This window comes from Neopsephotus bourkii, unplaced genomic scaffold, assembly GCF_033783945.1.
Source record: "Neopsephotus bourkii isolate Nb327-2 ecotype Australia unplaced genomic scaffold, CSIRO-AGI_Nbou_v1 NB_1413, whole genome shotgun sequence".
In the NCBI taxonomy this organism is placed as follows: Eukaryota; Metazoa; Chordata; class Aves; order Psittaciformes; family Psittacidae; genus Neopsephotus; species Neopsephotus bourkii.
Genome location: NW_026901890.1, coordinates 464,144 through 608,322, shown reverse-complemented (window position 1 = coordinate 608,322; position 144,179 = coordinate 464,144). Strand labels below are relative to the sequence as shown.

Genomic DNA, 144,179 nt, shown 5'->3' with positions numbered 1-144,179 from the left:
CAGACAGTCTTATTCCTCTAATTATGAACCTGCTCACCAGGAGGCAGCTGTTGGCATTGTCTTACCTGCAAGTTTCAAACCGCATGGGTTTTTTCAGTGCATGCTGGGACAGTACAGCTGGTACATAACAGATGGCACGAGGGAGTCCCTAGTCAGAGGATGCATATGTGCTCAGCCCCAAAGTCAAATCTGTGGTGTTATAAACCAGGGAGTTGCCAGGCAGAGCCCATGAGCGTGTCTGCAAGGTGCCAAGAGAAACTGAAGTAGAGCTACAAAGTTTGCCATATTTGCCGTGGCCTAAGGGATGCTGTAATTTAATGGGCTGTGCTGGCTCATTAGAGGTTTGCTTTCATTTTTGTCTTTGTTCATTGTAGCTAAGTGTAGCAAAAGAATTAAGCAAGGAGGGACAGCACACTGGGCAGCTCTTAGCTCTTGGATGTTTTACAACATCCAGGAGAGAACCTGAGGAGGAAGCTGAAGGGTGGAATGAAATCTGGAATGTGCAATGCAGACAAGGTAATTTGCCTTGCTTGCAAAGAAGTACCTAAATAGAGGCATTTCCTGTGCAAAGAGAACCAAGGACATTCAATGTTTAAAATACACTCACACACAGGAAACCAGGTGACTGTATGCAAGCGGAAAGCAGGTGCTAGTTTTAAGCAAACCTCAGGGCTTGTTTAATAGAAGCACATCTGGTCTTTAGAAGTCAGCACAGGTGCTTGCATTTTAATTGCACATATCTATCCTGCTGCCCCATGGTATGCCCTGCAAGAGTCAGAAGTCAACTTTGAGATAGCTGTGCTATTAATACAGGTGTTGTTAATTGATCACATGTTGGCCATGAAATACTGAATTCAGAGCTACCGCATTGCTTCTGTTTTCTCTTGTGCTTGTCATATTTCATTTCAGAAAGATACTCTTGTTAATTAACACTCTGCAGTTTTATGGGTTCCTTTGACTTCGTAAGATGGGCCAGGGTTTTATCCTAGCGTAGCAAAATCTACTATGATCATCATTTTATTCCAAGGCTTGGCAAAACTATCTTCATTGATTTTTAGAGATGTTTGGAAAAATCTTTGTCTGTGTTTTGATAATTTTATTGCCTAAGCTGCAAAATATGAGAGGAGAAAAACACCTTTAAGCGCAAAATTTTTTGATAGTAAGACAGCATGTTGGGAAATCTTCGATGGCAGGAGTTGAGATTTATGTGCTGAAGATTATTAAATACTCCTGAAAAATAATGAAATATAGGTGCATTGAATATAATTTGGTCATGAGCAGTGAAGCTGATAATAAAACTAAATTGACTTGGTTTAACATAAAAGGATCCATTAAACCTATCTGAGCCACTACAAGGCACCTGGGAAGGAAAAGTGTTTACTTACATTTGGACAAGAACAAAGCAAGTTTTAATGGAGAATATGGGAAACTAAACATCTGAAGGCTTGAAAACAAAAGAAAGTTTGGTAGCAGTTGTATTCAGAAGGATACTTGCAAGCTGAAAAAGACTAACTGAAGATACTAAGATAAGAGTCAGAAAAAAAAAAAAAAACAAAACAAACCCCAAACAACAACAACAAAAAAAAAAAAAGAAAAAAAATAAAAAATAGGCAGTCTATGGATTGAAGAAAATCATAGCAGTGGGGTACGGATTTTCTGTGGATGTTTTAGTAAGGTAACTGGAGAGCAAGGGCTTTTAAATGACAATCTGCATGGTTTAGGTCTTAATGTAAGCCTGCACTTTGCAAGTCTGAGTTGTTTATTTTGCTTTCGAGGTTTTATTTGTTTGGCTTTTTTTTTTTTGGTTTTGGGTGGTGTTTTTTTTGTTTGTGTGTTGTTTGGGGGTTTTTTATCCAGAGTGGAGCTCTCATTGCAGCATATTTCTTGAAGTATCCTGTGCAGGTGGCATACTTGGAATGGAGCCGATTTAATAACTGAGGGATTTAAGTCAGATTTAGTTGAGATAAAAAAAAAAAAAAAAGAAAAAGGATAAATTAAGCTAGTTATGTTTCCTTCCTGTCTTTATCTATGTCACACTTTGATACAGCTAAAATTATGGAGGAATAAGACATTTCAGATGAGAATAAAGGAGCCAAGAAATATAAACATTAGTGAGAGTAAGCTATTTTATTTTAAAAAGCCTCCTCTTTTCAAACCTGTCCTCCCTGCTGAGAGGGAAGGCAAAGTGAAGGAAAGGTTTCCCATTGAAATCAGAGATGGCAGTATCAGCCTGGAAGAGTAAAAAAATGGTTCTCACAGAAGTGAAAGTTGGCCACTAAATGCACGAAACTAAGAGGGAGTATGGCAAAATCAGACGATTTTGAAGACAAAGAAATACATTTTAAACTGGAAGAGGATATGGGCAAGATGAGGAGCTGTTTATATCAGAAGTTTCATGCATCTGGAGAATGCCTGACAGGCAGAGAACACAAAACAAGGACTGTTTTAGCCATGGGGACCTCATTGTGAGGCTTTGAAAGCATGACAGGCTTTTCGAAAAGGCCGGAAGCCTAAGTCAGAACCAAATTTAGGTTATTCAGCACAGTTACCATCCTAGTGACAAATGTGAGAACCGAGTAAGCACAAATACAATGGAAGGTATTTAAATTTGGATGGGTTTGAAAACAAATGCTTGATGAGGTTCATAAATGTCAAATGAACAGATGGAGCTGAGAATGAAACCAGCAGGGAGATAAGGCAGAGATTGCTGTGAGCAGGGGTGGAAAACAGGAAACTCCAGTTGGTGGGCTTCAAAGTGAGGATGAGGGACCAGGGGCTGCCAAGATAAGGGCTGAGACAAAGGCAGATATGGATTGTCCTCAGCCTTTATGGAAGAGCAGAGGTCATCGCAATCAATTACGGGAAGAAAGACTCCCGCTTGCAATCCTGGGACCAGAGAGAGGGGTCAGGAATGGGGCGGGCAAGGGAACGTGCTCAGAGCCAGGGTGCAGTTGAATTTCCCTACCGATACATTTGGCAGTCTGCATGCAGAATCATGCCCTGGCACCTCCAGGTTTTGTCATCAGCCTGGGGAGGTCAGTATGCTCCTGACAGGATGCTCCTGCCTGACACGCAACTGTTCCTATGCAGTGGTTTATATATGGCCATGGTGTGTGGACACTTGGAAGGCAAGGACGCTCTTGCTGGGCTGTGCTTGCATTGAGGGCCTTGTGCAATGCTGCTGTGTCATAGGCCCCAGGGCCATGTTGTGCCAGAGGCTGCAGAACAAACAAACTTACACATTTTTGTTCTGATGAAATGAGGTTCTTTTTAAAAGATAGAAATATCATGTGCTTCCCAGTATCATGCCCAATATGAGGATCTCTGGAGATTCAGCTTTAGCTTTACATGGTCTGCCATTAAAAGGTACCTAATAAATGCATGTGCAATACAATGAGCTGCTGCTGTAGAGCAAATAACATCTTCATTGTAAGGCTGAGCTGCCTCCTAATCCTAATGTCTACCTTGACAACGCTCCCCAGGAACTGCTGCACAACAGGAGCATGCTGTAAACACAGATGACTATAGAGGTTGGACACCTATAATTTCCCTTCGTGTAAAATGCAGCAGGCTTCAGTGGGTTGTTCAGTGGCTCCCAAAACTATGCTGCATGCATATTGCCAAGTATTAGCTGACTCCTCTCACAGCATCAAACATCAGGTTTTTGTTCATGCTTTTATTTGCTTTACAAGCAGGAAAATACAATTGGCTGATCATATTAGTTGGTTCATTTATTTTTACAGGCTGACTGACCACAGCACAAAAAACAAAAAAATGAGATTAGACTGCTGTTCCCAAAATTCTCCTTTAAAAGATCCCTGCCAAATTCAAAATGCTCTTTCATCTTCATATTCTCTTTTTATGTTATTCTTCTTTCCTGTGTTACTGTCACATTACCTGAAAATAATGTGGCTAAAGAGTAAGATTGTCCTTTTGTCCTTTAGGTTGCTTCATCAAGTGAGAGTATGCTGAATGTAGTCAGTTTTTTTGCTATCCTTGGGTACTGCTTAGGAAAGATTGCTGACTTCTCAGGCAGTTCGTGAACTGCACTGTTATGCTTACTGTGTTTTGGAAACCACTGGAATGTGATATGTGTGCAGTAAAAATTTTACGTGTATCAAAACTCAGTGGGTAAGAAATCTGATACCGCACTGACTAACGCCGCTCCTTCATATAGTTGAAATGCTAGGGCATTGCACTCAAAGCAATTTAGTTTTCTTTTTTTCCCGTCTTTTTTTAAACATCGAATTGCAACTGTAACAAAGTGCCTCTGTTTTCCATCCCCTACAGAAAGTACAGATAAGCTAGAAAGAAATGCAAAATGTGCTTAGTGACTCCAAACTCTTTTGTGTTGACACTGACTCCTTATGGCTCAGGCATGTTTCATTTAAGAAGTCATTAGTATTAAGTATTTAGGTTTCTGTGCTACTCTAGAATAGTCAATACATACAGTAAAGAAAAAATTACTGTAAGAGTAAAGAAAAAAGAGTTCTAAGAGAATAAATGAGGGTTGTTTTTTTTTCCAGCCAGATATAGGCATTTGCAGTTGTACTTGTATGAAGGCTGCTCCAGAGTTTTGATTTCACTATAAATGGTTCTAGTCCAATATTCCACCCGCCTTACACTCATTTAAAACTGAATCAGAATTCAAATAAGGATTAACCACCCACGGAGTCTGGCACGACAATAGAAGTACTCACTAACTTTTTTCCTACATGTTATTAGCAGAGGGAATTTAGGCTAAAGAGTTTCATTACGAAAATATAATTTTTATTTCTTGACTGTCTGCCTTTTTTTTTTTCTTCACAACAACTGAAAGTTTCCACGCGCCCTTGTGGCACAGGGTGATCTTTATTCAATAGGTATTTTAGATAGCGAATAGCTGGCATTTTTATGAACAAGTGGAGAAGCCACTCAGTTTTGGTTTGCTGAATTAGAGTCTAGTACTGGGAAAGAAAAAGGAGTAATCTCTTCTCTATCCACCTCTCACCTTTGGTAATTAATTCAAAACATTTAAAATAGGACAAAGGCAGCAAAGATCTACAGACATTTATGACATCTTCATATTTAAGAGCAGCAATTCTTTCAGTTATTTTGAATGGTTGCAATAAAGATGTAGAGAAAAGAGTAAATTTTGAGTTATCAAAACCAGAATTTAATAGGATGAAATAACTGCGTGTTTTATTCTAGACTAATTTTCATATATTAATATGTTAATGGATGGCTGAATCTGGGATGTTCCCAACGACACTGAGTACAACAACATAAAATTACTATTATTAAGCTCAAGAAGGCATATCCAAAAGTGGAATCTGGCCAGATTATTCAGTCTTCATACCTGGGTACCTGCACATACAACATTAGCAATGAGATTACAGATGTAACTGTATATATGTGCAGCTGTAGCTGCAGCTACAGAGCACTGTGATGGTACCTGAAAATGTAACAGTGAAAAGGATGGTCTGACAAACTATTTTATTTTAGCTAATGGAATAACCCCACTAGATTTTAATGAAGCAAGAATTTCACCTTTGAGTCAAGTTCAATGCATTTTTCCCCAAAACTGCATGGGAACTGTGGTAGTATTTTGTGTCACTAAACTGTTCATCTAGGCCTACTGATCTGGTAGGTTAAGAAAAAAGCACTGAAGAGAGTGTTGGCCTCCAGCATTGTCAATCAAGACCCCATCAGATGCTTTCTGCATGGATGTGCTAGCATAGGTTAAGCAGTAACTCAATGCTAAGACAAGGTAGAGATGATGGGATCATTATAATGGGAGTCTGACAGAGCTTTAATGTCCTCCTTTATTGTATTACCTATGCCTTTCAATAAAGCTGTATAGTCATACTACATAATTTCTTACCAGGGTTTGTTAGAGTGAACATGTGAGGTTTAACTCCAACTAAAACTAAGGGCTTGGTCAATTAATAAGAAGCTTCCTCCCTTTGCTGTAACAGATTTTTTTTCTGTATCTTGTCCCTCCTTTGTATTGTCTAGGTTTCTGCCTTCATTTTGATTCCTTAGCTGTTAATTCCCGTAAGGGAGCATATAATGTAGAGACAGAGGTCTTCAAACACCAGTATGAACTGTATGCACTGTGAAAAGTTCCACTGAAATTGTGACGATGGAGTGAGACTAGGTTTTTGCAGGATTGGAAGTGAAAGTTATACCACTGGACATGATGAAGAGGAGATTATTTGACTAGATCTTCTTTCTAACTTTGGTCTCCTGGGCAGCATGGTACAAGGGAAAAAAAAAACCAAAACAGCTGGAAAACTAACTTCAGAAAATAATTCTTTCAATAGCTGACATCCTATTTAATTAAGAAAGGCTCATCTTTCAAGTTATCTGTTTTCCCAGCTCTGAATTACTTGTCTGAATACCTCATTTGCAAAGACATAATGTTCTCTGATTTAAAGCAAAACAAAACAAAAATATCCCATACTCCACCAAAACGAATTTCCTTAATTTTCTCTTGGCCAGACTGCTACATTTCTATAGAATTACATCCAGTCCAGAGAACAAACTATGCAGCAGAGTTTTTTTCCAGGCGTTCATAACTTTTATTGTCTTTGGATAAAATTTTCTCTTGCACAATGAGCCCATCTGGAACCCTATCATACCTTACATTTCAAGTCATATTTCTCGGATGAGTGATCAAATAACACAACAGTCTTCAGAAGTATCCTTATAATTCTCAAGTTATCCTACAGAGATCTTACTCTCACCAGGAAGTCAAAGAAACTTCAATATTCATCCTCTGAGATGTGAGAGCTTTATCTCCCGCTTCAAAAACAAGCGTTGTATCATCACGATGGAGAGTGCCAACATTCCTCTCCAGTATCCATGGGTGTTTTGAGTCAATTTTGTTTTCAGTGTTTTTCCCTGCATTCAGTTTTCTCACTGTGGATGTTCTGTTTCAGTTTACTGCAGGAAGTTACAAATTTTAAGCAAGTTTCTCCAACCCAAAAGATTGAACTGGCAAATGTGAAATCTTTCTGTGGTGGTGAGATGCAGCCACATTTACCACACTCAGCAGTGACCATGTGGTAAAACTTGGATGCTCTCCATGCAAGAATGACATCTCCTCTGTTTAAACGTGAATGTTAAGATACAGCACTATTCTTTCAGCAAAGTTTAGGTGAGTGTGTTGGTTGTTTTGAGCAGTACTTGCCATCTGTGCTGTTTGATGGCCACTGAAATGGGTGTTGACTGCCAGGTGGGATCTCCCTTTCTATTACCCATTCAAAGCCAAGCTAGTCATCAGCACTCCTAAAGCATACCTAGCAAGGCAGGTGAAAGTGGGTCACAAGCATTGCATCACACGCGGGTCCATGCTAGAAACGACTCAGACACACGGAGTGAAGACTGTGTGCCACCTGGCAAGCCCTGTTTTTCAGCCCTGCACCAATATGCTTACTGGAAAATTCAGAGGATGGGTTGAGTTAGCTTTAACATTCCTTGGTGCAATGCCTGTTCACCTGACAGAAGCTTATCGGGACAACCGGAACTTCATGTTGCTAGTTACACAGGTCCAGCTGCATGCTGTCAAGTAAAGTGCAAAACAAGAATTACTCACAGAAAGAATCTGGAAAAACTTCCCCAGAAATGCGTGTTTGCAGGAATTTTATGAATGACTAAAACAAGAAATTTTCCAGTCAGGTATTTTTCTCCAAATTACTTGCTTGTTTTTGTTTAGTGTTATAAAACTAGTCAGTCCTACACTTAACTTCCAAGATCATGCTGTATTATGGACCTGCAAACAGACTGAAAATAACCAGCTAGTTAGAGAGACAGATGGAGCACAGAGCTTTTCTTCTCTTCTTTTTTTTTATTAAGAAAACAGCTATCCAAATTAAGTGTTCAAATTACCATGACTGGCTCATGTATGCTATTTGCATGACTTGCTAACACTTTTGCACATTTCAGGAAATTCACTTGCCTTTTAAAACTGAGGCTGTAGTGTTCAAATGAAGTGCCTACCCTTCAACTCAGTAGGTGCTTGATGGAGCTGAACAGCTGCAGCAGCTTGAAAAGAGTTGCTATTGTGCATTGCACACTATGGTCCTAAGAGCAAGAACCGACTGCTGGCAACTGACATGGCTCTCCACATTCACTGCTGGTAAGTACCCTCAAATTGAGAAACTGATGCTGCTGAGTACTTTTTGCTGGCTTGCTTTCCCAATGGTGGTAGATCTCTATGGACAAACACTCTCTCCTGTGGTTATCACCCTGGAGATAGGAAAAATGTAAGGGGCCCTGTTATGGGTAAATGCAGATGGAAGACAAAGTGCTAACCTCTGATACTTCATCACCAGCTGGGCCCTTCTTCTCTGGCTGTAATTACTTGATGACACCTCTGGCTAGGTAGCATTAAATACTCCCTATTTAGCCCACAATGCAGCCAACTGAGAAAGAAAAGGACACTGTATTGCAAATGTTAGCTCATTTTGAGTCCCAAGCACAATAGCACTAGCTACCAAAAAATCTGTGTGCACACCACATCTTCTTCCCGACATGCTCTTTTCAGTATTGTATTCTAACTAGGCAGGAGGCTCATATCTGATGATGACCAATGCTGGCTTCTTGCTTTGCCGGCTGGCAGGTGTGGGTAGTCCTGCAGAGGCGGCACAATCAGCCCCTGTGGAGAAAAGAGTCCTTCACACCACTCTGTGGAAATCTCTCCTGCCAATTAAGGAGATTTGTGGATAAAATCCAAAGGGAATTGCAACCCGTTCGTCTTGGCTGGGAGAATGAAGGTTCTGGTCTGTGCAGGCAGGGCTGCGGCAGGGAGAAAAGGAAAGAGCTGTTTGCAAACAGCTCCCTTTTGGGAGACGCAGATGAACTGGAGGCTATTTTAAGATTAAAACAAAAGTGGTATTCTTGGAAGGATGAATAACAATTTTTAACCCTTTTTCTCTTGCTAAGCTAGCAGGCACTTGGAACAGAGTACAGCACATCATTTTTAAAGGCTCATGCCCCCTTTATGGCATGTAACTGAAACATCACAGAGAATCTGTGCACTATTTGCTCACTCTTGGTCACAATGACATGGCTTTGACATTCACATCACGAACAGTCTGGGACAAATGAAGCAACAAGAAGGACTGGCAAACAGCAAAACGGAGGTCTTCTGTGGGAGCATGGCAAAACCCCTAAAGACTTAGGCTGCAGGAGCCTACCCACAATACTTTCCACTATCAGACAGGGCTAAGTGAAATCCCATTTAGCAATTTTAAGCGTATGCACAGGATACCAGCTGAAAAAACTGACAATATCTTGACTTTCCTACCTCAATGTGTGGCAAGATTTATTATAGATTTGAGGGCTTTGGAAGTAATACCTTCAAATCATGTCTTACACTGCTCAGTGGTAGAGGTGTGGGGTCATGATCCTTCTCAGGTAACATCTGGGGCTGAGCTAAAACCCACTAATCAGAGAAGGAAAACAATTCCTTCCTAAAATCAGAAAGTTTATCCTTCCTTCTCCTTTGCAGAGCCTGGGTTGGTCAAACCAGGCATGCTGTGTTGAAGTGGTGATCCATGATAGATCAATAATCATTAATATTTTATGCCTTCCAGAAATCTGGGTTTTGAGACAGTGAACTCACAGCAGCATCACACATGCAGGCATGAACATGACCATTTCTGAGCTGAGTTTTTCACTTTAAAATAATGCAGATAAAGCTCAGTTGTCATGAATCACTTGAGCCTGCACACACCTTCCTTCATAATAGCCCTGCCATCAAACTACTCTCTCTTATAGCTAGAAAAATAAGTGGAAGAAAGTAATCTGTCCATAGTGAAATAGCCCTTTACCAACACTAAGATGTTCTGTTGCTCAGTGGAATTCTGTGTATCTGTCAGTGGAGGAGGAAAGGTTATGACCTGTTAGTAGTTCTGTGGGTGTATTACCAAGATAACACTTCAGATCCTGCTCTAAAGAGATTCAGCTGATCATATTAAATTTTAGAGGAAGTTGAAGAAAATGGCTGTCTTAGAAACTGGGAGATATCCACTGAGGCCTCAAGCAAAATTGCCCTTTTCCCCCCAGTTCTCTCTTCCAAAGGAATTGTGCCTTTGCCATCCATAAAAAAAGGGGTCTCCCCCTTCTAGTGGTCTCCATCCATTCAGCTACTGCAATGTGATCTCAAAATTCCTTTTCTTTCCATGGTGATGGGTGGTAAGGTAAAAATAAATTTTTAAAGAGTAAATCATACTTGTATATCTCTGTTGCCTCTGGGCACCAGAAGAATTATGTCTTGTGTTACATTTCTACAGTAGCGTCTCTTGGCTTCCAAGAGAAATATAGCTTGTACTTCAGCAGTTAAGAAACAGAATGTTCTGACACAGGACCCATAGAAGCTCTCTGGATTTCTCTGGGCTTATGTAGACAGGTACTCCCAAGGATGTACTTGTACACAGGAGTACTGCATCATGAGCACAGCATGGAGTCTTCCTCAAGTGGTCTTTAAATGCTGTTTGCTGCCCTCTTCCTCCATGCCTTCATCATCAAGCATGAGATGACTAGCAGGATTTCTTTATTTCTTTATTTTTATTTTTGCTATTGTGATGCAACATTAATTCAGGATTATCCTGACCACTGCAGGACATGGAGCCAGCTGGTCTCACTTCTCTGTGTGGGTAATAAACACCATGCACATTTCCTGTTTCCTGATTTCACACTGAGTATATTTATATGGATGTAGATTTGATGGTTGATTTCAACATTTATCACTGTTTCCCAGATCATTTCCGGCTTTCCTTCACCCCAAAGCACACTTCTTCCTGAACTGTATCAAAGTAAAGTACATTTCTGGGTGGTGAACATTTGTTTCCGGACAGGTAACACCCAGCAGAAGCAGATAACTCCTGAGAGTTGATGTTTCAGCATGCAGATATTTTTTCAGAGCCACTAAATCCCAAAGCAGCTCCTGCTTGTCCTACTGAAGTTGGCAAAAAACAGCTCTTTGCCAGCTGGTATGAATCAAACTTTTCCTCACTCTTCATTTACTTTGAGCTATGTACCATATGGCAGTTAGTGGTGTGCCTAAATGTAAAGAAAAAACAGGTCGGGATCCAAACAGTGAAGTTACATATAGTCCCTCATCTTTGCCTGTGCAGTGTATTTCCAGTGCTCATCCAGTCTTATTTCACATTTAAAATATATGTGATGGCTTTGCTTTTCACATAGGATAATGCTTTAAACATTAACAGATAAAAATAAATATTTTATTAGTAACCTCATTGTTATAAGGTCTGCATATTATTTGCTGATACTTTTGTTCTTGCTTGGGATAGCTTTTTTATAACTCTTCAAGCTTGGGGTACTTATTTTTTACCTTGATTAAGCAATTCCACATATTAAAAATGTATTTGTTTTTCAAAATAACCCCACTTGCAGAAGATGGCATTTTGATGACTGTACAAACTGAAGTCTTCATTTTCTCCAGTAAAGAGTAAACTCTTCCAGCATGGACATGGGTCAGATCTGCACAAGTCCACTAGTCTGGATTGACCTGTTCCTGGATGTACAGCTCTCAAAAAGCACTCTGTCCTCCCTTGCTCATTTTTTATTTGGACCCAGCTGGAATATTCAATAGAGGTGTATTTACAACAGTTTTTGCTTATAGAATCATAGAATCGTAGAATAGTTAGGATTGGAAAGGACCTTAAGATCATCTAGTTCCAAGCCCCCTGCCATGGGCAGGGACATCTCCTACTAAACCATGTCACCCAAAGCTCTGTCCAACATGGCCTTGAACACTGCGAGGAGTGGAGCATTCACAATTTCCTTGGGCAACCTATTCCAGTGCCTCACCACCCTTACACTAAAGAACTTCTTCCTTATATCTAATCTAAACTTCCCCTGTTAAAGTTTGAACTCGTTACATGTTGTCCTGTCACTACAGTCCCTAATGAAGAGTCCATCCCCAGCATCTCTATAGCCCCCCTTCAGATACTGGAAGGCTGCTATGAGGTCTCCATGCAGCCTTCTTTTCTCCAGGCTGAATAACTCCAACTTTCTCAGACTGTCCCCATACGGGAGGTGCTCCAGTCCCCTGATCATCCTCATGGCCCTCCTCTGGACTTGTTTCAACAGTTCCATATCCTTTTTATGTTGAGGACACCAGAACTGTACACAATACTCCAAGTGAGGTCTCACGAGAGCAGAATAAAGGGGCAGGATCACCTCCTTCGACCTGCTGGTCACACTCCTTTTGATGCAGCCCAGGATACAGTTGGCTTTCTGGGCTGCAAGCACACACTGAAGCTGGCTCATGTTCATTTTCTCATCGACCAGCACCCCCAAGTCCTTCTCCGCAGGGCTGCTCTGAATCTCTTCTCTGCCCAACCTGTAGCTGTGCCTGGGATTGCTCCGACCCAGGTGTAGGACCTTGCACTTGGCATGGTTAAACTTCATAAGGTTGGCATCAGCCCACCTCACAAGTGTGTCAAGGTCCCTCTGGATGGCATTCCTTCCCTCCAGCGTTTCAACCAAACCACACAGCTTGGTGTCATCGGGAAACTTGTCAATCCCACTGTCCATGTCACTGCCAAAGTTCTTGAACACGATCAGTCCCAACACCGATCCCTGGGGGACACCGCTCATTACTGGTCTCCACCTGGACATTGAGCCACTGAACCCAATTCTTTGTGTGTGACCATCCAGCCAGTTCTTTATCTACCGAGTGGTCCATTCATCAAATTGATGTCTCTCCAATTTAGAGACAAGGATGTCGTCTGGGACATTGTCGAACGCTTTGCACAAGTCCAGGTGGATGACATGAACTGCTCTACCCCTGTCCATCAGTTCTGTAGCCCCATCATAGAAGGCCACCAGATTGGTCAGGCAGGATTTCCCCTTAGTGAAGCCATGCTGGATGTCACCAACCACCTTGTTGTTTTTCATGTGCCTTAGCATTCCTTCCAGGAGAACCTGCTCCATGATTTTGCCAGACACACAGGTGAGACTGACCAGTCTGTAATTCCCTGGGTCATCCATTTTCCCCTTCTTGAAAATGGGGTTATATTTCCCTTTTTCCAGTTGTTGGGAACTTCACCTGACTGCCATGATTTTTCAAATATGATGGCCAGTGGCTTAGCAACTTCATTCACCAGCTCCTTCAGGACCTGCAGATGGATTTCATCAGGTGCCATGGACTTCTGTACATTCAGGTTCTTAAGATGGTCTCAAACCAGATCTTCTCCTACAGTGGGCCCAAGGTCTTCATTCTCACAGTCCCTGTGTCTGCCTTCCAAGACTTGGGTGGTGTGGTCAGAGCATTTGCCAGTGGAGACTGAGGCAAAGAAGTAATTAAGAACCTCATCCTTCTCCAAATCCTGTGTAGCCAGTTCTCCTGATAGCTTCCGAAGGGGGCCTACATTGTCCCTAGTCTGTCTTTTATTTGCAATGTACCTATAGAGTCTCTGAAAACTGAGAGATGACATTTCATAAAGGTCACCGATGCAGATTTTATTCAACAATGTATTCTGATTCTAATTATTTGAAATGTTTACCTCCACAAGAAGGACTTTCTAGGCCATCAGTTTTCTCAAAGCCTTTTATGAACATTCAGCTAACTCCTCTCCTCCTACTTTTACAACAAAAATTCTTCGTATTTATGTAACCCCTAACTTTTCTGTCCAAAAATTACAAAAGTAGTATCGCTGAGTTTTAGTGCGATTTTTCAAGGAGTGATGTAGGGGTTTTGCCTCATGGTGCTTATTAAATTTCATGAGTCATACGACTAAATCCCCTCACAAAATTAATTTTAAGTTTAAGGAAAACTCAGTTAAAACCAAGAGACATGGAACCAGGACAAAAAAACCTTACACTTACTGCAGTGGAATTGGGCTAGAGCATATTGAAGTGAACTGGACATACACAAGTTCCTGGAACCTCACAGGATGCACCATGAGTGCTGAGAGAGCTGGCCCAGGTCACTGTGAAATCACTCTTGGTTATCTCTGAAAGTCATGGTGATCCAGGGAGATCCCTGATGACTGGAAGACAGTAAATGTCATTCCTGTCTTCAGGAAGGATGAGAAGGAAGATCTGGGAAACTATAGGCTGGTCAGCCCCACCTCAATCCCTGGGATTGAGCAAACAATCCCAAGAACAACTTCCCAATGTGCTGAGCACAAGAAAGGGATTGGAAGAAGTTAGTATGGATTTATAAAGGAAATCAGATCATGTCTGAGGATTCTCATAGTCTCATTCTTACAGTACAATGAGATAAATTGTTCTGTGGGTGAGGAACAAAAAGTGGACGACTTGGTTTAACAAGGCTTTTGTCACTTTCTCCTTGACATCACCAGTGACAAGCTGATGAGATGTGGTCTACGTGCACAGTGAGGTGGATTGAAAACTACCAACACAACTCAGCTCCAAGGGTTGCAAACAGCAGCACAAAGTCCAGCTGGAGGCCAGTCACTGCTGGTGTACCCCAGGGGTCAATACTGCGTCCAACACTGTTTACCACCTTTTTTAATGACCTGAATGATGTGACAGAGTGCACCCTCAGTGTATTTGCTATTATACAATCCAGGAGGTGCGGCTATTACATGAGCTGACTATGTTGCCATTCAGGGGGACCTGGACATGCTGAAGAAATGGGATGACAGTAACTCCATGAAGTTCAACAAAGTGAAATGCAAAGTCTATACCTGGTGAGGAATAACTCCATGCACCAGCACAGACTGGAGGCTGACCATCTCAGAGCAACTTTGTGGAAGGACAGGGGTCCTGGTGGGCAGCAAGCTGATCATGAGCAATCAGTACCTCCTTCCCACAAAGATGTTCAACCGCGTATGGGACTGCATTAGAAAGAGCGTTTCCCTCCACTCAACATTGGTGGGGCCACACCTGGAGTGTGGCCAGTGCTGGGCTGTCCAGTAGAAGAGAGTCATAGGCATACCAGATTGTGTCCAATGAAGGGTCACAAAACAGGTGAAGGGACTGAAGCATACAGGAACAGGCAGAGGCTGCTGGGACTGTTTATCCTGCAGAAGACAGAGGGGGATCATATCTATGTGTTTAATACCTGACGGAACATCTGAAGAAAATGGAGACAGACTCTTTCAGTTGTGCTCAGTGACAGGATGAGAAGTAATGGATACCAACTGAAATGCAGCAAATACTGTTTAAACATAAGAAAACAAAAAGTACTGTGAAGGCATCAAACACTGGAACAGAGCCCAGAGAGGCTGGTGGAGTCTCTCATTGTGGACATGTCCCTGAGCAACCTGCTGTAGCTGGCCATGCTCTAAGCAGAGGTGGGACAGGACAATCTGCAGAGGTGCTGGACAACTTCAGCCACACTGTGGTCCTGTGATTCTATGACTGAGACAATTAAATCCAATGAAAACTCAGTTTTCTTTAAGTTTATAATTAAAAAAAGGCAAAAAACCCAAACAAACAAAAACAAGACAAACAAAAACAAAACAAAACCCAAGCAAACAAACAAAAACAAACCAACCAACAAACAAACAAAAAAAGAAACACCAAAATGGAGCTTACGGGGTGGAGTAGCTGTGAGAAAAGGATGTTTTGGAAGAGAAGGCATTCTTTTTCTATTTTGGAAGTTGTTCTTGAACAGGTTAATTTCAGTGAGATAGGGGGAGTGAGTGAATCTGGAGATCAACTCCAGATTAGATATCACATGCAAAACAGAAGAGATATTGTATGTCTTTTTAGTGACTATTCCTTCCCAAAATGTTCATTGAACATTTTTAAAAACTAGATTATATGATTCTGGTAGATTAGACGTGGGTTAATGCCAGCAAGTTACACACTCTGAGAAAGGTGAAAATCTCCCCAAACTGCAGTGAAATTAATGCTGCCAATTCTGGATTGAATACATTCCAAAAGTATTTCCAAATAAAATTTCTCCATTACTCACTTGGGTGCCAATAAACAGGTCAACTTTTGGAATTTTAAATGCAGTGAAAGCCAAGAGCTCATTTGGTACATTTTCATGAGAAGCAGGATTTTTTTTCCTTTTTTGTTTGAGCCATTAGAGGACACACTCTATATTAAGAAACAAGTTGCTTGTCCTGACTTTACTAATCTATGTAAGATCACAAAAAATTCTGAACATTTTTGTGATGTTACATAGAACAAAAGAACTGCAAAGAAGTCTCTAAGATTAATTTCCTTCTCAATTAAACTGGTGAAAGTAAGGGGTCATCATTTTGATCTATACCTTTGTAACTGAGGAACTGACTGATTTTTCATTTGGAAATCTATATTGAGTGCCTAACTATCCTTTCATGATTTTTTATTCTTTTAATAGTGCAGGTTGGTCTAACAATTAAATATTTAGTAAACTAATTCATGATACCACCTGTGTTAAATTCAACTTGTCAGGTTCTCATGCGTATAACTATGTAATTGGAGCATCCTACTGAGTAAGTGTAACAATAAAATATAATAGTGTAAAACCAAATTAAATAATCAGAAAAAATACCATTATTCATGTAATTATTTTTCATCTTTAGAATTCATTATACAGTATAAATTTAGATATTTTATGGGTCTTTCTACCAGAATACTCTGTGACAGATTTCACTTTTTTTTCCTACAGTGACTGTTGTGCAGCTACATCATATATTTGATCCCCTATGAAACCCACTGGGGATGGGGAGGGCAGTTGACTTTTACACAATCACATATGTTTAGCCGTGATTTCAAGGTATACAATGCCATGATGCATTATATAATGCCATATATATATATATATATATGTATATGTATATGGTATTATGGGTGTTTATGGTATCTGCTGCAGACCAGCAGGCTTCTTATTGAGCATTCTGTATACAGGTATTGATCTTAAGTTTCCATTTCAGTCTGTGTATACATATTGTTTTCAACAAGTAAACTCTAGAAAGTCATTTAAATGATAAAAACTGTTGGATTTTGAAGACAAATAATTGGAAGGCAGAAGAGTGAACCTATTTGCTTCTAAAAATGGGACTGAAATGGGGTAAAGGCCTTCATAGAAAAAAAACAATCCTGTAAAATCTCAAAACACTTTAGAGAAAAGTCTGGTGAAATACTGAGAAGAAAAATGATTCACCACTATTTAGGTGAGGAAAAAACAAGGCAAAAGCAGTCAAACAGATGTTTGGAACTGAAAAGTAGGATGAAGGAGAATGTCCTTAGTAAAACTAATTGTAAACACAAACTGAATAAAAATTCAGAGAAATACCTAAGGCAAAGACGGGGGGGGGGGCCCCCCCCCAAAGAATCAAGGATTAAGCTTTTTATAACATACATACATACAGTCTGCTATTGATTTACAGAATGACCACAAAGAAAAAGCTCTGTTCTCTGGATTTCACCAGTGCAGAGAACCTACTAGGGAAATCCAAGGTCTGCATCTGATGTATAATCTTAAATGCAGCATGATTTTTATGATTTTTTTCCTTCTGCTTATTATGTTCCTATTTTATACTGTGGATGAACTGTGATTTTAGGTATACCAGTGTAAAGGGGGGAAAAAAAAACAGTGTCTCTGCTCTTTCTTAGCACTTACTCCTAGAAAGTGCTGGCATAGCTTTTTGAAGGGCTGTGAGGAAATCTTACGAGGAAGTTTACCAACTCTAACTGTGCCACAAAAGAAAACTACCTGTGTTTTGGAACAGGATGGGGAAAAATGGTAAGAAAACAAGAGTGTGAAGGCATGCTCATCCTGCAGTGTTGTGCTGGAGGACCTTTCAGTATCTACAGTAGTGTCAGCAGAGGGTATCACCCAACAGCACCAACTCCCCTAGAATGAACCACCCATGCACTCTGCCGCTGCGCCACCTCTGCACCTATGCCTGGTTTGGCACATTGCTGATCCTTTCTGCTCCTCAGGCTCTGACACAGAAATCCCCACCCTGATAACAGAAAAGGATCAACCCTCTCAGCTCCTGGCCTAGCTCCCACCTCTTGCCCAGTTACAAAATTCATATGGAATCCTGCTCTTTTAAGTCCAAGTAGGCATTATCAAAAGGACATCAAGTTCCTAGTCAGCAGGAAGATGTCTGATGCCAGCAATGCTATAAAGTATTTGTGAAAAGCATCTGGAAGGTGGTGAAGCAGCATGGCTGTAGGAGGAGGCAATGGGAGTGGGGTCAAGAAGAGAGAGCATGTGGGGCAGGCAGGGTGTGTAAGATATGCTTAGCCATGGGAGGAGGGCCAGGGAGAGGAATTTTGTTTGCTCACGGTACCTTGCTTTAGTAAATGCACCACTGTCATTTGTCACAAATATTTTCATATCTGTTTCTTGTGACAGTTTTTTGCTGCTTTTATATGCATGTTTTTATTATAGCTAATAGGGCATTCACCAGTGTAATAAGGGTGCTGTGGCCTTATTTATTTATTGTTACAGATAGCTAAGGATTCACAGGTAAACACAAGATAGTTTTTGAAATATAACATTTTGTTTTGTTTCAGAGATTTTTTTGTGTCTTTCTTATTTGTTTGTTTGTTTGTTTTTCTCAGTACCCTACAAATCTTCTCCAAATAATTGAGCTTGGTATTTCAAAATGTAACTTTTCACATAAAGATTTTTCTGACTTTCTGTCCAATAACACTGACACTGTTGGCTGTGCCTAAATACTTGCCTCTGTCAGTGCTAATGGTGCTGTATATAACTTATGCCTGTGGAAGACTGTGGGATATGGAAGTAGTTTCTCCGATCTTTATCATCTGTGCTGCCTTGTGAATTTTCCTTCACAGACCCAGGCCAAGAGATGAATAAAAATTGCATTTGCTCCCCACATTGCTCATGGAAAAAAAACGCAAGTGAAGCAATTAATTTGAAATAAAATTATTTTTATTATTAGTGCTCTCATGGACAAGTTCTAACCAATAGTACAGCTTTAATAGAAAGTACATTCAGCAATGCTGTAAAAATCCACACACAGGCAAGCACTGCAAACAGAAAGCCAAGATATAAAAAGAAGAGCTTGCAAACCCTTTGTGTTGATCCAGCATCTGTCCAAGGCATACCAGCCAGCAGAGACCTCTAGAGGCTGTTCATGGCTTCATCCTCCTGCGCATTGGCATCCATCGTACAGGAGATGCATCTAAATACTCCACCATCTGTGGGACAGCCATTTGCTCCCATGGTGAGTACATGAAAGTCCCACAGCTTTCCCATTTCTAGACCATATGCTGCTCTCATTTATATCCCATGGATTTGGAACTGAGGCATAATGTAAATGGGAAAGCCTAGTTATCAGGATCTGCTGTTTAATTTATGCAAAAACTGGGGCACTGTCGTTCTGCAAATCATATGGTACACATTTTAGTAATCTATCATTTACATAAAGATGGGGGTGTCCTGAAAAGTAGCATGTGTATGAAGACACACATCTGAATCACAGAATTCACACCCATATTTCTGTTACTACTTCACCTCCAGACTCCGTGATATTCGTTTCTCACTTTGAGGTTAGATCACTGCAGACACAAAGACGAAATTTGCATCTGGGCTAGGTTTCCAAATGCCTTCAATATTTAGTTGCATCTGTGGCTTCCCGTCAGCCACTCTGTATTAAAAAAAAAAAAAAAAACCACCACCCTCCTTTTCCTCATAATTCTGTGAAGACCCTTCTTTCTGTCTTCTAAAAGTACATTTTTGACCAATGTAATATGTGAATAATTTGGTCTTCTGTAAATTATATACTTTATTCGTTCTTCCGTGAATAAAAACATTGAGTTGGCCCTGCCATGGGCATGAACTCCATGTTTTAAGTCAGACGGCATGGATTTTTTTTTTTTTTTTTTTTTTTATTTTTGTCATGGGTCTGGCAGTCATCAGCAGTTAAACTTACTGTGTTGCTTCCATCAATGCATACCCACATTCAATTCTCTTATTTTCATGACACATCCTTCTAGTATTTTTGAGTCAAAAAATTCAGAAGCTTTGTGAGCATTTTGTTGATGCCAGGCTGCTGGGGCCATGGCAGTGCCATCCTGAGGGCACTCCTAAGTAGCGTGAGAGCAAATGGAACATTGACTAAGCTGACATTGTCCACCCTTGTGTGCATCAATCTTGATTAGCTGGGCATCTAGTACCTTCTAGAAAAAAGAGTGCATGAGGCTGCAACAGGGAACACACCTTGTTGCATTTGATACTAATTTGCATGCTTTTGTGCTTTTTTCTACCAAATTGCCTGCCTTTGTGGTTTTCTCAGATGCCGTGATTTTTCTGTTCTGACTGAAGGCCAGCTGCATTCTTCTCCAAACATTTGCAGCTGGGAGTTAGGTGTCTAAATGGTTTGTGGATTTGAACTTCAGTGCCTGGCAGCATCAAGGTATTGCCTCTGCCATAAGCCACTGTACCACTGAGGCAAACCATTGAAAAACCACTAGTAGCATTAGAGGCTTAGTTCATCTCTGTTGATATGAAGAGCTTTATTAAGGCAGGCTGCTTCTCATGCCCCATTTGTGGGTCTCTACTCTTACTATCGCAGATCCCCGTCAGCAAAAGGAGCAGTCCTTTTCAAAAAGGAAGGAAAAAAAAAAAAAAGTGAAGAGTTGCTGCCTTCCTTATGCTACTCAGTTCACCCTTCCTTTACTTTTTTGCAACAATATAATGCAATATGGAGGGTAGGTGAACAGATAGCTGCCCACTCCAGCTTAGCCTTTCAATAAGCTAGCAATACTGCATATCTCATGTCAAGCAAAGCTGTAGAAATTGGAACATCCTGCTGCCTCATGGAAGCACAGAACTGGTACACTGGGGCACAACTGATACCTGCTGAGTTCCTGGAAAGAAGCAGGATGAAGGAGATTTCAGCCAAGTTGCATATGTTGTTGAGTGATGCCACCATCTGGTGAGCTATCATTTTTCACAGCAGACTGTCATGACACCTTCCACCAGCTGAGTAGACACTTCAAAGGCTATGGATTGAGCTCAGCTCACCTGTGCCTGGACAGATGCCCCTCTAGGGACCAGAGCCAGGTCAGCTGTCCTAGGGACTGCTCAGTGTGTGAAGAAAAGCAGGCACTTGAGCAGTGAGCAAGGTGTGTGACAGTGAGACCCTAGCTGGGTATGCTCCATGTTTCTCTTGGACTTTATGGCTTCCCTACAGGGGTCAATTTTGTGACCTAGTGGAGAGGCCAAGCCACCAAAGGGTTATTAAAGCACTGAGAGCTTTTGCACATGCATGAAGACCTTACTGATATGGTGAAGGCATGACAATGTGAACACTCAGCCAGGAAATACTAGCAAGGTCTGAATGATCATGTAGCCTGGAGATTTAAGCCAGGCAGTCTCCTGTCTCTTTTTAAAGTTATATTAAAATAAAATTCAATAGCACTTACTTAAATACAACACTCTCTCCCAGGAAGTCTGTACTTGCTATGTTATATTATCACAGTATCACAGTATGTTAGAGATTGGAAGGGACCTCAAAAGATCATCTAGTCCAATCCCCCTGCCGGAGCAGGAACACCTAGATAAGGTTACACAGGAACGTGTCCAGGCGGGTTTTGAATGTCTCCAAAGAAGGAGATTCCACAACCTCCCTGGGCAGCCTGTTCCAGTGTTCCGTCACCCTCACTGAGAAGAAGTTTCTTCTCAGGTTTAAGTGGAACCTCTTGTGCTCCAATTTGTACCCATTACCCCTTGTCCTTTCATTGTTTGCCACTGAGAAGAGCCTGGCTCCATCCTCGTGACACTCCCCCTTTATATATTTATATACACTAATAAGGTCACCCCTTAATCTCCTCTTCTCCAAACTATAGAGACCCAGCTCCCTCAGTCTTTCCTCATAAGGGAGATGCTGCACTCCCTTAATCATCTTAGTTGCCCTGCGCTGGACTCTCTCCAGCAGGTCCCTGTCCTTTTTAAACTGAGGGGCCCAGAACTGGACACAATATTCCAGATGGGGTCTCACCAGGGCAGAGTAGAGGGGAAGGAGGACCTCTCTCGACCTACTAACCACCCCCCTTCTAATACAACCCAGGATGCCATTGGCCTTCTGTGAGATTTGTATTCTCCCTGATGGTTATAAACCTTCGTTTCTCTTTTCAACTTTAGTTACTGAAGGGACCAATTCTCCCTTGCATTTTGTCAAAACATCAATAACTAGTTTTAGATGTTTGGCTCTTCAGAGAGTAACAGGCAGAAAGCTTTTTTGTCTTTCACAGAGACAAGCCTCTCTCATGTAGTATCTATTGCTGTGTGATTGATACAGGTACTGGAGAAATGGGGGAAAGGCTCTATAGTATTACATCTTACTTTCCACTTGCATTCAGGGGTCTGTCGATTTTAAAAGGCTAGTCCATCCCTTAATATGTAATATCTATTCTTCTCCGTCTTTGATCTTAACCACATTTCCCAGGCTGTATTAATATACAGTTTCCTGAGTGCCTGATTTCTTATCTCTGCTTTCTTTTTCACATACCTGGTCAGAGAACTTAGTGTTGCTGAGGCATATTCATCCCAAGACGTGTAATCATCTTCCTGTACTGGATATTATTTATTTTATACATCTTAATGCCAGCTGTCTGGTAATGATCAGCAATGTGGGACTGATTATTGACTTTCAGGGGAACTGTGGAGATTGTAAATAATACAGTCTGTTAAGTCTGATGAAGAGATGTTAAAATTTCAATGATTCATGAAGCCAAGAAGGATATTAGTCAGGAACAGACCTGTTGCTGATTACCCTGGCGTCTTTAGAGAACAATGTGCATTTCTCAAATAATTCATGAAATGTTCCACCTCATTTTAGAATACTGATATTTGTGCACAGCCAAGACACGGAGAACAGGAATTAAGAGGGAGGAGCCTTGATGAAATTCCTCCATTTCAATGCACCCTGATCTGCATTCCACTTTGACGGCTCTCATATGAGTTTCTAAAACCCTAAAGAAATAGAGCCATTTGCCCATAATGACTTTGTTTAACTTCACAGTAATACGTCTGAGCTTTTTGTTTGTTTGTTTGTTTGTCTTTTTTAAGGCATTTAATAGACATTTTTTCTTCTCTCTTCTTCTTCTTCTTTGATTTCAGGTAAACATCTCAACTTATTTCGTTCTGTACGATGGCTATGGACTTTGGATTTTGGGTTTTGGAGTGAGTTTTGTTTTTCTCTGTCAATAGTTAACTGACATCAGTAACACCAGAATTATTATGGAGAATATAACTTTCTGTTCTATGTTGGGTGTCAGGACATCAGCTATTACAGTAAAAAAAAATAATCAATCTTGGCATATGAAAACTTAAAATAAGGAAGAACAATATCTTCAGCTATTCTGTATAATATGAGTATAAACCTACCAATTCAATATTCTGTATATTCAATATATCTGGTCCCACCAATTTAATTGCCTATGTAAGACACTGTACACATGCATGTTAGTGAAAAAAGTTAGGTTTGTATAGAAGTATAACAGGAATGTGAAATATGTGTGTGGGGCTCAAACTAAAGCAGATTCTTTCTGCTTACTTTGGATCTCATCATTTGCATGAATAAAATTTCTTTGCAAATTCCTTTGTGAGACAGGGCTTAACCAGGCTTCCTGTAGCATTTTCTGTTTTCACCTCCAGTTTGTAAAACACTTTGCTATCCATGGCAATGGAGGAACAGAGTGAGAAAACAGTGTCACACGTTAACTGTAAGTGATCTTTTTGACAGTTGCCCCAAAATGCCCCAAAGCAAACAGTCATGTAGATGCTAGAGAAGTCCCAAAGCAGGACAGTTAAAAGCACACACATTAAAAATAGCCAGACTGTCACAAGAATGAGAAGTCCATTACAACACTGCTCAATTAATATTCACCAGTAGGGATAAAGGATAGTGCCAGCACAGAAATGAGATCCTGCACTACCTCCTTGTCTTTCTTGTCTTCCTTAGGCTCAGCCCACACAGAGTTCATGGCCTGATTCTGCCCCAGAGTATTGTATTGGGGTGACCTAGACAGCCATCATTCTCTCCCCCACCTTCCCACTATTTCCTTCTCTATCTCCAGGACAAGGAAATGTCAGTGCATTTGCAGGAAAGTAAGTAGTCCAGCAAGCAAAATTCAGGTGCCTGGAAGTCAGCTCAGCCATGACTTTCATTTCCTTGGGCTTATTTCAACATCTCTGTGGAGGGCAGTGAGGATTAGTATATCAAATTTAATAAGAAAATGTAAGAGACATGAAAATAAGCTGGAATTTGACACTGTGTGAATTAATATGCACCATTTCCGATCAGTGATCATTTTGTCTAGGTGGTATTTGAAGGTCTTGGAAAAGGATTTTTTTTATTCTTTATTTTGATGGATGCTACTGGCCTGTTTTTGTCTGAGGTAAGCAAAATCAAACTGTGTTAAGGTTTCAGCATTCAGGATCCTGACACTTGATAATGTTTGTATCCAGTAGCAGGGTCATGTATCATCAAATGTGCGTGAACTGAATACTTAGGAAAATACACTATTTGTTTGTGTGGTTTGCAGGTTTAGCTGTTAGACTATCAGAATTGGTAGAGTGAGTATGGTATATTTCCCCAGATACAAATTTTTGGTTATTTTGGTTCTATTCATAGTGTTAATTCTGAAACTATTCCAGAATTCTGGAGGATAGGAATTAGCATTTCAAACCTGAGGAGCAAGATGTTAAAAAGGGAATGACAGCAGCTAAAACAGTATGACAACACTGTGGGAAAACAGTCTTTCTAGACCAGAGCTGATAAATAAGTTTGCCATGCCCCTATGCAGAGATATGACGTAGAAAGAGTATGTAGTTCTGCACCTGTTAAGGCTATTATCACGCCATTCCTACCTCCTCTTTACTTCGAGGGTTAACCAATTCCAAGGTTGCTTCCTATTGACTATCTGAAGTTTCATTCACAATTCCCCATCCCCTTGAAAGTCAGAGGCAAATTTTGTAATACAGGCTCATTGGAACACAAATATAGTCCTCAGCTCTGAGCTCATCCTGGAAATGTCAGAGAAAACTACAGTTATAAGTTGCAGCTATGACTTTAGATGGATTTTGAATTCCAAGTTCTGGCTGGAAAAAGCCAGGTCCCAATACCTATTTCTGGAAATGCTATGAATTCATTAATGTAAGAACAAATGTTTTTGGAAAGAAGATGGATAATTAGAGATGCCAATCAGCAAGTAAAGAAGATGCCTAGAAAATACCTTTGAAAATTTTAGCACTTAGAATCTCTTCAAGCTCTTGATAGCATAAATGAATAAATTTTAAAATTACAGACTCACTCTTTTCTAAAACTGTCAGACTGTTTCATGATACACTAATTTTGATTTGTCTGCAGAAGTGAAAAGGAAGAACATACTCTGCTATACTATAGTTGTGTTCAACGATTGTACTGACCTCTGCTGGTATAATATTTTTTTAACCATTAGGTGTAATATTTGAGATAAAAAAATTACAAGCTTGTGAGTTAAGGTATAAGAAAGCATTGCTACCTGCAATTACTTTTTGATTATTATTTATTTTTATTAAAACAACGAGCTATGCTACTGTGCTTACATCTTGCTAGTAATGGAATACATTTTCAGGAACTGCATTTTCACTGTAATGAAATATACCATTGCCATGGTGGCAATTTGAGTATTTTGGTTGGTATTTTGGTTAGCTGTTATATCAACCACTTTTGGTTGCTTTTTTAGCACTCCCTAGTCATGTATTGAAAGGGATGGGGTGCTATAGGCTAATTCAGTACTTAACAAACGTTATTGCAATGCCATAAAAAAGATAAAAAACAAATTTAATGGCAGGCACAGGTTTCCTGAGCAGCATTTACACAGCCCTAGTATTACATCAGAATGTAATCAGTGCTGTATTATCACTTTGACAGTAAAGATGTCCTGCAACGTAACATCTGCATGAGGACAGAAAGACACCCAGCTCTCTTTTGCAATTGCCTCTGACTGAAGTTATTTTTACACTTCTTGGAGGAGTTTTCATTTATAGCTGGCTGAGCATATTATGAAATCGAATGGAAATGCATTAGAAATCAACACGCTAAAAAGCTGATGGGAGGGAAGAGTAAACATGAATTAATTGCTTTTCACAAATCTGTCATTAAACTGTAAAAGGACAAACAAACAAGAACTTTTAAATGCAATAAATTTTCCAATGGAATGTGCCCTCAGCAATTTAATATGTGAAGGAGGCTATGCCAGTCTTTTTTCAAACATCAGTGTTTGAACCTCCTAATAGAAAACTTACTATATTGTAGATGTTTTTTCCTCACATCCTGAGGAAAAAAAAGTTATGTCAAGGTCTCACATCTTAAATAATGTCTCATTGCTATATTTCAAGTCACATTTCACAAAAACTCCAATGTTGGGAATGTTCTACTTCGACTGAGTCCCCTGATTGCAGAGCAACATTTTTACCTCGACCAGAGGAGGGAGACACAACAGGCACTGTGTCAGTTCAGGAAAGGAGAAAAAAAGATCTAGGATCAAAAGAAAGATCTAGAAGAAAAAGGTGAAACTCATATCCTCTGAGATTTAATAAGAAATTTGTATGCTCCGTCTTTCAGAGGCTCTTTGGAATGATCTGTGGAATGGTCCATCAACTAATGAAAGCTGCAGCATATGTATAGCAGCTGTTGCTTGATTTCAGTATATGCTAATCATTATATCTACCTCACTAACAAGATGCACAAAACACCAACATAACGCATTATAGAAAGGTGACAGGTTGAACAAAGTCACCTTGAAACTGATGATTTATGTTTTACATACAGTTTTACACACTTCCTAAGTGTGAATATATTTTGCACATCTGAGTTTTTGGACTTTATCAAAACAGTAAGAAATTATGAAGTTTGAGACAGAAGAGCAGCAGTCTTGGTAGAGTGCTTAAATGCTTAATTTGGGAGGTGAAAATCCTGACAGATGTCTTGATTACCAGTAGCTTTGGATATGAGGATACTTTATACATGTGAAGATCTCATGTTCTTTGTAAATTAAACATCGTAATTACATTAGATAAATCCTTTTATGCTTCAGTTATTATAAGAGTACATTACTCACTATAATTTGTTCAGAGAAACTGCTCACTGATAAACATGCTAAACGTTTTCCCTTTACTTACATATAACTTTCTAAAACTACAATAAATCACAAGCAGTCTGGCTGTACCTAACTATTTTGCCATGACATTTTCTTAGTGTGTGTTGTGGTTTAAACCCAGCCATGCAGCTCGATCACTCACTCCCTCCCTTCCTCCCCCCACTCCTGGTGGGATGGGGAGGAGAATCAAAAGAATGTAACTCCCACAGGCTGAGATAAGAACAGTCCAGTAACTAAGTTATAACACAAACCACTGCTGCTACCACCAATAATAATAATGATAAGGGAAATAACAAGGGAAGAGAATACAACACCTCACCATGTGCCAATCAATAACTCGCCCGCCCCCCCCAGCCTGACTGAGCACTGACTGATACCTAGTCCAACTCCACAATGCACTAGCCCTTCCGGGTAACTCCCAGTTACATCCTGGGCATGACGTGCTGTGGTATGGAATACCTCTTTGGCTAGTTTGGGTCAGGTGTCCTGTCTCTGCTTCCTCCTGGCTTCCCCTCCTCCCCGGCAGAGCATGAGACTCAGAAAATCCTTGGTCAGAGTAAACATTTAAGCAGTAACTAAAAACATTGGTGTTATCAGCACTGTTCCCAGGCCGAAAGTCAAAAAACCAGCACTGCACCAGCTACTAAGAAGGAGAAAAATGACTGCTACTGCTGAACTCAGGAGAGTGTGGCATTAGAGCAAGGCATTAGGAATATAAACTTATTTATAACCAATGGTTATTATTTTTAAAAAAATTGAGAGAGTGTTTTAAAAGCTGTTTAAAAGGCTAATTTATTGTTAGTATAAATAGTAACAATATGAAAATCAACCTTTACATTAAAGCCCTCCGAGTCCTTCACAAATATTAGTTAAAAAAACGTAGTTCTTTGGCAGCATTAATTGATGAGAATTCTATTCTTTTATATTTTTAAATGTAAAATAACCCTTGCATATCATTCCCATAATAATCCCTAAGGCTGCAGTAATGGAAAATCCAAACTGACATTCAGGGCTGCAAATAGTGAATTTATTTAAGATATTATGGAAATGCTGGTGTAACTAGAAAATCTAAATATTTATAAATGAGAATTTAGTACTCCTAAACAGGCTTAGAGTTATCTTTTATTTTCCAACTGTAATATTGCAATAGAGCTTGCTTTTTGTAAAGGGAGACAAAGGTGAGGAGACTGGTAATTTTTTACAGATACTTTTAGAAACTTTTAATGTAATTGGTTCTCACATTTAAATTCCTATATGACTAAATTCTAGAGCATATATCTTATATATTGCAAAATTTTGCCACCTATGGTCACGTATACCATGTACTTAATGACACCCACTTTGGATGACTGTCACTAAACAAGACAAGGGTTCTAGCATTAGCTTATCAATTCACTGATGCTGTGACCATGAAAGTAACTTTAGGCAAGCCAGCCTGTCTTCTGTAGTCTGTGGCATCAGATTTTAGATCTGTTAAGAGTGGGTCTAGAGAGGACCACAAAATTGATCAGAGAACTGGAACATGTCTCCTGTGACGAAAGGCTGAGAGAGTCGGGGCTGTTCAGCCTAAAGAAGAGAAGGTTCTTACTGAGTCTTTCCAGTGCTTGAAATGGGGGTTATAAGAAAGACGGAGAGAGATGCTTTACTAGGGCCTGTAATGGCAGGAAACTGGGCAACAATTTTAAACTGTAAAATGATAAATTTAGCTTGGACATAAGGAAGAACTTATTTACAATGAAGATGGTGAGGCACTGGCACAGGCTGGCCAGGGCAGTTCAGGTTGCCCTACCCCTGGAAGTGTTCAAGGTCAGGTTGGACATAGCTTTGTACAACCCGGTGTTGTGAAAGATGTCCCTGCCCATGGCAGGGGACTAAGACTGGCTAATTTTCAGAAGTCCTTCCAAACCAAAACAATCTGTGATTCTATGATTTTAGATAGTGTCTTCTTTTGTGAAGATTGGTATCTCCTTCAATAAAAATATACTTTCTGGTTAACTACCGTACTTCATCCAGTAAGGCATCCAGGCACTATCTGACTGGTTTTGAACAGTATGAGAAAATTATGATCATAAATATGATGAATACTTTGTTCTCTTGTTTTTCACGTCTCCATGCTTAAGTCTCTAATAGGCTTTCTTCCATGATTTTTTTCTAAATTTGTATTGATTCCGTGTAAACTTCTGTTTTGTGGTAAGGAGCTCTACATCTTGCAGTAGAAGTTTAGATTGGATATAAGGAGGAAATTCTTTCCTGTTAGGGTGGTGAGGCACTGGAATAGGTTGTCCAGGGAGGTTGTGAATGCTCCATCCCTGGCAGTGTTCAAGGCCAGGTTGGACGAGGCCTTGGGTGATATGGTTTAGAGCGAGGTGCCCCTGACCATGGCAGGGGGGTTGGAACTATATGATCTTAAGGTCCTTTCCAACCCTAACTATTCTATGATACTATGATTCTACCTTGCTGAAAATAATATCCTTTTTTGTTTTAATTAGAAACTTTTAATTTAATTTGAGGTGTCCTAGTACTTGTACTGGAAGAGGCAATGAACTTTTCTCCTTTTCCTTCTTTGTTCCATTTTCTGCATTACAGTCTCCCTCAATCAGTGCTGGCTTCCTGTAAGCAAAGACTGTAGCAATTATTATTGCATCTGGTGAAGAATGATACTTGATGTTGCACCAGTCAACTAGTTTAGACATCTTCAATTTCAATAATTTTCACCAAAAACTTTGCCTGTATTTTATTGTTTTGTAAAACAGTAATGGTATGTTAATTGTCTGCATGCATTTTGGATTGTTCATTTCCCATAGTGTATATTTGACAGCTATGTGTGTCTACATGATGCAAACATGGGTACCAGAAGCAGGACGGTTACATAAGCACACTGTCCACCTGGCTAAAATGCTCTGATGCCCAGAACTAATTAGCCGAGTCAAGGTACTGCACTAATGTGGATCTAGTGTTTCTGGTCCTAAGCCATCTCTGAATACCTGAAGATAGGTTGCCTATGTGATGTGTTAAGTAACAACAAGAAGTCAGGACTGGTCCCAGAAACAGCTTGAACCACCCTGGAGACCAATTCTGCAGAGGAACTATAAGGGACCGGACGCCTTTACATGCTTTATGAGCTTCTAATAAGTTAAGCAAGTTGTTGTACTTGATTACGCTATATGCCTCTCTTCATCTGACACTTAGTAAATGTAGTCCTAAAATTTCTCTTAGTTTCTCTTGGGTGTTCAACTGATTTAGTTACAATTTTGAAAAGAAATTAAGAAACCCTTTTTTGAACCATCTGCTAAATTGATATGAAGTATAAATCTCTTTTAATGATTTTCTCCAAACTTCTATGCTGAAAGTCTAATAGATTTATTATTTCACTCATTGGAGAAATCCTTATTGAGTTTTAACAGATGTTCAAATTCCCTAGTTTCCAGAGTTTGCAATTCCCCCCCTGCTCTTAATGAGTGTGTTCATTACCACTGGTTACAAGGCACACAAAATTTGATTTCTAAGATCTCCCATCTCAGCTGAAAAAAAAACTTATCCCCTGCCACACTTGTAAGGAAAATACGCTTGTAAGCAATGCATGACTGTCACTGCTGTTCATATACACTCCCCTATCGGACTCCTGATGCTTATGTCTTAATGAAAGCTTTAGGCAGGCTAAAAGTGAGAAAGCAAAATTTATAAATACATTTTTTTCCTCTCCAATCATTTCCTCTACAAATGATAAAAAAGGGTTCAAACACAAATACTCCTAAAGCTGAGAGCATTATATAAAGCAAGAGACCTGTTTGGATGTTTTCCTGACACAAAAACTAGAAGGCAATGAATCTGGACCTAAATCTAAAGAAAACATGATTAGTCCAGCTTGGTATAAATATATTGGCTGCTTGATCCTTGCTATGGCTTTCAGGGCCCTGAAGAAAGTACTGAAATATGGATAGAGAGCATTTGCTTAATGAAATCATGCAGGGTCAAAAGCTGCCTTAGCAAGGAAGAACATATAAAAAAAAGTATTAAATCTTTCTCCGTCCTTGAACTGAGTAATTTTCTATCTCATAAGATTCATAGATCATGAAATTTTCTGGCTAGTTGATACCTGAAACAAAAGCTTGCTCCTTTTCATGTGGATATGACCACATATAAATGGAATAGTTAGCTGGGCAGACTCTCCATTCAGAGTGTAGGAGACCCTCCTCCAATTTTCATTCCTCCATTTCTTTGGACTGAGGGCTTTTTTGGTCAAGATTGCTACTATGACATTCCTGGAGTGAGTTAGGTTAAAGACTTCTATTCTTAAATGTCAATAATGCCATTATTGACATTTAAGACACTGAGGGCTGCAAGATGGAACAGTCTCAATGTCAAAGGCAGGGACTGTGCTCAACTCAGCATACTATTAGCTAGGACAGCCTAGCTTACTTTTGCAAGAAATGTGAGTTTAAATCCTTTTCAAGAGCTATCTCAATTCACTTGCTTGAGTACCAAATTCTTCCTTAAAAACGGCGAAGAAGCAGAATGCCCTTTTGTTGTGGTACCTGCACAAGAAGGTATCTTCTAACGGAGAAGTCTGTGTACAGATCTCAAAATCAGATAGAAAAATGTCTGCTTTATAAATTCCAGCAGGGCTTACCAAAGGGTAGACCAAAAGTGTATTAGGAAACAAAGATGGAATTATCTAGGTAAATTCAATGTCACAAACATGATGCTGACAGATCTGAGAGTATGAAGACATGGGGTATGGCAGTCTTGGGTGAGGCTGAGTGTTGGGTGTAACAATATTGCTAGACTTGTCTAGGCACTCAGACATATCTGGAGAAAGGTTTTTTGATCTCTAGCTTGAGTAAATTCTGTAACAGCTGTTTCTCTCAAGCTGTCCCGATGACACTTTTAACATTCAGGTCCGACATTATTTCAATACTGAAGAATAGATAGTGGCATTAGAAAAAGCATCTGCAAAGGGTGTCTATCGTGAGGGTGACCTTGCAGGCACAGATGTCTGAAGCCACTAGCTATGTTCTTGCAGTGGAGTCCACACAAATTGTTATGCATTAGATTCCAGAAAAGGAGGACACACAGAGTAACCTGGAAGAGGAAAGGAGAAAGTCTGTTTGTAGCCACATGACTGGGATGATGGGCTCCCTGCTGCAGGGCTGGAGGTTGTATGAAAACTAGAGGTCTAAGTTTCCATACAGCTGATTCCAGCTAGTTTATGTAAAGAGTAGTCCTAAAAACTGTACGGGTTTTTCCGCTGCTGCCAGCTTCCCTTGTGCCTCTTTCATCAACTCCTTCCTGTTGAAAAATATTCCAAGGGGAGGGGAACATGTAGGATGTAGGGAACATGTAGGATGAAAGCAAATCCTTTCTGCGCTAGAATAGCATTTTGCAAACTAGATGTGCATTTTGCACCTTATTCATGTTCAAGAACACCTGATTCTTGAGTAATTCAAGAAATACAAGGTTATGAAATAACAGCTTTAATATTTTTGTGACTTTTACCTTCTCATGTTTCTGTCATTGTATGAGCATTTATAGTTCTGTTTTTCAAAGCTCGAGTTATCAAATGATATGGACATTACAGAGAAGAGCATGAGAGGGAAAGGGTGATTATTTTTGTTTAGTTGGGTTATTATTATTCATTCCTCCTGCATACAAATTAGATTCAGAGTTCAAATATTATAAACAGCAGCTTAAAAATTCATCACTTTGCAGCTGTTAAATCCATTTCCTCTTTGTTTGTCCCCTTGGCAACAAAAATTAAAAGGCAACCATATGATGAAAAAACATCACAGCTCATCTGGGCCTGTCTTTGCATAACACATTTTGAGATTCTGACTGGTTGTAGACTTGATGTTGGCTCAAGCCAGAAAACTGGAGGAAGTTTATGAGTGCATTGAGATCTTGTCCTGTGATCTGCACACTATATAAATCTTTAAAAGGAAGCAGAAGAAGAATGGAGAGTTAGCCAATGACAGTGGCAATACCATCTAGCTAGAAAATGAACTGTTTTCTGCATACAAAGTTGTGAGTACAGATGGGCAACCATTTTACTGTGAAAGTGAGGGGTTCAGCTAACTACAGTAGTGTGGTTTTTTCTGGAATATTCAATCTTATTTTTAATTATGATGGAAAATTCTGGCACTTACTGAGCAGCTAAGGGCAAATTCTTACATTTCATATCAAAGTCTTCAAGAGCTCCTCATGGCAATACCACTGTGAGAAGGAAATCTTATCTAAAGGAGAAGCAGCTGACCTAAACCAAAGCACTCTTCAATAGAAAAAAGGGCTTTAGTGAATCAGCTTCCTGCTCTAACACAGCTTTTTCAACGTTAGTGAGAGTACAGCTGAACTTCTTATTTGCTAAAGTGATCTTCACTTAGTGCTAAATTTCTATTTTACAATAAAGTTAAATGGACATTTCAGTTATCAGATACTTGTATAAATGGGTTCATCCCAGAAATTACAACCTTTTAAAGTCTTAGTCAGTTCAAACCTCTTTTCTCACTGTAGTTTTATTTTTTCTCTGTTTTTCTTAGTACTTTCTTGATGTTGTGCAGGAACAGTGAACTCCTTTGCAGTGGCTAAGCACACACAGAGGAAGGCAAGTACAACACCAGTGGAAGCAAATTGTAAGGATTTTTTTTATCAGTGAGATGTTAAAAACTTGGCCTGTTACAGACATGCACATTCACATCTGGGCCAACAGTTTGTAGCACAAAGCATCAGAAGTTTCCTCCTTTCATCCAGCTCACTGAACAGAATATGTTCTCGATGCAGGAAAGGCTCATGCCACTCTTCGTGTTTTTACAGGTGTTGAGCTTGCTTGATCAAATAGCATTGGTACAGAATGTCATGGAAAATGGCTAAGAAAGCCTTTTTCCTGGGTAACCTCCTCAAGAGATCACAGCTGTCTCTTTGTTGGAAACATTACCTGCCATCCACAAAAGACTGGGCTGATGTGAATGAGCAATATGTAGTTTTCAAGTTCCTAAGCAGAGGAAAATGGACTTTGCATGTTCAGATCTCAGAATTAAATTCTCAAAATCATCAGCAACACTGTGTTGGTAATTCCTAGTATATAATAATTCAACTCAACTATATTCAGGCTATTAAATGCAGTCAGTAATACTAATAACATTAATGGTTTTAGTCCTTAACCAAAGTGCAGCTACATCATAAATAAATTGAAAGAAGGATACAGATGTACATTTTAGCCTCTTCTCTACACATAACTTAAAATTCAGATAAATCAGACAGAGCATGTGGAAACAGTCCCTTTGTAAAAGCACCTGTGGAAGGTCATAGAGGAGGGCTGTTTGCAAGGTCTCTCTGAAAATCAGTGAAACAGAAACACCACTCCATTTTCACAGTTTAGAACAAAAGCAAAGAGTTGAAGATGTGTGCTTTTAAGGCTAATCTGCGTCATACACTGTATAGGGCAGGATCTCAAACACACTAACTAGGTAAATAGTGCACACAGAGGGAAACACAAGCTATATGTACAGTGATAAACTGCAGGGCCATATGACAAATTGATCTATATATACTGCTCTGGTTTACTTTAGTTTCACCAAATCATCTTTAAGAGGATTTATTCTGAAAATAAATCAACCTGCCACAGAAATATTTCCTTTTCTTCTTATAAATATGTCTCCTTTCTATCTAATGTACTGTAGGTTACCTGGCTGTAGAATTTATTAAGTATAAGGCATTTTTTCAGATAAATTTGTATCACTGTTCTGATATCCCAACACTTAGAATCATAGAATCCTTTAAGTTGGAAATGACCCTTAAGATCATTAAGTCCAACTGTAAAGCTACCACTGCCAAGTCCACCACTAAACCATAGAATCATAGAATAGTTAGGGTTGGAAAAGACCTCAAGATCATCAAGCTCCAACCCCCCTGCCATGGGCAGGGACACCTCGCTCTAAACCATATTACCCAAGGCCTCATCCAACCTGGCCTTGAACACTGCCAGGGATGAAGCATTCACAACCTCCCTGGACAACCTATTCCAGTGCCTCACCACCCTAACAGGAAAGACTTTCCTCCTTATATCCAATCTAAACTTCCCCTGTTTAAGTTTTAACCCATTATCCCTTGTCCTATCACTACAGTCCCTAATGAAGAGTCCATCCCTAGCATCCATATAGGCCCCCTTCATGTCCCTAAGCACCACATTTACACAACTTTTAAATGCTTCCAGGGATTTTGACTCAATCATTTCCTTGGGCAGCCTGATCCAATGCTTGACAACCCTTTTAGTGAAATTGTTTTCCTGATATCCAATCTAAACTTCACAGTTTCCAACATCAAACAGCAAGGGTCACTGGACAAGTAGGTCATGGTCATCATCATCATCATGGCTTGACTTCGCGAACGAAGATTTGGGAAGGGCATTTACCCACGCTTACTACAAGCGCGCTGGTGACTAAGAAGGCCAATGTGGGATAGGCAAATCCGGCTACAAAAAGCACAGCAGAAGGTCTCCTTGGGTGGAACAGGTGGGACACGATTCTTCCTGCGTTGTCTTTTCTCCTCGAGACTAGTTCTTCGTGAGCTCTCAAAGGAGTCAGCGGCATTATGTATGGTGTGCCTCCAAGTCTCCCGATTGGAGGCCAAGGTGGACCACTGATGGTAGTCAGTATGGCCAAGGCTAAGGTATTGTTTCAGGGAGTCCTTGTATCTCTTCTTTGGGGCACCTCTCTTGCGGCTACCAGTGGCAAGTTCACCGTAAAACACGATCTTGGGGAGGCGGTGATCCTTCATTCTAGAGACGTGCCCTGCCCAGCGCAGCTGCAGTTTCAGCAATATGGCCTCGATGCTGGTGACCCCTGCCTGTTCGAGGACAGTGACATTAGACACATAGTCAGTCCAATGGATGTTTAGAATTGTACGGAGGCAGCGCTGATGAAAGCGTTCCAGGAGTCGCAGGTGATGACGGTAGATGACCCATGATTCAGACCCATATAAAAGACTAGACAATACAATGGCTCTGTAGACACTGATCTTTGTACTTTTCTTCAGGTGTTTATTACACCAGACTCTTTTATGGAGTTTTCCAAAGGCTCTATATGCCTTTGCTATTCTGTTGTCTATCTCTTTGTCGATCGTGGCATCCGAGGAAATGATGCTTCCCAGATAGCTGAACTGCTGAACTGTCTTAAGCTCTGACTCGCCGATGGTAATATGGGGATGGCGATAATCTTCTTGGGGTGCAGGTTGGTAGAGGACTACTGTCTTCTTCAAGCTGACTTCCAGCCCAAAAACCTCAGCCGCCTCCGCAAAGCAAGATGTTAAACGCTGCAGAGCTGCTTCTGTGTGGGCAACAAGGGCGGCATCATCAGCAAAGAGCAGTTCACGGACAAGATGGTTTAGGGTCTTAGTGTGGGCCTTCAGTCGCCTTAGATTGAATAGGCTACCATCGGTACGATATCGAATATAAATGCCATCTTGTTCGTCGAGGTCTGCTGTAGCCCTTTGGAGCATCATGCTGAAGAAGATTGTGAATAAGGTCGGTGCGAGAACGCAACCTTGTTTCACACCATTGGTTATTGGGAAAGGCTCAGAGAGTGCATCACCATACCTGACTTGGCCTTGCTGATCCTCATGTAACAGAATAATCATTTTCAGGAACTTGGGGGGACAACCTAATCGTTCTAAGATCAGCCACAAGCCTTTCCTGCTCACAGTGTCAAAAGCTTTGGTGAGGTCAACGAAAGTTACGTATAACCCCTTATTCTGTTCTCTACACTTTTCTTGCAATTTTGAAATTGTTTTCCTGATATCCAATCTAAACTTCACAGTTTCCAACATCAAACAGCAAGGGTCACTGGACAAGTAGGTGCATTTTCAGTAAATAACATTAACATGATGAGCTGCATACAAACTCCTGAACTAATCAGGTCAGTTGCTCCTATTCTGAATTCTTTTATAAGTCAAGAAAATCTCATGTAGGACATACTGATTTTTCTAGCAGAAAATTTATTAATGAGATACTCTCAATTTTTTTCAAATACTGGAACAACTGTTGCATTGCCAAGTACCCCAGATCACATGTTGCTCTGGACTGTGTCCCTTCAGGCACTTCCAAAAAAACCCAGTTTTAAATTGGATTGTCTGAGAGTGGGATCTGTCAAATATGTGGCTACCTTTGGCAAAACACAGCATTTGGGGGGGAGGGGGGGGAAGGAAAAAAAAACACGCCTTAATCTGACAAAACCAGACTCTCCTTGTAGGTATTATGTGTCTGAAAAATCTACGATAAGGTTAATATGCTTTGTCACTTATTTGGCTTCACTTCTCTGCTATGGGCAAGGCCTGTGGTTTTAAACAATCCTGTTTGTGTGTAAATAAATGCCCCTTTAATTTGCCATAATTTCAAGTATTTTGTTTTGTACTTAGAAATAATTAACATACTTTTTATGATTTTTTTTACTCTCTTTTGCCTTACAGCACGTACTTTCTCTTCCACACACGTGTAACCTCCAATAGCAAATAGCAATAATAACAGCTATGAAGTATGTCCCCAGGGGAGACAATTTCCCTAAAAACCTTTAAAATGTAAATCTATGCATCATTCTCGCCAACATGTATGCTCCAGTAAGTGAAACTAATATTCTATACTTGCCAGCATAATAATCTAAAACTTGAATAAATTCCAAGCACCAAAGTTAAGAGAAAGTTCCTAATTCTTAACTCTGCATGACAACATGCATGGTGTTACCTCCAACTGCATAGTTACTCGCTGCCATCTGATTTTTGAAGCATAACTTGTATGTTGAGGTGATGGAAAATACATTTAATTTTACTGTATACTTCTGCTAATATAACTTCTGGTACATATAGTACAAAAGTATTGTATTCTAAAGAGCTTAATGAAAAATAAGAAAAAAGATGGTGATCCAGCCTTTTTTTGATCAGTATCAACAGAATGCATAACCACATACTTAATATATTACATTAGCAGCTATAGCATAACAGTGCTTTGAGGAAAGCTTATGTTTCAAGTAACTGCTTGCAGTTCTTATTTAAAATCACATGGATAAATGTATGTAGATATATAATTTTTAATGATTTTTTATTTTTAGATTTTTTAGCTTTTAAACACATTTGGATTTGAAATACAAAGTAGGTTCTATTTCTTTACATTTCAAGGACAGCAACTCTCAACATTACACAACATTAATGGCCACACTACTTACACTCATGAAGCCATGACACAATGTAAACATTATGTATACATCACCTAACCCATCCCCTTTGACCTTCTCTTTTTCTGCAAAGGGGCTGGAAAGGTAACTTGGTTTCCTCACTCTGGAATCAGAAAGACGACTATCTTTTCGTCTACTTCATAACACTGATGGTAAAGAAGAAATAATTAAATGCTAATTGGTGATGTCCTTTTAGTTATCTTTCTAAACCTATTAGCAGATATATCCATAAAAGCACTAGTATACTCCAACCCCTAACAGTCTGCTTTGCTGTTAGAACCCTGTCTGCATGACTCTTCATAAAGGGTCATCAGCTACTGTACCTGAGAGCTGTTTTGTGTTACCATGATGCAGACCTCCGTTACAGATGTGTTGTACGTTTACTGAGAGGGCTAGGTTTGTGGGTCCAGCTATGCTAGCATAATTATAGCCATGCAAATATTTTTAATACAGGTAAGGCCTAAGGTAGAATGATATTTTGAAGTTTGGTAGTTATAATCTACTTAATATATACTTCACAGGACTTGAAAAAATCAGAATATAACTGAAAATGTAATTCTACTTGAGAAAAGCAGTTTGCATGTTAAAAAAATAGCTGAAAGGTATATCCCATAGAAACACAAACTGCACTGGGAAGAACTATTACACAGCTGGTGCTGTTACACATGAGGATTAAGGCACCACTGCACATAATTTTGGCCCATTTTCAGCTCCAACTAAACTTAGTAGAGTCACTGTATTTTATTCAGTGGGATGCTATGGTTAAAGCCTCAGCAACAGGAAAAATAACAATAGCAGTCTGATTTTGCATTTATCTCATCTGCTGTGGCTTACTTGCTGAACAACGACACATGCAAACAAATTGTACCTTATTTTTAAGATTTCATTCTGGATTCAATAAAGGGTCATATAACACAGCATGCTGGTGGGACAGTTTATAGAGCATTCAATGCCTCAGCTATAGCAAACAGAGCCTCTATATTTAATTTAGAAAAGTGGTATGCACTCCAGCACATGCTGGATTGAACAATGCAACCTGTGAATAAAATCTTGAATTTTATTTTTTTGTTTTTAACTTAAGAAATGAAAAGAATGACTGTGAAGTAGGTGTAATTACATGCATATTTTAATGTACAGAACAGTAAGAGGTTGCTAACCATTTGGAGTTCTTCAATCTGTTAACTGTAATAAGAAAGAGAAATACGGTTTCAAAGGGATAACTTTTTTCAGAAGTTACTCTTCTAAATTAAAAAAAAAAAATAAATCCATGCAATGTAGAAAGAGCTGCATTTCTTAAAGTTTACATGATCAATATTCTGCTTGTGAAAGTGTTTGTACCAGGATTGCATTTATTGTCTCTCAAATAAATAGGGCAGTATTCCATTATATCTCCAAACCAAAAACCTTATTTAAATTGCCTGTGGGACAACAAAACCCACCTCAAACAACTATTGCTTGAATATGATGATGCTTGCAGTTAAAATCCATTTGGAAAAAGAACCAAACCACATCAGAAGGCAAGCAGAGGAATACTACACCAAGCCCCTACAGAGTCAGGGTCCTTGTGCCCAGCAGAATAGCCCAGATTCCTTTCCCTGTGCACGGGGTTATCTCAACAGAGCTGCATGAGTGCATCTACAACAAAGAATTACCTCCTGGGAAGGAAAAGGGGAGACCATAATCCTAGTAACATCTGCTAGGTGAAACAACGTTAACAAACAGCGAAATACTTCCACCTTTTGCAGAAAGTATTTTTTGTGGTCTTTGCAAACACCCCTGTATCATGTGCTTTATCCTTACAATGTACATATGGTACCCAGCATCTTTATTTTTAGTCAAGATACTAACCAGCTGTTGCTGAGAGGGAGAAAAACACCCATTCATTAATCCTGTGACCTTACTCATAATTTTGCCCGGCTTCATTATGGGTTGTCTGTTGGTTTGTGATGAGTTGGTTTTTTTTTAACATTTCCAAACATGACCCGTTTTCCTCCGTTCCAGCCCAGGCGCACCTTGTTGAACCAAGGAAGGTAAAGCCGGTGGCTAGCAGTGCAGCAAACAGGGGCAGTGCCTCCGGGCTCGCAGGACCAAGCCCAGCCAGAGAAGGCACAGCCCCGCCTGGACGTGGGCAGGGGTCGTCGTGCTGCCGCTGTACGCCCACGAGAAAGCCGAAAGCCGGGGAAGCTGGGGAGGGAGAACCAGGCAGCTCAGCCCGTCGCTGCCCTCCCCGGCAAGGTGTGCTCTCCGCCGTTAGGCCCCGTTTGCCGCCTCGCCTGCAGCCGTGGGGAGACAACCATTGCTGGCTGGGTTGCGACGTGACCCGCCGGCGAGGCAGCGAGCCGGAATGCCCTCGAACGTGTCCCCCGGAGCCCTCTCCCCCGCGTGACGGGACGCGGCCGCAGCCCCGCTCCATCCTGCTGGCTCCGTGCTGAGAGTAGACCGCCCCAGCCAACCGCGGGGGACGCCGCGCCCGGACACCCGCCGGCGAGGGGGTGTGGGCCGGCCCGGGGCGGGGGGGCTGCGGGACAGGATTAGGTTTCAGGCGGCCGGGGCGTGCCTGAGTGCGCTTTCCCCGCGGCGCGGCTAGGTGCCGTTACTTGGGGACGAGAAGGAAGAAGGCGGAGAGCGGGGCTGGGCCGCGGGGGCCGCTGAGCCGCTGGGGTAAGAGGGGCGCGGGGCCGGGGAATGGGGGGAGCTCGCCTGTGCTGACCTACGGGCAGAGCAGTGCGGGGAGGAGCCGCCGCGTAGCTGGAGTTTGGAGCTGCCGTTTAAAACGTGTTTAATTCAAGAAGTGTTATTTATTGTTCTGCTGGTGCGCCAGGGTTTGTAGGGGCCGGGAGGGGGCGGCTGGGGGCCGCGGAGCCCGGGGGGGGGCCCAGTCTGTTGCTCCCCCATCATTCGCCCTGGGCCGAGCTGCCCCCGGGCGGCAGCGAGGGCGCTGGACGCAGGGCCGAGGTTCCGGCCTCGGGCCTGCTGGAGGTCCGCAGGCTCGGGCGGCCTGGTGGGGAGCCGAGCCTCCTCCGGCTGCCGCAGGGAGCTCTGCTCCTCCTCCTTCCCTCTGATCCCCACACCTCCTTTCCTTAACCCCAGCGGTAGTGTGTCGTGCAGGGGAAAGGGCTCCTCACCTGCCGCAGACCTGCGAGCGGCCGCAGCCCTCGCCCAGTGCTTGCGGGCGGCGGCTTGGAGACAAGCTCGGAGCCGGCTGCAGGGCCCGAGCAAGGCCGGCGATTTCCCCCGCGGCGGGTCTGCGGGCTCCCGGTGACTGCGCCGTTACCTATTGCCGTGCGAGTGTCGGCGATTGTCGCGGGTCCGGACCCCGCTGCAGCTATCTGGCGTTCCCCAGATCTGCGTTTAAACGTGGCTGTTTTGGGTGTGATGGAAGTAGAGGGCGAGGCGCGACCCTCAGCTGTGCCCTCGGTGGTGTATCTGGTGTTTGGGTTAATTTTTCTCGTGTGGTATCTGCCCTTGCTGTCAGTGCCTTCTCGCGTTACTGAAAAGATTAATAGGAAGAAAACGAGAAAGAAAAGCCCTCACAAAGCCGTCCGTTTGAACTTGGAGTAGTACCACATGTAACAGATTTGATTTGCTATTTGGCTGAACAATGCTCTATTTTTATTTTTTTTTTTCCTTTGCTTTTATAAACACTGTGTCATCCCTTCATATTTCTGCTTTTTAACATAAGCAGATTTTGTTAGTGTAAGCTGATGAACAGAAAACTTCCTTACTGGCTTTGGTGCCAGAAAAAGTAGCAGGGAGCAGACCAGTGATTAGGCTGAAGGGTCTGAATTCTGCTGTTGAGGAAGTCTATTGTCTAATGCCTTGTGGTTTCCGTATCAGCATTGAGTTTTCCAAGATAACAGCAACTCTTTGGGAGGGAAGAAACTGACCTGGAAAAGGGGAAAGTGGTAAAATCTTTTGGGGAGATGTTATTTGATGCTTCCGTGGAAAATGGAAAGTAAAGTAACATTAGAAGAATGAAGAATAAGAGTATCTAAGGACATATCCATCTTAACTGGCATCATTTTTCATGACAGAGGACATAGCTTTTTTTTTTTTTTAAACCTAAAATTGTTACGCATTTTTAGTACACGTATTTTTTATCTCTCTGTATCTTGTTAATAATAACATGCATGTAGCATTTACTGATTAGTACTGGTGTTTCTAAAATGTCTTCCTTTGTTCTTTCAGTAAGGCTTTTTTGTATCGGGACCGGATACATCCTCCCCTCTCTGCGCGAAAGTGAGCTAAGAAAGTTAAGTCAGTAGCAGCAGCAGGGAAAGGAGAACTGCACTACTCACATACTAATGGATGATCTTTATATTCCATCTGGCTCTGTGTCTGTGAATTCTTCAGATAGGAATGCCGTACAGCTCAGTCTTGCAGATCGCTCTAAATGCTTTTGTTTTAATAGATAGCACTTTAATCAGTGTACTGAGAACCATTGTAAAGAGCTTTTAAATAATCTTCGCGTTTCATGTAAGGAAATTTAAAATTCTGTGAAGTATATCCAGTAAATTTTCTAACTGGCTTTAAATCTGAGTGTGTTGCTGAATCAGTTTAAGCCAATACAATGCCATGCTGGCAATATTCGTATCATCACTGGTAAGGGCAGTTTTGTTTCATTGTTGGCCTTCCCGACAAGTCAGTATATAAATATGCTATTTTTGCCTCGGCAGTATTGGAGTATTTCTTTCTCAGGCTTTTCAGAGCTTGGCCTTGCATCTGAGACACCTTGCACAGCAGTCATGTTACATACTGCTTTTAATGATTTTCTGCTTTTCCTGTATTACTCACCTGTTAATTGCCAGAATGTACAAAGAGAAGTTTGTGTTTTCAGTTTGTAAGGAAAGTGGTGACTCTTCCTTGAAGCTTATCGGCAGTGGGGCTTCTTCCTATTTATTTATTTATGTGTGCTCTTGTTACCTCTGTGAAGAATCTAGTATACATTAAGAGGTGCAACTGTTGTAGGAACAGTGTTTCATCAGGTTTAACTGAGTTTAATGAATATGCTAATCAGCTGCATATGCTGAAAACATAAAGGGGCAATATTAAGCATTCCTGGGTTTCATACATTAATTCAGGATATGTTGTATATATTAAAAAGTTGCTTTTCAGTTTCTGAAGCAAATCCTGTATTTTGAAAGTTAGAAGAAAGTAATGCCAATTAATGTCAATTTAAAATATTTACTGAAAGATTTTGATGTTTTTGTTTCTGTGGTTTTTTTTGCGTTTTTTTCTTTTTTTTTTTTTTTTTTTTTGGGTGAGCAGATGGTCTATTAGTTTCCTTGACCAAGAAAAGAAAAAAAAAAAAAGCCACCAAAAAATCTCACCATAAAAATTTCCCCTACTGTGTTGTTGGTTTTTCAGTACTCTTTACAAATTACTGTTGAATGCCCTGTACACATGCTGATCAGTAGGTGAAAGCATTAAGTATAGTTTGGGCTCATTTCCCAGTTGCAATTATAACTTGCACATCAGCTAACATGATATTATGCTCATGTAGGGCTCCCTACAGTGTTAAAGAACATTATTATTTAAACACAGTGAAGAGATTGCTTGTTCATCCAAAAGCATTGTAAGTTTCCCTAATGCATAAGTGTAATGTGTGCAGAAACCTAAAAATAGTTGAACATTCAAAATTCTGTTTTCATAGTTAATTAAAAATACAAGATGTTTTTCAGCTCTATCACAGTACTTCAACATATAGTGCCAATACAATGATCTGTTTACATCTTTTTGATGCATTCAGTATTGTCCTAATTCAAGAAGCTGGTAACATCACTTTTCAGGCTGCTTATAATCTTATGTATGCTTTGCATTTGTTTCTGAACTTTTTTTTTTTTTTTTCTGCTTTGACTGTTTCAGAACAATTTTAATTAGCATAGGTTTTAAATGTAAATGTCAGGTTTCTCCTGCTTGCCTGTTGTATTCCAGGTAGTCAGTGGACATCTGCTGTTTTCCTTTTGGTGCAGTTCATGTTTATTTTCCTTGTATTAAATCCTTAATTTGAATCAGTTTGCTCTTCTGTCATCCAGAAGCATGCAGTCCAGAGTCTCTTGGCTGATGAAACCAAGTGATTGATGTTAATTTGTCACATTTATGTCCTGTCAGTAAAATGATAGGCTTGCCTTTTTTTCCCTTTCTTCATTTACGCTTTTTATTTATCCTGCTTTCCCTGTCTCTGCTGTCCTGCATTTATCTTCACATCCTTTTACTGCATGCTGAAATATGTGTATCTCATTATGAGTAGCGAAGGCTATACAACTCACGCTACAGTTGTCAAGTCCTTGTAATATTGCTCCTAATCCTAGAAAGTGATTTGGTATAGCTCAGCATCTAAGACTCAACAGCAAAATTGACCTTATGACAGTGGAAGAATATATATATAAAAGTGTGAGCTCTTTGAATTTACTGTGAATGGCTTCTGCTGCCTTTATATTGACAAGACTCCCCGCAAAGAGTTTGGGAATCACTTTAGTTTTCTTCCTAGAAATGGTAGCCAGGAGGTAGGAAGTAACTGAGTGCAAGGGAATAGGTTGTGGAAATCACAGGCAAAGCAGAAGGTTTATCAGTAACTAGTATCTTCCACTTCCTTTGCGGTTTGGTTTCTGTTCCGTGTCAGGCAGTGCTATCACAACATGCCTGTTTGAGGTATAGCCAGAAAGGAGGAGAGGGAAATGGCATGGGTTAAAAATCAGCTATGAAAGGGTATTTCTAGCCCAGTTAAATCCAGGCCCAGGTGTTGAAATTTAGATCAGAAGTTTTGAAATATACTTTTTAGCAGCTATAAAATGCATGCTGTGACTGCCATACTGCTTAATTGAAACATATTTAGTTTTAATCTCAAGTGACTGCTAGCCAAGGTTTGGGTCTACAGATCACTCTTAAGATAGGCATTTTCTCTCTATCCTCAGAGTACTTCAAGTAGTGCATGAGTGACAGAGCAAAGCCTATTACTATGTTTTCTGTCTTTGGCATCACATGTTTGCTAAGCCAATGCTGTGAGCATTAGTGTCCAGAGTATTATCTGAAATGGTTTTGTGAAATAATAGATGCGTTATTTGTCAATGAAACAGAGTAAATTTCATTGCAGGAAGTACATGATCATGTGTGAAAGGGTAGTCATTGGAAGTGAGTCATCTTTCCCTTTTCATGAGTCTTTTGGCTGTTTAAATAAGTGGTTTACATGGTTGCAGTGGAAAGGTGGTGATCAACATAAATTTCACATCTCTCTCTTGAAATTCTAACACCTGTGGATTTGAGTGTTTTAGGAGTGGGCACAAAGAAACCAGAGCTGCAGGATGCCAGCTGTTTTCTGGAAACTGACCTTACAGAAGGGAGCATAAAGAGTGGGGAAATGTGTATATAACACATTTTTGTTTGTTAGCATGGAAAGAATAAAATTTCAGAAGTGCATGTTTGAAAGGGATCGTCTTTAACTTTTGTGCGTGTTTAGTAGAAGACTGTTTCTTACCATGTACCTGTATAAAATTACTTGTGTTTTCTACTTTCCTGTAATAAAAGAGAAGCAAAAAGAGAAGGTACTTTTTTTCCCCCCATTCTTTTTAAGCCACATCTTTCAGGTACCTATGCCTCTAAGACTTGTGAATGTGACTTGTTACTCTTTTTAACAGTATTTCTTCAAGTTGCCAATAACAATGTCTAACTCATTTACTTTGTGTTCTTACTACTGTGAAGAGATTAATGAACTTAGCACTGAAATACAAAAATAGTTAAATCTACTTTGAGCTAAGCTAGTAAGCTCTTTGAGGCATGAACAGTATTTGCATCTTGTATAGAAAGACTGGTTTTGGCTTCAGACTCCTGTGAGACAGGCTGCCAACAGAAGAGAGAATCAGAACTAAATGAGAGAATCAGAACTAAACTTCCCGTTTGTACATCCAGGAGTTTGTGACAGCATTATAAAAATATTTACTACAGCAAATGATAAACCTGTGCCTTTTGGACAAATAATCATGCAGGCCTCCATAATTCTCTGCAGCATTATTGTTAAAATATCCAGAAGCAAACTGATTTAGAGGCCTATAGTGGGAGGTGGTGTTGTGGGTATGCCTCTGTGGTGCATGTTGGGCAAATGAGTTCTTGCTTCCCTTATATTTCGACTATGTTAATGTGCTGCTAAGCTGGTGCTGACAGATCCCACTTGTTATCATGCATGTGGCACAGCAGGAGCAGTCACGTGGCTTTTTGCCATTTCAGGGTGCAGGGAGAGAGAACAGGGGTCATCTTGAACTGTGACATGTAGAGATGCTGGTGTGTCTCAATGCATTGCTTCTGCATCAGAGGAAGTCTTGTGGAGGAAAACATCCTAACAGCATTTTTGATCTTGCTGCTGCTTAGTGCCACAATTGACAAAAGCATAAAGCTGGTCAGCTGAGGAGGGATTCCCCACTAATATAAATGCAAAATAAGGAGAATTAAAACTGAGAATTAAAAGATTGATTTGCTGATACTAAGGTAGCTCTGGAGCAGTATTCCTCCTAAAGCATGAGGTAAATATGAAGTATATAATGAGTGTCTTAGCAGAGCTAAGGACTTCTTTTCAGTGCAGATTAGGCAGCATTATCTCCATCAACAGAGTATATTTAGGACTTGTGTCTGCTTCTAGAAAGCTTCCATTACAATCTTTTGAATTCATACCTCTGGGATTGCACAAAGAGAGTGGTGACCTTGTCTGTACTGTCACTTGCAACACGTCTTTCATAGCACACCAAGAATGAGATTTTTGTCAACGTGAATCATAATATAAAGCAATATCCAGCTACTCTAGGAGATACAGACTTTTTACAGCTGAATCTCTTCTTGAGATTCTTAGTGAGCTAAAGCAGAACAGTTACCCTGTATTTTTCCTGATTAGTTTCCTTAGAAGATGAGACTTGAACATATGATGAGATGTGCTTGAGCATACAGTACTCGTGACAAACCGAACCATTGCACTGAAATGGCTGAAAATACTCCGTATCTTTTGTTTGTAGTTGTTCACAAAGTTCTCTCATTGCATCCACAGCACAGCCCCAAGAGTAGCTATAGAAGAACTGTAACAGTGAAACAAGGAAGAAATGCTTTGCTTGGCAATTGCCATGAAGAAAAACAACTGTGAACATGTCATCTATAAGATGTGAACATGATCTCTATTTGTAGCTGGGGGCTCTGAATTGAAGAAGTGATAGTAGTTTGCTAACCTAGAAAGAAAAGCTATGAGTGATTAAGGTTTGGGGGAAGCCAGCTTGCTCCATAATGTTTATATAATCTCATCCAGCCCTTCCCATGTAAAATAGATGTTTTTTTGTCTTGTTTTCATAGATTGACAAGGTGACAACATAAGATATTTGGCATGGTTTTCAGATCTGGTAATCATGTGCTGGGATTTGTCTTGCCAAGTGAGAAAACAAATTCAGGAAGGCTTGTTTTCATTTATTACTGATTTGCATAATTTGGATTGTGGAATAAGGTTACCTTGGCAAAGTCACATTCCAAGGATTTGAATGTCTGTCCGTAAGTGGTATATTGTCCTAAAAAGGGTGACCAGCAATCCCTTATCAATATGTTGGCAAATTCAAATGCAATAAAATAATCAGATAGGAAGCCTCCTGCGTATTGAAACTAGGGAAGTCTTGGTGATGGAACTTGAAACCCTTTTAAACCCACTTGATTTGTTTTTTTCTGCACAAACTACAAATAATATAGGCTTGTGAAAATGTTCATCCTGTCTCGTGTTCTGTCAACACCATTCTTTTCCCTATCTTTCTCCAAAATTTCAAGAAAAACTAATCTTTCCTGAGTGCTTAAAGATCACAGTGCTCTGCATGTTGATAAGCTCACCAGATTTAAGTTGTGATGCTATACTGAATTGCTTCCCTATTATCAAGATAACAAAGGCACCATTGATAAAATGCACAGTTCAGTTCATACACGTGCAATGATATTTGAACTCCTCACTTCTCAGCTACCTGTCTCCATCAAACATATTCTGTCACTACAGATTTCTGAGCAATTGCAGATACACTGTTGAACTGCACCCCTCCCAAAAAAAACAACAAAACTCCCACCTCCCCTCCCTCCTGCCCCCCCCCCAAAAAAAAACAAAAAAAACCCAAAACCAAAAAAACCCCAAAGCAACAAAAAAGAATAAAGCAAGTTTAGATTTTCTTCCTCTCAGTATAGAATTTCTTGCTGGAAAACCCACACTGACAAAAACCCAGCCGTCATCCAAATCCGAGTCTCGATTCCAGTAGGTGCTAATAGTGGCAGCTGTAGCATGAGAGTCCTGCAAGTCTGTGTAATGTGAAAACTTAAATGACTTATGGGACTTTTCAAAACGTGACTTCAGAAAATGTGCTAAGGCTCATGCACCTGAAATGGTCTAAACAGGGCTTGAAAACTGATCCTGCAGGGAATGTTTTTTGTGAATCACTGAAAAGGAAAGTGATGAAACTGTGTAAAATATCAGTGACAGCTGTGATTCATAGCCTCTGATTAAAGCAGTGCAGGACATGTTATGCAACAGTACGCAGGCAGCAGCTTTGATATGGAAATGTAAAAATAGCACAAAGCATATTCCTAAAGCAATTTTCAGGGAGGTTTTAAGCTCCAAAGTAACTTGGAGTATGTTCAGCTCTGAGGTTATTTTAATCATCCAAGGAGATACTTTTTTGTGGATTGTTATTTTGTGGGGTGTTTTTTTTTGTTTTCAGAAGTCAAGCTTTCTTGTTTCCTTCAGAGCTTAGTGCTTCTGTAAGTGTGACCCTTTTTTCTTTCTGTTATTTTTCAGAGAAATACTGTATTTGCTGCCTCTTACCATTATTGGAATAGAAGTTGATAAGCAGAAGATATGCTGGAAACAATCGGTAATTTTTTTTATTTGTATCACTATTATGATGGCCAAATCAAGTGTGCACAATAGATTTAGGACACTGGTATATACTGCTGAGAGAGGTTTTGTAAAAAATATTTATTGTGCTTAGAAATATATGGTGTATTTGAGGTTTTGTATTTTGTATTTGAAAACAAAAACGGTACCATCATTTGTTTAGTTTGTTTCATTTTTAGCCTGCTGTTTTGATTTCATTGTTTTAATCTTGACTATAATTTTAAAAGTTTGTACAAAAAGGACAAATGTTTTCTATTATGGCTATTTTCAGCACTGTTTGTTTACTGGTCTGTAGCCACAGTTCCTGTAATTGAACTTTGTTACTTGCTTGTATGTGGTTGCTCCTAAACAGCTACTGATTAGGAATGACTATTGCCACAGATACACATCGGGCCCTCCAGGCCATGGAGCGCTTACAGGAAAAACTTCGGGATCGAGGTGACATTGCAAATGAGGAGAAGCTGAGCTTATTAAAATCGATGCTGCAGAGTCCTCTCTTTAACCAAATTCTCAACCTTCAGACTTCTGTTCAGCAACTGAGAGATCAGGTAGGAAAAGCAGCCTCCCAGGTGCAAGAGAATTGCTAAGAAGGTGCAAAAATAGCCTAAATTTAATGTCTGCTAATGCTTCAGGGATCTGAGGAGGATGTACCCATTGACTTTTCGGGGCTTTATTGAGGTCAATAGTTTATGTATGTGCATTTTTATATGTATGCTTGTTACTCAAAATGCACGTGATAGGGAAATGATGATCCTGACTGGGAAGTTAACATAAGGCCTTCTGTCTCTGTCCTTCAAAATGAACATGTTTTCTGTGATTTTTTTTTCCTAGTGTTCTTTCACTGCTCTTTCGTGTCTTACACTGAAATGACAATAGATGAGGGAAGCTGCAGAGTGCTGATTTCAGAAGAATATGAAGATCTGGGTTTTTTTTGTGTAGGAATAAAAGATCAAAGAGAAGCAAGAGCTCATACCTCCCTGCTCAGGGTGTTAAGTAAAAGTATTTCTCTGCATCTCTCCAGTGAGGATGAGAAAAAGGGCTGCAATTTGACTGTACGTTCTTATTTATTACTGTAATGTAATTTCCTGTCAGCGGAATAAAAACTTGAAGAATACAAATGTAGTTCAGTAACTGAATTAGGACTAAAGTGTGTATCTGGCTTTGGAAACAGTTGTTCTTGTTGACTCCTTCAAGATGGGCAGCTCTGTGGCTGGTATGCAGAAATGCCAAAGCCCCTGAACACTGACCTTATCCACAGCATGGAGCTGCATCCAGTCTCTGTACTGCAGCTGGTGAGGAGCCCTCATGATCTTGATGCTACTTCAGCTGCATAGCAGAAGAGCACAGTCTGAATCATATTTGTGCTATTTTTCACAGACAAGAAATAGTTGGAATCGTGTCTATAGTGCTCTGTGTGACTATGTTTGTTACATCTTGCATGTTTAGTATGTAGAGATCTGATAACATTGGAGTGATTTAAAAAATCTAGGAAAAAAAACTGTTCTGAGGATTTGTTTGCTTTGCTACCTGAAAGGGATAATATAACAGTAACATCCAGAAATTATGTGAATTACCTGAATTTAGTGAAAAGGCAAATTAAATTTTCACTTCCAGACATCAGCTGTGAAGTTAAAGGATGCTTCTCTTTTTAAATACAGTCACCCGAATCAGTAAAATGAAGTAGCTGGTACTACAGACAGGTAATTTCCAATGTGTATTTTTTAAAAAGCAAATAATAATTTAACTTCTGCCTTAAACCTACAGGTTTATCTGTGCAGAAGATTTAGTGGCCCATGCATGTTGCATGGTATGTACACAGTCTAGTTGACAGGGGAGCTACTTAGATTCGAATTCCTTTCCTGTCATGTGTTCACAGAATACCCACACATGCAAATATGTTTCTGGCCATTCTTAGATTTGGGTCAGCTCTTCAGAAAATACCTTGTGTTTTCTGTATGGATTCTTCCCTAAAATACAACATGAGATGTCTCTCTCTTCTTTCCTTTATTTACATGTTTATAAAACATACTGAAACAGGACAGAGAATAAAACCATGAAATAGGCAATCATGTTAAAAAAAATAAAAAAATGTGTTTCTTGACATTTTCAAAGGCTTAGTTTTGTTCAAGGATACCCTTTTATTTTCCTCTTATGGCTGGAAAGGTGCTTTGTTCTTGAAACTCTTAAACTACAGGTTGGTGAAGACTGCAAGGCATGTGAATAGTGACCAGGCTTTTCGGCTAAGCACGCGTGTCCGTGGAAGGAGACAAGTGTTTCCCAAGCTTTTGCAGTCACAGCTGTGCTGTGCTGAGCTGTGCAATGGCTAGATATTGCAAGCTTCTACCCACTCAAGACTAAGATGCATAAATTTTCTGATACTTCATGTTAAGCTGCACTGACAGTTGAATGGGGGTCTGTTTCTTCTAAGGTGAAGTGTAAGGGGCAGTCTGTTAAGCTGCTCCTGTATCTGTGAATAATTTATGTGTTTTTAAAGAGCTATAAGACTACTGCAAAATTCTCAGGAAGTCATCTCCCTGGTGTGGGAGGTGGGAAGTATAGGTTGAAAGAGAGGATGAGTGCAGAGAAGGAATATTCACAGTTTACTGTCCGAGTCCCTGCAATCATCCCAGCATATGTAGGTCACTGAGACATATGTGTGGGCATGTAGTGGCCTGAAGAAATTTGAGAGTGTGACATATTCCTGTCTTGAGGCACTGTGTCTCGAAGGCGGAGAGGTGATAGTGCAAGCTCCATCTTTGGTTTGTGCAGTGAGTCTGAAAAATGACCTGGCAAATCTTGTAAACATCTGTTATGTTTTCCTAGCAAAAAATAGGATGCAGATACACAGTTTAGGCAGACAAATATTCCTTGCATTTTAGTGAGAGTTACTACCGTTTTTATGGCCTGAAATAGTAGACTTCCTTTTTGTTTTTCCCCTACAGATAGTGATCTTTTAAGCATGAAAAGAACACCTGAAAAAGTGTGTTTCTGCATGCATGGAGATGTTTTAGGTTTGGTGTCCTATTTCCTTAAAGCTTCTGTGTGTTAATTAGAAATTGATACCTTTTGTTAGCTGGTGCATGCTTAGTAAAAGGCCCTGTAGTTTGCATTTGTGTTGCATATGCAGTGGTGTGGACTGAGTGATGTATTGCTTCATCTAGATGTAGATCTGCAGACTTCATCTAGGCATGATGCTGAAGTCTGCAGATCTGGTGTTTTGGTGCTTGTTGGTAGGGGCTTTATATTGTTGTGGGGTTTTTTTTGTTTGTGGGTTTTTTTTTTTTTTTTTTTCTTAGATGAGCAGGCAGGATTTGTTTGCTCCTCAAATCTGTCATTGTTAAGAACTGGAATGGGAAAAGTCTAGAGACAGCAAAGGGGTATTTTTGTCCTGACTTTGTTGGTCACTTGAGGAGCACTAGGAAAGCAGGGGTTTTTTTGAATTTATTGAATTTATCAATAATATTTGGATCTCCAGGGGTCACTTGCAACCCCAGTGATACTGTGATCCTGTGATTTTCGTTTGTTTATAACATACTTTAAAGAAAATAATCAGATTGTGCTGACAGTCCTCTCCTGCTTCTTTTTTTTCTGTCTCTCCCTTGTCCACCTCTTCCTCCCTCCTCCATCCTACTCAGGGCTCTGCCTGAACAAAATAGCCTTCGCTTGGCTGGGCTGCATTCCTCAGATTTTTTTTGCTTGTGAGTTTGACCATAGCTTCTCATTCACAATGCAGTAGGGAGGATGAGTGCCCCTGCACTGCAGCATGTATTGGGTTGCATGGGATAGCTGGGTGTCAGAGCTGAAGAGGATTCAGGGAAGAATATATGTCAGATATAAGGGAGAAGTTCTTTACTATGAGGGTGGTGAGGCACTGGGATAGGTTGCCTAAAGAAGTGGTAAATGTTCCATCCCTGGCAGTGTTCAAGGCCAGGTTGTACAGAGCCTTGGGTAACACAGGCTAGTGTGATGTGCCTCTGCCCATTGAAGGAGGGTGGAACTAGATGATCTTAAGGTCCTTTCCAACCCAAACCGTTCTATGATTCTAAGAAACAGAGAAACTGTGTCTTTCCATATTGTCTGTAAGCACTTTTTTTAACTCTGTGTTTTGCATTGACTGTAGAGGAGCCCTTTAGTTTCCATCCTGGACCCATTTTTGTACAGCACTGCTTGTTGGTGTTGTGAAACAAAGTGCTTACAGGAAACGCTAATTTGGAATCTGCTTTGCCTGCCCTGAGGAGGAGACATAAAGGATGCACACACATAGCCAAAACTTTTTTCTGTTAACAGCGTGTTAATGTGGATTGAACAGTTATTTTTGCCTTTTCCTCCTACATATACTATTCAGCACTACTTGTCAGTGGTATTTCAACCGTCTTGCAAATCCAGTTTTCAGAATAGTGGAGTTAATCAGTTATGGAAAATATTTTTTAAAAAGATGAACAAATTTTACCTTCTGGTTTGGAAGGCAGAAGGAATGGGAGAATTTGGTCAGTTACTGTATGTTTGCAGTAATGTCCCAACTCATATAAGTATGCAGAAGGGATGAAATATTAGACTGAGAAGGTGGGTACTATATTGCCAGTTTGAACAGGATTTGGTCTATGAGAACATGCACTGTAAACCTAAAGTATTAATTACCATGATTCTACTTCAGTTTTAGCTTAGTGTGAATTTTCTATGAGAGAGAAAAGCATAAATCCCTAAGGAGACTGTCATATCTTAATTAAAGAACTCTTTGAAACTTACATGGAGAAGAAAATGTTGATACTGGGCACATGCTCAGGTGAAATTTAATCTGTCCATCATGGTAATCTGCTGTTTAAACATTATAAACAGTGAAACAAGCAGCTGAAAGCAATCCTCTGTTAAGCAGTAGTAGCATGACATACATAGAACGAAGTACAGGATGGGCACAGAGCTCCTCTACATACTGAGGGTTGTGCTGTATGGGATATTCAGTGATACAGGATGTGTTTTAGGCTCACAGAAGGCATATAATTCATCGTAAGGGCAATGTGTGATATAAGCCTTTTATTTTTGATGTGTAGCTCCATTTTTATCTTTCTTTTTCTTTGCTGTTTGTGCATAAGGAAGGTATTTTATTGTATATCAACAAAAAATAGTATCATGATGTAAACACCATTTGTATCATTCATATTACGATAAAAATGTGACATTTAGGATTATTGCGGCTGTGATCTGCTTTATGTGCATTGCATGATTTTTCCATTGTTGCGATTTGCTCCCTATACATTTCTTTGTAAAACAGTGCCCTATATAAAAGGGAAGACTTTATAAAGAGACTTCCCAGATAAGGATTGTCTCTGTGTTAGCAGTCTGCATACCATATGGTAACATGGAAAAACCTTAAAAGTGAAATTCGTGAAGGCAAGTAGAAGGGAAATAGGCAGTAAGGTGGGCATAGCAGTGGTTCCTTAGCTACGGTTTCTGTGCCTTAAAATTCTGTTTCTGTCCTTTTTTTGTCTGCATGGCTTTTTCTTTGTAAAGCAGAAGGGGTTCTAAGTTTCTCTGCATAGTCTCAAATTTTCCTCTTAGCACTATTGCAGTATTTTTCTTCTTTTTTTCTTTTTTTGTCTTAGGAGATGACTGCACACTCCACTCAAAAGTGGGGAATCATGCACACTTGGATTTTATAGGACGATGAGCGATACCAGTGACCCTTCCCCTGCTGCCATTTTTAAGAATAAATTCTCAGGAAGCTCTTCCCACATTAAAAAGGTCCTGAGACAGAGTAATGTTGTACTTAGAAGGGTACTAAAAGAAATGGAAGGCATTTTATATATTTTTCTCTTAAGTTTAATTACACTAACTGGAGTGAGTTACGCTCTCAGCTGTTGAACCTTGCCTACTTAGTTTGAGGCTACCACTCTAAGGGCTGCACCAAAGAGGTTATGTGAACTTTCACTAATTTGCATTGTACAAAATCAGTAGGTTTGTTCATGCTGTGCTGTTGCTTGAGGTTAACCTTGCTGGCTTTGCCTGAGCAGGTGGTGAGTTCGATAGTGAAGCCTTTCACCAGACAAATTCTGATGATAGTAACCTTCTGCAGCAAGGGCAATTCAGTCCTATTTTATACACTGAGCACTGCAATTTAGAAAATGAATTTATATCCATGACTGACTAACATTTATGATATCAGACCCATGTGCTGTGACCTTTGGGTGCACATGAGATGTATTTTGGGTTTGCATCTCATATACTCTTAAGGCTGCTTTATCTTGCTGTGGAAATGTAAAAGTGCTTTTTTTTAAATAGAAACAGTGCAAGACGGGATAATTAGAGTGGTGTTAGATACTCTTACAAATAAGAATTTGAACCATGGCATTTTTTTTGTGGGAAGGAACATGACAGCGGGATGTATAAGAAGATTTGAAGGTGGAGGAGAGCAAGAAACAAAAAACATTAGTTGACCAAGTTCACTGATACACTTTTATACATTAAAATGTACGACATTGGGAAGGTGGAAGTGTATTTACCTATTATATGGGCTCATTCACATAAGAAGTGTAGTATGGCATAAACCTTATTTGTTTCAAATCCATGCATATAATGTAAGGGGAAATCTTGCATTCATGGAAAGGCAGAATTTGATTATGTCTCTGGGTGTTGTTACATGTTATGAACTGTGAAAAACGATTTATCTACTTGTGCCTTACAAGCTTGTTGAAATAACTGTATGTGATTAAAGAAAGTACTTGCATGCATGTTTTAGGTATTATTATTTATTTAACACATAACCCAAGTGCTTCCTCACAAATATGGACAGCTGACTGTAATTACTGTGTGGTAGAAATCACTCCATTCCAAACATCCCGATTTTCCTCTTTCCATTTTTTTTTTATGGCAGAGCAAGCTATGTGCTGTAGAGGACTTTTCTTCCCAGTGCTGGTTTGTTGTTTTTTGTTTTTTTTCTTTAACTTGAGGGTCTTCATAGGCACAGGCGGTGTTCAACAAATTATGTTTGTTCTATTGTGTTAGATGAGAAGGAATTGTGTGATGGAAAACAATATTGCCCTTGACTAGTCTAGTAACCCTAATGGAAGTAGCATGCTCAAACACTTGAGACTGATGCAGTAGACATTTTAAAATACAACTTCAGTTTTGAAAATTGTTGTTGCTACTTGGAATTTAAAAAATAAGGTTTCAAGGAAGGGGGATCCCAGCCTTTTTTATTGTGGTGCAGAATGCTAAAAAATTTGTGCTGTAAAGCTATGAAAAGTACTTGAGGCTGTGGTCCTAAATTGTGGTTAGTGTGCCAGGTAAATATGAAACAGATTAATGTGGAGTAAAACAGTGCCTGTTGACAGTCAACAGGAAAGTGGAACAACAGCCAAATGAGGGTTCTTGGTTCACCTGAGCTTTATACCACCACCACCACCAGCCAGACAATAGATTTGTCAGCAGAGACATGCTTGAAAATAGGTAATTTATTATGGCTGAGCAAAGCAGGAGAACTTTCACGTTTTCTTTTCTTTTCTTTAAATGAGTGTATTGTCAGGGCTGACTGTGCAAAGGCACAGGTGTGGTTTTTAGATCAACCTGGTGATTTTAGACTTGTTCAGTAATTTTGTATTTAATTGTAGCTCATGTAGAGGGTCACATTGGCAGCCATACTGTGTAGTCATGTAGAAACCCTGACCAGTGAAATTTGTTCCCTGCGTAGCTGGTGGGATTTTTTTATTTTTTTTTTTTTTGTGATTTAAGCCCAGCCGGTAACTCAAAACCACATAGCTGCTCTCTCACTCCCCCCACTTTTTCCTCCCGGTGTTCCTGGAGGGATGGGGAGGAAAATCGAAAGAATGTAACTCCCACGGGTTGAGATAAGTACAGTCCAGTAACTAAGGTATAACACAAATCACTGCTGCTACCACCAATAGTAATAATGATAATGGAAATAACAAGGGAAGAGAATACAACCCCTCACCACCTGCCAACCGATACCCAGCCCAACCCAAGCAGTGATCTAACCCTTCCAGGTAACTGCCCCCAGTTTGTATACTGGGCATGACATGCTGTGGCATAGAATACCTCTGGCTAGTTTGGGTCAAGTGTCCTACCTCTGCTTCCCCCTGGCTTCCCCTTCTCCCTGGCAGAACATGAGACTCACAAAGTCCTTGGTCAGAGTAAACGTTACTTGGCAACAACTAAAAATATTCATGGAATCATAGAATAGTTAGGGTTGGAAAGGACCTTAAGATCATCAAGTTCCAACCCCCCTGCCATGGGCAGGGACACCTCACACTAAACCATGTCACCCAAGGCTTCATCCAACCTGGTCTTGAACATTGCCAGGGATGGAGCATTCACAACCTTCCTGGGCAACCTATTCCAGTGCCTTACCACCCTTACAGGAAAGAATATCTTCTTATATCTAATCTAAACTTCCCCTGTTTAAGTTTGAACCTGTTACCCCTTGTCCTGTCACTACAGTCCCTAATGAAGAGTCCATCCCCAGCATCCCTATAGGCCCCCCTTCAGATACTGGAAGGCTGCTATGAGGTCTCCACACAGCCTTCTCTTCTCCAGGCTGAACAGACCCAACTTTCTCAGCCTGAAAAATATTGGTGTTATCAACATCGTTCCCAGGCCAAAAGTCAAAAACACAGCAGTGCCCCAGCTGCTAAGGAGAAAAATGACTGCTACTGCTGAACCCAGGACTTTTTTTTAATTTTCTTGTAAAAAAAATCATGCATTTGTTTTTCAAAATACCAGGACTGTACAAAAACCTTGTTCATACTTATTTACCTCTACCTTTGTCTTTGAGTACTGCAACCTGCAATGCTGATACGACAAAAGAATTTTAGTCAGAGTGTAGAAAGTAATTTATTATTTTCATAATTTTTGTCATGTTTTGTGCAGATAATTCACAACTTTACATCAATCATAAATATTAATGATAATTTTTCTTTTTAAAATGTCTCTTTAAAATTACAGTTTAGGATTTTGGATATTTTTAACAAGCAGTTGGCCTAGTATGATGCTTTTGGATAAAGAGGAGGTTTCTGCTCTGTCTGTAAACCTATGTTATCATTAATCTTTTACAGGCAAATATTACACTTTCCATACATTCCACTGGTGAATTACCACAACTTCTGCACCATGGTGCCAACACGGGGTCCTTGCCACATAATGAGTCATATCTGTTGGCTCAGCAGAATGGCAGCCCAGCTAATGTGCTGGAAGCATCGGTGAGATCCATTACTCCTCAGATTAATGGGAAGTCCTCTAGTGATGACTTTGAGCAGCTGATCAGAAATATGTCTCAGGTAAGCATGTTGTCTGCTAACCACAAAATGCAGATCACTGTCTGGAAGATTAAAATATAGGTATGTTAATTTAAAAGTAGTTGAGTTGTTAAGCAAACCAGAACTCACATGATACGTTAAAAAACAAGCGAAACAAACAAAAAAAACCTTTTAATTTGAGGAACAATTGGTAAATGAGAAAACAGTTGGAAAGTAGCCTTGACATTGTCACTCCTGAGTTACTGTCCTTGGCTGGGCAGTGTGCCTCTTACAGATCAGCATGCCATTGTCTTTCCTTGCTCATTGTAGGCCTGCTGCTCTGTGCATGACAGAGATGCTTTGTCAGAGCAAGCTCTTTGTATGCATAACTGATGAAAGCTAGTTCTGTGACTTGCTTGGAAGTAAGGTGGAAAATTCCTTTTTGGCCTTGCTATGTCTTGTTCTGTAATCTTACTACTTTCCTGTGGTAGGCAGAAATGGCATTCAGGTTCCTTCAGTGGCTTGGGAATGGCCAGGCATATATTCTAGCGTTTTTCTGGTTAGCCTGTAATAGAGCCAAATAATAGGGGAAGTCTTCTGCTGTTCACCCTGAAGAGCCTTTTTCACAGTCCTGCTTTTTTACTCTTTCTGGAATTCAGCCCTTTTTTCTAGTTCTGCTTGAGACTTGGCCTGTACCCTCTAAAATTTCATGGACATATATATCCTAGTTTAGTCACTACTAAGCCTAAACTTGGTATATTTAGCTGCTGTTTCCTGATTTCTGGGCTGTAATAATCTTTATTTCTCAGATCTCTCATAACTGTTAACTTTCCGTATGATAGTGAGAAGTCTTAACTGAACTGACTGTGTTTCAATTATTAGCTAGTGTAACCTTGTCCAAAACTAATTTCTAAGTTATCACGTTAATTCATACTGCTTTTCAACATTTTTAACATTGTACCTTTTTCTTCTTTTACGGAACAGGGTCGTCTTGTTGAGACCATTGAGCTTACTAAACCTTTAAGTGGTGGTCTGGGCTTCAGTGTTGTGGGACTCAAGAGCGAAAACAGAGGTGAACTGGGAATATTTGTGCAAGAAATCCAGGAGGGAAGTGTGGCACATAGGTAAGATTACAACTGGAATATTTTACCATACAAAGTGCTAACATGACACTGCAAATTCATTGTGTTATTGCTGTTGTTTTTGTGGTACAAGGTCATGTGTCTCTCATGCTCTTAAGCTATGCATTATAGCAGATTTAATATTATTACTTACCTCTCCATTTTATGTAACTCCAGAACAGGGCAATGTATTATCTGTTCAGAGTTTCTGAAAATACAGATGTAGTTCCTCTGTGTTTTTTTGTATAGTATCTCCTTTTCAAGAGGGAAAATGGGGAATTTGCTGTTCAGTGTTACGGCTTTTAAAGCTGAAATACAAATTTTGCTGTCCTTTAATGTACTGGGAAACAACTTAGTGTGAAAAGATCAGTTGTAGCTGGCAGGATTGTTTGTTAGGTATGGTCCCACTCAGCTGTGAAATGCAGCTTTTAAGCCAAGCAAGGATTGACCTAAAGTTGTTGGACTCTTAAAATGAGATATTCAGCTTATGTTACCAGAAAGTCAGCAATAGTAATAGCTTGCAGCAATGGATTTCTGCTGTAAGAACAGCCCAAAGGGGCAAACAAAGTCAGTGGTGAATGGTGGCAGCAGCACTGGTTCACTGCAGTGTGTGTGTGGATTTGCTGATCAGGATCCTGACCAGAGCTGCCTTGTAGTGTACTCTGTATGTTCTGTGGGGCAGCTGAGTAATCCCAGTGCTATTTCTCACTGTGTTGTAGGGAGAAATTTTCTGCTTATTTGTGTTCTGATCACTTCCTTTTAAGAGAGAGCAGAACATGGCCTACAGAATTAATTCAGTCATGAAAAGCGGCATGCTTAATGTCATTACAGTATTTTTTTAACTTGCCTAGCTTCCATTTCTCTTATTCTGTGGAGCTGAGACCTATCTTTACTAAATCAGGCCCTGCTTGATTCACTGGCAAGAAGAGAAACATTCAACAGCTGTTAACAGAGCTCATAAATCAGAAAGGCCCTGGCCCTGAGAGCACCCTGAAAAACAGCTGAGATTCACAAGAGAAATATTATGGGTTGAAACTAAGCAGTGTTTTTCCTGAATGCTGTTGATACCTTGGCTTCTACGCTGTAGGTGCTCACAAAAACTGGCATAATAGAGATCCTTGGTTTTGTTGCTGCCCTTTGTTTTCAAAGCATTGCCACTTTGCTATGTTGAAGACAACACTCCAGAGTTTTTGTTGGTTCTTTACAAAAGTAATAGAAGCAGTAGAGGAAGCAAAAGGTAACTCATCTGTGCAAGCTTCATACAATTCCTTTGAAGTAGGTCTGTGAAAGGGCTCGGTATGTAATTTTACAGTAGTGCTTCGTCAGAAAGTGAAGAGATTGTTTTTTTAATTTTTTTTAGTGTTTCCGTCCCTGTCCCCCCCCATGTAAAAGGGATCTTTTTTATAATTTTCTTTCTGTTACTCTCTCTGCTTCCCCCTCTTTTCTTTTTCCCCTCCTCTCCCTTCCTCCGTCCGTGTCCCGTCGCCTGCCCCCCCCCCGCCCCCTGTTTTGTGCAAAACAAAATTTGTTTCCATAAAATCTTGATGAAAGTGTGTTCCACTCCAAGGTTTGATGAATATTCAGAATGGGTACACTGAACAAAGTGGAGCACTTGGTCTGTTAAGCAAGAGACTCAAAGACGAGAATAAACATAAATTCCCAGGCTATGCTCGGGAGTGGCTGAGATCTAATATGCTTAGTCTCACATGGGGGTATAGGGAGAAGAAAGCTAGCTAGGGGGTAGTAGCTGGGGGAGGGTGGCAGTGGGATTAGCTTCAAAGGAAGTGATCACCAGGGTGCCTCATCAGCTCCTTTCAGCAAACCTGCAGGGAGAGATTAAAAAGGGGGGGGGGGGGGAATAGAGACCATGGTTATTAAAAATACTGGAAAATTGTCAAAATATTGTCATTCCTGTGGCAACACTTCTTTGGTTTTTCTTGTTTGTTTTGTCGTACCCCTTTGCTGTTTACACATACGTGACAGAGATGGAAAGCTGAAGGAAGCAGATCAAATCCTTGCTATTAACGGACAAGCCCTTGATCAGACAATTACACATCAACAAGCTATCAGCATTTTACAGAAAGCAAAAGATAATGTCCAGCTAGTTGTGGCCAGGGGTGCTTTCCCTCAGCTCGTCAGTCCTGTAGTTTCCAGGTCTCCCTCTGCTGCTAGCACAGTTTCTGCCCATTCCAACCCGGTGAGTATACCCCAAATGTCTGTGTATTCAGTTCTGGGCATGTATGTGCTTACTGCATCTAGTATTTTAGTTACTTTTTGCAACTTGTATATACGTTTCTTTCACAGTTCTTGAAGGTTGTACCTTTTCCTATGCAAAGAATAGAAAATACTCAGGCTTGCTGAGAGGGGAGAATCTTGATCTTGTATGAATTTCTTCTCTCCGTCTGCCAAATTCTCTCTGTCCACCAATGCAAATGCAGCATGTTTATGTTACTTTATGAAGCTTTATTTTGAAGTAGCAGTAAACAGGGTCTTTTTTTCTCTTTGCCCCCTGCCTCAGCAACCAAAAGTATTTGAGCCATTGTAGTCTGATCTGCATCATGAGCCTGACGCATGCTTTTCTGTTTCTCTGTTGTCTGTTAGCAGTGGAGTCAAGTAAAACAACGAGAGAGAGTCATCAAATAGCCATGAATAGGGACACGCTTTAGCACTACCAGGAAACGGCTGTGCCACATTTCCTTTCTTTTGAAAACTTTGCACATCTATGTTTAGAGAACATAGCTCAGAAATATGATGATATTAACTCTATTTTCTCTTCCTTGTGTCTTTCTCATGTAATGGCTTGTCCTGGGATGAAATGGCCTATCTTTGGTTTCTTTGGTTTCACTATTCAGTCATCTGTGGCCCTTCTTTAAGGGAGTTAATAATAAGTATACAGCGCAATATCATAAGTATACAGAGTCTGGAAAAATCAGCTATTTTACTGTTTAATCATTAGCATAAGAACTTTAGTGAAGAAATCTCAGAATTATTATTCTCTGTGGAGGAATAAAGCTGATTGACCTAACTTCCTGTCAGTGCATAGGAGAGGCCTGCTCTCTTTTAGTATGCCTGTAACATGCTTCTTTCTGTATGTGATCGCCTCTGTATTCCCTTGCTTGAAAAACATTCCTTTCAAACCTGCCAAAGCTCCTAATTATTCCAAAATAATGACTTATTTTCAAGATCCTATCTGTTGGAGCACCAGCTGTGGTTTTAAATTTCAGTTGTGTTTACTGTGTGGTTTGTTCTTCAGGAGCTTCCAAATGCCCTTTCAGTACCACCCCCTGCAAGCAAGCAAGCAGTTCTTTTTTCAGAGGAGTTCCACTCTTATGTCAGAATGTGAAGCCTGCTGTCAGAGCTACTTCATGATGCCTGTTGACATCATGAAGTAAATCTTTGTTGCAGAGGGGCAGTTCTGCTAATGCTTGCCCTGCAATACCTGGTGCTGCTTCCAGCCTTACCCTCTGAACTGGTTTTATGTTTTCTCCTGTCCTTTGTTATAATGGCTGATGTGAGCATGCGCTTGCCTGAATATTTTCCGGTCCTGTGAGATTTCCTAGAAAGAGTACTTTTCTCACTGATTGCAACAGAGCATGGAGATAGCAGCCGTAGGTTGCTAGCTTAAATTCATTCAGCAAGTTCTTGAAAGGCCTGACCCATGACACAGCTCTGGTTTGTTCCAGAGAAATTTCAGCTGTCACAGAATGAGTAATGTTTTGCTTAAATATTATATAATCTTATACCTAATAGTAACTGTTAGAAAGGTCCTGCGTTTCTGCCTTCCTCCTATCTTCCTTTATTCAAAAAACATATCCAAGTATTAACAGAAGATACTTTGCAAGTTTTAATGTGTATATTAACAGTTGGACTTGATGATCTTAAAGGGCGTTTCCAGTTAAAACAAGTCTGTGATTCTATGAATTTAGTAATTTGCAAGCTTATATTTATTACTTTTAGGTTCACTGGCAGCATGTGGAGACCATTGAGTTGGTGAATGATGGCTCAGGTCTGGGATTTGGGATAGTGGGAGGAAAGTCAACTGGAGTCATTGTTAAAACAATCCTCCCAGGAGGGGTGGCTGATCAGGTAAATTCAACCTACCCTTCTGTTTACTGTTCCATAACGTGTGAAGTTACACTTTACTTCTATAATCATGGTAAATAGTGGTAGCTTTCTTCCTTATCAGTGTAAAAGAGAGAGCAAGCAATGAAATTCATCCTCAGTAAGTGTGTGTTTAGTGCAGAGCATCTGTGCATTTTGAATGTAAAGATGGATTAGGCTCCAAATCACATTTTCCAGCACTTGGTGCAGGTGCATTTAGGCATGTACTGGTTGTAAGCCACGGGTGTGAGGGGACACCACTTACTTGCTCTTCCCTGACACCTATGAAGAGCATCTGCTTCTCTCAGCTGGGCTTACTGAAGCTTGGAACAAGCATGTGGCATCATGCATCTGCTTCAGGACACGAGCTCTGCTCCTGCCTGGGGGGCTCATGAAAATGGAATTTGGTGGTCACAGCTCATTTCAAGCATGTCCACTGGACAAGTATCTAGGGCTAACATAATGATGGTCGAGGATTGAATAGGCACAGAGACTGGTCAGTCTTTCAAACACAGAAGTGTTTAAACTGGTTAACAGGGCCTGGAGATGCGTGTACAAGATTTACTGCTGCACTGTTTCTCTGAGCAGGTAGATGGGTTCTTTTAACAGACCTGTCACTATAATACTTTTAATATGGGCTAAATTCATGTGAAGTTTTTTTATTGATTAGGGTTAAATCAGGAGACTAAACCAGTGTAAAGCAATATAAATAATTGCATCACAGTAAGGAAGAAATGTATTTTATTTTAAAATTACAGTTAATCTTGAAGGCCAGTTTTGAAATAGAAATGCAAAGCTGAATGCATGTTTGTACACTGTCTTTTAGAAGTGTGTTTTGGAAAGGAAACCTGAAGCTCTGTAATCCACATGCAGTTGTTAAATAGGAGTAGGTAGTAACTATAACTGTATGAATTTATTTTTTTTTTTTTCCCTTTGCTTGGGTGACTGCTTGGAAAAGGATGTCCTGTATATTTCTAGCAAAATTCTAGTAAAATTAATATGTCATTAGGCAACCTGCTTTTCTTCTCCATGTTATTAGAATATTGATCCACTATCCCCAAAAATTCTCCTGGTTCGTAGGTCTTAAAAGCGACTAAAACTATGTCTTTCTAGTTGAATGGTGTGTGGGAGAAATGGCAGGATATTAATGATGAAACAAAAAATCTATTATTCTTCCTTCAGCATGGGAGATTGTGCAGTGGAGACCACATCCTGAAAATTGGTGATACGGACCTAGCTGGAATGAGCAGTGAGCAGGTGGCACAAGTTCTGAGGCAGTGTGGAAATCGAGTGAAACTGGTAATTGCAAGAGGTCCTATCGAGGAACCGTCTCCACCAGCAGTCCCTCCATGTACACCAGTATCCAACTCCACGCCAGAGAAGCAGGTGAGCAGCGGTGAATATACTTAACTCATGGCAAATTTGTATCTCAGACTTCTTTTCTTTTAACTGCTATTGGAATGTCTTTCACAATTATGTTCTCAAAAGCCGAAATTTTCTTTACCACTAGTGTTCTCAGCTGACAGTCTGGAAGTGTTTAAATATCATGAGTCCACAATGCAAGGAACTATATGCTTGAAGCCTTTTGGGATCAAGGCTTAGGACTTCCATAAGTATTATCTGAATAATGTCTGGTTCTGGCTTGCTTGTGGTAGTGCAGTACTACAGTGGGAACAACTGAAGCTGTACAGTCCTTTCTTCAGATAGCACAACCTTGCTTTTTAGCATTTCTCTGCCTGCCTGTCTTTTTTCTCTCCAGGAACATTTCTTAATTCGGTATCATTGCAGCTATCCATCAGACTGTTCTCCATGTGCCAACCAGCACAGAGGTGTTGCTTCTTTCCTACATCACCTGCCATTGCTTATTTGCTTGCCATCTACCGAAGAAAAAGCCAGCCACCTGCTACTCTTATTCCCCTGCTGATGATTGTATTCTCTATGCTGTTACTCTTTTACAACAGTCACTCTCTTGAAAAAATGCTGTAAATCTTCTCATGTCCTGTCAGCTCAAAACCTCTACAAAATTGGTCATTACCGTGTTAGTAGCTGAGCCTGGTTTCGTGGGAGCCAGGAACTACAGCTATATGTTTTGTCACATATAGTTATGACCATATACATGTAAATGTGAATATGCAAAATGAATAAGAGAAGAAAAAGGTGGTTGTTTTTGACCTCACAGTTAGATAGAATTTGTGCCTTATAAAGAATTTTTTGGTTTACTTTTTTATGTTTTATCTAGACATTTTCTTCCCAGTTACAATTTACATTTCAGATAGGTCACTTTGAAAGAAAAAAAGGCTTTAACATTTTCCATATGTTTACTATTATTTTTCTTCTGTCATTGTAGTGGTATATGTGGAAAACAAACAAATACTCAATTCCTCTTCTATGGCTAGAAGGCAAAGAAAATTAATCCTAACATGGAGTCCTCTGAGCATTTAAGAGGATAGACAGACTTCTGTGTGTCTCAGCACTCAGAGGCAGGAAAAGATGGTTGTATTTTAGATAAAGGGATCAATATTGAGCCTAAATATTATTAATCTGAAAAGCAGTAATCTCAAAAAAGAAGCTGAATTTGGTACTTTCGTCTGTGTAAATTTCTTCATTACTTGCCTTTCTGAGGTTATATGATGCAGTGTTGAAGGCAGTGTCTGCAGGTGTAAGATTTGTAAGATTTCTTCTGCCAAAGAAATAGTTCAAAGCTACCAGGTAGCAAAATTTGACCTTTTTGCCACCTTACTTTCCATTTCCGTCGTTTTAAATGCTTTGCTCCTGGTACATCTCTCTTGGCTGGAGGCAGGCTATTCTAAGTTTCTGCCTGCACAAAGTCTTGTTCTTGAAGGGCTCAAGATGGTGCTGCAAGCCTCATTAAGGCAGGTTTGGAGTGAAGACAATGTTAGAAATAACTTGGTTTGTTAATTTCTTCCTGGCAAATGCAGGATGAGTAAAGACTTCATAATGCTCTTAAAGATATTATTGAGAGCAGAATGGCTTTCCAAACGGGTGCTTGTCATCATTTCCTCCATAGATGTCTTATCATGTAAAAATTAATGAGGTTATAGAAATTGGAGCAGAAATGTGGCCGTATTACCTGTGGCCAGTATAATCCTCTAGTATCGAGCAGAGAGGCTGTTAAAGCAGTAGGAGTTTATTTTTCTTATGTTTGATTGCTGTTTTGGGTGGAGTTGTTCAGATAAAGAATTGGATAAACAATACTACTGTTTTGTCAAGTAGCATCATAGCTCTCCTGAAGTCTTTTTTTTTTTTTCTTTTTTTTTTTGCACATGTATACTCATCTAGTCAAATTTGGTTTAGTTAGTATCTGGCTCACCGCTGTATTGGCATTTTAAAAAATACTAGCTGCTATTTTGTCATGCAGAAGAGCCAGAATAAAATAGGAGTAGAGCGGGATCTAGATAGACTTGTACTGTATTTATGAATTGCCATTTTAAATGTGTGCTGGAATATTGATGTCCATATATACATACATACAGTGAAATTCAAGCCTTTTATATGTAATTGTATAATCACACACATTAGCTATGGAGGTGGGCAGTTAACAGTTTCAGATAACTAAGAGATGAAAATTTCATAAAAAAAAAAAGCTTTTGTAAAGCTGAAATTAAGTTTTGGAAATTTTGTTCTATTACAGAAGCAATATTGTAGAAATGGGACTTTAGGGACTTGAGTATGTATTGTGCTTTCATTAACTATAAGTAAATGAATTCATTACCCCCAAAATTCTTTGTTATTGAAATTCAGAGTATTTTAGTAGATAGTAGCAGAGATTGTAATTGTTTAACTAGCTGGAGGTATAATTGCTACTTTCTAAAACAGAATATTTAAGTCTTTCAGAATCAAACCTAATTGTGTCACTAGTAATAGCTTTTATTATGTTTTAAACTTGGCATGTGGAGGAAAAGATAGCTGTAGTTATTGAACTGGAATTTTGATGATTAGTGTATAAAACACAATATTGATCTTTTCTTTTTCTTGTTTTTAATAACACAGCAGTCTAAAGGTCCCAGAAGGACTGCAAGCTACATATTCTAGTGTTTAAACATGGTTCACATAACTTGCTGTAGAAAAGATTCGTTGTTAAGTTTGTACAAATTTCACCAGTCTTCTTAATCATCAAATAATGATTTTGTAAGTTAGAGGGTAATATTCCGGGGTAGCAAGGTGGGCAGGGCATGACCTGCATAGCCTTACTATGAGCAATGTTACCTATGTTTAGTTTCTTTGCGGAACACTAAATAAGAGCAGAATCAAAGCTGATGCTTTCTTTTTTACATTTGTGTCTAATGTACACATGAATGGTATCAAAGAATGTGGTGATCTTTAAAGAAGAAAAAAGCTTTTTCTAATCACTCTTTTCTCATTAGGCAGATGCTTCTGTTGATAGCTGTGAAGATGGGGAGAAATTTAACGTTGAACTCACTAAAAACAACCAGGGATTAGGAATAACTATTGCTGGTTACATTGGAGACAAATCGTCAGGTAAGGATTAATTCCTGCAGTTTACTATACAATCTGCTGCATACTATGGTATATGCACATCAAAGACATAATTTTAGTTTTGATATAGCACCTCTAAAAAAACCTTTGCCATCTAAAAGCTTTTAAGGTTTCTAAAGAATGAGGAATTATTTTCCTTTTGTGAGAAGGACATTCAGTTTAGGAGCAGTCAATTTTATGATAATATCTCACCTCAGCATTTTTTAATCAGTTTTTATATTCATTCTTGGCTAAACCTTGTGTTTATATGTTTTTGCAAAACAATGCTAAAATAGATAGAGCCATTTGCATTCAAATTAGCTGGGTTTTTAAAATTACATTTTTATTTTTAAAAAGCTCTTACATGATAATGCATTAGTATTGCAAGTAGTTTTAGAGGGCATTGTTATTATTTTTTAAACAATGTGTATAGTACTGCTGGCAGACCAAGAATTTCTTAGTGACTTCTGGGTATAGTAAATGCTTGTTGACCCCTCAGTTGCTGCAGCCAATAAGTAAGTTTATTTAAATAAATAAATGCAACAGTGTTTGTGTACAGTTGTGTATTTTTACTTTGTAATTTCCACTACATTTTCCAGAAAAATGATCCAGAACTCTGTTAGGCCCCCATTATGGGGGATTTGGCAAAGGCAGTACTGCTAAGAAGGCACAGTTGGTAAATTTCTCAAGAGATGTTGGTTTGACTTATGCCCATGAATGTATTGTTAGAAAAATATGTGAATAGATATATCCCATCTTATAGGCAGTTTATAGGCATAGTTTATTGGCTTTGAGAAGCAGGAACAAATTTTAACAATCTATCCATAGGACAGGATGGTCACAGTTTGTGTAAGTCAACTCTTCAGCAGCACCCAGTTGAATCTGAAAGGCATGTTAAACACGTGGTAGATCTGATAGCATATTTTAATTGATTTTGTGATGGAGTATCACCAGTCTTTGATTTTAAATTATTGTGCTGCATGTAATTGCATTAGAAAACATTCTTGCCTCTCATTCTTTCATGTCAATTAATTTTATGACTTAATAAAATGTGGGAAAATAAAGGCTTAAGAAAAAAAACAGAAAAAATTGTCAATTTTGTGACTTACATGTTTGTAGTCTTATTCTTCCTAAGCTGAATATAATTGTTAGAGGAAAACATATTTGACTCTCGTTCGTGCTAACTTTTATCATATTGAAGCAGTTAAATATTGTTATTTTCTGTATTTGGTTATTCAATCATGCATTTTCTTAAGCAGTTATTAAGTACATAAAAAATACAGAATTTGCCTGGTTAATATACTCAAACTAAATTTTCAGTCCTGCAGTTTTAAATCTTGACTGAGTTAGAGATACATTTTATGTTGATGTTGGTTTCAACATTTAGATTAAAATAAGTTAGAATAGTTCTTCTTTTGCATAAAGAATTGGGATTTTGGCATTGTAAGATTTTGAACAAAATGTGGTCCAATCCTTTTGGAAAATACTAACATATAGATTTTACTTAAAGCAGATACCTTCTTTGTAATTCTTTCCTTATCTTAACTGGAGATTCTGTTTTCTTTCTTTTTGTCCCTTTGGCTTGTGGATTTAATTGGAGATTATTACATTACTTAAATTGTCACTTAACAAATTGATTAATTTATTTTTCTCTTGTTTTTTAATCCTAGAACCTTCTGGTATTTTTGTGAAAAGCATTACAAAGGGCAGTGCTGTTGAACATGATGGCAGAATCCATGTGGGAGATCAAATTATAGTTGTAAGTAAACAGAAAGAAATGAGATCACTTGTCTGCAAAACTCTACTTCTTAAAGTTGTGAAGGAAAGCTTATATGGTACTTGTTTAAAACATTTAGGATTGCTGTTGAAATGGTGAGTCCTTTTGTTGACTATTTGATTGCATTGTGCTACCCATGTGAAACCCGTGTTTCTTAAAAAAAGTCTATATTGCATGTGTGTGTCTTATCAGTAAGAGCTTTAAGGCTGCTTAGTTTCAAAAGGCAAAGACTCAAAGTTTAGTTCAAACTAAGCAATTGTTTTCAAAAATTTTTTTTAAAGTATGGTATTAAAGTTTTAGAGAAATATTTTCAGAGAAAGAAGAAAATATTTTCGTGCATAAAACGTTAGTTGTGTGGTGAAAATCAGTTCATGAATGCAGGAACCACGTTTTCATGGCTGTCATAGGTCTGTCCTTGGATTTATACAAAAGCAGCACTAAGAACAACTTACAGTCTCTCTCAAATTATACAAATATGCCTGCATTTTTGTATGTGAAAGTATATATGGCTTTTATAAGGATTTGAATGCGGAGTATAAATGGCTAAAATTGCATGTTCCAAATTCTGATTTCTTCTTCCTACTGCAGATGCAGAAGGAGAAAAGATATTTGAATGACCTCAGACAACAGAATAATGAATACTTTTAAAATATGGTTTGCTTAATTGTGGTGGAAAAATTAAATAACCTCCTTCTTAATTATGTAATATTTAGACAAGCACCAGAGTTGCAAGAAGTTCAGAGAAGAGCAACAAAATGGTTAGGGTCCAAAGGAAGTAATTCTTCATGCAGGAGGAATTAAAATAATGGAATCTGTGTGTTTCATAGATACGCTGAAACAACTACAGCAGTCAAGAAATGTATTATAATTTTTTTCAGAAATAAAGGTACTGGGGAGGGTGGGTGAGACAGGGAAAGAATAGGATAACATGAAGTTTTCATGGAGAAGGAGAAAAAAAAGTGGTGTCTATCAGCGATAATGGGATGAAATCAAGCAATGCAAAAATCTTGAGTTTCAGAAAAAAAAAAAATTAGAGATAATGTGGTAGCTTCAAACTACTAAATTTCTGTCTTCAAAGAATTAAAATGGTGGACCAGAGATTTACAGAGATTACATCTGGTTGGCTGAGGCAGTGTTTCATTAGGAGGGTGGATTTCACAGTGTGAGGCTTCACTGTGTCTGCGATTACTTGGCCTCAGAATGGCTGTGCTCTCTGTTTTTTCCTGCCACAGCAGATGGATGTGTCTTCCCTCACTCTCCCCTCCCCAGCTCTCCCAGCCATGGCTGTGTTGGTTTATTCACCCAGTATTTTGTCCTTGGAGTTGGGGATGGCTAAAGCAGTCAAGCAGGCAAGCTGCACAATGTGCCGTGCACAGCATGTGCTTCATCCTCTCCCAATTCCCGGCTCCTGGCCCCCGCTGTGGTGAGCGCCCAGAGGACTTTTCCCCACTTTGTTGTAGTACTAGTTGTTATTTAGCTGTGGGGTAGTCCAGTGAAAGTGCTTACTGTATCCAGTGTTTTAAGTCTTCCAGGTTTTTGTTCTTGTCCCTCTGTTTGCTTTGTGCACAGGCTAACAGACTGAGAGGTCACCATATTATTGTCGCCTGGATGTTGGTTTGTTGTGGGTTTTTTTTCTGGGTCGTGTTGCAGGCTGAAAAGCTGCTTAATCCTGCAGGTGGATGGAACAAATCTGCAGGGGTTTACTAACCAGCAAGCAGTTGACGTTTTGCGGCACACAGGACAAACAGTTCGGCTCACTTTGATCAGAAGAGGGCTTAAGCAGGAAAATCATATTCAGCCCCAGGAGGACTTCAGTGCTGCTGTTGAAAAGGACTTACTGTTCCAAACAATGGATAGTAGCACAGCCAAAGGTAATTAAAACTGGCTTTGCTTTAAAGTTGTCTTGAAACACTTTCCTTCTCAATTGCAAACTGGAAATAAAATGGGCCAGATTCATTCGGGGTTGCTATTACTGATGACAGAGCTGTTGTACTTGAGGGGAGAATTTGGTCTACTATGGTTTCATTAATCTTTTAGACACAGTGGTATTATTTGCTACATTTTCAAAGTGAGCATTGAAATCTCTGCACTGCATTGCATTTCTGGATGAATTGCTTCAAGACTTTGATCCTGCAAATCTTCAAATGGTGAGGAGGCAGTGGGTGGTTTATTTGTGCTCAAGGGTGAGAGCTGAATTCAAGAACAAGCAGAGATACCTTCCACAATCAGCGAAAGCAAGTCTGAGTTCCTTTCACTGTGGTGTCAGTTTCGCAAGCTGAAGGTATGAGAGGAGTGGCCTACATCTAGAGGTTATTAATAATCTGATAGGGCATTAACTATTTTATACGCGCAAAGTTCAGAAGCAAATGACCAATATTAAGTTTGCTGCTGCTGAGATTAGTGGAGCCTAATTTTAAACTGTGCATGTCTTGAAGTGTGTATGTCAGATCTTTAAAGTCAGTGTTTGAACAGAATATCTGCACAGAGGCTGGATGCGCAGACGTTTTTCAGTTACCTGTGTTATATATAGGTTGATGTTAGCAGAAATATATGGCAGTTTGTGGAGTGAGTCACAATCCCCATTTTGCACAGGATTTTAAAAGACCCAGTAGTATGTTATATGTACGGCATCTTCTCATTCCCACCTTTAGCAAAAATTGCAGAGGAAACGCTCAGAAAGTGCTGCTTCTCTATCCTAGAGGTAATCAAGACAGCTGACAGCCAGCAATGTACCTAACAGAACACACTGTGGTAGGAGAGGCTTTCTACAAGTAAAAAGTCTGTCAGCTGTAAAGTTGTCCAAGTTTGTAGGATTTTCATTTTTCAGTGTCAGCTTGCATAAAGGAAAAAAGAGGAAGGGAAAAATAAAAAAGTACTGGAGTGCTGAAGAGTGTTATATAAATGTTTTCTTGTACTTACAGTCATAGAGATGCAGCTACTGATAGTTGCACTTTTTTTTTCTTGATTAATTGAAAAATCCACTGGAGAAAGCAAAGCATTAACAGAAGACAAAATGTCTTTAAAACGTGGCATATTTTTTCTTGGCCCCTCATGCCAGATTCCATTTGCCAAACATGGATGCTCTGAAATACAGTGGGAGGGTCAGTGCCCTGAGGCATTCCTGTGAGCTTGATCGATATTACAACTCATAAAATAACTGAAAAGGCTTTTTCCTTTTTTTCCAGGTAACAGTGAAACAGAACAGGGATCCCCATCCCTGCCATGCAGTGCCAGTGTAGTAAATACTGGAGAGGATGTGAAACAACAGGAAACAGGTTCTCAATGTTTTAAGATTTTTTCTGTGAAGATGCATGTGGGTGTGTTTACACAAAGATCAGGTGTTTGTGTGCCTTTCCATCTTTGTGCTGCATAGCTGAGGTACAGCCAGAAAGTGAAAGTAATCATACATATGTGCATGTACATGAGTGCTGTAAGATTATTGACTACTGTATGTGCCAGAAATGTCACAAGCAGTATTCTGTTTTTGCTGCATGCCCAGGTCCCTTTATAGTCAGTTTTGAACTTTTATTCTTTTTAGTCTAGCTGTGTGTTAACCTTTTTCCCTCCTCATTCCCCAGTATACCTTATCTTTCCAACTGCCTACAGCTGCCCATCTGCAGTTCCAGGACTCATGCCTCTTCTGATAAATCTTCCTTTTCACAAAATCCTCACTTTGTATGTATTTAGAATCATAGAATGCTTGGAGTTGTAAGGAATCTTAAAAATCATATACTTCGAACTCCCCTGTCATGGGCCAGGTCTTCTTCCAGGAGACCACGTTGCTCAAAGCCCAGTCCAGCCTGAACCTGAACACTGCTAGGGATGGGACATCCACATCTTCTCTGGGCAACCTGTGCCGGTGCCTCACCTGTCTCATAGTGAAGAATTTATTTCTAAAGTCTAATCTAGATGTATTCTCTTTCTGTTTAAAGCCATTCCCCTTGTCCTGTCACTACAGACTGTTGTAAAAGTCTCTCTCTAGATTTCCTGTCAGCCTCTTCAGGTACTGGAAGGTTGCTCTAAGGTCTCGCCTGAGTCTTCTCTTCTCCAGGATGAACAGGCCCACCTCCCTTAGCCTGTCATATATAGTATCCTATAGTGCTGTGTTTGCTGGATGTTGTGTCTAGATACTGTGTCTTATTGTTTCCTGTCCTAGAATCTGAACAACTGTGAATGAGGGGAAAAGGAGCAGGAGGAAAGTATTCTGTTTTTTTTTCAGCTTGCAGATAAACTTTCGATCAAGTTAAGAGTTGCTGCAGTTTTCTGTGTAGTCTGTCCCTGTATTTTTCACAACATCATTACTTTTCTCCCCATGTTGCCTTCCAATTTTATTGTTGGTCTTTAGCAATTAGAATTATTTCTCATAGTTTGTGTACAAGTATGTGAATCTAACAAAAAAAAAAACAACCTAGGACTTGCATTCTCTCACTGCCCTCTAGGGCCTACAGTTTCAAAAATATCTTTTACAGTTGTGCTCATAGTTTTGAAAATGACACCCTCCCGCAACCCCCCCCCCTCCCCCCCCGATTTTTTTTAAAGCTTTCCTTGGATACTCTCTGCAAAATGCAGAGTCTTCCAAAAGGATCAGTATGCAGGACCCCATATGTAAGTATTTCAGCCATTTCCCTGAATCAATCTGATCAGCCTGCATACGGCCTGGTTTAACAGATGCCTGGGGCATGCATGTAGCTTCTTCGTGTGTTTTGTGCCCCTTATCTTGTAAAGTTGAATTATATTCACTAAACACTGAGGCTAGTTTAAATACACGTCCTTTCTTCCCAGCCATGCATACCAACCCTTTTGACTGAACTTCATGTCCTTCAAAATAGTTAGGTTTTGGATTTAATGCTATTTTGCAAGTTTTTCCTCTGAAAAAGCTAAGCCTGGTAAGAAAAAACATGCCAAGTTTTTGGTCATATTTAGAACAGCTCTGACATCATGGGAATGGTTGTGTAGTCTTGCATGGTTCATATACTTTATCAGTTTTATGGATATATACAGAACATTTTATTTTTTGTCACAGTAATCTCAGACATAACTTTTAGATTTCCAGCTAACTACTACAGAAGAAGCAGCTACAAAGGCAAAGTGGCAGAGGATTATGGGTTCGAATTATGAAATAGTGGTAGGTAAACTTTGATTACTATTATTAAACACCCTTTGATCTGCCCACTTATTATGTTGCTAACATAGAAATGTGTTTGTATTGTATTTATTATTTTATTTATAAAAATCATACATCTTCTTAATCTGTTGATTTTATTTTGATTATGAATTTTTAATACAGTCAAGATTTTTTTTTTCTTTATTGATATTAGGAAAATAATTGCAGGCTTCTTAAATTACTGTTTCTATGAGTATTGCTTCACAGACTTCCTAGTTTCAAGACGATAAGTGTGTACTAGAGAAAAAAGTAATACTTAAGGTGAATTTTGAAGCTTCCTTTGTTAACCAAAGTTGAAATGTCCTACCCGTTCTGCATATTGAATAAAATGCTTGATGTAGTGATTTAAATAGTGCATAAGACGTTTGCTACAGATACAATTGAAAAGCAGTATCTGAGTTTAGGACTTTACGTCAAAATTATATACCAGAACTGTAGTCTCTGCAAATGTATGTATTTTTAGATTTATTGTTGTCATATGCAATTGCCCTTTATTTATGTTGAAGTGATATGTGATCGAAATTTCAATTTTTACCTGCCTCCATTACACATGACAGTATTTCTGGTTTCTCATTTCTGGAATATTTACCTCATTTTATGTAAATTGAAACAGAAAGTAATAGGTATGACTGTAAATACATCAGAAGTAACAATTACTTAATTTTTTTAGGTGGCTGTAGTTAACAAATATAGTGAAAGCAGTGGGTTAGGGATAAGCCTTGAAGCTACAGTGGGACATCATTTCATCAGATCTATCTTACCAGAGGGGCCAGTTGGACGAAGCGGCAAGCTGTTCAGTGGAGATGAGCTGCTGGAAGTAAGAAAAAGTACTACTGTATCTTAGTCTGGATTCAGAAAGGTTTTTGAGCAGTCACTTGCTTCTCACAAGTTACAGCTTTGGGAATGTAGCGTACCGAACTACCTACTAGCTTTAGCAGTCATTTTGTATGTGTTTATGTATATCTGTGTGAATGCATACACTTACATGCATTTCTGAGCTGATAGCTGATTTTAAGATAGTTCAAGGTTACCAAAAATTTATACCTAGCAAAAGCATTAAGATTTAATTGGAATATCCCTATACAGTGTAGGAACTTGTCATGGCTTAACCCCAGCTGGCAACTGAATACCACACAGCTGCTTGCTCACTCCCCATCCCCTCAGTGGAATGGGGAGAAGAACTTGAAATACATAAAACCTGTGGGTAGAGGTAAGAACAATGTAATTTTAATAATGAAAATCACAAAAAGAGAGAACTAAAAAACCCAAATCAACAAACAGCAGCAATGCACAATACAATTGCCAACCACCTGGGGACTGATACCCAGCCCTACCGGAGCAGCGGTTTACCCTTCCGTGTAACTCCCCCAGTATATATACTGGGCATGATGTGCTGTGGTATGGAATACCCCTTTGGCTAGTTTGGGTCAGGTGTCCTGGCTCTGCTTCCTCCCAGCTTCTTGTGCCCTTCCTCACTGGCAGAGCATGAGAGACTGAAAAATTTCTGATCAGGGTAAGCACTACTGAGCAAGAACTAAAACATTGGTGTGCTACTAACATTGTTCTCAGACTAAAGCCAAAACGCAGCACTGCACCAGCTACTAGGAAGAACATTAACTCTGTTCCAGGCGAAACCAGGACAGGACTAAACACTTGTTTGCTTTTCAAAATAATTTTATTAGAGGTAAAATCAGAATTTGTTTCACATGAATGCAAGAAAAATGAAGGGACAAAGTATGGGTGTTTGTAGGGTGGTGTCATGCAATTTATGAGGCTATCCATTCAGTTCGAGATTTACCTTGTGGCTAATTCTGAGCACCAAACTGAGGAGAAATTAGGGGTTGACAATGTCTGTTAGAATGGGTTTTTGTTGTGTTTTATTTCTTTTAAATGAGGTGATTAATGAGGTAGATTTTTTTTTTTGCCCATTTTTGTTCAGTGTGCTTCTAAAGACTGTGTACTTCTATACACTATGTGTTCTTTATTTATTGAGGTGAATGAGATATCTTTGCTCGGAGAAAACCACAAGGATGTAGTCAATATCTTGAAAGAATTGCCTGTTAAGGTGACAATGGTGTGCTGTCGTCCGGTAACTTCCCCCATCACTCTTCCAGAAGTACTGGAGAATCTAAGTCTGTCTGACGTTCAGCTCACAGAAAAGGTATTTTATCTTAAAATATCACTGGGTGGATGACTGTTTCCTTGAGAAAAATCTCATCAAGTTCTTGTACGAGATTAGACTTACAACCAGATAAATCGAATGAGGCAAATTATGTTCATCAGCTGTACTTTAGGCCACCAGTCATTCATGGTAGGCCATGGGGAGAAATACTAGATGCAGGTCTATCTATGTCTAAGTACTTAGCTTCTGTTGTGTAGGTGGGCCATGGGAGTATGGCACACTGCACTGTGAGTTCTTTAGAATATGAATATATTCAGTCTGGTTTTGAACTTTTGGGGTTTGTGTTTGTCAGAACTGTATGTGCATTCACTGGCAGAAACATGTCTGCCACTCATAAGTCCCGATCTCTGGGCAGCATGAAGTATTAAGCATGTCAGTATGGCCTGTAGTATAGTATACAAAGCAATAACATTTGTATGAAAACAGACACAGTTAATCCTGTGTTCTGGACAAGGCATCAAATTCAGTTTAGAAATGCTATGCTTTTCTGTGAAAGCAAGTGAAGAACATACGTGTGTGTATGTATGTGTGTGTGTGTGTTTTCTTTTTAAAAAGTTCTGACTCTTGTCAAAACTGTTATATTAAAAGCAAGGCATATTTTTAGACATACTGTATAATGGTAGATATTTCTTATATATTTGAATACATATACTAATGAAGTTTTCTGAAGTTTTTAGTTTGACAGAAATACCATTTTGTAAATATTTTTCCAGTGAGTACTTTCATGTATTTGTAGCATAGCTGTTTTGTAACAAGAACATATGAATTTTGTGTTTATCAAATTTGTTTGTTAATTCTGCTGAGTACTTTCTGTGTTTAGAGATGCATCACTTAGTTTTTATCTTGTTTATTGAGAAAACAGAGTTTTGTCTCTGCAGATTCACAAAGATTTGTATTTTATTGGTGAACATTCACTTTTTCTTAGGCTCACGTAGACCTTGGATTCATTGGCTCCTCTGACACAGAGGGAACAGCTTTGGAAATAGCTGACGAGGGTCAGAGAATGGAAGAGGTGCAAAGCTCTTCTTTGGCAATGTGGGAAGCAGAAGTGCAGCACATTGAGCTGGAGAAAGGGAGTGCAGGACTTGGATTTAGCATATTGGACTACCAGGTAACTTTTGCACTCCTTTCTTGTTGCAGTTCAGAATACTTTGGATTGGATCCTGCAGTATGATTGAAGTACTTATTTTAAGGGTAAACATTAATGGAAACCAAGCAATACAGTAAAGCTAAATGGTTATCACTATTGGTATCACTGTACTATCTGGCACTATTGGCATCCAACTAGCTATATATTACATATATTTCTTACTGTGTCAAGACTACAGATTGTAATGATAATGGTAATTCTGGTCCAGAAAAACAGATAATCTGTTAATATACTAGGGTCTTCAGAAAGCTAATCTTCTAGTGCCCCAGAGGCAATGAATGATGTAGTCAGGATATTCAGGCATTTAGTCATGTATTTTGCAGCTGCAGCGAAGTACTTAGGGCAAGATCCAATAAAGGACTTAGGTGCTTAAAACAGGATTTACTAAAATCCAGAACTGTGATTCTGAAATCCCTTGCTTAGCTGCTGTCTGTGCAGGACATGCCTAAATGCCCCCATTCATTTTGTGTTTGACTTCAGAATTCCTGAGTATCTCAAGCTGTGATTCTTGGTGTATCTCAATGAACCTAAGTGCCTGTCCCCAGCCTGAGTTTGGTCATGATGCTTGTTAGGATCCTTCTGTTCCTAGTTGTCACAGTGGGTAATTTTTATTCTGACTTTAAGTAATTCCTCTTGTGGTCAGCATAGGCTTTTGCTGTTTAGTGGTGCTGTAGGATCTGGTCCCCTTCCAGGTTTCTGCTGGATCTAGTTCCTAAGGATGCATTCATTTGCATCTGGAGGTCACTTCAGGGTAAAAATTATGCCTGCAGAGCATGGTTTATGCCTCAACAGTATTTTGTATTTGCACACTGATAAAAGTGAAGAGCAGAGTAGTTCAATAATCTGAAGGATTCAGGCATAGTCAATTATCTGTTTTATGAAACAGTGATTACTTTTTAATGTGTTACTTAAGGTGCTCTGGAGTGAGACACCATAGCTGAGCCTAAGTATTTGCAGTCCACGTCAGCACAAAGTGGTGTATGTTTTCTTCAGCCTCTTCTGAATCATTGACACAAATGGTCTTTGTCTACTGAATTTTGTTTGTGGATGGTAATACTGAAGGGTTGTGGGAAATACCTTAAATTGTTGAATATATTTTGCAAAGGGGAGTTTAATCATATCCTACAGCTCTAGTCAGATTTCTGAAACTTACCTTTTTTTTGGTGTTACAATATTTGTGATTTGTCCTATGGTCTTTCTTTTGACATGTGGTTAAAGCATTTCTGTGAAGTTTCTGCTTTCATCTGAGACCGAGGAAGATAAGATTGCAGTGAGATTCATCTTTCTATTTTGCTGTTTCAATCAAATTTTCGATTAATTTTCAATGAACAGTGATTAAAGTTAAGGACAGTTATGTTCCTACTAATATGTTCCTCATGTTTTATAAAATGGCAGGTCTGTAGGAAAGTCTACATAATTTCTTACCCCAGGGAAGGCTATTGCATAAAATACAGAGGTGATTTTTTTTTTTTTCTTTTAAAAAATGTGTTGTGCAGTATCATCTAAAGTGACAACATAAATACTTGTTAAAGTAGTGAGGAAGATGTCAGTGTTCAGGCTTAAGCACTATCTCCATCAATGCTAGTTTTATTACTCCATGGCACTCTTCTTCCTGCATTAACTGCCATGAAGTGTTAAGCATCTTCTCGGTGTCCCTCCCTCTGTCTGTGATTCTCTCTCACACTAGCTTTTAACAGTCTTCCGTTCCTGTGATTTACAGTGCTGCCTTGATGATGTGCATACTTTCAGATGTGCATTTTGGTACAGAAACTTACTACAGCTGCATGTCAGTTTGCAGATGTTTGTTTTTCTTTTGTTATCAGTAAAGCTGGTACATTATTACATTTCTGTTTTTAAATGTGCATGTACACAAGTGAATTACCATGTGTTGGGAGTATTAACATATAATAATGCTCCTTGTGAATGTAATTCTATAGGCATGATGCAAATGTGAGCACCTCTGATAATTGTTATTACAGAATCTCATGTTCCTGTTACTACTGTTTGATGTTAGCACTTTTATATAAATCAGTGCATTGGAGGATGGGGGCTTCAAAGCAGTTTTCTTCTTTAAAAGCAAACACCACTTTGTTGTGTCCTGTTGATTAGTGCTGTATTGGTATATTCCCGTGTCCTGTAAATCATTTGATGAGACATTCATAAGGACCTGCCTCTTAGAAAGTACTTTCTCAGCTGAGTAAAATTGGGTGCCATGGAGTATAAGAGTTACTGAAAATAAAACACCATCTTCCACCAGAGTGCATATGTTAACTTGCCCAGGTCTGCACTGCCCAGGTGTGTTCCCAGACCACTGCGTGTAAGGGAGGATGAAGTCTGCAATAAGTTCACTGAAGTAGCAAGTACTTGAATTTTTGGTGTGTAATTACTCATTACAGTGCAAATAGCACTCTGCAATTTAGCAGTATTTTATGCTGGAGATACATTATGGGACATCACTTAGAAAGGAGTCACAATTTTTACATTTAAGAATTAAAAATAGGTGGGTATAAATGTGTGGGCAGTATGGACAGCAGGGTATGTTCCTGCTGAGGTTTCCTCTGAAGCAGAGCTCCGATTTCTTTGTTGGATCAATAAAAGCTCAACATAAAAATTAAATTTTCAAAAGTGTAAATAAAATTAAATGTTTTTCTTCTTTTAATTAGGATCCTGTTGATCCAGCGAACACCGTAATTGTGATTCGCTCATTAGTTCCTGGGGGAGTGGCTGAGCAAGATGGCAGACTTCTTCCTGGAGATCGGCTTATGTTTGTCAACGATACCAACTTGGAAAATGGGACCTTGGAGGAAGCAGTACAAGCACTGAAAGGAGCCCCAACAGGAACAGTTAAAATAGGAGTTGCCAAACCACTACCTGTAAGGATTTGGGAATTGAATGGGTACTTTTCTTCACTACCCTGGTGCATGATGATCCTGACATCTGCAAACACTCTGTAGGCTTTGGAGTACAGCTGGGTGTCTCAAAACGCCCGAAAGCTGTCTTTAACATGTTCCTATGTCTCCTTGCATGTAGGACTGGCCTGTGTAGTGTATGACTAGTGCAGTGATTGCAGGACCCAGCAGACCCATCTTGTAGCTGAGAAAATGGCAAAGCATCTTTCTACCAGCACAGTCTTTCAGGGCAGAAAATTGCCAGGCATAATATTGTACACTTTACAGGATTCTCTGTGTGAGATGGTGATGTAAAATCATTTTTATGTGATTTGCCTGGATAAGCCAGTAAGGATGCCAGTGGACTAGTATTCCTAGTGTGTTAAATTAAAATCAGTAGAATGGCATCTTAAGAATACCCCTTTGGCTAGTTTGGGTCACATGTCCTGTCTCTGCTTCCTCCCAGTTTCTTGTGCCCTTCCTCCACACCAGCTACTAGAAAGGAGAAAAAAATAACTGTTACAGCTGAAACCAGGACATATACTTGAGATGTCACTCTAAAAGAGAAAGTGCGTGATGGTTTTGTTTCTATTTTTAGCAGTTTGTAAACATGCAGCTTTTGCACTTCAGTATTCCATGTATTATGCTTAATCACTGGCTTCTTTGATTGAATAATCACTGGCTTCTTTGTAGTACTGGATAAAGACACCAAACATCAACTTATGTTGAAAAACTACTGGTATACAGTCAGAATTGAGTTTTGTCCTTTTGAGTCTGTTCTACCTAGCAGATACAGTCTTAAAATACAGATTGTGGATTCAGTGACCAGCAGCTCCTGGGAGGTGATTCTGCCCCTCTGCTGAGACCCCAGCTGCAGAACTGTATCCAGCTCGAGTCCTCTGTACAGGAAAGGTGTGGACCTGTTGGAGAGGGTCCAGAGAAGAGGCACAAAAAAATGATCAGGGGCTGGAGCACCTCACCTATGAGCAAAGGCTGAGAGAGTTGGGGTTGTTCAGCCTGGAGAAGAGAACACTAAGGGGGTACCTGATTGTGGCCTTTCAGTATTTAAAAGGGGCCTGTAAGAAAGATGGGGGAGACTTTTAGCAGGGCTTATTGTGACAGGCAAGTGATGGTTTTAAGCTAAAAGAGGGAAAATTCAGGCTGGATGTGGTTCTGGGCAACCTGATCTAGTTGAAGATGTCCCTGCTCACCGGAGGAGGTTGGACTAGACCTTTGAAAGGTCCTTTCCAACATGAATGATTCTACGATTCAGTCTCCTTGCCTTCTGATAAGATTACTCTGCAGCTGCAAGGTTGTAAAGGCCTCAGCTATTAGGCTCTTTCCCTGGTGGCAGTTTTGGTATATATTTAGTAAGAGCAGAAACTGAAAATGAGTTTTGAATAAGCTGTGAGCTGTGTGGTATAGCTGGACAATCCTTTTTTTTTATGTGGGGGCGTAAAATGAGATGTGAAGCTGAATCAGTTCAGACAAATTGGAAAAAAAAAGGTGTTGCTTTACCTGCCTAATGCTGTGATTAATTCAAATGAACTCTTTGCTCCATTTAAAATTCATTTGCCTCACTGAACTGCAACACAAAACGCACTGTGCACGTCTTGTGTCCTGGCCACTCAGCCAACTCAGAGCTTCGTTCTTTCTGCAGCTTTCACCAGAGGAGGGCTATGTCTCTGCTAAGGAAGATTGCTTTTTCTACGCTGCCCAGTCACTTGAGGAGGAGGGGCCAGCTGATGCAGCCCTCTTCCATGCTGAGCTGGCTCTGGTTAGTTGCCCAACTTACTGAAGATTTCTTAAGTCTTTGCATTTTGTAACAAAAGGGGTTGCTTTGTCACTGCTCGTGCTTATTTTTAGTGTTTACTGTCACCACATTACTCATCCACTGTAGCTGAGATGGAACCTGAATTGCTAGAAACTGGCATCTGGAGATTTTTGCTGTTTGCATGAGCTGTGAATCTGGCCTGTGATATGTTAGTTGCTGGAAAAGAAGGAAGTATTTTGCTGAGATTTTCAAAAGTGCATGGTTATTCACTTTTCCTTGCATGCAGTCAGTGTCCTTTTGAAAATCACACCTTTTGTAGGGAAATGTTCATGTGCTTATTTAATAAATAAATCTTTTTGCCTGTATAGCATAATGCTTCACTTCTCTACATTGAAAAGTTTTTGGAACTCTTTTTTTTTTTTTTGCATGTAAGCCAGCCTTACAAGGAATCCTGCATATCTTCAAAAGCTGCCAGTGCTTCCTTCTAATGTTATTTAGGCTTCAGCATCAATCAGTAATTGTGAGATTTGCAAGGTCAAAAGGTGTTCACTTGTGCTAACAATTCAGCTTACCTGAGCATTCAGTGCCTTATATAGCCCAGAAGTTATCAATAAGAACGCAGATGAAAAAGGCAAGGAAAACACAACTCTACAAAAAAACAAAACCCTAACCAACCAGACAAACCCCAAACCAGAATATAAAAAAAAAAATATTCTGAGAGTAAGTATTCTGAGAATGTCTTCTCATGGTTATTTCTACCAATCTGAATTTGATATTGAAGTTACTTGGCTCTCATTTTTCAGGAACATGGGTAGGAAGCAGTTTCTACTGAACACCAGAACAACTAAGCAGAAAAAAAACACAACCCTACAAAAAATCTGAAATGGATCCTTATAAGGCAAAAATCTCTGAGTTGCAGCTTCCAGGATGTTTGCTATTTTTTCACATTTGCAAAATGACAATCTGGTTTTAGTAGCTTGTTTTTAAACAAAACAGCCTATTTCTTCTGCAGTTTGTTACCTTGGTACAGTAGTTAGAGAGTAGTGTTTGCCTTCTTCTGTTCATTCAGAAGAAGTATGAATAAGCTAGGTTTTACATTGTAAATATCCTTTTATTAAAAATGTGTTGAAAAGATCAGATTAAAAGTTAAGTATTCGGAAATTTTACTTCTATGATCTATACAAAAAATTGAAATTGTGAAAGAACAATGAAAATATATGGCAGATAATGTTAGATTTTCAACTCTGTAAACTAATTAAATGTGCAAAATATGAAAATGAATGTGCAGTCACCAAATTGAAGATGTTTGCAGAGTGCACTCATGAAATACTGTTTTTCATAGATAAATCTGCCCTCAGATTCTACAGGTCTGTCCCAGTTTTTTACAATCCCTTTTTTAGAGCATACATTCGGAAACAATAGTCTGCATTTTCCAGAAGATGAGCTGAGAGTAAGTTACACCAAAGTAGCGGTTTTAATTAGTTGTTAAGGTTTTAAGGTTGAGACAATTAAAAAATGGATCATTTGTACTCCAGAAAAGAATCAGCAAGTTCAATCACTGTAGACTCTGAATGTGATTGTGCTGTGAATCTGACATACAGAATTCATAGTATGATTCACCACAGAGGCACACAAAAAGTACTGCTCATGTCCATGTCTTTTTAAAATTATATTTGTCTTGTAAGACAGGAGCAGTGTCCATATTAGTCTTGCTGTCAAATTTAAAATATTTTGGAAATCATAAAAATAATGTCTTTTTTTTTTCCCCTCATAAATGTATTGGAAAGCATCACAGTTTCCAGAATATTTTTTTTTTTGTACCCTTTTAAAAGGAACTGAACCTGTGAAGTTAGGTGGAGGCGATGCTCCTTACAGGTGGCTCTAATTGAAGCTCATAATTTTTTCAGTGCTAATTCTTGTAAAATTAAATTAGAAAGAAAGAAACAAAAGCCCTAAAGAAGTCAAAATGTTGATGTCAGGAAGCACAGCAGAATTCTCCCAACACCTCATACTTCTATTAGCAGTCATGAGCCTGCCTTAGCCCCGCGACTCATTCCAGTTGAGACTCACTTCAGATATTCTTTGCAACCTCTGAAGATGCAGTAACACAAATTGTAATGGGAAGCAGAAATCTTTCCTACTGTGCTGTGCAAGTAAAACTTCAGTGTAAAACGTGGAGGGGGATAAAGAAATACAAGGAAAGTGTCAAGTCTGTGTAGTGGCTGAGGTGCATGTGTCCAGGGCTTATGTTGTGTGAAGGTAACAGCCTGGCTGATTGAATTGCTTTTATTGTTAGGTGGACTCCAGTGAGGCAGATCTAGTGGATGAGTCCACCTTTGAATCACAGTATTCTCTAGAGAGTGACGTGTTCCAGGCTTCAATGATAGCTGTTCATGGCAGTGCCTGTAGCGGTGAGCAGAACTACACCTTCTGTCTTCCACTGTCAACTCCCAAGGTAAAAAGGAGGATGCTTTTATTGATAAAAAACGTTGATTATAAGTATGAAAAGCCTGTATTATTAGATATGTTTTATATCATCCTGGTTCAAACTGCACTATTTGTTACCAAATTAAAGTAGTTTTCTTTATGGTATAGCTGGTGTCTTTTAGACAGACAGATGTCTGTGTTGAAGAGGGGGACAGCCAGAAGGTTGAAAGCTTGTATTTTTGTTTTCTATAGCCAGATAAAGTGTGGTGAGATGATTGTAGTGTTAAAGCTGTGGTGAGCAGTCTGCTACAAAAACTTAATTGTTATTACCTAAAAGCATAGCAAACAGTGGTAACACAAAATAGCTGCATCATTCTACAGTATTGTAGGTATAAAGAGCAAGAGTAAGTTTTTATCTTAAGCTTTGCTTTTATGCTTCATAGTTGATAAGTTTACCAATTCATTTACTGTATTCTGGAATGAAATGTTCATACAGTTACTGTAATTAAAAATCAATCCATATATTTCAAATCACTGATTGTTAATATTTATTTAAAGGAAGTAAAGGAAGGTAAGTTCTTTAAGAATATTGAGATCAGCATCTTTTTTCTTTTAGTCACATACCCATAATGACTTGTTTGTATCAGAGTTGGTGTTTAATGATTCTTGATGGCTTTCCATGCTCTTTTTTCTTTACAGTCTTGACAATATATAGATTTGTTTTCTTTTGATCCAGAAGTTTCCAAGTAATTTCTCCTAGCAGTCATCTTATGAAGGCATTGTAGGGGTTTCTTCCAGTGTTTGCAGTCTGTGGTCTTGGAATACAATAGCTGCTGCTTCTTCTGCCACACTTGAACTTCAGTAGCTCCCTTTATCCTTCTGGAATATGTTCAGTCGTTCTAAAGCTCTGGTTGGAAAGCTAAATTCATCTTCTAATGGTTTCTCCTAATCCACAGAAGAGCACATCTCTGCTGTGCCAGTGGGACAGATTGCTTTGTTTAGCTCTGTAATTGTTACTTAAATGGATTATGCATTTTGCATGCTGAGAAGCATTTTATGAGATAGAGGCTGGATTTACATTATATGTCATGCTGAGGCTCTAGAAAGTCTTAAGTTATTTTCAGCATTGACTTAAAAATGGCTTCAGTTCTCATGTTTTTTTAAGGATTATGCTCCTGACTTTTCAGTGTTCCTCTCTGTTCACCAGTATGAAGTATTACGTTCTCACTGGGTAACATTTTATACTCTGTGGTTATGAATTACTTTAAAAAGTAAATGTGGCAAGTAAATCTGTTCATTAAAGAAGACTTCTGAAGCAAATGAAGTACTGCAAAAATGCGATGAGGAATGCAGGGGCATTTCAGCTATTTCTGACCTCAGGGCAGTTGACAGGTTCTGAATGCCTTTGGTGTCACTTTTGAAATAAGTGATGAAAAAACTTGAAGTCTAAGTGATGCAAATTCTTTAATGAGGCTGCATGTTGCTACAGTTACAAATTCCTGAAGTCATGTTTGTCTTCAAGAATTACAGCATTGCCTTTTCTTTAAGAGAAACAAAAATTAATATGGGCATATGCTGCAACTTTAATATGTATATGTGGCATGTGGAATAAATATTGGGAATTATAGAATCATAGAATAGTTAGGGTTGGAAAGGACCTTAAGATCATCAAGTTCCAACCCTCCTGCCATGGGCAGGGACACCTCGCTTTGTTCTTGTTTTCATTGTTGTGGAAATGGATACACACCAGACTTAAGAGTATATGTCCCAGCTGTCTTTGAAACCTTACAGAATAAATAACAGTTCTGATGTTTTGTTTTCCAAAAGGTAGGACATTATGTCATTCATTGTATCATGTGGATTAGTTGTATTTAGGCTTTGCTCAATAATCTTCTCAGATGTTACTTAAACCACTTACTTGCAGGTAAGGTTTCTCATGATTGTCTGGGGACATAACAAGCATGTATGCACTTTATGAAAGATGAGAAAAATTAATTCTAATGCCTTTGATAGAAAATGTTGCAAAATATCCCAAAATCCTGGGAGACATGTTTTTTCCACTTTTTGGAAAGGTGATAGAAGAATTAATAGGACCAGTGGATAACAACCAAGACAGATAGAGGTAGACAGTCTTGTGATTACATTTACTACATTTCAGAGAAGAATCCCTAATATAGATACAAAAATCCCTAGTATTGGTACAGTGTCTAAGTCTGTAATATATCCTTCTAATATCTATTGGCTTACATGTTTTTAAAATTACTTAATTTGAAAGCTCAGCTAGAGAATATTTGAAGATTTTTATTTTTTTTCCAGTAGGTTGTGGTTATTAAAATCTCTTAAAATATTTGACATGCAGGACCTTGAAATCTTGAAAGTCAAAACAAATTTTGTGTAGTGAACTTAATCCTAGTAATGCAGCTTTTTGTTAGTGGAGAGCTATTGATGAGTATTAAATAAGAATTTGGCCTTTGCAGTAACCTATTTTCACTGATTTTTGGTATTTTAAAAAAAGAAATTGGCCAAGGAAGCAAGTAAATGTTATAGTAAAATGCTTCATGTTACAACAGATATGTTTAAATTCTGTGTGATTATTTTCTGTTTAAGATTTTACCATGAAATGTAGTTTGTAATGATATTACAAAGTAATGTTGATTGTTCATTGCCCCCTGTGTTTAATAGTCTGTTGGAGAGGAATGTTCAAATGCTGCAGCCGATTTCCATGTGTCTGACAAGAATCTATACAACATGGATCTGAATCAGAAAGAGCAAAAGTCTGTAGCAGGGAATAGCCTGGAAACTGCCACTGGTTTTACTAAAAAGGATCTTCTGCCTCTGAATGTTTCGGGTGCCAACCAAAATGAAAGTGAAAACACAGCAACATGGACTGGATCTCAGAAAACATCAGAAATTGCACTAAGTACAGGCCTTGCTACTACCATGCAGCTTGATCCCACTGGAAAAGTAAAGATTTTTTTTTTTTTTAATAGTCACTAAAAAAAAAAATCTATGTAAAGGCCATATTACATCATAGTATCTCCTCCAGGAATTAACACTGGCCAACAACCATGTATAGTTCTTTCATTATAAATGTACATTAGATGTCATAGCTCACATCAGATTTGTAACTTTCCAAAACAGGAGATAATCTGTGGTGTCTAGATAGTAATCTCTTAGAGTGTCAGCACAGAGGTATATAAAAGTCTGCGGATACCTTACAGCAGTAAACTCTCTTGGACAACCGTGTGCCCTTTGAACATATTCCCTGTTAGCCTCTGCAGAAGAGTGGGTGCATGGCTGTAAACCAGGCTTAGGAAGCCAAGGGGGAGTGGTGTAACAACCTGTATCCTGATGTTTGTGCAAGCCTGTGTGGTTCAGCTCACAAGCTGGCCTCTGACACCACAGTGTGCAAACATAATATTCCTTTATATGACAGTCACTGTGACATGTTTCTTTTTCTTCTGTTCAGTGACTTACTAAGAAACTCTTTAAAGAGCTGCAGTTTGTTGCAACAGTTGTTATTTTAGTACTGCTAGATTGTCAGGCATTTGTGGGAAACAAGTCTGTGAGCTCCTGAATTCAGCCCGCTAATTTCAAGAGTGTTACTGAAGTCCTTAAATTAAAAGCATATCTTACGGTAGATGTACTGTATGACCTGCATGAAAACATCAAATATGTATGTCAGTTTGATCTTTGGTGGACTGACTTTTCCAGTGTCTGCATAAGGCATCTATATTAGTTATGCACCTAGCTTTTGTAGAAGGTATGATTAGTTGAGTTCAGTATGTCCAATTGTATTTTTTATCACAGTATTCTGATCTTATATTATTTTCCCCTGTGTTAGGATCAAGTGCTTTTGATGGAAAAGAGATGCCCTGTAGCGTTGGAGGGAATTTCCACAATCCCAAATTCAGCCAAAAATGTGTATGAGAAGACTATCACTATCGCAAAAGGCAATTCAAGTTTAGGTAAGGTAGCTAACATTTTTGTAACCTTTTCAGGAACATGGCTTTCTGTTTTTCTCAGGTTTTCTGTCTTATTATTAAAGATTAAGCATTTTCCTTTTAGTATGGAAAGCATAACGGGATATTCATTCTTTGCTGCCCTTACCCTGCTTGGCTGGGGTAGCAGTGGATCCATTTTCTGTCACTGTGAACACAGAAGTAAAGTCTCCAGTATGACTGAGATTTTACTATTTTTTTTCTCTGTAATGGAGCTTAGTAATTCTTAAATGTTAAGGTAATAATTTTAGTACATTGTTTTTTAATGTCTATACCTTTATGTAATGTGGGGAAAGAACAAGATACAGCCAAGGAACGTTGTAGGAGAACACTTTGGTTTAAGAGCAACAGAGCAGAGTTTCAAATGTATGTAGACACAAAATGGTCTTGCTCTCTAGGATAGTCAGAAGGGTCTAGCAAGCTGTTAGCTTCCTCGCTACGGATTTATACATATGTTTTAAGTGCCTCAGTATTTCTGAAATTCAGATCATTGATGCAATTAATAGGTTTAACTCAGTGATACTATAATTTTGTAGAGAAATTCAGAGTTTTGAGTGTCTGCAACTTCCAAAGCATACCGAGTAGAGACACATTTTTGAGTGAATAAGCACAACAGATGGAAATGTTTTTCAGAGTCCTCTTGTGGACTCTCATGTGGCCCCAGGCAGTGTGAGGGGGAGCATGGGGATTGCATCCTCCCAGGACAGTTTCTAGAGCCAGCACGAGGGAGGCTTTGTGGTGAGAAGCGGTGGTGCTCACCTCCTGTTCATGGCTGGAGTCTTCATTTACTTTGATTTAGGTTCTGGTGCTGTTTCTTCTGTCCAGCTGCATGTCCTTGAAGACTCTGGTGTTGGTAGGGCAGGAGCTTGTGACGGTGCTGCCTGTTTGCAGTGACTTCGCAAATGCTGTTAAGATGGGTGTTCCACAGAACAGGCTGTTCATGAACAGACACCACTCAGGACTCCCTTGCTACGCAGAGGTGGATGGGATGCTGTGATGTGGTAATTCAGTGGCTGCTTCTGCCTGGTATAAAATACCTTCTGATGGCTGGGTGCTCATTTTGCCCCATATCACCTTGTCCATGATATAGCCAGCCTCCAGACTGGATCAGAAACTGATCTGGTATAAAATCAGCCTCCCCAGAATATGAAGCTCTAGGCAAGGCTGAGATGGGTATAAGTTTTGGCTTTCATTGGTATGAGATATTTGCGTAACTACTGTCTTTAGTGGACTCATTGCTAGGCTGTGTAAAGCGCAGATCACAGACCAGTTCCAGCCATTTGGATTTTGTTAAAAACAGGTTTGTTTGCAGTAACTTCTTAACTTCATAAAGCAGTCTATATGTAGGTGTAGGAGTATTTTAAGTGCAGTGAACATAGAAAGCAAATTTCTTGTCAAGTGTCATACAGCATAAAAAGACAAACTTGGGGCACAGACACACTAGCAGACATTACATGCAAGAAAAGTAAGACTGGCCTCTAATATATACATGGTATGAATGTGAATAGTGCTTTCTCCTGGCTTTTGACTCTGGTCTTTTTCTTCCAGGCTCTTGTGTGCTCTGGCCTGGGAATCTGCCTGGGCACTGCAACCAATTTATACACATGGCTGCACTGCTTTTAACTTTCATTTTTGCAAAAGGAGCTAAATCAAGAGCTGTGAATGATGTTGAGAGCTGCAGCTGCATCAATTATTTCAGTTGAGAGCTGGTACTTCTTTTTTTCCCTTTAAACGGTGTCATCTACAGCTTGCAATAGCTCTTCAAGAGCAGGCATAGCTGGAGCTCTAACCTTTTGATTGTGATTTTTAAAACATAAGAGGATGGAGGACCCACGTGCCAGAAAAGCTGAAATGTCATTGTCCTGTGTGATGCATTTGGCAACTTTGCATTTTAACCTGAAACTGTGGCTGTCCAAAGTGTGACCACATTTCAGCTGTTTTCTTGGTAATTTGCTTTTCTATGCACACTGCCTGTGTTCTGGTGGAGACCACTCTTGTTGCAGAGTTTTGTTTACATTCACCTGTGACTGCAAAACCTGTGTGAGCAGATCTCTCGAGAGATGGTTTTGGAAGGCATATGTGAGTGTAAATGCTGGGGCATCCACTGCAGGATGGCTCTGGTAAATGCCATTGGTGATGTGCTCAACATTGTAACATTACTAATCTGAGAGGTAGGTGACAGGCAGTTTACCTCTACTTTTACTGATAGCAAGGCAATGTCAGTGGCATTGTGTGTCTGTATCACAGATCTGCTGACCCATGTTTAAATTACACCTGACCACAGCTGATACAATTTTCTGGCAAATCATAAATTTCCAGTCAAAGGTTACACCATATTCTTTCATCAGTTTAATATAAAGTACCATCGTGAAGATGGGTTTTGCAGTTTTTTAAAAAGAGAAATGTGAACTTCCACATACCAAAATAGAGAAGCAGATGGATTTCTGTGTCTAGGAAGCTTACTGGAGCGCTCCTTGCTAGTCAGGGCCACCTTTTAGTACTTTAGACAACTATGTTGATCTCAGCTGTGAGGAGTGTGGTGGAGTGGGTGTGAGGAGCCAACACTATTAAGAGATGTTTATTTCCTGGAAGGAGTCCTAAAAAGCACAAATGAATATCCAGATTAGTGTTGTTTTTTAAATGGTTAATTTTAATTTTTTTCTCTGAGAGAGATGTGTATATGCAGATGTTTATATGGTTGGCTGAGTCTGAGTAGACTCAGGGGTTTATAGCTGCCTTCTAAATCCTGTACAGCCAGTCAGTCTCCCAGGGTCTAAGGTCACAGAGTAAAGTGTTCAGTCTCTGTCTTCTGTAGCTGTGTTTGTATATAAATGGTTAGAATTTTTTCATAGTCAGTAGTTTTGCTCTGGGTAGCTTTCATCTTGCACTCACAGTCTGGACAATAAAGTACAGATTCACAGTCTGAACAATAAGGTGAAGACACACAGCTGCACTCCCAGTGCTTGCTAGCCTGATGTTTACCTGCAAAACCAAGAGAACGCATAGCAGAATAGTCACTGCCCCCTTCTCCAGAGGATATTCTCTATAAGGTTGTCTTACTTCAGTGGCTTCTTGTTAGTAGAGGAAAGCTTTAGCACACAAAAAAGGATAAAAATGGGTTTGGCAGTATTAAGGTAGTGGAAGCTGGATCCACTGGCTAGACGTCCAGAGTGATGGCCTTTCGGCTACTTTTCTATTAGGAAAGAGCTAAGAACTTTTCCTGGAACTGTCATCAGGGTTGATTTTGTGAGCATCAACTGTCCTGAAAATAATAGTGAGAACTCATGAGCCTAACAACAGTCACAAAAAACATCCTATTAGTGAAAAGAAAGTGGAGTTGGATGTTGTGTATAAACATTAAGAAGTAATGTCTTGCTGTGCCACAGGTGGAATCATGGTGTATCTTAGGTAGCAGACTGAATCCACCAGTTATGCACAGGCTGTCACAGATGTCAGGACTTTCTTCTAGGCCTAAGCAATAGCCCACCTAGGAGGACAGGAAGGAAACTACTAGGTCAGTGGCTTCTTATTCAGGCTTTTTGTTGAAAATAAGTATGTGGTTGTATTGTCCCCGTGCTCCTGATGAGAACCATCATAAAATGAATTGACATGTGGTGTATAAACTCAGTAAACCATCCAGGAAAGTGTAAATTTTAGAAATTTAGAAACAATTTAATTACCTTTTTTTGTTTATTTTCTGTTTTTTTTTTTTTTATGTTGAGCCTGGTATGTGAAATGACACAAGGTAAAGTAATGATGCTGAGATTGTGATTTGTAACTGCTGATTGGAAAGAGGAGATTGCAAGAGAGTAAGAGCAATGTTTGTAGGCTTGCTGACATTGGCAGGTGAGCTGGCTGGCTTTTGTCTTCCCTGCCATAGGTTGCATTTCTTTTTCAGAGCGAGCTCTCAAAGACATTACTAACTGTTTAATGTGTTCTTCACTGTAGGGATGACAGTAAGTTCCAATAAAAATGGTTCAGGAATGATAGTCCGCAGCGTCATTCATGGAGGCTCAATAAGTCGTGATGGACGGATTGGTGTAGGGGACTGCATCCTGTCCATTAATGAAGAGTCAACCACTGACTTAACCAACGCACAAGCCCGGGCTATGCTAAGAAGGCATTCGCTCATTGGACCAGATATAAAGTAGGTAAAGCTAGATGATAAATTGTGGTAGGAAGAGACTAATAATCAAAATTTGGTTATTCATGGAAGTATTCTAAATAAATTTTTTTGTTTATTTTTACAACTTGGATTTCCCTTTAAGTTACAGCTTCAGATGGATAATTCACCTTCAGATTACAACTTCATGGGGTTGAAAGATAAAATCACTTGTGTGAGAGGCTTCGGATGTTCTAACTAATGTTATCACTGTCACTGGTAAACATGATCGTTAATGCCCTGCCTGGTGATGTTGAAGAAATGGTATTAGAGTTTTGCTTTCATAGTATGACTTTTCTAAAGAAAGTGGGGGTTTCCTCAAGGTGTTTGTGTTTCTCAAAGGTGAACTGTCCTGGCCATTGCACAAGTGATTTAATTTCATGGAAATCTTTCTAATGAATTTTGGCTTTGACTGCCAGACAGAAAGTATGACACATGATGTTAATGCACAAAAGTAAAATTTAAAATGTTTTCAGTACATCTGTGACAAACAGCAGAAATAGTCTATTTTGTGAAGTCACAAGTTTTTATTAGTACATGCAAAGGAGCTGTTGCACTAGTCCATAAATATCTGCTTTTGGGAGTACTACTTTAAACTTGCAGTAATTAATACAAGTTCTGAAAAATATGCTTCCTTGATGAGAAAGTTTCTTCTTCTCAAGTTCGCTCATTTTACAGCACTTTAACTTTCCCTTAAAGTACAATTCTTTCTAGCTGTCATGGTTATGCAGTTAGCTTTACCCACGTACACCATCTAGAAATAAAGCTGTTCCTTAGTTTGTAGACAGTGCTCTAAACACACCAATGCAACTCCAGGAATCTAGTAGCTGTTTTTCTCATACCTGTGGTAATATGGATTGGGTCAGTTCAGTCCCAGTGCCGTTACAGGTAACTGTGTGGTATCTCTCAGTTCAAAATGGGCTGCAAGGCATTTGGTTCTTCCACAGAAGTATTCTAGCTTTGAAGAGACCTGGCATTTTGGGAACAGATAGGCAAAGTATCTTCTTTGTGCATAGTAAGTTAAATTGCCCCATAGTTGTCACAGATTTACGATTATGGTGTAATGCAAGTTTGTTTAAATAATTGGATATGCTCATATAATGAATTACATTATTGTCAATTCTGTAGTCAGTATGAGTCGCTGATAAAATGTGACATTGACTTTTATTACAGGCTTTCAAACTCTATTATACTTCTGACTACCACAACTGAAATCAGTTGGTATGCATGCATGCATGTGTGTATGCATCTGCTTAGATGACACAGCACCATCCTCCTGTGAGGAGTCTTTTTAGTGCCACAGTTACGTATCCAAACACAGGTGTGCTCATTAGTTGTCCTTATCTTCTTATAGCTGCTGCACTTTACACTGTGTGGCAATCAGTTTTGTAGTTTTTTACAGATATGTCAGAAATACGACAATCTTGTCTTAGACGTGAATATTCAGATTTTGCAGAGAAAAGTTCATCCCCTTTCTGAAAGACCTTGCAAAAGAGGGGCAGTTGCTATTCATGTTCTTACTAAGATATTTTGTCTTTCATTTTATATTTATGTTCTTTGGTGCATTCCCGTAAGGATTTAAAAGTGAAGCTGGCTTCTGCGCTTTAAAGAACTGAAAGACCAGAACCTTTGGTAGCACCTAAAGGAGTCTATAGCAAGAATAAGGACAATATTTTTGAGCCTACATAGTTTGATACAAACCTATTCAGGATAATTAAAGTTTTCTGTAATTTGTACTTTCAGGACAGGGCTACAGGATCTCATGAAAAATGTTATAGTAAAAACGTGGGTGATGTCCCAAATATGAAGCATTATCTTATGTCAGATGTTCATGTTTTCCGAGGGAGATACCCAGCTATGTAGATGTTATTTCAGAGCTAGTGTGGTGCACCATTATGGAGGATTTGCTATTTAAGGGCCAGCATTTCTGATGAGCAAGTTGCATCTCTTTGATGTATTCCATGGGAAACAAGGGTGCACAAGCACTCAGATGTGTCTGTCTACATATCATTCCTCTTTATCCATACAGGGCTGCAAAGTTGGCACATTACGACTGAGCTTTTTTTGGGTAGCAAAGTGCCTGTCAAAAAGTGATTAAGTAGAAATATTTTCATTTCAAAGCTTTATTTCACTGGCATACATTATTTGCTGAGAAAATATAAACCTGTTCTTACTTGCCACATAAAGGCTTTATTTTATTGAAGGATATTTGATTTTGAATAGTTCAAGAACCAGAAATATAAGTTTCAGACTAAGGTATTTATTTTTTTCCCCCTTTGTGTGTAGAAAAACAGATGTGTGGCCATACAGAATGCATTCTGTTTCACTTATCAATCCACCTTGCCAGGAGCTCTTATATTTCTGTAATAATAGCCAGTGTTTTGTGCTCAGCAGCAGCTGCTTGTAACATCTGTCAGATAATTACAGAGCTGAATCAGAATTCACCTGCCAAAAAACGTGGGGATGAATTCCTGATCAAGAAAGATAGACTGCAATTCCATTTTCCATGCTTGTTAATAATCACTGCTATAGAAAATAATAAAGAGCAGATGCTTTCTGGGGGAGGTGTAGATGAAGCGGAGGTGGAAGGGGGAAAAAAAGAAAACAAAAGAGGAGAAAGAAAACAGGAAAAAAAAGGAGCTCACACTTTTTAACTACATAAATATTCCTCTCATATTCAGCATGAGACACTTGACATTTGTTAACACCATTGTAAAAAGATACTGCCTCATATGCTTCACATTCTAGATCTTCTCCAGCACCTGCTGATGATCAGGCCCTCTGTTATGTGTGAGTATTGGCGATTCAGACACTCATTATGGCTCTATGTTGCAGTTTGTCTGTAAAATCATTCCATGCTTTTATGACATCCATGGTAATGTCAGGTATATATCCAGATATAGGTACATATTCTCTCTCTTTGTGTGTGTACATGTGGCTGCACGTTAATGTTTATATACATTTCCATTAAAAAGACATGAGTGTGTGTGGGTATATATATATATGTGTATATTGCTTTAACCTTGAAAATTGGAGCATACTTTTAAGACTGGAATGAAAACACCTGTATTGAAAAAAAGTATTGTTAATTTTTTTAAATTTAATCTATGTCAGCCACCCCAGAACATGTTCAGAGCATATGTATGTGTGCGTGTGCGTGTATAAAGGGTTCACAGCTAGAACTTCCATGAGGATGATGTACTTAATATCTGGATTAATCTCAGTGTCATATTTTCTGTGGCACTTACATTTTACTTCATGTATAAAAAGGTTCAAATTAGACCTTAAATGTTAACAACAGTAATTTGTCCTGAGCATTCTTCATACTTTGTTATTTGGTTTGTTAGTGTTTCAAGGTTTTGTGTGGCTGTTCAGTCAAGCATGCGATAAATGTTCCTCTGTACTGCATGCGGTTTTGTGTTTACAAGATATTTTCATATGTACACCATTGGTGTTTTCATTGTCACTGCTTTCACTGCTAGTGCGTATCTCTGCGGGGAGGAGGGTGGTTGTAGCTTTCAAGAAAGAAATCCAGAACACTTTTTCCTTCAAACTGTACAGCTGTGAAAGAGAGGAAATTATTAAACCCTGCATATTCTTTCTCTTGAAATTGTTGACTTTAACTTCTCTTGCAGATAAGAAATGCAACACAATGGTAGAGCAGCCATTTACTTGTTTCCTTGTTTCTGTGTCTTCATCCTTAGATTCTGGCACATGTTTCTATTACTCTCTTCTCTGTGAACATATCAAGGCAATTATCCGCCCCTTTTTCAGGGGCCATTCAGTTGGCTGTGTGGATTCTTATTTCCACTTACAGTACAAGGGTCAACAGAGTTGACTGAAGGAGTCCAACACTTTTTTTTTGTCTGGGCTTCTCATAATCCCAGTCACACACTGGGATTGTTGTTCAGAATATTCAGAATGATGCTGAATGTCTTCAGACCTCACTGTGACCTCCAAGAAGTGAGCTACAGTAGCAATTCAGCAAATGGATTTGAAAATTGTGGCATGTCTGCCCGTGAAGTACTAAACAGCAAAAAAACTGTTAGCAGATCCAAATTCAAGGTTTTTAGTACACTACAACCTCACTGCATGTCTCAGAAGGCAGGGCAGGTTAGACAGCCACTGATCAAAGATGATCTTCAGATACACATATTTCCTAAAACTCTAACTTACAGCAGAACTAGATTTTCCTATATAACTTTCTCATTTCAATAATAACATGAAAAGGAGATAGGGGAGGAGTACAGTCACATCAGTAATGCAGCTTAGCTAATAAAAGCAGTTAGGGAAACCTTTGCAGTTAACTGAACTTTGGAAATCATGAGCAAGAAACAAACGTGAACCCCTACACAGAATACACCTTTTCGTACATTTGACACATGTAATTTAGTTTTCTCTTGTATGTTTTTTTTTTCAAAACACAAGTGTTCATTTTTTTAAATGGTGGAATGGACGTCTTTTCTTCTCAGTTTCTGTGCCGTTCACAGAAAGGGAAGCTTAGCTACCTAAGAGAGATTTTGGGATGTGCTTTTAAGTAGTATATAAAGTTGGTTGACATCATACTTTGAGCCGTACCTTTTGAATGTCTCAGCACAATGTCAGTTACTTATTCATATACCAAAAAAACAACAGGGTATCACAGTGCATATGGTTTGCTTCCTGCTTACCAGATCTGTAATGTTGATGTTGCATAGAAGTATGAGGTAAAAATTACTACTGCCTTTAAAGCTTGACACCCTGTGTAGCTGTTCGCTACATGGTCCTTGCACAGAAGGACTGGACAGGATTTGAAAGATACTGGACACTCCACTGTCAGTGATCACACTCCACTGTCCGCATCCAGGCTGAATCTGGGCATATCTGTTTTATTTTTAGCAGGCTGCCATTCTCCTTAACAGCTGCAGTTAAGCATGAAAGAGATTGTCCAAGCCTCATAGCCAGCAGAAACCTTGCTTGCAGTTCTGGTGTCTTTACTGCAGCTGTCTGTCAAGGGAAAATACATTATTTCCTACATATTTTTATAGGGTGAAGATTAATGAATATGATTGGCATAAAATGATAAATGTAACTAGATGAATGACACATTTTCTTTTATCAAAACGCAGCTTGCACATCTTGTGGCTTTTTTTTAAAGGCAAGGTATTCTTACGGGCTTTAGTGGGTGGTGCTTCTTCAGCAGCATTTGCCCAAAACATAGAATCATAGAATGGTTTGGGTTGGAAGGCACCTTAAAGAACATCTAGTTCCAACCCACCTGCCACAATTAGGGGCACCTTACATTGAGTGTTTTGTGACCATACTGCTAGCACTTTGCTATAGTTTAACGTGTGGAGTTGGAGATGGTTGAGAAATAGTAGTGATTGTTTTCAAAATCTCTTTTTTCCTCTTCTCTCCATTTCCCTGCTAGGGCTTTGCAGAATAAATGCTGTGTATCTTGCATATTTCCCAGTGCTGGGAAGTCCTTAAGGAACACAGATTAGAGTAAGTGACCTGCTGAGTGTTTGTTCACTATTGTGCGTTAATTCCCCAGCATTTAAAGATGAAAACACTTCATGTCAAGCACATAACACCTCTTGTGTTTGAAGGAACACAAAAGCAGTAGAAGGGGAGAGATTTAATGAAGAGAAAAACTGGTGATAGTATGAATGGTTTAGATCCCCATTAAAAGAACTGGAGAGTTCCTCCTATTCAGCACCCTAGGCACTTCCTTAATGACCATCTTCTGCAGTTTTCTGTATGTGGTAAATAGGAGATAGGGAACGTGCTTGGGCACAGATGAAGAAGACAAATAAAGATGATCCTTAGGTTAATTTTGGTAGAGTGTTTTGGAGAGACAGCATTAATCGTCTAAAAGTTTATCTTCTCTGCCTTCTTCTGCTTGCTTTATTCAGCAGAAAACCAGTGAGAGGGGGAATTGGTGGCAGTCAGGTAGTGATGGACAGAAGAGGCCTCAAAGTTAGACTCGGAGCTGAAGGAGATCTCTTCTCAGCAGCTTAGATGTCCTTGTGAAGTGGTCAATATTTTTGTTTTTATTTTTGCTATGTCTGTTCTGTGAGAAAATATGTTCATGTTTCTTTCAACTGAGCTACAGCTAAGCAGACAGGCACTCTTTTGGTGTTCTTTTTCCATCAGCCTTACTTCTTGGCAGACTTGCATCTGATAGCTGAGTTGCTTATTAAACAGGTAAGGGTTTTTAAGAAGACAAAGCATCATTAAAGGTTGGAAATCTAAGTAACCCAGTTTAGATGATGGCGTCCTTTTGCCTGTAGAGTGAAGTTTTTTAAGAAATATTCTTTATGGCTTAATCTTTCTCCTCTTTGTTTCTCCCTCCCCAGCCTATTGGGCCATTTCTGTTCAAGGCATTCAAACAAGGTCAGGTTACACCAGGGCTTCTAGAGTTTGCACATCATTTGGCTGGTGAAACTTAACTGTCTGACTGTTCCAAGCTGGCTGGGAGTGCCTGAAGGGTTGGAGGAAGGAGCTGATCAGGGAATTGCTCCCTGCAGCGCAGGTGGTGTGCTGTAACACATTTGTAAGTCCAGACCCATGCAATGCTTTTCACCAAAAGCATGGAAACCTAAAATAGATAAAAAACTGCCCAGGAAAGCACAAAACCTCCTGCAAGCTGACTTCAAGAAGCATTTTCAGCCAGCATTTAGGATGGTAATGGTGCTTCACATTTCACAGATTGTCAGTGTTTGTCTTTTTTGCACGAGGAATCTGTTTTGATTGAAGCTGGATTGTCTCTATTACACTCTTGTCATTGTTCAAACACCATTTACTTAAAATGGAATGGCCAGCCCTCAGATAATTATGTGCTGTTCAGCTACCTAGTTTGACCATAAATGCATATTTGTTGCAAACTCACAAAGGATTCATACAAACTATTTATTCCCAACATACCAGCACTGTGGCTTTGAAGTCAATGACTCCACGAAGTAGTCTTGAAAGGCTTTCTCATAATCATTCCTCACACACACCGAAGGTAGGACCAGCAGTCCTTGTACAACTTTAACCCTGTCTAATTTTATTGCAGTATTACATATGTGCCAGCAGAAAATTTGGACGAGTACATGGCCAGTTTGGGACAACAAACAGAGGGAACTGTGTCACTTGAGCTTTTGTCTTCACATACTGTTAGGTGAGACTTACTGTTTTCTCGCATAGAACTCTCAGATGTAACACTTCCTGTACACTTTGCACAATTTAGGAAGATAAGTTTTATTTTAGAAGAGCTGAAAGATGGAGAATTTTCTTCAGACCAGCAGCCATTACAATAAAAAGCTGTTCCTATTCATCAGCAGGGAACTCCCAGAGCTTCCAGAACGTGAAGAGGGGGAGGGAGAAGAAAGCGAACTTCAAAATGCAGCTTTCAGTAACTGGAACCAGCCCAGAAAGTAAGTGCAGATCTAGTTGCACAGTATAAAATTTCATCTGAAATGAAAAAAAAAATTGAATCGTGTACTATATTTTAAGATGAGTAAGAAAACAACAGAATTGCTGCACTTATGTATGTTATGCATTGTAGGAGTAATTCACTGTTGATTTTTACTGCCATTGGGCTTAATTGCTGCAATCTTGCAATTTCTTGCTTACTTTAGTAATTTGTCTTTATAGACTGACTCTCCGGGAGGCAGTAAGAAGAGAGAGAAGTATTAAAAGTTTTGATTAGAATCCAAAATAAACAGCAGACACGATTGCAGACTTTCTGAGCAATCCAGTAGATAACGCTCACTGAAAAAAAAACACCCAAAAAAACCCCAAACAAGCCAACTTTCCACAGAGAAGCTGTTTCTGATTTTTTTATTTTTTATTTTTTTAATGTTGTGCAAATCCAGGTGTCTCTGTTGTGCAGCTTTGTCATAATCACAGCAGATTTTCATTTATTTTGATCCTTGTTTTGTCACAACAGGGTTGAACTCTGGAGAGAGCCTAGCAAGTCACTGGGAATCAGCATTGTTGGAGGACGAGGGATGGGGAGCCGCCTGAGTAATGGAGAAGTGATGAGAGGGATATTTATCAAGCACATCTTGGAAGACAGCCCAGCTGGCAAAAATGGGACGCTAAAAACCGGAGATCGGATTGTAGAGGTACCAGCCGAGTGCCTTCTGCTTGCAGTACCCTGGCATCTCAGGAGCCGCTGGGGTGGTCCTGGGCCAACAGCTGTGTAATTGCTCCAGCTGGCACCTCTTGAGCCATACAGAGTGTATATAGTACCATCTGCTGATGTTTGTGTGCAGACAGCTTCAAGTTGAATATACAGCCTAAAGCATAGATGACGGACTCTGTGAGCAAACACATGGGGGGCTACAAAGCCAGGAATTCTGGCTGCCTGTTTTCAAACCAGTGTGTGTAGGAAAAAGCTTAATTTTGGTGAGGCTAAAAGGCTTTACCTTTGCATATTAGCTAATGAATAGCAAATCATGCAAATAAATGCCAAGCTTTTTTCCTAATTAATCTTACTCAGATCACATCATTCTTGTGCAGGAATTAAGGGCGAGAGAGGTTTTTTCCTGCTTACATGACGAGAGCTGGATTTGGTACAGAGGAAGTTAAGAGCATTGTGTCCATGCCTGAGGACAGATTAGCCAGTGGTGTCACATGGAGGAATTTATTGAGATTTCTGTTTGGCTTAGCCAGTCCTGTGTTGATGCAGCCACTTGTGCTTTCTTGTTTAAAGATTTGAAGAATGAGTATACTGAAAGGAGTCTGTCTTTCCTGTGATGATTATCATAAGTCAGACATTACCTCACCTCCAGTGTCAGGCCATTAGGAACTGCACTCCTCTGCACCCTGACGGATGTCCTTAGCTGATTGTCTGTCAGTAAGAATATAACAAACAGGGTGATAGAAGTGGTGATTCTCCCTCTAGCTGAGACTGGGCTGGCTTTACACAGTGATACTTAAACTTCAGTTTGCTCTCTGCTGCAAGATCTTTATAAAGGAACGTGAAATAGTACCCTAATATAGATACGACTTTCTACAGTAGGGTGGAAGATTTTCCAGTGTATAAGTTTGGAGGTGGAATTTCCTTGATAAAAAGTTAAAAAACATTACTTATAGGTGTATACCTGGATTTTTATAAATGCATGCGGTCTCTGACAATGGTGCTTGCAGAAGTTGGAGTTGATGAGTGAAATTAAGTAACTAATACTTTGTTAATGTGTTTCTGAATGGATTATTTCAGTTTCTCAAGTTGTAGCGTATCAAAGCTTTTCTGTACTAGTGCATACAGTATTTCACTCATGGAGTGTCAGAGTGCCTTAGTGTAATTTTTCAGTTCCTTGTAAATGTAGAATTTTCTCTCTCAGATTGGTTTTGTGCTCTTTTTATTTACATTGGATAGTTAAGGTAGAGTTAAGCAATTAAAAAGGTAGGGGTATTCCTTATTCTATAACTTTGTGTTCAAGAATTGCCACTAACAAATAACTTCTCTGTGTTAGCTTCTAGCTCTCATTATGGCCATTATAAAAATGCTTTACTGATACTACCCTCACCATAACATGGCTCTTACTTGCATCGCAAGACAAACTCTTTTACACATCAATGCATACAAAGGAATGAAGAAAAACAACCAATCAAAAATTTGTCTTTCATCATCCTTTGTAAATTGTTTCTTCTAGAAGAGAGAAAGCTTTTCAGCTGATCTGAAAGTTTACCTTCTGTGCGAAGTGTTTAGTAGCTAAACTTGTTTTATCATCTTTGGGAGAAAAAAAAAATAACCCACAAAAAAATCCAAGGGGTTGGGGGGAAAACTACAGTGTACTGACATCATACCCAATAATGAGAGATTCTCCAGCATCTAACAATTTTCAGTTTGTAAATTTCATAATGTCTTGGGAGGAAGCTTATTCCAAGATAGGATTTACAGGAAGCAATATTTGGCAAACGCTACCACTTTCTTCACATTATCTTATTTCCTCTTTATCACATTATCATATCTCTTTTATTATGTTGCTTGTGGGAAAACATATGGAGCCCGAACCAAGAACATTCGCATCCTGGTTTTAAAACCATGGATAATATTTATTTGATGTCCTTTTAGTGCTCTTAGAAATCTCAAACCTGTGTGTGAGGGACCTCAGGCTAAGTCATTAGAAACCTTTGCACCAGTAACAAAGGTTTGGGCTTAGGTTTTAGTCAGAGTTCCCTAACCAAAACACAAAGCTCACTCATGATTCTTGTAGCTTCTTGCAATTTTAAGATGAGGCCTTCCAATTACAGGTGGATGGAATTGATCTCAGAGATGCCAGCCATGAACAAGCTGTGGAAGCCATACGGAAGGCAGGCAATCCTGTAGTCTTTATGGTACAGAGCATTATAAGCAAACCGAGGGTAAGCATAAAGAATATGAAAAGAGATGTTATCCATAGTAGTAGATAAAACAGTGTTGAAGGTGGTGGTGTTTGGGAATGCAATATTTAATCCTTGAAGTTCCATCTCAGCCATTATAGGAATAAATATTTGATTTAAGTATTATTTTCATTTAGAATGAAATCGATTTGGATTTGGAATTGCCCTCCAGCACGCCGTCCTCAAACTATTTTGAAAAGCCTCAAGAAAGATAATTTGTTGGGGGGCAGAGTAGGAGTCTAATAAACCCAACTCTTAGAGATTGGCAGCATGTCCGAGGAACGCATGCAGAAATACAGCACCTGTTAAAAAAATTCATTGGACATTAATGAAAGGACCTAGAAGTACACGAAAGTTTTCTGTCACTAAGCTGCATGGACATTGCAGACAAAAGCTACTGAGTTTTAATATAATTTGCTTGCATCACTAGAAACTAAACTTCCTCATTGTAGAGTCTGTGTAAGCTGTGTGTTTATTTACTAGTTGTCTCATAACTCTTGTTCCCCAGCCAGATTCTCTTTATAGCCCTTCTTCAGCTTCTGCTCACTGTGGGCAGAAAACTACTAACCCCTTTTATCGTCTGTCATCTAAGGTAAAGTTGCATGAAAAGCTCTATTGAATGTTGGTTGTTGACGCTTGAGATACTAAAGTAAGGCTTTCGCATTTGCTGTGATGTGAACAAAACTGCCACTGCTCAGTGTTCAGGCCAGTTTGGGGTGGGAATGATTCCATTACTTTATCACAACTTACTTTCTTTTAGAGAATGCTCCTTTGCTATTTTTAAATATAGTTCTTTCTTCTCAGTATTCAGTTGTTAAGTTTGTAGGGGTTTTTTTGGCTGTTTATTCACAAACCCGTCTTTCTCTGTAAGCAGAAACATTTCAAGTGATCTACTGTATATATGTGTTGCTTTGTGATCTTTGTAAATAGCATTATATTTATTGTCTTCATCTTATGAAACTTGCATCTGTACTTTATAATAAGATCTTACAAGGGAATTTCCTGCCTTCATGTGCAGTGACCCAGATAGCTAGCTGCCTGCACACTGTAGCTATTTTTAATATGGTAGCACCATGTATTTAGCAAGGCAGTCTGTTTCAAATGATGTGTTGCTAACCAGTCAGTTTCTTTCCCTTTGTTTTTTCATTTAGGCTTCTGTAGATGGTAAGAAGATCCTAAGTGTACTCCAGAATAATGCCCAAATAATGCAAATATTGTGAAAAGCTAGTTGATAGTTTTTCTGGCAGGAAGTTACCCATCAAATCTGTGTTTCATGCTGACACTGCTCTGGGTATTTCTGAGTAAGAATTAATCTATGACAATGGTTATGGTCCCAGGTAATTTGCTGGGTTACAGCACTGTGCTATATGAAATGCTACCTAGTTTGTGATACTTCAGCATCCTGGACATATTAAAATGCTGAACAAAAGTTAATTAAATAAAAAATAACAAATATAAAATAAATCCTGTTGTTTTAGGGTTTGTTTTGAAATAACCCAAAACAACACAAAAACCCAACAACCCAGTAACAGGAAAAAATAGCCTTTTTTGTAGCATTTGCTTTTCCTGTCCTAGACTTTTTAAGAAAGCATGCTAAACCTTGCTGTGTTTTGTTGTTGGTTTTTTTCGCATGGTAATCGGTCCATTAAAAGCACATTAATAACAGTGCTGTTTCAAGCATTAGAATTTGAGCTAGCAGTAGTATTTTAGGTGCTATACCATCATGATGAAATACGAAAGGCAAGATTTTTAATTACTGTGGCTGATCTTTTGTTTTCTCTTTACTAGGATTTCACTGGTTATATACAAAATGTTTGTGATGGTTATTTTAGTTACATTAATTTTTACCAAGATTTAATATAAAATTTTATGCAGGTGACAAATGTAATATAGCAGGGTTAATACACTGGCAAAGTACTTTTCCTAAACTTCCTTTTATAAAATTAAAAATCAAATGTGAATCGCATGTGTAAACAGAAAATCTTGTAAGGGAAACTGCCTGTTAACTTTGACTCACCAGTGAAGAAACCTTGTTCATACAATCATAGAATAGTTTGGGTTGGAAAGGACCTACAAAGGTCCAACTGCCCTGCAACGAGCAGGGACATCTTCAAGTAGATCAGGTTGCCCAGAACCACTTCCAGCCTGGCCTTGAATGTCTCCAGAGACGGTGCAGCCACCGCCTCTCTGGGCAACCATTCAAACACAGCTCTACTTTGTCATTGATTAAAATACTGTAGAACCAAGACATATGTTCTTACCAAATTACATTACTTTTTTTTTTTTTTTTCCTCAAAAATGATATTTCAGAATTAATGTTTAGGGAGGCATTTTCTATTTTTAGGAGCATTTAAGAAAACAAAATGGTTTAAAGTAATTTTTAAACAGCAGCATGTATCTGGATTAAATTACTTTAATATAAACATATCAGTTGATACTGCAAACTTTTCACGTTCCTTTCCGTTTACTATGCTTCTTATTTTCCAGCAGTGTTAAACTTAACAGCCCTACAACATTTGGTTAATTGCCAGATGGATACACCTAGTGTAGAAATTACTTTTAAGTATGCATTGAACAGTATTTCCAAATTATTATGCAAAAATCAGAGCTGTTTCCTTTTTATTAAACAGGTTCTGATCTCAAAATAGAATACAGAACAAAAGCTGCATGAGCAATATTAATACTTTAATTATTTTAAAGTCCTTTAATTTTGTCTAAATATAAAAACTAATTTTGTGTTAAATAACAATAAGAAAGTTCCTTGTGTTGTCTTCATGTATGTGGTCTAGGAGAATACTAGGGAATTTAGTCTCATTAAATTATAAATTCAGAAAATTATATATGCATGCAGACACGTAAAAAGTGATCTGTAAACGTTGTTATTAAATATGAAGTCTGTTTAGACGTGCCTAATATTACTAAACCTTCTCTTTTGTGAGACAGTGAGTGTGTTACCACAGGAGCTAAATCAAATAATGAGAATTAATCAATGGCTTTCAAAATAAAACTAAATTACTGCATTATTACAAAGAATTGTGTTTATTCTAATTGGGAAACCAACAACTTTGTAATTAACTAATGTATAAGAGTATCCCATATGCTGAGATGCTTGGACAAAACAGTACAAATATCAAATATTAGCAAGCAATTTTTTTATTATTTATGCTGCTGAATTCTGCACTTTGTGCACTTTGTAGGCTAGAACAGTTAGGAAGAGGCTTTTCGTTTATGGTCTTCTAAACATAGCTGATGAAAACACCGAACAAATAGAGTTTTGCTTACCTTCAGATGTCTGTAGCGCAGTACAGAAAGCAGACTTTGTCTGGATAGCACAAACAGCTAACTAAATACGTGTTGTTTTGTGAGTCAGTAAGGATTCATGTAAAATTGTGTTTAGTTTCTATTATGTTTACCTTTTAGAACCCTTCCCTGCCTTTCCCGCAGAACAGTCTCTTCTGTAGGCCAGCTGTCTTCAGCAGCACTAACCCGTTTGCTGATTCTTCTCAGTTCAACACTGACAAGGTTGGATGATGACACACTGCCTTTCACTCACCAAACGTTATATGTGTGCTTCTTTGCCATTAGTATGTCTGCATTTAAATTCTTTTATACCATTTTGGGTGAAATACTGTGCTGATGAGAGTGCAATTTCTGTGTTGTGAATTAAAAAGCCACAGACAAACATGCCCATAGAAAGTTTTGAAGAAGTTAAAAAAAAATGCCAGCTCCATTAATCATAGCCACTAAATCTGATACAATCAGAGCTACCAAAGGAGTAGGTTTTCAATTACAAAATTAGACCCTGTGGTTTATGAAAGAGATCTACCCGAGTGTAACTCTCTCATCAGCATGAAGTGTTTTGCTGCTGTGTACTTCCATTTTCTTTTCATGTGGTTAGGACTTTCCAGGTTTGATATCTCTTTTTGTTTTTGCATTAGGAAAAAAAAAATAAAAATCCCCAAACAACACTGACAGCTTTCATTTTGTGATGCTGAAAATATTTTTCTTCTGCTTATTTAAAACTATTTTAATGCACCATAAATAGGATGCTGACATCTTTGGAAATATGAAAGAATTGGTTTGTTTGTTTCCTGTGGTTAGTGCTTACTGCATGTTACTCATATTGGGAACAGACTTAACCTCTAACACAGTAATAAATAAAAGCTTCATTCTTATGTGCATGCATTTCTGAATTAATAAAATAATTCGTAACTGGTTATACATCTTGGGAGTGAGTGTGCCCGTTGTCTGTTTTCTCATGTTGTCAAATGCGTTGAATGTATAACAAGCATTTATGATACATGGTGTATAATTGCATGTGTATTTTTGAAATCTCTCTGTGCTTGCTGCATTTCTGAGGAACAGGAGTAGAAGTGTAACGTAAATGATGGCTTGTACTTTCTATATTTTCAAAATATTTTAAAAAAATGTGCATATTTGTAGTGAAAACGTAATGTTTTTGAAGGTTCTGCATAATTCCTTTTTTAACATTAAAATGGTGTTTTGTTGTCTCTGTCCGCTTCTGCTGAACTAAGGTTCATGTACAGTAAGAAACTTTGCTGAATCAGGGTCTTTAGTAACCCCTAAAATACTTTTGTTCATTTACAAATGAGTTAATAAAGTTGCTGCAGTTAGTAAAATGAATCCATGAGTTATTCATTAATAATGTTGTGTATTGCTAAAGGTGCTGTAACATGGATTACTGTTTTCTGTTACTGTAGGAGGTATCGAATCCAATTAGAGTTACCTTCCGTTGTTCCCCAACTAACCCTTTTGCTCCCACACCGTTCAAGGTTTGTCTTGATTCCAGTGAGTGGATCCCGCCGTATGTGTGCTGTACATTTGTACATGGCCTGTGATACGTTTCTTCCTCTGTGTGTGCCTCCTTTGTTGCAAATGCTGCTCTACATTTCCGGTATTTGCTTGGCTGTGATCAGTGACCCTGGTAGCCAAATGGGTTCATGCACTGTCTGGTGCTTTGCGTTTTAAATGAAATACTGTGCCATTGACCACTGAAAGTATTTCATGAGTTAAAGCATTTTAAGTTTTTCATGCGTGGCCCGATTCAGGGAGCAAAAGTCTTATGTGTGTGCAAATTGTTGGGGCCAGCCTCTGCTGCTGATGGTGCATGCGTGGCAGGCTGTATTCTGAAGGCAGGACATGGTCCCCTCCACCCAAATGCTATTGCAACACCCTTTTTATGCTTCTTACAAAGGAGGTTTGCTTTTACTATTTTTTCAGCATTTCCTTGAACATCAGACATGTTCAGATTTGTGTACTCTTGCACACTGGTACAGAAGGAAACATTTTATTGTCAGATCGTGGTTCATAAATGGTAATCTGTCAGCCATAGATCCACACGTTATAGATCTTCCAGAGGTTTTGACAGCAATTTTTTGTTCTTTTTTTTTTTTTTTGGTCATGTTTTCTTTGATTTTGCAAAGTTCTTGGGCACTGTCATTTACCAAGAATACCGCCAAAGTGGTATATTAATTTTCATTTTATAACACAGAGACTACTGTAAGGTTTGCTGATCTGTTCTGCTTTCACCCTCTATTTCCTCATTTTTTAATGTATGTAATGTAGGTTTCTAGTTAAAACTCCAGGAAGCACTCTGAAAAATCTATGTTTCTAGAGCTGCTCTCCCCTTCACCCCTTCTCGATGTAGAGGTCTGTCACCAAATTCTCTCCATGGTGGATACGTGAATTTTTGATTATGAAAAATTGCCGTGAATGTTACTAAATGCCGTTTCCATCCAGCTCTTATTCTAATGGGTAACAGTGTCTTTGCTAGAATGATAAGCATGTTTTAGAATATAACCTGTATAAACTGTAAATAATGCCTACATGATGTTTTGTCATACAGTGTGTCAGCTGATGACATTGCCTTAAATTTCAAGCACAGATCAATGTGACTGATATGATACAAAAAATCATATAGCATTTATATGCTTTTTTTATAAAATGATTGGCTTGGGTGCCATATTAAAACGTACCACACTTTTGACATTTAATGACTTCTTAGTTAAGCTCCTAGGACAAGTTCCTGAATTCAGTGGTGAATGCTCCATCCCTGGCAGTGTTTGAGACCAGGTTGGACAGAGCCTTTGGTGACATGGTCTAGAGTGAGGTGTCCCTGCCCATGGTGGGGGGTTGGAACTGGATGATCTTAAGGTCCTTTCCAAACCAAGCCATTCTATGATTCTGTGATTCTATGAAAATAATTTTTTTTTTTTTTTTCGAGCAGAAGCAGAATGAAGGAACAGAAATAGGGCATTTTCTTTAAAACTTTCAGGTATACAGAGAATGAAGGTAACATTTTCCTTGGGAGATGGGACCTTCCTTAAATTTTGGTATGACTGAATTGGTCACCTTCTATATTTTTTTTTCCCCAACGCCTTTAATTTAAAGCAGATTAGAGTTTCCCAAGGTGTATGTTGTTACCCATTTCACTGTTTCCTCTGGCGAAGAAGTCTCAGTGTTTTCAGTACCCAGAAGCACCATGTGTTCAGACTTAAGCTAATGGACTTAATGAAAGCTGAAATGGTGAGAACAGGCCTATGGAGCTGGGGCAACACCTGAAAATCCTAGTGTTGGAAAAATACTTTGTTTTCAACTAAAGACCTTTTGGTTTTTACATCAGCTGCTGATCTGCCAAGTGTCAAAATCCCTTGGTCTCTCGAATATGCATAGGCTTCAGAATGATGATGCTCAGATACAAGTTTCATATTATGTGTTTATTGTGAGCAAGCCATAATGATAAAAATTACAAACCCTTAGCCAAATCCCTAATCAGACTCATATTCCTCAGGGAACTGACTTGAATGGAGGCTTGCCAGATTCTGGATTTGGGTGTTTAACCATTATATTGCAGTAGTCATGTAGTAACAATTTTAAACTTTTTGTGAATATGGATAGACCATGTGCATGAAGACCAAAAGTATTTGTCTCCTTCATAATCTAATATGTATCCTCTTTTGTTTGTTCTCCCCCATGCAGCTTGTAGGAAACGAGTAAATAAGACTGAAAAAGTCCAGATATTGTCTGTTCCTTTTATTTTAAAATTGTCCTTTCACTTAATATGCCAGTTATTTTCTCTTTTTTTCTGAGGGCATTTTTTGAAAGCACCAAGTGCTTTCTTTCCTTTCCCTTTCCTCCTGTTTGGCTTCCAAAGCATATGATAGAGAGAAATTACGTGCAGTAGCTTTTAAAAATAAAATTAAGTAGAAGTCTCTTACAGATATGGCATTAAAAAAAATTGAGTCTTCATTAGAGATTTTTTGTGAAATGTAAAGTGGCACATAAAACTTTACTGAATTGGGCTTTTATTGTGAGGTCTGTTTGCTTCTGAATACATTTTGGAGTGATATTATCTCTTGCCTTGCCTGGTGTTTGTTTCAGTCTTTGATCTCTTGCAGCCTTTCTGTGCCCTATTACTAATTTAGAATTCCAGCTGCTTGGTATTTAAACTTCAAAGCCATAGTCATTGCCATTTGACTTATTTGTATACTAGTTTGCCCTACACAGAGCCTGCATCTGCTTAGTCTCTGTGTTTTTCTTATTTTCCGCAGGTATTTGGTCAATCTGATTTAGAACAAGAAAAGACTTCACTGTGTAACTTGCCTGTGCCCCCACCTTCCACATTTTCAGGAATGAGCTGTGATGTCGCACAGTCATCTTCTAGCACAGTCCCAGAGGATGGGCATAAAGAGGATGAGTTCGGTTACAGCTGGAGTAAGTTTATCCTATATGAGAATGTTTTAAATACTCAGTATTGAAATAGCACCGTAGCAGAAGGTACGGGGGGATGCAGTTTGAGCTACTTCATTTTATGTGCTTTCTGTTTTGGGTGTTAGGTGTGCCTGTCAGTTTTCAGCTGTGCTTGGTCAGATGCACATAATGAAATATAAAACTAATTTGTTTGTCTTCATTGCATTCCAAACTCTGTTTTCCTTCATGGTCCAAATTCATTGTTTCACATGTAGGATGCCTCGAAGATTTTCAGTGTACTTTAGGTAACTGATGGCAGTAATTGGTGTGATAGCTTTTGTTACCTGAAATTGTTACTGGAGGGAAGACTATTGCATTCTTTGTTAATTTATTTTTTTTAAGGGAGATTTTAATCTTTTCTGAAGTTAGAAGGAAAGCAAGGAACTAGAAGTATTGTTATAAGTCACCTAAGGCTTAGCTTAAAAGAAGGTGTGGTGGGTGTGCACTTAAAATTTTCTCGCCCAGTTTGGTATTCTATAAGATACTGCCCACTGGACACTGATCTTGACTCTGTAGGTGACTTGTGAACCTCTCCAATGTAAATCCAACTTCTGCTGCCCACACTTTTACATTTAGAAAAGATTGTGCAGCGCTATGGAAGTCTGCCTGGGGAGCTACACTTGATTGAACTGGAAAAAGGAAGAACAGGTCTGGGACTTAGTCTTGCTGGTAACAAAGACCGATCCAGGATGAGTGTCTTTATAGTGGGAATTGATCCAAATGGAGCAGCTGGTAAAGATGGCAGGTTGCAAATTGCAGATGAGTTACTAGAGGTGAGTTTTTGCAATTTCTACTGAAATCCAACTTAAAAAATGCATTAAAATATTTGATTCTTGCTGGAGGGTGGATGTTCCTCAGTGGGCTTTGAAATCCCCCGCGTTATCCAAGTTGACATCACAATGCTACCAGATTTTCATTCCATTGTTTGCCAGATAGTTGCAGTTGGTTATAGTAATACTAACATATGTGCTTTTAAAATGGACAAAAATGAGGGATGACAACAGTTTCTGGGTTATGGAGATGTATGGAAGGGCAATATATTGCTGACTATGGGAAATAATTAACAGTCCATTAGTCCATGCATCTGTGGAGTGTTCCAGATTTTCCAATTACTTCTCTGTCTCCTGGAAGTATGATGATAGAATATTTTTATATTGTGTAACATATACAGTGGAATTTAAATTGTAGAAACAGGAACAGATCCATCTGTATTATGGACTTTTATCTCCTGACACTTTGGCTCTGTTTACTAGTGGCCTTATGGGCAGACCTAACCACTGAAAGTGCATTCCCAATATGTATATGAGCATAAAGTCCATTTTTATATCACCACAGTTCAGCTGATGATAGTTGCAGGTGTATTCTCTGCTATAGCTTTTCTGATGCTTTCTGGTAGCAGTAGGTAAACATTACTTCACAGAAGTGTGTTGTGTAAATTCAAAACTTCACGGAGGTGTTAAGAGGTTGTGCTGGCAAGATGGTACAGGGAGGCAGTGGTGAGACTGAGGAAAGCTTGAGGGAGACACAGAGAGTGTAAACAACGTAAGTTGGCAGTTGCAGACTAGGAGTCAAAATAAGAGATTTGTGGCTCTGTGGACCCAGTCTCATGGAGGGACCTAATAGCTACAGGGTCCAGTGTTACTTGCTAGATGGTTCTCTTGAATCAGTTAAATGCATATGGGGTTTTTTTTAAACCTTGATGTTGCAGATACTGAGTATCCTCTGGACCCATTGAAACATGTCTGTCTGAGTCTGCTCTCATGTGATTTCTTGCTAACTGTCCACGCTGTAAAACCGATGCCAAGAAATTGTCTCAACCTCCTCTGAGAAGGAGACATCTGAGCTTGCTCCTTATGTTCCTAAATAGCTATCCCTCGGCTGTGGTAGGCCATGCTCCATCTGTCAGCTGACAGTCTTACCTGGTTCTTCAAAAGCCCATGTCAAACACTGAATTGTCACCTCCAGTGTAGATCACAAGACTCAATATCCCCGTGACTGTGCCTGGTGGACATAACTTCAACCCTCAGTTCAGTGTCTTGCATCTGTTGCTCACTGTTTGCCACTACTTTGCTTCTGTTAGTGCTAGCTCAGTACGTGTTGCATTATTTTCCCTTTGTGTAGGTCCAAACTGTCCTTTTCTAATCATTTCCCATTTCCTAGAGTGGAATTCTGCACTGTAGTTTTCTAAGAAATGCAACTTAAAAAAATGTGAATTTGCCTTAGTCTGCAAATTCACACTGATAGCTTGAATCATATCTGAGCTTCAAGGGGTTTCAGTGAGTCTACTCTGTCAAATGAAGGCAATGATTGTCGTGCCAGACCTTCACATTGTAAATGCACAAGTGTTCAGACTCCTCTATATAAAGTGCCTAGCTCAGAGCTGAGACTTGGTGAATAATATCTCATTGGTGGGTATAGCGATCCATTTATTTCTTACGGTTACAATTTCCCATGGCCCTGCTTTGGCACTACATCAGTCATGAGATGATCAATGGCAAGTGGAAATAGATGATGTGCCAAGTCAACCCAGTATAACTCAGACAAAAGGCAATTTTAGCACTGTGACAGTATTAGTCTGAAATCAAACTGTAAGGAATTTTATGCTGGAAGAAGGAAGTAAAAACTGCACACAATCATAGAATCATAGAACACTTAGGGTTGGAAAGGACCTTAAGATCATCAAGTTCCAACCCCCCTGCCATGGGCAGGGACACCTCGCTCTAAACCGTATCATCCAAGGCCTTGAACACTGCCAGGGATGGAGCATTCACAACCTCCCTGGGCAACCTATTCCAGTGCCTCACCACCCTAACAGGAAAGAATTTCTTCCTCATATCCAATCTAAACTTCCCCTGTTTAAGTTTTAACCCATTACCCCTTGTCCTATCACTACAGTCCCTACTGAAGAGTCCATCCCCAGCATCCCTATAGGCCCCCTTTAGATACTAGAGGGCTGCTATGAGGTCTCCACGCAGCCTTCTCTTCTCCAGGCTGAACAGCCCCAACTTTCTCAGCCTGTCTTCATACAGGAGGTGCTCCAGTCCCCTGATCATCCTTGTGGCCCTCCTCTGGACTTGTTCCAACAGTTCCATGTCCTTTCTATGTTGAGGACACCAAAACTGCACACAGTACTCCAAGTGAGGTCTCACGAGAGCAATATACCAATATACCAATATACTCTGCTATTTCAAGATAATTGCTTCTTTAGTGATGTGGGATAATGGATTCTTCTAAGGCTTAAAAAAATAATTTAAGGGAATTAAAATATTTGAGGAAATAATTGCTGCCTTTCTTTATGTAGATAAATGGGCAAATACTGTATGGAAGGACTCATCAGAATGCTTCCTCAATAATCAAGTGTGCACCATCTAAAGTAAAAATAATCTTTATTAGGTAAGTTCTGGTTAAAGATCTGTCTGAAAAGAATTATTTTTAATATGCTCAAATTTTGCACAGAGTGTTTCTGGTTTAATTTTCATTTTGTTTTAGATAAGTATCCTTTTGAACCCAGTTCTTGGTAGTTGTTAAATGTGTCTTGTGTTTTCTGGTTTTGATATTTGCAATGTGAGTGCCAGAAATAAAGGAAAGCACTAGACTTAAACTTGTTCTAAGAAATATGGTGCTGTATTACTACATTCTCACTACATTTCTTAACTGAATCTATTGTAGAAATAAAGATGCAGTAAATCAGATGGCTGTTTGCCCTTCAAAGTCAATAGAGGCTTCACAGTGTACCTCAGGGACTCTTCCAGAGGTAAATTTTTGTTTTTCTCATTGACTAAAATATTAACATTGTTCTGAATAAGGGATTGCCCTGTTTGCTTGGCAAATACAAAATAAGGAAATCCAAAGGAAAAACAAATGAGGTTTTAGTAAACCTGCTAAATTTAGTACAGCTGTGCTCAATTCTGTTCTATTTTATATTCATCTAAACTATGAAGTGAATCTCATATTTCCATGAATACAATTATGGCAGTTTAAATGAATCCAGAAAATAACCAGACCCACTTTAAATGTTTGTGTGCTACTTTATGTTGATGGAAAATATTAAATATTGTTGCTCACAGTTACGTTTTCATTTTCTACTAGATTGATATCACTGCTGCAGACTCCAGTGGTTGTTCTGACTTCAGTTCCTGGAAAAACATTCAGTATGTCGAGCTCCCTAAGGTATGTGCTGAAAATTAAATTTATATCAGCCATATTTCTACACACTAGCTTGCTTTTTTGTAATGGACTTTCTTATTGCAAACAAACTTACTGGAAGTCAGAAGAGATTTCTGAGGTCTTTTGTGAACGGACCCCAAAGTTTTCCTGACATAATGACTTTGGCAACCTCATAAGTCTCTTTATATTCACATAAGCTTGCAAGTTACTTTGTGTCTCTGAAGAAGTCACCTATCGCAATTGTCCTATTCGGAAACCTTTTGTTAACCAGCTGGTGGTGGTGCCTCAGGTAAAATCATTGCTATTGTTGTTCAATGTAAATTAACTGGCAAATTATTTAGTGAATGTATTCTTATATTTTCATAAATGCACTACCTAGCCATTTGCTTTTTTTCTATTTGCCCCAGGATCAAGGAGGCTTTGGAATTGCCATTAGTGAAGATGACACAATTCATGGAGTAGTTATTAAGAGTTTAACAGATCATGGTGCAGCAGCAAAGGTGTGAGAACATTTAAAATCCAAATAGAACATTTAAAATCCAAACATTTAAAATGCATAAAGAATGAAAAATGTCTTTTGAAGTAGCATCCAGAGCTCAAAGTTTTCATTCTATGTTTTTTTCCAGGATGGACGAATAAAAGTTGGAGATCGGATCCTGGCGGTGGATGATGAAATTGTTTTGGGATATCCAGTAGAAAAGGTGATTCTGAACTGTCAGGAATGTTGCAGGAATCACACCCCTTAATGTAGGAGGTGACTGTGCCTTAAACAAAGAGTGAGGTTTTCGTGGCTATACTCTGTTCATTTTCAAAGCTGGTTGGAAAAAAAACAAAAAAGATCTGCAGGCATTATCTGGATAAGCAAACTACTGCAGAATTAGCTAAAGCCTGAATTTAAAGCTCAGCTGCTATTTTACATTAATGCACTACATGAATCGTCTGTCTCTGCTACAGTTGTGATTTTTGTTTTCCCTGTGATTCATGTTTGGTGACTGAGGAGCACTTACTTGTGAGAGAAAGCCATGAACTATTGCTTAATAATGATTTTTCATAGCTGCTCAACTTTGAAGCTATTAAAACCAGCAAAAATTAATACCTGTAAATTTACGTGGGTAAGTTGCATCAGTGGTAAACAGATCATGAACTGTGCTTGTATGTGGGGAGTGTCTGTAATAATGGCCTCATTGTATTCCAGGCCTGGTATTCCAGCCCTTTGAAAAAAACAATCTCCTTTCCTAAATAACAAGATTATTTATAACTTCTATCTCTACACACTCAGTTTGAGTTCTCTGTGAATCGAGGAGAGCATTTTGCTAGCTTCTGCCTTGATACAAAGAAAAGTGATTCTTTTGTCATGAGAAGATTACTTTCTGTTTGTTAAAAGGGGAGTTAGGAGATCATTCATCTTACTCTTGGATGCACTGCTGTCTTAGAAGGAGTGAGTAAGAGATAGTACAGTTGTCTGCAGGGAAGTAGGCTTTAGAGATGAGACAGAAAGACTAAGTAGGTAATTTCTGAAAATACTTTTACTGAAATGTAAAATCTCAGACGATTTGGTGTCTTTTTTGTGGGTAGTTGATTTTAAAGGTTTTTCAGTATCCCTTTAACGTAGATTGTGTGTTACACCCTAGTTCCTTCTCTCCCTCCCATAGTTCAGGTAATACTTTCAAATTTTTCTTCCAGCTCTGCGTCTGATTAAGGAGCTAGGATGGCAGTAGCACTTTCATTTTAATCAGTAGATGTTTTGGCATTTAATTCTATGGTATCAGAACTGGGCACCCCCAAGCATTAAAAGACATAAGTTTTACAATTTTTCTAATAATTGCTATAAACATAGTATTTTGTCCAAAGAAGGCATCTGAAGACTAACGCGTTGTCATCCTGGGGTAGTTTGGTGAAGTTTCAAGGAAGCTAATTGATTAACATCAGCTAACTGGCCCACAGTTCTCTCTATTGCTGTTTCTTATAAAAGACATCAATATTTGTCTTGGTTATTAGCAACAAAACCTGCAGGATTGTGACTTGTAGCTCCAGTCTGCAAACAACTCTTCTGCTGTATTTTGTTTTATAACTGAACAGTGCTCTTCATACTCTTCACCAGCTTTTCTCTTTGTCATTCAGTTTATTAATCTGCTGAAGACATCCAAAACTATGGTGAGGCTTACAGTCAACTCAGTGGAGACAGATAGCCTGACTGCAGCACCAGTTCCTCCCAGTACAGCCCCAGTGGAGAGGAGGAGTATGCAGCCACCAGCAAGTTTTCCCTCTTCCAGCTCACCAGAACCAGAAGCCATGAAAAGTAAGGTTCTCCCTGTGTGTCTGTCATGTGACATAAAAAAAAAGACCCAGCCTGTAAACAAGTTCTCTCTTTTTGTATGCTCTCAGCTGTGTTCCGAGTTGCATTTTCTAGTACTTTTGAATTACAAATCCATCTAAAAAAAGCAGGCACCACACCAAAGACCTGCCTCTTGTTTTCTCACTGGCCTGTTACTGAGGCAGGAGGGTGGGCGAATTTCGTCCTACAGCAGGTGCCTTTGTCGTGGTTGTCTGAAACTAAGTGGAAGGCATTCCTTTTACTGAGGGAGAAAAGTCATCTTTCGTAGAACAGGGGAATGGTTGAGACTGTCTTTCCAGTTATATCTATCCACATTTGACTCTCCCCTTTAGAATGGAGAGTTGAGATGTCTGATTGATGATAACTATCAGTTAAGCACTACACTACTAAGAAGCTAATAATAATTGTACACATATCACAGTTTATATGTACATCACTGCAAGTATTACTAAGTCATGTTTCTATTGCTTATTACATGCAGTAGTATAGATATGCAGTTATACTACTATAAAGAATCTGCAGGAGACCTGCTAAGTAATAATTCTGTTGTCTTCTCTTCTGTGTTTAGTTTTGGGGTAAAATCTATTGCTTTGTCCAAGTCTATTCCTTCCATCTCTAGCCTGCCACAGCAAGTCTTAGGGATAAAGACCTGATGGAGATTTTGACAGTGCTGCCTCCAGCATCTTGGGGATTTGTGATTGCAGTTGGGCTTCACTGCCATTTGCAGGCATCCACAACTCAACTGTTGGAAGATCTCCCTCGTCTTTATTTTCCACCTGATTTTATAATTTATTCTCCTGGTTCATTTTACCAGGCCCATCTTTTTTGCTGCCTCTGCACCTTGTTTTCTCTTAATAACCTCCTTCTAAATAAGCAACTCACCTCTAGTGAATTTTTCCCTGTTGGTCTGATTTCTACTACCCCACTTTGTTTTTTCCAGTAGCACTATGTAGGCAATTTTTGGCCTGGTACCGGTGCAGTTGTCTAGGTGAGGTCCAGTCTTCATACCAAGACTCCAGTCCACTTCTTCAGTTCATGTATTTCATATGCATTTTATGTGTTCTGGACAGAAGTACTATACTTTAGCCTTGACTCCTGTACTTAGCTTGAACTAAGCATGAAGTCATCATCTACCTGGATTTGTGTAAAGCGTTCCACACTGTCCCACACGACATCCTCGTCTCTAAATTGGAGAGATATCAATTTGATGAATGGACCACTCAGTGGATAAAGAACTGGCTGGATGGCTGCACACAAAGAGTTAGAATGAATGGCTCAGTGTCCAGCTGGAGACCAGTAATGAGTGGTGTCCGTCAGGGATCGGTGTTGGGACCGGTCTTGTTTAACATCTTCATCACTGACATGACAGTGGGATTGAGTGCGCCCTCAGTAAGTTTGCCGATGACACCAAGCTGTGTCGTTTGGTTGATACACTGGAGGGAAGGAATGCCATCCAGAGGGACCTTGACACACTTGTGAGGTGGGCTGATGCCAACCTCATGAAGTTTAACCATGCCAAGTGCAAAGTCCTACACCTGGGTTGGAGCAATCCCAGACACAGCTACAGGCTGGGCAGAGAAGAGATTCAGAGCAGCCCTGTGGAGAAGGACTTGGGGGTGCTGGTCGATGAGAAAATGAACATAAGCCAGCAGTGTGCACTTGCAGCCCAGAAAACCAGCCGTATCCTGGGCTGCATCAAAAGGAGTGTGATCAGCAGGTCGAAGGACATGATCCTGCCCCTTTATTCTGCTCTCGTGAGACCTCACTTGGAGTATTGTGCGCAGTTCTGGTGTCCTCAACATAAAAAGGACATGGATCTGTTGGAACAAGTCCAGAGGAGGGCCATGAGAATGATCAGGGGACTGGAGCACCTCCCATATGAAGATAGGCTGAGAAAGTTGGGGCTGTTCAGCCTGCAGAAGAGAAGGCTGCGTGGAGACCTCATAGCAGCCTTCCAGTGTCTGAGGGGGGCCTATAGGAATGCTGGGGATGGACTCTTCATTAGGGACTGTAGTGATAGGACAAGGGGTAATGGGTTAAAACTTAAACAGGGAAAGTTTAGATTGGATATAAGGAGGAAATTCTTTCCTGTTAGGGTGGTGAGGCGCTGGAATAGGTTGTCCAGGAAGGTTGTGAATGCTCCATCCTTGGCAGTGTTCAAGACCAGGTTAGATGAAGCCTTGGGTGATATGGTTTAGAGTGAGGTGTCCCTGCCCATGGCAGGGGGCTTGGAACTTGATGATCTTAAGGTCCGTTCCAACCCTAATTATTCTATGATTCTATATGCACAAAGAACTTCTGTTAACAGAGCACTAGAGTAACCTGTTCTATTCTTGCACAGAAGCTTTATCCTTAAAGAGTCTTAACTGGCCTTCTGGTCCCCTTCAGAGGCCAAGACTCTTAGTTTTGAGGCTTACTTTTCCTGCAGGACCCATTGCTCACATGATACCTAAGTATTTGTCTAACATAAAGCCATATATTTGAATGGTCAAGTCCTTTCTTAGTTTCAGTGGAACTTCTTTTAATTAGTGCATTTTAAAGTGCCTCAAAAGGATTTAGATACCTGTTTCTACCTTTTGGAAAAAAAGTAATTTTGGTGTTTCTTTCAAGCACAGGGGACATAAGTAACAGAGATAATCTGAATATCCCAGACATTTCGATTGCTGATTCTTCCATTTAGTTGCAACACGATATCCCCTCCTATTATTTTTGGCTTTTCTTTTCTTTTTTTTTTTTTCTGTGAAGGGTACAGAAGTGACTAAAATGCTAAAGGAAAGACCCATGTGTGACAGACCAGAGATACTGAATTTACAGATAAATTGCTGCATAAGGATGTCACAAATACTTGCACTATGAAAATAAATATTTGCACCACAAAACTTACAGCTTCCAAAAGATGTGTCAGTTAAAATTTCTTTTTGAATGGCACTACATAGTGATTGTATAAAGCCTTTGACTTGACCATGGATTTGTGAAATATCACTACATTTGATTCATACTTAACAATCTTTCTTATTCATCTCATTGTCTGACATGAAATATTTATTTAGATGAACCTTAAGACAAAAGTGCAGGGCTGACATGCCTGAATTCATGTTTTTAATGCATATTATATACCTCATTTGTCTCTGGTCTACATTGCATAATTGCTAGTACTGGTGTTTAAGTTGCATCTAAATAGAATCTGTTGTGTACGACCATGATCTAGATACTTGGTGGTATAAAAATTGGACAGTTGTGACTTAAACTACAGGGCAGTGCTTGTCTGAGGGGAGTAGAGAGCTGGCACCATCATTCTTTGTAGGTCATCTATTCAGCTCTTGCTGTATAGCTCTCAGTGGGCTTTCAAAATGCTGGTTTAAAGTCACTTTTATAATACCAAACGATCTTACTATAACGAGGATGTTTAATTTTTTTCAGACACAAGCAGATCTTCAACTCCAGCCACATTAGTCTCTGACCCAGCTACTTGTCCCATCATTCCTGGATGTGAAACAACCATTGATATCTCCAAAGGGCGGACTGGTCTTGGTCTGAGCATTGTTGGAGGAGCAGACACTTTGCTGGTTGGTTGAAAAAATATATTTGTCACTGAAATTAAATAACTATAATGAAATTAAAATGTCAAAAGAGATTTTTTTCTTCATCTGTTTCTCTAGCATTTATAGAAAGATACCAAAAATACCAGTTGGGGGGCAGAAGAGAGGGAAAGGACTTTTAAAATTGAAAGAATAACTGACCTCCTTTAATATTTTGGTGATCTGTTTATCATACATCTGACTGTTTTGTTTATCACTGATGAATTATAGTAGGAATTTTCAGTTGCTCTTGGTTCAAAGTAGGGGCATGTTTTTTCAACAGGCAATTTATTTTTGTTCTGTGCATTCACAGGGAGCAATTATAATCCATGAAGTATATGAAGAAGGAGCAGCATCTAAAGATGGGAGACTGTGGGCTGGGGATCAGATATTAGAGGTGTGATGATTTCTTTGCTCACTTACCATCATTTGCTACCTAGGCATCTTCTGTTTGTCTGCTGAAAGGTCCTGCACACTTTGTATGTTTTCATTGCAGGTGAACGGAATTGACCTCAGAAATGCCACACATGATGAAGCGATAAATGTCCTCCGACAGACTCCCCAAAAAGTTCGTCTGACTGTATACAGAGATGAGGCCCAGTACAAGGAGGAAGACATGTATGATGTACTCAATATAGAGCTCCAAAAGAAGCCTGGCAAAGGCCTTGGGCTGAGTATTGTTGGGAAAAGGTATGAATGTACCTGCAGAGTCAATATCTGGAACTTGCTGGGTATGCTAAGCATACTCAGCAAGGTGCTTCAATCCTGTGGGCTTGAAGGCCATATCTTAATTTTTATGTTTAAGCTATTTAGCCATTTTAGAGGAGCTAGTGCAACATTACTCAATAGAAAATTGAGACATAAAAATAGGCCTCAAAGAATGCTGTAATGCAAACTCCATGTGTGTATTTGCAGAAATGATACAGGGGTGTTTGTGTCAGACATCGTCAAAGGAGGAATAGCAGATACAGATGGAAGATTGATGCAGGGAGACCAGATACTGACAGTGAATGGAGAAGATGTTCGAAATGCTAACCAGGAGGCTGTTGCAGCTTTGCTAAAGGTATTGGGAAAACAGAAGGTGGATAGAAGTGAAGAATTGTCATCCAGATATTTTGAAAGCTTTAGTTTTGTTCAGACTAAGTTCAGATTGCTATTGAAATACCAGCAAGTATCACCTGGGGATCCAAATTTAAGCTTCCTGTAGTCTAAAGCATTAAGATTTTGATGTTTTGCCTGATGAAAATGGAAGTAGCAGAGGTGCAAAATGTCATATGTTTAAAAGACAACAGAAAACCAGTACCTAGAACAACCTAAAACCTAGCCTGTATTTTTTCCAACAAACTGATAGCTGGTTAACTGTCTCACATTTTCAGAAAGATACACAGAGCTGACTTTAAATAATGGAAAATTCATCACAGTATCTGTGCCAAAAAGTGATTACTTTGATAGTTAACAATGTTCCTCTTTTTTTCTTTTTTTTTTTTTTCTTTGGACATCCAGAGGTCACCTTACATCCATTAAATAATACGAGTTTTTCAGTGACCAAAGCATCTAGTATAAGAAACTGCTTTCTCACAAAGGTAGTTTAAGTACAAATTCCTGTCTGCAGCTACCAGATTTTCTGTTCTCAATAAATTTTGTGTTTCTGATGTCCTCCTGCTATTTAGAAATCAGAATGAAGTCAAATATACGTTTCCTGGCAGGAAGTCCAGCTGGTCAGCTAGCTCATCTATTTCCATCCAGGGTTTTGAATCATTCTTGTTGCATGGTAAGGATTCCATTGAGTCAGCGTTTTCCAATAGAAAACTATTCCACTGGAAAAAAATTAACAGCCACTACTTGTGGCTGACTCTTGGATTACATGGACACACAATCAATGATTCTTTGCACTCAGCATTCAAAGATATGGTTTTCTAGATCTTGAACAGTTCCTCAACCTTTTTCTGGGGGAAAGGGGAGCTAGGAGCAACTCTTCCATATTTTCAGCATTAGCCTGTAAGTGAGAATGCCAGGTCTCTGTTCTGACAGTGAACTCGTTTTAATAGGCTCTTCTGGTGTAATGGTACACCTGATACTTTATCTAAGGACAGTGTGTTTCTTCTTCATGTGCTTCACTTTTACGTTTCTTCTAAATTAAAATGCCATTTTCAACATGTATGTGGAAAGCTTAATTTTGGCACGCATTTTGAACTATCTAATTGAAGATTCTTAGTTCTCACCTGTCATTCTTATATTAATGTATTACATATTTCATCCCACTCAGTGCAGTTAATTGCCCTAGCTATGAGGAATTAGTCTTTAAAAACACCTCAGATATATTATTTTTAATGACTCTGTTTTATTCTCATAATATAAATGGAATAAAGCACAATCACTCACATGTGGGCATTTCCTATTTTTATTTCAGGTGTCGGTTTTCTGTTTCATTCATGAGTGTAAGATCGTGGGAGTGAATTGTCTTGAACGGACTGCAATGTATTTTGCCACAAAATTATTTATAATATTTGGAAAATCCTAATATATTTTAAGTAGCATGAGTTGTCAGGCTGAGAATTCTACTCATTCTTGCAGTGTTTCTTTTTAAGCATCTATAAACCATAAAAAGTTGATCATTTCCCCCCCCCCTCATTTATCTTAGGGATTCATCAAATGGGAGATTTCAGGAATAGGGAGTAAACTGTAATAAAACTAAATGTGAACTGATGTATTCACAAATTCTGTTGGAAAGTGTTACCTCCCACTTTGACACATTATAACTTTAAAATCTCATTTGTGGGTTTACATTCTATGGGAGGATGTGGTAGTTTTAGGTATGTAGGCTACTTCCTCAATTTTCCATTTTGGATAAGGGTTGTCCATATGGTTTAATATAAGCAGGAAAGAATGGTTTTGCCTGAGCTTTGATCAGGTTTTTCCCAGGACACAGTGAAGTCAATTTTATTCAAAAAATGAAGAGCACTTTAGTAATAAGCCTTTTAGTGTCATTCCTAAAAGAATAGCAACAGGATATGAGGTATGGAAACCCTGTTTGAATGGACATGTCCTGCCTATTGGTCTATTACTTACAGTGGTTTTTCTGACAAATACATGAACCTCTCTTAATTCAGTACATCTAAAACATGATAAATAAAATCAAACTTATGTAATACTGAATTATTTGGATACAGGACTTTGTACTAGCAGTTTCGCAATGGAAGAAAGAAAGGAAGGCAAAATAGCAGCAAAACTTTGAAATTTTTCTATTGAGCATGTTGCAGAGGGGTAGCTTTCTATTGACACTACTTGTGTTATTTTGGAAGTTCACTTTTCTAAATACTGTTTGTGATAATGTACCTGTTTTCAAAGTCAGCCTAATATCTTGGTTTCTAAATATTTCATTGCAGGGTGGATTTTCTTCTGGGGCATGCATTTTATGCAGAGATGTAAATACTTAGTCATAATAAAAAGCTTAAAGAGCAGTGGAAGGATTTTCCAATGTGCAAAAAGTCCTTATCACCCAGCTTCCTGCTGGGAGTCAGATGCAGAAGGGCCATGTGAGCTGCGTATATAGATTTTGGGAAAACCACCTGCCCAAAATTTCTTTAGTTACATTGGTATGGGTCCAGAGTAACAGAAAATTTGAAGACTGGGAGAGAGATTACTAACTACCAGTTTAAATTCCACGTTCTTAGTCATATTAACAGAAATAACGATTAATGCTTTCAGGTTTTTTACTATTTTCAGTGCTTATTGTGAAAATAGACAATTTCACTATTCCTTGAAAAATACCATCTTGAAAATATATGTTGGCATTACAGTTGAGAAGCCAAAACTACTCCGTGTTAAGTGGAAGGTAACAGAATTAGTTTTCTTGGGCAATTTTCACATCTGTATTGTAATACTAGTTAATCCAGAAAGTACCCTGCTCAGTATTTAATATCACACTGTACTTCATTTCTGTGTCTCTATCTGGTCAGAGTTCACTGCAGAGCTGGTAGCCTATTTTCCTCTCCAGCCATATTTTTTTCTTCTTTCACCATCTGATAAGTGAGTTAAATATTGTCATAGTCTTTAATGTTGTACACATGGGAGATGTGTTATGAGTGACTGGTTCTTTAGTGTTCTCTAGGTATGGTAAGACTAGAGGTTGGAAGAATAAAAGCTGGTCCATTCCACTCCGAGAGGAGAACATCCCAGAGCAGCCAGGTATGTAACTGTTCAGTTTGGAAGAAACAACAGTTAAATATGAAAGCAAATAAAAAGGGTTGGGTTTATGATGACAGTGATTTTCCAGTTACTGATCCAAGATGAAGAAAAGTAGTTTTTATTGAATATGTTCACTTTAGCATGTTGTATCTCTTAAAGACATGATTTAGCCAAAAATGTAATTCAGAAATGGTTTTGCTGTGTTGCCTAGTCTGATTTTTATGGTTCCAGCCTGAGAAGCAGAAATGGCTATGATTCTCATCGATACCACAAGAAACTGGGAGTCAACTTTTAACTTCTTTGTTACTTTAGGAGAACTTGGTATGCAGTGCAGTATTGTTTCAGTAAATTTAATTAATTTCTTTATTCTTTGCATCTTCTTGCCATAAACTTTGTCATCAGAGCAGGTAACCTGCACCCTTGCCACCAGACTTCTCTCAAGTTCATTTGTTTTATTACTGGTCTCATGGTGGAGTGCTCCAACTTGCATCAGTTTCTGCATTTGAACGTGCATCATTTATGTGGTAGCAGGGCTGTATTTCTGAGAGCTCACAAGTTACCTTAGGAATTTCTCTGGTTATAAGCTGGGTATACAGATCATCAGTCACTGAAAATAAATAGTTTGAAGACAAATCATAACAAAACAGTTTCATGTGATCAGGTTAAGAATGGATAAGACTGAAAGGCTCTCTTCAGAATGGGTAGTGCCAGACAAGATGAAAACATACAGGCTCTGAGTGGTCATAATTGTAAGTACTTAAGAAGAAGCTAACAATGTTGAATGTTTTGAAGAATCTGTAACAGTCAACAAACCAGTCTCACTGGGAGCCATGCTGTTCCTTTACATTGCTATGCTGGTATAGTGAAAATCTGTCTGGGAATTGTGTAGTTTAAACGGAGTGGAGAGCGTTATCTTAGTTTTAGCTGATGCAGTGGGTGAACATGAGATACGCATGAGGATGTATAAAGGTCCATCTTTTATATTCTGTCCCTACCTTGATAATTGTTGCTGACTTTTGCACTAGAAGGTCTTGGTGAGGTTGTAGAAGGTGCAAATACAGGGTCATAGTGCAACCCTCAAAAGCAGTGTTCCGAAGCATTTCATGGGGGTTGTATGCATGCAGTCTCTGTTCAAAAGATGTTTCAAACAAGCAGCCCTCTAGAGTGACCAAGAAATACGTGGAGGTTCACTGTGTCAGCTTCAGCTAGGCACAGAAAAAGTAAAATACAGCAGAATACACAGAATGCCGTGGGTGACAATTTTATTAGCTGGGTGTCTGAAGCTTTTCTCTAACCACTGTGTAACACTGTATTTAGGTCAGTGAAGGAAGCAGCAGTCTCTCATCCTTCACTTTCCCAGTTTCTGGGTCCAGTGCACCTGAGGTCTCCGAAAGTGGTCTAAAGAAGAATACCAGTAAGGTTTCTTTGGTGCTTTCAGTATTTTATACATGTGAACAGAGAGCTGAGATCTTTCACTTTCCCTAAAATGTTATCATTATGTGCTGTAAGCCTGAAAGTTATTTGTTAGTCATTAAAGTGCTGCAGGGGTGGTTATTGTACAGTGGGTCATATATATCTTTGAGTGACTTTTTTATAAACTATCAGCTTGTTATACCAGAAATATCGATATCCAGAATTTAAGTTGTCATAATTTTTATTTAGTCTACATATGTCTTCAGTCAAACTGTCTCATTCATAGAAATCCAGATACTGTAGAATTAAATTAGACTAGATATGGAATAGCTGTCTCATGCTCAAATTTAGAACAAAGTTACTTTGGGCAAAAGTACTACTAGCAAATAATATTTTTTTATATTCAATTCTAGCATGCACAACAGTGTTATTCGTAAAGGTATTTAAATTGAGAGAATGGAATGACTACTTTCACCCATTCTGGAAGGATTTCAATCCTATTAATTTAATGACGGCCCCTTTCAAAATCTGCTTAAAAAATGTCTGCAGTAGACCACCAGAATGTTAGAATCATTGTAGTGGTTTGAATAAATGTCATGTTAAAACTTCCTAAAAATGCTAGTTTTAACTTTTTTTAACTTTTTTTTTTTTCTTTGATTCATTGACAGCAGCTTCTGAAATACAGGGACTAAGAACAGTGGAAATAAAAAAGGTAAATTACAGCATGAAGTGGTATATATCAGCAGCAGCTTTTGTACATTGTTGTCAATAGGTGTGTTTACAGAAAGGAACAAGTCTGGCCCTCCTAGTCGTTTTGAGAGAGGAATTGATATGCCTAATTCATTTGGCTATCTTTTCAGGTCAACACTGTATGATCTCCACTGCCTATATGGTTATGTAAAAGGAGTGTGGTCTATGCTATCACATTCTGTGACCTGAAAGCAAAAGGAGGAAAGACTAGTAAGAGATGATGGGACCTAGTTTTACCATTACGAGACTGAGTTATATCCAGACTGTTTTAGTGAAATGAGTGGAACTGTACCAAAGTTGCAAGCCTATTTTTTGGTATTTCTTTTTTTTTTTTTTTCATATGTATTTTTACTTTGTAAGCTCTTACATGACAGCTGCCACATTTTCAATGTATGGGATCGGACTGTTTCTGATTGTCCAAAATATTTATATTGATTTGACTTTACCCAGCATCTAGTTAACTTGATTACATGTATTATATTTAGGCATTCTCTTTTTTACAGTAGAATCTGCAAATACTAGCTTACAAAAGCCGTTTTTGCAGTTAGGTAGGGTGTTGTACGGTAGTAACAGCTAGTTCTGTTCTTCAATAATAGGACACTAGGGGGAGCATAAAGATTAGTCTTCGGGAGGTTTGTCGCATGAGATTGATACCGACTATATTAAGGACAACCAATTCCTCCCTGTCCAGTTTTCCTTGCCCATGCTTTCTATGCTGACAGTAAAGGTCTGACACTGGGTCCTGTAATTATTTAGTTTGGTTAAGGTAAAACATACATTAAGTCAGCAGATTGTCACCTAACACTTACGGGAAGAAACGTGCTCTTTGCACTTTCTCAAAATGATGTGAAATGGTTAAACTTAAAAAATGGTTTGAGACCTTGGAGTTATAATTTTCATAATATAGGGGCTTTCATAATTATTTGAGATAAGCTTAAAATTCTCTGCATGTGTTTTTCTTTCAAAAAAAATCTAATGTTTTTTTATTATGATAACAGGGCCCTGCAGATTCACTAGGAGTGAGCATTGCTGGAGGTGTAGGAAGTCCTCTTGGGGATGTTCCTATATTTATTGCCATGATGCACCCAAATGGAGTTGCAGCTCAGACTCAAAAACTCAGAGTAAGTTATTGTTAGGAAGGTTGTAAAGATTGCATAGGTAATGCACAGTAATTGCGTTAGGCAGGCAATATGTTAGCAGTTTAATGATGTAGTCATAAGTGCTTCTGGCTGTGACAAGAATTTCTGCCATTTGGATTGATGAAAAGGGAACTTAGATTGCTTTAGGGCTTCCTTCCTCACGTTAGTTACCTTTGAGCAATTACCTCTTACCATGTTAGCAATTCTGGATAACAGAGGTAGTCAGCTTATGAAAATTAAAAGTAGAGAGGGTAGGTGAGAGTGATGGATTCTGTAAGTGAGCTCTGCTGGTGAGCATGGTGGTCTGTGTGTATGCAGTCTGTTTTATCTCTCATGTTTTCCATGCTTATCTGTCGTGGGATAGAGGCAATACTTTTTAGGTTCTGAGTTAAAGTGGGAGCTCTTCTCTATCATACAGCACTTACATGTGTACTGTATTCAGTCGACACTATGTAGTTGAATTTGACTCATGCTCCATTGAAAATGGACAGTGTTATTTCATGATGAATTCAAGCATACAATCTCTGATAATTTACCACTTCAGTTAGATGTCATTCAAAATGCATGTCTTTTTTAAGTGCTGTATATTTCTAGTTTTTAGGATCAATTCTGTAAAGCATAATTACTTTTTTTACACTGAATACACTAAACCAGTGTAATTTGCTGACTGTGATATTGAATTTTCTACTTTTGCAATGGGTCATTATGTAGTTCAAAGATGATTTGCCTTCAAGAGAAAATGTACCATGAACAGTTGCTAATTTCTTTCTTCCTGCAGTGTATCACTAATAAAATCTGGCTAAATACAAATGCACAGATGTGCTATTATTGAAACAACCTGACAAATCTATGTAATGAAAGTTATTGCTAGCTAGATTTTCTACATTTTCTTCTGCAGGTTGGGGACAGGATTGTTAGCATCTGTGGAACATCTACAGAGGGCATGACTCACTCCCAAGCTGTTAGTCTCTTAAAGAATGCTTCAGGCACTATTGAGTTGCAGGTAAAAAAATCTTTGGTGACATTTGAAGTATTTTCTGAATACAGTTTTGCCAGCTGCTACAATGAATTATTTTAGTGTCAGCATTCTTGTTTTACTCATTTCCAAACTCTGTTCCTAGGTTGTAGCTGGAGGAGAAGTGAGTGTCGTAACTGGTCATCAGCAGGATCCACCTACGTCCAGTCTTTCATTTGCAGGACTAACTTCAACCAGCATTTTTCAGGATGAGTTAGGGTCAGTAACTATAGAATATGCAACCTCTGTAACATATTATTTTGGGTGGAACTCAGCCTGGAAAAACTTAACAATTCTAGCAAATGGCTTAACTTAATCATTACTTACACATTTGATATACATGAGCCCTGTAGGCCATAGATCCTCTTCTGCATTCTTCGTGACATGATTTACTGTGCTGCTTTATTTTGCTCCATCATAGACTTGTGATTTGATTTCTTCTCTGTAAATACAGTCTCCTTTGTTTCACTTGGCCTTGGTAGCTGGGATTAATTGATACACTCAAAATTTTTTTTTTTTTCTTAGCAAGGCCCTTTCCACAGTGCTATGTGTGTTTCCATAATGTGCTTTCTAGCAATGATCTATCAAGAGTGTCAGATTTTCCTGGTATACAAGATACACTGCTTGTGGTATACTGCAAGGTACAGCTATGAAAACAAGTTTTGACTCCAACTCAGTTGTAAATCTGAGGCATTATTCTTCTAGGATTAAGGAAAGAGGGAAAGGGGGTTTTTAGCCACACAGATGTATTTCAAAAGATTGAACTTCAAAATTTCTTACAGTAAAGTATATGTGGGGAAATATGCCTATAAATAGTCTGTATGAACACATACATAGAAATACACATTCATATATTAAAGGAAGAGGGAAGCAATTACACCTTACAGAATAAACCATTGGGCTAATTTTAGATGGTTTTTAGGGTGTGTAATGAGTTACAGGATTTTTAAAGTAGATATTTGTTACAAAGATTTGAGGTACAGGTTTTCAACTTCACTACTAAGCACTGTTAGTGGCACATTGCAGTTGTAACTGTGCCCTGAGCTGAGTGGAAGAGGTGTTTGAAATAGCTACCTTTGAGTAATAATGAGGGCATTAGACAGTTACAGTGTTTTATATTAACTAAAGTAGCCAATTCATTATAATAAAAACATTTGTGGTGATGTGGAATAGAGTCATAGAATCATAGAATGGTTTGGGTTGGAAGGGACCTTAAAGGTCATCCAGTTCGAAACCCCCTGCCATTGGCAGGGACACCTTCCACTAGAGCAGGTTGCTCAAAGCCCCATCTGGCCTGGCCTTGAACACTGCCAGCAAATATATTGCTTAACTTGAAATTTTTTTTGGTTTTGTTGTCGACCATTCTACAGATGAAGTCAGAAGTTCAGCCAACATTGCAATACCCTTCTTTCTTTTCTTAGACCTCCTCAGTACAAGACCATTACTCTGGATAGAGGACCAGACGGCCTAGGCTTTAGTATTGTAGGTGGTTATGGCAGTCCCCATGGAGACTTACCTATTTATGTGAAGACGGTGTTTGCAAAGGTAAGTGTAAATTTTAAATTTGTTCAGTCAATTTATTACTTAGTTCATAGCAACTGCTATCTTAAAGAATGGCTTGAGTTTGAAGCCAAAGGATTGTTAGTTTCTCACAGCATTTCTTCCTTGGTACAAATGCTGGTCAGAATGTGCTTGCAGCATTTGAATGCTATAGCCTTAGGAAGATTCAGAATTTCCAAAAGCATGTGACTGCATATGGTAGTCTTCTTCAGCTCTCCAAAATCAAATTGTGCACATACTTAGAAAAAACAGCCCTCTTTGCCGTATGTTTCGAGTGTATTTTCTTCAGGTAGTAGAAGGTACTTTTTTGTTTATTTTGACTCAGAGTCTGAAGGCTAGACCAAAATGAAATAATTAAGGTCAGGTCTGGACTTTTGGAAAAGATTGGTAGATTGGACTGGTAGATTGGACTGTCCTAGGAAACAGCCTTGAGTCAAAGAAAACTGGAATCAAGAATCCCAATCTTTTATAATAAATCAAAGTGCAGAGCTAGGTTTTGATTATTTCTTATACCAATTGCTGAAAACTTCTTCAGGTCCAGAAAATCTTACTTCTGTGATAGTAGAGTTTAATTGTTACACTGGATGGGCGAACAGGGTTAAGAGAACAAAAAGTCCTACAGATCTGATTTCTAAATGTTGTGAAACTTAGAGAAGGCAGGGCATACTGCAGCAGTAGCAGGCTGTACTAAAATTGACTGTATTTTTATCATCGAAATTCAAAAAGCTTTAAGGGGTTTTGTGTACAGAGCCCATCTTACTCAGATCAAAGGGAGAAAAAGAAATGCATGGGTCTGCAGTTACATGTTGTATCATTTCAGGGTGCAGCAGCAGAAGATGGACGCCTGAAGAGAGGGGATCAAATCATTGCTGTGAATGGGCAGAGTTTAGAAGGGGTGACCCATGAGGAAGCTGTTGCTATTCTGAAAAGGACAAAAGGAACAGTCACTTTGACTGTTTTGTCGTGAACTGGCTACCTGAAGGGGTAGGGTCAACAAGACTATGTTATTTACACTCCACATAGCAAAGAGAATGGAAATGTTTGTATAGCCTTCTTGCTTTTTCAGCTTCACAGAACTGTTACAACACTGAAGAATAACAACATTTAATCACGTTTTTGTATACAATAGAAGTATTTCTCTTACTGTCAAGCCACTGGGATGAAGTTATGTCAGCTATGTAAAGACACGGATATTTTTCCTACTAGTGTTATACTTACTGAATGCTTCTAAGTCACGGGGGGGGGGGGGAAGGCAGGGAAGAAAAAAAGAAAGGAATGTTTGCATTAATAACCACACAGCAAAACTGGAATGTTCTGCTAAGAAGCTTTGGATATTTTAAATATGTTGGAAAAATGATAAAGTCAACAAGGGGGTGGCATGATTGGCAATAGTCAGAAAACAGAAAAAAAGGTTATTGAAGAAAGAATTAACAAAATGTCAAACTCTACAAAAAGAAGAAATAGTGTGTAGTCTGGAGGCAGATTATTAGTGGATTTAAGTGGTTATTTGTGTTATTTCACAATGCCCAAGTGGGAGGACCTGAGTGGGTGGCTTGGGTCGGGTTTTTTCTGTGTATTTAAATTTCATAAGCCATGGTGTGTTCAAAAAAAAATAAAACTGTGTTTTAGTTTGGCTTAGGTTTGAGGGTTTTGGTTTCTTTTTTGTTTGGGGTTTTCTTTTGTTTGAGGCAGGGGTGTACATGTGTTTGTTTCAAAAGGAGAGGACTTGTGCTCAAGGCTGAAAAATCCTTTTGCTATGGGAAGCTACTCCTGGCGAATAAGAGTGCCTAGCAACTGCAGTATTGGAACAACTAGAATTCTAATAATAGTGTTTTTAGCCTATATGGATGTGAAAGCAACCTTTCCAATGTGAAAGATGTATAAGGGAATCACAAAATTATTAGGATTGTAAGGGAGCTCAGGAGATCATCCAGTCCAATCACCCTGACACGGCAGGACCACCAGCAGGTTACACAGGAACGCATCCAGGTGGGTTTTAAATGTCTCTATAGAGGGAGACTCCATGACCCCTCTGGGCAGCCTGTTCCAGTGCTCTGCTACCCTCTATGTAAAGAAGTTCTTCCTCATGTTGAGGTGAAACTTGTGTTTTAGGTTATGGCCATTGCTCCGTGTCCTGTTGCTGGGCACCACTGAAAAGATTCTGGCACCATCATCCTGGCACCCACCTTTGAGATATTTAAATATATCAATGAGATTTCCTCTCAGTCTTCTCTAGAACAGAAAGTTGTCCTTTTCCAATGTTTTTCATGTAAGCTACTTGAATCAGAGCCACAAGCAAACCTCTGAGGGCAGGTTTACTTAGCTCGTGGATGTTGGTTAAGCCAAGTTGGAAGAAGTTGATGTTAGTGTTAGAGCAGTTACCAGTAGCAGCAAAGGTCGGGTCCTCCTTTGACTGAGGAGACCTAAAACCAGGAGGTGACAGTAGGTAAATGCTGAAAATTTCCATGGTAGAGGTGAGTAGTAAGACAGCAGTGAAGGTCTTGATGTATCATCATTAAGCAGAAGAGGAGATATGAGGGCCACAAATACTGGTTTGGGCCCTCAGATTTAATTTTAAAGGAACAAACACAAGACAGTGTTTAGTCCATGGAGCAGCTGTTTGAACAGCAGTGTGGTCAATAAATTTATGAACTCAATTTCATAAATTAGGCTGGGAGCTCCAATAAGACTTTATCCAAACCCTTAACTGATTGTAGCCTGCCTTTGCCTCTTCTCCTTTAAACTGGCTCTTAGGAATCTAGCAGATAAAGTGCACTTTGCTTATGATTTACATTCCTGCAGAAAAATGTACTAAGTCTTTTGAGGGAGATTTGTAATTACCAGCAATAACCTTTGTGTTAAATAGCAAAAATAAATCTGTAGCAAGAAGGCCACCATGTCAGTTGTCATTTAAGAGAAACCTGAACTGAAAATGCAGGGAATGGTCAGGCTGTTATTAGGAAGAGATACAAAAGAGTAGCATTTGTTTTAGTGGGACACAAAAGCAGTATTAGGAATGTCTGTGAAATAGTATTAACAGATTGATAGTTATGTCTAAATGAATTAACTAAGTAAACCACCCTCTTTGTCTTTTTAACTATTTCAAAAGTTACACTGTGGTAGCGTAAGATGAGAGAAAACAGATGGTACCATTACTAGATGCTGTTGTTACAGAATTGTTTTTCTATACTTATTCCTTGGTTAAAGTGAGAAATGCCTACATTAGAGTATGTAAAGTCATCTTAAATAATATCTATGTTTGTAACAGAAGTAGTGTACAGATATTTTGTTACTGCTGTTCTGTCTAAATGGAAGTGTTGAGTGAATAAATTCCAAACTGTTACAATGCAAAAGTAAAGTTGCAGGTGTGTTTCTGGTTGCTTTACAATGGCATGCTTGCATCGTTCATTCTGTCGTGAAAGATTTATTTAGAACAATTAAGAAAAAGGCATTTTTCTTTATGTGAACCTTAAAGCATCAGCTAAAAATTGCTTTATTTGGATTTTGAGATTTTATATTCGCTTTCAAACTCTTAGCATGAGACCAGATATCATAACTATCTAGGAATTAATATGAAGCTGCTTTGTCTTTTGAAACAGACAGGATTACTCAGTCTGTTTAAAAAGCATTCTTCTGGGCGTGGGACTTGCCATGAGGAATCAAATCAATGAGCCATGGAGAACGGAACTTTGTGTTTAGTTGTGACCCGCGCTGCTGCTTCAGAGCACAGGATCTCACTGAAGCCCCACGCCAGGAAAGCTATTTCATGACCACTGCTTAGTGGCTGTCATGCACTGGACCATGGTGGGTAATACACTTTGCAGGCGTAGGGTGTTTGATTTACTTTATAATTTGATAATCAGCACAATTCTCATATCACAGGCGTTACTCCTGTGAAGTGGTAGGTACTATGTCCCCAGTTCTAGCAGGTCTTCTGGTTTTGGTTACATTTTTAAGGTGTGACTGTGTTAACTATGGAACTTGACAGTGTTGGAGCTGAAGGGCCTGGTAACTTAAAGATTCCAGGCCATTGTTTGTTCAGATACCCAGTCCTTTCTTTTAACTCTACTTACCTCTCAGCTGTTCAGTGCTGGTAATCTTAGAGTGGTACTGATGAAAAAGATTGGAACTTTGTAAGCATGGGTCTGGACAGAAGACAGCTGGTTCATGGGTATACACATATTTCATTTCTTGGCAATGAGCAGGTATCACACAGACCTATTCAGTCCTCTGCTGGATTCTGCTTCTGAGTTAGCTTTATGGTAACAGTGGTATTGTAATTCTCAATTGCTGGAGTGGGTGTAATTTAGTAGCCATTGAGGATCCTTCCCTTTCACTCTGTATCCAGCCTCTTTAAAGAAAAAGGCAGCTATATATTCTATAGACCTAGACATGTACTATCCTAAAGAAAAAAAAAACAAAAAAAAAACCAAAACAAAAAACCCAACCAAACAGCAACAACAACAAATAAGATGTCGTCATCTTTGTTCTAAATTTGCAAAGAGACATTTTGCTTTATTGACAAATTTGGAAGGAATGTGGAGGAACTTAGTATTTTCATTAGTAGTTTTCAAAGAAATCCTTATCTTAAAGTGAGAGTGACATTGGAAAGTTGCTGGTACTGGTTTCCCATGCGCATTTTTTTCTTGCTTTTTAGAGCAAATTCTTTGATGCATATAAAATATTCACATGTAAGGAACACTTTTGTCTTAGGCACCACATGAATCTACTAAGAGTAGATGAAAAATTTCACTTCCTTTACAAATGATATTAAAACTGTGAACGCTGTTGTCCTTGGCATATTCAACACTTGCAATGTATATAAAAGCTGTTTTTATTTCTCTCTGAATTGTAGATCACGTATCTTTCTCAACAGCTGTGTAGATCTTGATTTTAATGCATTTTAGTTCATAGCCATTGTTGCAGAGTTATGTGTTAGACTAATTTCAAACACTTAATAGTGGTATACCTGCTAATGCAAGATGGTGCTTATATAGATTGAGGTTCTTAATTTTTCCATGTTTTCAGTCTCCTGTGGTAATACCTACTCTCAGTGAAAATGACGACGTGAAATGGGCAGAAAAAAAATGTTTCTTCCCTTATTTCAGTAGAAAAGAGAATAATTTCTGAAAAGCTACTAATCCTGAAATCTGCATACATATCAGTTGAAGATAATGGAATCATCCTAACTGTATTATTAATTTTTAACACAAGCATTTTTTGTTAAATTACAGTGGCAAATTGTTTTCAGAAAGTGAACCAAGCAGGCTTACACTTAGTCTTTCTCATCAAGCTACTTTCTGGTCAGTCCATTGTATTTGACCTTCAAATAGGTAGTTTTAAATATGTAACTTTTAGATACCTATATGTTAGAAAAAGATAATGTTTGAATCACATATGATAAACATTATCTGTGTTCTCAGCTGACAGTGTGACATTACATATTTAAAGTGCTAGCAGTTAGGTGTCCAATTTACTCAGGAATAGAAAAGTGAAAGATTTTTTACTAAGATGGGTGGCTTTGAATTTTTCAGCACTTACTGTTTTCTGTTATTTCAGCCTTTGGCAGTTCAGTAGTTAAGATTACACTTTGAAAGTGTAGGGTATATTTGGACTGAGCAAGGTAAACATTATAGCTAAAAGGGAATGTTCTACGTGAGTATTTCCATGGGACGTGGGATACCTTTTTAAGACTCTCAGCAGTGGTCAACAACAGTATGTCACAATTTGGTGTGTTTTCATAGATTGCACAATATCAGGACTGGGAAGGCTGAGACCACAGGCTACATTTGCAGGGTGCTTTATCAGGTTTCCACACTGCACACCAGATGGAAATAAGGGAGCTTAGGTTTCTATTTGGGCACATCTACAAGCATTAAGGCTGAGGCACATTAAAGGTCTTTGCAGGCTGTAATTTTCAAGTACCTTCTCATCACAAGGATGTATAGCCACCATGCCCAGTGCTTCGAAGTTTCACATTTTTGGGGGTTTTACAAAAAAACAATGGGAGCAGCATCTTGGGTAGTTAAGAAATTAGTTATTCTCTGTTTTGGGAGAATCTTTGTCTGAAACTGTTACAGACATACACATCTTCTTGTGGCTTAAAAAAGCTGTATTTGTTACTCAGTGTTAAATGTGAATATGTCTGTTGGGAGTAGAAAGGTCAGTGTTGCAGATGAGTTACATAAATATCAATATAATCCTAATGGCTAAAGCAGCAAATGTCACTGGAATTCCTGTTTGTGACAGGAACCACTGAGGGCAAGTGATAATAAAGATTATCATATGGGGAAAGCATTAGCCTTTGTTACTGTCACCAAGAGCAGAATAAAGAAATAATAGTATTCTTATTTTTGTAGTGCTTTCTTTAGTAAGTCAACACCAACTCTATTTTCCAGATTTTATACCTTTTCCCAAGTGTAAAGTGCCTGCAAAGGGCTAATAAGGTGTTATTCTTCTAATAATCTTGAATGAAAAAAAAAAAGACACACTTTCCTTAGTTTTGATGAATATATACAAATACAAGTAGGGAAGGAAAATGTCACTCTTAATGTTAGAATTCTTCTAGGGAATCCAAGCAACTCCAAATATAGTATCTGGGCTGGAGACTTCATTTTCAGTAGTTGCAGATTAAATGGGATAAGAGACATATTTAGTGTAGTAGATTAGTGTTGTTTTGTGGTCATCTTAAACGCTGGGTAATGTGAGCTGCATCTGCAGTTTCTTTTTGCATTCACCTAGACAGCTCACTGCTTGAATTCCCATGTCCTGGGAAAGTTCCTGTAAAGAAAAGGCTTAGGCTCTACCATTTCACTTGCAAATCATGCCTTAATGGAAGACAAGGTCCAGCACTATTTTTGAAGAACAGCTATAGGTTTGTGTCCGTATGAGAAATTCTGAGGTTTAAGTCCTAGCCAGACAAAAGCTTTGATGCTATTCCTGACAGACTTGCTGTCTGAGAGGTGTGGTGGTCAGAAACCCACCCCTGGGCACAGCAGGATCCAGGGTCACTCCCTGATGGGATTGATGTGTACTGGGCTCTCCTCAGTCGTCACACATGTGTGTACCACAAACCTAACAAATTTCATTTGCAGTCCTAGAAATCACAGCCTGCTTGGTTGGTTGTTTGGTTGTGTTTTTTTTCCTAAGATGTAGCCTTCAGTGGCTTGGCTTTAAAGATAGTGGAAAGGACCTGCATTTGTTCTATCTTTATCTCAGTTCTCTCATATACTGCTGTTTTTGAGCATATACATAATGAGTAAAGTAATCTGCTCAAATTTATTGTTAGTGCAGAGTCAGAGGTTGTTCTAAGCAAGTATGTGTGCTAATAACTTCACAAAAATGTCAGTGGACAAAGTCTGCTGATGAAGCTTTTACAGGCCCTTTTACAACACTGAACGACAGCAGTGATTGCCTTTGTGTTAAATTTTGTGTCTAACAAAGCCTTTGCAGTTAAGTATAAATCTGTCCTGGACACAAAAGTGAATTGCTTAAGACAAGGTGGGAACCTCCTGGACTGAGCTGAATTTCCTGTTGTGACTAAGCATGCTCTCTTTCCAATTTCTCCCTTATCTCCCTACGGTTTGGCTTTTGTTCCTGTCAAATGGCACCTGACCATAGGAATTCTATGTATATAGCCTCTTTCGTTCTGGAAAAGGGCCTTTACGTTTCTTATGGCAGTCAGTACATAAATTGACCTTTGTCTTTAAGTGCAGATTTATTGAATATTAGCATTTAGTAGAAAGAATTCAGTTTACTGTCATTTAGTGTCCTCTTTTTTTCCCACCCAAAAAAAGTCAGAGACTTTTCAAAGCTGTTTATTTTGCCAGCACCCAAACCATTTCTGCCTGCATTTCCCCTGCTACCGTTTCTTCTGATTTGGTTGTGTTGTGCTGGGTTGAATAGGGGTGAGGGGACCATGTCAGAGGCTATCTGCACACATGTGCAATTTGGGGAGCAGTACTGTGTAAGAGGTATTAGTCTGCAGATACTTCCAGGCACAAAGTTTGAACTACAGAAGCGAACAGGAGCAGGAGAGGGGAATTGCTCACCCATGTAGGCACAAATAGGCTTGGAGGTGGCCACCAGCAATCAAGATAATGCTGCCTGCGTGAGTGTTTCTTTGGTATTTCAAGACAAAAAGCAGCCAAGTGCTGGTTTCAGCTTGGGCAGTTAGCCTGGGAGCTTGCGGGTGCTGAAGGTTTGTGGGAGAGGCTATTTGTCTCCAGTATCCAGACCCACATGCACACCTTGAGCTCATACTAGCCACGGAAGAGGACCCTAGATTTTTCCATAGATGCTGGCTTCTGTGCAGCTGCATTTCTGTGCATTAATAATTTTCAGTACTAGCCACTAGATAGCATGAGAGAATCAAAGTAAGTCTCAAACAGCATGGGTTTCAAAGATTTAAATGAACTTCAGCACTCCAGAGCTAACAACCACTGGAGTCTGTTGGTGGTGTTCAGCTCTGATCAGCAGTCTAATGGAAATTGTTCAATCAGGAAAAAGTTATTTTAACTTCTGGTGTATTTAAAACGTCTACGCTGATGTATTCCTGAGCCAAAAATACAGAGAAGTAGCATGAAGTTATCCTACTCCAGCCCTCTTATTATTATTTTTCACCTTTATTGAAGGCCACAAACTTTAAAAAAAAAGTGCCTTAAATCTAAAATGTTTCATAGTGGCTATGACAAAATGGACACACTAAAACTGAAGTAGGAATGCACCTCTAAAAATATCCATAGGGATATATGTTTTCCAAAATTATGCCTCCAACAACATATCCTCAACAAAAGTAATTTGCAGAGTGGGTAAAAAGTAATCTGTGCCTGTCACTTGCTGGAAGTTTAGTCTATGCTTTTAAAAATTGCGAGGCATTTTTAGCATTGCAGGAAGATTTTAAGGTAATGAAGAAATCATTACTGACCATCTCAGTGGCAAGCCAAGAACTGATGTTTTTAATCTCTGCTATGAAAAGCAGTAAGAGTACAGCTTCTGCTTGCTTACTGATAGCCTTTCAGGAAGTCCCATGTGATTTTTTTTCTAACGGATTAGGAAATACAGAAAGGTTTTGGGAGAAAGACATGGGTAACTGCCTGCTTGTTCTGTGCATCTTCATAGGGTTTGCAGTCCTCTTGTAAACCATATATTGAAGGCGCCAAAGTTTTTGTGATCTGCACATTCATTGAGTTTTTCTGGGAGTCCTGAGGAATATACACATGTATGCATGATGCTGTACAAGGTAAGAAACTTGGTAATTTCTGGCATCTTCATTCCTGACTTTTGTTTCAAAATACCATATAGTTGATCACAGATTCTTCTATTATTTATTAACAGGCTCATGTGCCCAGAGGCCATGTCCTACTTTGATAACATGTTGCAAGAGTTTTTGTCAGGGATGTAAAATTTGAAGTTTGAAGGTCTTGAACTCCTAGAGTAATGTTACCTAAATGCTTGTCTTGAAGGACAAATACATAATCAGCTCAGGGCATATGGCTCTTGTGGCTTGCTTCTGAAGCACATTAAAGAGGCTGATGTCAAAATACGGAACTGTACAGCAGCTTATTTACAGTAGGCATGTTTCATCTTAGGTACAGGCACTTCAAGGACTGAAGTCTTGGCTGCCATTGATAGAAGCTCAGAGGAGCTCTCAGCGGACTTGGCTGATGCATGTGTGAACGCTTTTAGCCAGTAAGCTGTTTCTTGAAGAAATGACAGAATGTTACCAAGAGCCCATAGGCTATCTTTGAGGCTTGCTTACACTTACAGTACATGCAGAATGTCATTACCTACCAGCTTTCTATGGAAATTCACCTTTTCCCATCAAGAGTGTGAGAGGCGCATGTTGAAAGAAGAGATTTAACAGCACTGCGGGTTGATCATCTGTTTCTCCACCATCTCATTGAAGATTTTGCAGCCAGCCTTTTCCCTCCCATGCCAGTTCCTCAGCTGCAGCTTAGAGGGCTGAACTTGCTTCATGACATCAGTCAGTTATTCAAACATAGAGCTGAGTGAGATTTGTCAATCACACTTCCAGCCTCCTTCAGGCATGCTTTACTAGTTGACAGCTATTTGCAGTTGGCAGGCCAGCAAAGCAATTACCTACAGGACTGGGATGTGAACTAGCATTGTGTTCAGCTAAAGCAAGATTAGCTACTGACATGGTACTGCAAATCCTTCCAGCCCCTTTTTGGGTTTATTTATTTATTACACATATAAAACTATACTAAGCATGTCCAGGCTACTACTGTACTTCATTCCAAAATGCAGGAAATTTTACAGGGTTTGCTCCTCGATTTGTTTTGCTCCAAGTGCCAGTGGCAGGGAAGCTGTTTTTGTGAGTGCTTTGAAAACAAGTTCCATCAAAACTGAGCCTTATCAGATCCAGTTGAAAAAAGGCTGCAAACACTGGATAGTGAAACAGGCCTGTTAAATTTTAATTTGAGTTACATAAAAGATTGTTCTTAAAGTGTCACGTATTGACATTGTTCTCACTCCTATTAACTTGCAACTGGAGAGAGAAAAGGCCAAGAGACGGTAAAATCTGTGTGTGTGTATTTGTGTGCATGTGTGAAAAAACTTTTAGGTAGGCTATGGCAGAGTCACAGAAACTTTTTTGCAGCAGCTTTTTCCTCATGGGGTGGTGTGGGGGAATGGTGCCTTGCAGACTAAGAGTTATATAATTCAGTAGCTCTTTGGGGGGAAGAGTCCTTGTTTTGAGGACCATCTGTCAATGCATTATGGATCTTTTTCATGTAAGTTCAGAGATGTAGTGAGGTTGTGCCTAGAAGCCCACATGTGGCCTGAGCTGGGAAGATTCATAAGTAACAGCAAAGGGATGCAACACGTATGCTTGGGTAAATGGCAGCAAGCATTTAGCTTACTGCAGGTGGAAAAATTTAGTTGAGTTGGCCGTATAAATTCTAACTAATGGTTTTTAAAAGTACATGCTCTTGGATGCTTTCCTTTGCGAAGAAGCCTCAGTTACTGCAAGAGGAGAAGCGCATAAAGACACACGTAAATTAAAATACCACTCCTGATAGCTATAGGATTACACTAGTGCAGCCTAGGAAAAATGAGAAGACAGTCTAGTGCTTTAGTTTGGGGGGTCTTTTGGAGTTCTGATGGTATTCCTTACCTACAGTGAAACTTGAAGTAAGGATTTTTCCAAGTGAGTAACTTCTCATCTTTAAAGTACTTACAATATTTCTCTTCTAATTAAGTATTTTAAAAGGACATGGAGTTGTTGTAGGGAATTAAGAAAAGCTTTTTTCTGTGTTGTAAAGTCACACTTCAGGATGTTTTAAGATCTAAGAACAAGTAAGTTCTATAGTGTGCCAAACAGGTAATTTACATGCCTGTGACGCCTGTTAATCTACATCAGAGACCTTTCATATTTACACCTGTGTAACTCAGATGATAAAATGGCCTGAGGCACTTGGTTCCCCTTTTGGCTTCAAAAGGTGTTTCACTTGCATTGGGTATGCCTTCACTTAGATGCAGCACTGCTTAAATTGCCATGGGTAAATTTTTCCTTAATTCACTTTTTGCCCTGGGAATTAACTATTGATCAAAATCCCAGGAACACTGCTGTAGCTAAAAGTTTAAAGGGCAGGTTGAAGTGGTAAGACCAGCTGAGAATGATACATGTGCAAGCATCAGAAGCAACAGAATACAAAACAACATCAAGAGCTAAAGGGCCAAACTTTTTTTAACCAATTGGCTGCTAAGTCTTGGGAAGCTAGACAACCTTCCTTGTTTACTGTAGTCAGTTCCCAAAGACAGCTAAGGCTGTCTTTGAGGCTGTGTCTTCAACTGAGTGAAGTCTCCAAATGATAGGTAATGCAGTCTTCATCTGTGAGGAAGGATCAAAAAAGGAAAAGGGTCAGAAATAGGGAGATGGCCCTCCATTTTGTAATGAAAGTTGTGCCTTTTATTAAAACTTCAGCTAGGCTCAACCCTGTCTGTGAAAGCCAACCACACAATAAGATTATATGGTTTGCTGACCAAAAACAATTCTCAAACCCACACTTCACACATTTTAGTAGTGATTATTAAAGCCGACTTCCTCTCTACTGTGAATGTGGTCTTAAACTTGGTTGCACCAAAATTGAGTAGGCAGTTGTTTGCTTGTGTACACTGTGCAGCATTATTTAATTAGGAAAATGTGCTTGGCAGGGGAGAAATGGAAGCTGGAAAAGACAGAATACTTGTCAACAATCCATGTGGTTCCCAAAAAAGCAGGGTGAAAGTATGTGGAAGACAGAT

At 39.1% G+C, this 144,179-nt stretch overlaps 1 protein-coding gene across 14 annotated transcripts; it reads left to right on the top strand.

The window, feature by feature from the left end:
- Window positions 1-40,768: 40,768 nt before the first annotated feature.
- MPDZ (multiple PDZ domain crumbs cell polarity complex component) lies at window positions 40,769-133,148 on the top strand. 14 transcript variants are annotated; one of them, XM_061367930.1, is made up of 50 exons: window positions 40,769-40,922; window positions 49,054-49,129; window positions 49,534-49,700; window positions 58,218-58,439; window positions 59,382-59,521; window positions 61,502-61,715; window positions 63,476-63,604; window positions 64,802-65,005; window positions 68,005-68,119; window positions 69,787-69,875; window positions 71,569-71,764; window positions 73,079-73,168; window positions 74,939-75,018; window positions 75,728-75,874; window positions 77,051-77,218; window positions 78,165-78,350; window positions 81,053-81,262; window positions 82,938-83,054; window positions 85,348-85,506; window positions 88,161-88,442; window positions 89,323-89,446; window positions 93,428-93,626; window positions 96,390-96,431; window positions 100,681-100,785; window positions 100,949-101,041; window positions 101,557-101,734; window positions 103,869-103,979; window positions 104,506-104,589; window positions 107,418-107,519; window positions 108,719-108,790; window positions 111,569-111,731; window positions 112,344-112,540; window positions 115,069-115,160; window positions 115,437-115,521; window positions 115,857-115,937; window positions 116,342-116,434; window positions 116,561-116,635; window positions 118,056-118,233; window positions 121,690-121,835; window positions 122,161-122,244; window positions 122,344-122,537; window positions 122,763-122,910; window positions 125,949-126,035; window positions 127,353-127,449; window positions 128,117-128,160; window positions 129,197-129,319; window positions 130,236-130,340; window positions 130,459-130,571; window positions 131,774-131,897; window positions 132,733-133,148. In XM_061367930.1, exons 2-50 carry the CDS (start codon window positions 49,114-49,116, stop codon window positions 132,877-132,879), a joined length of 6,417 nt encoding a protein of 2,138 aa, XP_061223914.1. In that variant the 5' UTR covers window positions 40,769-40,922; window positions 49,054-49,113; the 3' UTR covers window positions 132,880-133,148. The 14 variants fall into 14 exon arrangements, with proteins under 14 accessions (XP_061223914.1, XP_061223915.1, XP_061223913.1 ...); XM_061367931.1 differs by having other exon boundaries at window positions 100,946-101,041; window positions 128,120-128,160; XM_061367929.1 differs by having other exon boundaries at window positions 100,946-101,041.
- Window positions 133,149-144,179: the final 11,031 nt, after the last annotated feature.

Coding starts and splice junctions, on each gene's coding strand:
- MPDZ (XM_061367929.1), top strand. Junction 77,219..78,164: donor ACGTTCAGCTCACAGAAAAG/GTATTTTATCTT, acceptor ACTTTTTCTTAG/GCTCACGTAGACCTTGGATT. Junction 122,911..125,948: donor CTGTTGCAGCTTTGCTAAAG/GTATTGGGAAAA, acceptor CTGGTTCTTTAG/TGTTCTCTAGGTATGGTAAG.